The following is a 123,822-nucleotide window of genomic DNA, read 5'->3' as shown; positions in this document are numbered from 1 at the left end:
GTTTTAATTGTTGAGTGTTAATAGAAAGTGGGGAATTGTAATGAAGTGATTGATGAGGAATCTTAGAATCCCTGATTAAGGTTTGCTATTTTAGTTTGAAAAAACATGTAATATAAAAAAGCACTGTTGGGATGTCAAATTTTAGTCTTAATCATTTCAGTTCAGGAAAGTGATTGATACCACTCCATGACCCATTTCACTTTTCTTTACAATATATTTCAAACCGAAAGTACATAAAAAAAAGCAAGAAAATATTACACGACATTTTTATTAAATTACTTAATATATTATAAAATTTGTTAATTTTATAAGCAAAATTAATAAATTGACACTTTTAATTATTTTAAAATAGTTTTTACTTTTTAGAATAAATTATTTTTAAGATTTTTAAATTTTAAAGGAAATGTTATTTTGATTCATATACCTTAATAATCGTAATAAAACGGTTTTTACGTAAGTTAAATTGTTCGTTGAACATTAAACGAAAAATAAAAAATTATAAAATAAGATAATGAATAATATTATAAGATTATGGTTAAGATATAATATAATTGCAAAGGAAATAAAAGTTTGATAAATTTTATTTTTTTAATTTATTTTTATGGATATTAATTTTTATGTATATTATTGTTATTTTTGTAATGTTAATTTTTAAATTAATTAATATTTTTTATTTTTTCAAGAAAATATTTTTTAGGTTATATTTTACAATTAGACTCACCCTTAAATTTGAGTTATCATTTAAATCCACTACGTAGGCTCAACTTAAATTAAGTTTTGAACATGATTTTTAAAGTTTAAGTTTGACCCAATCAAATTATTATTTTATAAATAAAATATTTTTATTTAATTTGTATTTTAAAATATTAATATATATATGAATTTTTTTAATGTTTTAATTTTAAATAGTAAAATGGGCCTATTCAAGTTTTTATTTTTTAGAGTAAATTTTTTATATAATTATAAAAAATAATAGTATTAAGAAAAAAGTTATATCATAAAAAAAAAAAATTTGTAATTTTATTTTTAACTTAACGATGAGGTGATAGTTAGCATTTAACGACTGCTTTAATAGTTTTATTTACGAATGACTTTTTTGTTATTACCATAGAAATATATTAATCAATATGTAACCTTTAAAATTTAGGGACTACAACGATATTCATCTCAAAATTTAGGGATTGTGAAAATAATTTATCTTTTTTTTTAATATACATTAAAAAAAATGTTATTCTATTAATCCTACTTTTAAAATTAAAAAATTTCACCCAATGTATTTGATAAATTTTTTATTTATTTACGTGAAAGTCTATAAAAAATTATTTTTTAAGATAATTTGAGTCGGATTATTTCAATTAAAAAAAATGTGCACTTATCGAATAATGTTTAAATACAAAGTTTTACTGGATTTGAACTATACAAAATCAGATTTTTTTTTATTTATAAATCACAATTATCCTTTTCCTAATATCCAATATAAGGTCCTTTATATATTTCAAAATTTTAGTGCTTAAGGTGATGCATTAACATTATAATTAAAAGTTCTTTGTTTATGGACTTTATTATTCTAATTTTTTTATATTTTAATTTTTAATAATTCAAATTTATTCGATGAATGCACAGTTTCAAATTTAGATTAAAAATATAATACAATCATTTTTAACTTGGTTATAATATTGTGGGGCATTTTTCTTTCATTTTAGTCTTTCTATATAATATAATATATATATATGTGGAGAGAGATTTATTTATGTTAATATAAAATTAATTTAATTTTGCATAATTTTATTATTTTTTATATGATTTATATTTATTTAATTAGATCATTATATTTTATATTCTGTTCATAAGTCATGCAAGTTAAATTTCAAGTAACTAAATGTTTAACTCTTTGTTTAATATAAAAAATTTCAACCATTAATTATATATTAAAAACCAATATTTTCAATCAATACGATAAAAATATCATATCGATTTGAAACATTACGTGCATACTAAATTCGATTATATTATTAAATCTAACAAAAATTATTAATATATATATAAATTTAATTACTTCTACACCAATGTAACTTGAGCCTCGTAATTATATTGATCAACTATCATTTCATTATGGGAGCTCTAATGATGGAAGAAAGTTAGAGTTTGAATTGAAATGAAAACAAAATACTAGTTGGTACTTGGTTGTTAAAACTTAAGTGTACTAATTACATCATATAATATAATTTTTTTAATGAAAAAACTTAGGTGCGCTAATTACATCATATAATATAATTTTTTTAATGAAAAAATTTATGATAGATAAGTTGTTTAGTCTTTAAAGTCAATATAAGATGTATCGTATCTATAACTTAAAACAAACGATTACAGATCATATATTCAAAATGATCATAACAAAAAATCACTAGCAGGATTCGAATCTAAGGTTTTTTTATCGAAAACAACGAGTTTTAACCAATTAAGTTAATCATTTATTAATACGATATAATATAATTAATAATTATGAAATAGTATTAAATATGATTTAAGGAATTAAACATTAAACTATATAAAACAAAAATTAATGCCTTGAAATTATCTTTGTTGTTAAGCAAACTGGCATAAGCAAACAATGCCTGCAAATTGACTCAAAAATTGGCCAAGTATATTCTCCTACAAAGCAAGGTACATAAATTATTTTAGATAAAATCTCATTTGTTTTGGCTCAATTAGAATATGTAAATCCTGATGATATGATCATTAAAATATTATTAACGTGATCATTAAAATATAATAAAATAAAAAATTTATTTTATTACATGTATTCAGCTTTGCTATCACCTGGAAATGTTGGAAATGTTGTCTTGTTGTTGATGATGTCTGTCCAAATATAGCTCATTGTCATTGTATTTATAATTGATGCACTAGAAAACATTTATATTTTTGCCTTGCACCTAAGCATAAGTCCATTTATTGCTGTCTTTGATGTAATGTGTACAATACACATAATAATCCATGATAAAAATGTAATTGCTAATTAACTAAAATATTGTTGTCTTACTACATCAAAACTACATAAAAAAAAAAAAAAAAAAGGTGTCTGCTTTCCAATGTTCATCAAAACCGCATGAATTTGATTTTGCTTTTTTAATATAGTATTATAAATTTTTAAAATTTAATCACAATTTAAATTGACTTTTTTTAATTGTTTCAATTCAACATGAATTAAATATTATCTGTTCAAATTAATATATCAAATTTTTGAAATCTAATTTTTTATTTTTTATATTATTTTGATATTATTTTTAATATATTTAAATGGATTTATATGTAAAATAATTATTTTATTTTAAAAAATTTTAAAAATATATAAAAATTAATAAAATATATAATTCTATATTTTTTTTTGTTTTTTTTTTTAATCTGAAATTCAATATGAATCTAATATATAAATTTAATACTTGAATCAAATAGGCAAAAAATTAATTCAAATCAAATCAAATATTAAAATTTCAAATTTCAAATTTCAATTTGATTTTTGATTTTTGATTTATTTTTTGTCACCCTAAGTGTATATTTTCCTATGTTCAAAGAGTTAAATTCAAATTTTTTGTCTTAATATATACTAAAAAAAAAAAATCTCTACATACAGAAAGTCCGACATCCTTAATTGGTCTTCTTAATTTAATTTTATATATACTTCTTCGTAAACAATTGCATTTGTAGCACTACGAAAATATGGGAACAAGGTTTTTTTTTTTTTTTTTTTTTAACTTTTCCAGAAGCTATGTCCTATGGCAACAAAGTGAATTTTTTTAAGTTAAAAATTATTGGATATGTTAGATATATAAAATTATAAATAAAATTTAATATGTTGATATTATAATTAGATCATATTAAATAATGTTATCTTATCTTATATTTGATATATATAAAAATTAAGATAAATAATTTATTTATTCATCAAAACCAACATTTTTAAAATTTATATAATTTAAATTATCAATATAATTTTTAATAATATAACAAAAATATAAGTTTAGTTTCACAAATTAAAAATCATTTTTCATATTTTAAAAGAATTAAATTATTTTATGTGAAAAAAATAATTAATTTTTATTGTAATTTATTATTCTTTTTAAATACAAATTAAATATGATATAAGATCACTGTTATTTTCGATCGAACGTGATGATTGAAGACAAACTTTTCTCTAGGGTTAGCATCGGATTGGATTTTGTCCGCCCTGAACTTGCCCCGACATTATGCGTTATTAAACTCAAACCCGACCCGATTCGAAATTAATAAAATATTATTTTTTAAATATAAATATTTAAAAATATAATTATATAAATATATATAAATAACAAATTAAATAATTAATTAAAAAATTATTTTTTATATAATATCGAGTCGGATCGGGTTTACTTAAAATTCGAACCCGATTCGACATCAATTGTTTCTAACCTTATTCGATCCGACCAAAAACTCGAATTTCAAAAAAAAAAAAAAAACGATCTCATAGAATCAAATTGAATCGAAACTCGTTAGAAATGAATTGGATTACCGTCCCTACTTTTCTCTCATTCAAACAAAGCTTTGCGTTTCTACACTCTAAGCTATGCAATTACGAAAAAACAAAAAATTTCGGATATTTGATACGCTATAATAAATTTTTTATACACTACATTTATTTATACATATTAATATACACTATCGATCATCCACGCGGTAACATCTAAGTAATACATAAAACTAAAATTAAACAGATCTTTAAAAATAAATTACTTTTAACAATTAATTAAACTGAAATAAATTTTTTAATATTTATTTTTAAAGATCTAATTATTTTTAATTTTTTTCATTAATAAAATATTATTATATGATTTAGTAATCATATATAGCATTTATACACTTGTCCGAATACACTGCTCGAGTTCATTTATATAATCACATTCTGTTTTTTAATAAGAATGCAAGGATCGAACATTAATGACCAAAATTAAAAATCCAATACTGTATCATGAAGCTGGTGAAAATAAGAGGAGCATGTAGAGATTTATACTTTTGTAATAGCAGCAGCATTTTAGAAGGCTGCAAAAGAAGAAAGAAAAGCAAACACAATCTAATAGTTAATAAAGTACAGGAGCCCTTTCGAAGTAGATTAAGGTTTGATTAATGATTCAAATGAAGCCACATCACTTTCACCTAAGAAGCATCAACAGCAATCTTTAAGCTCTCATCATAATGGCCTGGGATGCAACATATGGAATAGTCTCGTCCTCTGAATAGTTTGATTGCATCATGTCCATTGATGTAAACCTCAGAGCTTGGAGAAGCAGAACAACTATTTTTAGGGTAACTTTTAGATAAATCAATAAAAAGGTGGTGGGGGCATATTCCGAGTGACCCTTTGAACATAACTCCATCCAGCAAGGAACAAGCTAGTATATAATGCATATGCATTAATTCACACGCAGCAATAAGTAAAAAGACTTTAACTCATGTAACCGAAATCTTATAAAGAATCCAGATAGTGAAAAACAAAACTGCAGTTGCTGAACAATTACTGAATATCTTATTGACAAAACCGAACAAGCGAAAAAGTGAAGATAGCAGCATCCTCTTAACAACTTAAAAGGAACTTCATATTACTAAATTAGGCATTGAAGCCACGTCTTAATAATTACTCGTACATCTCCATCATACATCCACCCTTTCCCCATCTTCAAGTACAAGGGTCTTCGATGGCTTACCCAACAGATCAGTATACTCCTGGAAAGGAGATCTTGTGAAGCGAGTCTCTCTCCAGAAATCAGGAGTCAAGAAACCGTAAGTTTTCAGAAGACACTCAAAGGTGGCCTGTAGTTACATTTGCAAGAGCAACAGATAATCAGATATCACCAATACCTGAATAAGCATCTCTAAATAATCATGCAGCAAATAAACAGCTATCAAACATGAAAGCACATTAATTTTCCAATAATCAACAATAATTATATCAGGCATTGGTAGGCAGGAATATGAAATAAATTAAAAAAAAGTTGGCCTCTCACCAAATAACTAGAAAATCTACAAGCAAGTGTTTGGGGGCATTTAGCAAATATATAACACAGTTTTTGACCAGCCAAAACACTAAACAAACATAAGAGAAGCATAAACCACCAAACTATCAAACATCCCAACTTTACGAGCTTGGTTGGAAATATTTTGGCTGTCATTGATGTCAAAGGATGCAAAATGAAAAATCCAAATCCATCACAGAACATCAGTGCTGTCCACATGGGCAAGTTGTTATCCTAATTCAGTGAAACCATACTTTCCACTGGCTATAAACCATAACTGTATTAGTTTGCACAACAAAGGGGCAAGCATTACCTAGAATTGTAAGAATGATGTACAACACTTTGAGAATTAAAAACTCGCACTAATAACATTTTACCTACTAAATCAATTTACTACCCAAAGAATTCCTTTGATAATACCCAAGCAGAAAACAGAATCATATGTTCAACAACTCCATCAGAAGAAACACAATGCATCAATGACCACCAAAACCAAATCACAATTTCTATCTAGTTAATTCAGTAACATAAACCTTACAACAACAATTCCAAAGTTACAGAACAGAAACTAAAACATTTGACAACCCATTTCAACATAGATCTAAATAAAGCCATAAAACAATCTCAAATAACAATAAAACCGAACAAATAAAAATTACATAAAGAAAAACTCAATACCTTGACAAAGTTACCAAGAGTTTTTGTAGAACCCCTGGAAGAAGTAAAAACATCTTCGATCCCAGCAAACTGAAGCACCTTCTTGGGCACCCTAGCAGCCACAATCCCAGCACCTCTAGGAGCAGGGACCATCCTAACAGTAACAGACCCACATTTCCCGGTAACCTTGCACGGCACCGTATGAGGTTTCCCGATCTTATTCCCCCAGTACCCTCTCCTCACCGGTATCACTGACAACTTAGCCAATATTATCGCCCCTCTTATAGCCGTCGCAACTTCTTTGCTACACTTCACACCCAATCCAACGTGTCCATTTCCATCGCCAACGACGACGAAGGCCTTGAAACGCGTGCGCTGGCCGGCACGTGTTTGCTTCTGGACTGGAGTGATCTTCATGACCTCGTCTTTCAGGGAAGGGCCAACGAGTTGGTCGACGATTTGGTATTCTTTGATAGGGAGAGAGTGGAGGTAGATTTGTTCGAGGGATGTGATTTTTCCAGTTTTGACTAAACGGCCGAGTTTTGTGACGGGTACCCATTTTTCCTCTTCGTCCTTGCGGCCACGACGCCTGCCTCTTGGGCCACGGTCCGATCTGCCACCGCCAAAGCCACGCCTGAAAGCGCCACGTTCTCCTCCGCCCCTTTCTGCCATTTTTGCTTTTGATTAGGATTTGGAGGGATGCAGAGAGTGAGAGAGATAACTGACGACAGAAGATATTTAGAGCGGTTAGGGTTAGGGTTTTATATGCCAAGAGTGTTCAAGGGAAAATTAGGGTTTTGGGGGCTTAGGATTTTATGGGCTATGGGCTTTGCTATATGGTACAGTGATTTGCTATATGGTATAGATTTAATTTTCTTTTTTATAAGTATCAAATCCTTAACCCAATTTAAAATTTTCTAATATAATTTTTATCTTACAAATTTCCTTATAATATTTTATTATTTGAGTTTTTAAAATTAAAAACACACGTATCATTTATTATTTCGTTTGTAAATTTAAATGATATTTATCATTTTAAAAATTATCTGTAAATTTTAATTATCATTCAATTTTTTTATAAATTATTTTTTAATTTTCCTTTTAAAGTATATTACTTTTGTGATTTTTTTTTTTAAAATAATAAGTGCACATATATTTTTCGTTCAGAGATTGTATTTGAATATCTATTTATCTCAAAATAAAAAGACAAAAAGGAAGTAAAGAGTGATTAATTATTATATGATAAAACTAGAACCAAAGTTCAAATTTACCACCATCCATATTCAGCATGAAAAAGCATGATACAGTAAATATGGTTGCTGCTTTTACAAGCTGCCAAAGCGAAACAAATTTATCTTCCAGTCATGCCCCATTTCTTAGTTTGTCATCTAACTATTTGCTTCATCTGTGATTAAGTCTTGCCATATTGTCTCTTTTTCACCTCTACTTCATGTAAGAAATGTTTCTCTTCATCAGGTGCATCTGCAATGAATTATTGTCTGCACGCCAAGTATTACACAATTTACGTCTCTTTGGCTGATTTTGTGCTTCTTCACCACCTACTTTCTGGCCACATTCTAGCTTTCTTAATTCAGCCTGATGCTTCTTGCCATTGAAATGCAACTGGAGTAACTCTTTACTTGAGCATCCAATGCCACACAATTCACACCAGTTCTGCTCCTCTACTTTGTCACCTTCAACTGTTGTAGAAAGTTCCAGTTTTTCTTGCATTTTCTTGTGCTTCTTTCCTGCTAAGTGCTGCTTCAGCAAATTGTCATCTGTGCACCAAATTTTACACAATTTGCACCATGATTTCTGGTTTGCCATTGCACAAGTGTCATTACCATCTTTCCTAGCAAATTTTAGTTCTTGGAACTTAACTTTGTGCTTTTTACCATTTATGTGTAGCTTATAGTTAAGGGAACCTGAGCAAGGCACTTGGCAGACCTCACAGAAAAAATTGAGGGACTGATGATTGAGATTGCAACCCTTAAATAGTTGCAGCTGTTGAGATGGGCTCATGCTTGAAGATGCTAGTTGGTTTCTCTCAGAAATCCTAGGACTGGAACAGATATTTCGCCTTGAAGAAGGATTCTGATTTGGTCTTGGACTTGGACTTGGCTGGCAATCATGGCTGCTCAATGATGCTAGATGCTCTCTTCCAGATAGCCCCGGAGTGGAATCCTGATCTGGTCTTGAAGGTTTTCGACTTGGAAATTGCACCTGCTATGAGAAAACACTCTATTAGCAAAACGAGGCAAACCAAACACCAAATAGCAGTTGTTCATTCAAATGTCAACCTGCTATCACTGATAGATAGCAGCAGTTCTACTGTCTATGAGATTGTATACAAGTAACGGATGCTAAGCGAATTAGTTTACAGCGAAGTGCAAAGAAACGCATATAGAAGTCACTATTTCTGATATCCCAATCTAATTTCAAAGCTGAAAAGTTACTGAGATTGATAATTCTAAAATTCAGACCATCCTCCTAGTTGACAATGGTGATATAAAACATCTTATTGAAAATTATATAAGCTCTAACCTGCATTGGCATTGTTTCATCTCCCAAGTCAACATATGGTTGCAATTGCAACTCTTCAATCTTCCTTCTATATGCCAGCTCTCTTTGGATTGCAAGCTCCAAGCTCATAGTACTTGCTCTCTTCTCAGCCATTTCTTTTCCTATTGTATTCTCTGCAACATTTTCATTTTGTGAGTTCTTTGATAATCCATGTCTTCATCAATCTTACAACTAAAATAATAGCAACCCAACTGCTATTCTGTCAGTGATGCAAATTCTAGAAAAACAAAGGGTTGGATTACGCTAATGGAATGAGAGAAGTCATTGAACAACAGGTACCAATTTCGTAATAACAAAGAAACTAGAAAGAACAATTAGAGTTAGGCCATTGATAATAAGAAAAGCAACCCAAAAGAAGGCAAAGGGGTGTGAAACTGACATATCGTTGGAGAAATATCATTTGAGCCCACAATTTTTGTTAACAAAAAAAAAAATTATCAAAACGAAAGCTTACCCTGTTGAGTATGAGAAAGGCACTGGAAGGAGAAATCAGAGTCCTTTTTTTTCTCCGTTTGAGAGAGACAGAGAAACAAAATTGTGTACTGGGTAGAAGTAGAACACACACTTGGCTCATATTTGTCTGAAAAGTTGGGTATCTGATACTGTACTTGACAAACATGTCCAGGCAGCCATGAACCCTCAGGACAGTTATAATTTTGATAAGTTTTAATCAATTATTATGGCATTTTCCTTTTGGTTCAAGAGGGAAGGCTTGAATTGGAAACTCACTAATTGTATGAAAGACTGCATTAGTAATTAAAGCCTTTTAGCGTAGGTGGAAAAGAGAACAGCCAGTCCCCTGCGGACCAGTTTCTATTTTTGTGACTGCCACCCAATTAGCTGGAACATTGGCAGCCCTTCACATGGCCTTTGTTTTATAGTCCAATTTAGTTTCCTCATTATGCCTATTCATGTACTTTGTAAACTTCTGGTTCAATTAAACCACTACTCTCGTAATGCTTGGTGACTTACAGCTCAAACTTCCCAATACAATGCAGAAGCTGAAAAGCAATTAGAATATTTTGCTCTGTAATGATTCCTGGAGATCTTAAATTGATCTCAAACATGGTTTTTGAATCACACTGCTAGGCCTTGTGTAGAAAGATTATGGTTAACCACCTAAAAATGAAAAGAAAGGAGAGTGACTCAATGACTAGAAACTCCACATAAACTCCTCCAGGAAATGCTATGTGCTGAACTCCATAAAGTAATGTGATCAATACCTCATGGCACAGGTCCATATCGCGTTGCAGAAATGCAAACGTGGCTGGATCTTAGAATGATAGACGTATCCAGGTTTGGTTGTTTAGCAATGGGTTTCACAGTTTTTTCATTTTCTTTTGATACCTGAATTGAGGCTTTTGCACAAGGATCTGCGAGGGCTTGATCACAGTCATGTCATGATTCATTCATCCATAAAACAAATAAACAAAAGAAGCTGATTGGTAAAGTTTTCCATGAAATTGCTTGGGGGACAAAATTGATGAAATTCTTTCAACATAATGAATGGGGAAAATCTCTTTACAAGAAGAATCATGACATGAAAATCTATGTGTATTAAACTTGTATATTTGTGAACTATTTGACACCATAGACGTATTGACACTTGAGTTCTTGAACGAGCTTTCATGAGATAAAATATTTGAAATCTGCCCCGCTGTTTGTTATATTCTAATTAGCATAGCTAGCACTTCTTTCATGTTTGGTCTGGCTTGTGGAGCTTCTGCTGTGCATCTGACCCCAATCCGAAGCAGCTCACACAACTCCTGTGCCCCCTCAGCTAGCCCTGATCCCAAAAGCACAACTGGTATTATAGCTCTACCTAATCCATTTCGCCCATTTCCCATGATACGTCTGGCCCATTCCACCAGGCATTCTTCTCCTCCATCCACAGCTCGCCTCCCGGTTGCCAGTTCCATTGCTAATACCCCATAACTGTACACATCACCTTTTGTAGTAGCTTGCCAAGTCTGCCCATATTCTGGTGCTACATAACCAATAGTTCCTGCCACCATTGTGCTTACATGGCTATCTCCAACATCAACAACTCTAGCTAGACCAAAATCTGTAACTCTTGCCCTCCCATCTTTATCTAGCAGGACATTGCTAGCCTTAACATCCCTGTGCACAATGGCAGGGTAACATTCATGATGTAGAAATACTAATGCTCTTGCAATATCGACTGCCACGTCAATCCTTCTCTGCCATGTTAACCGCACCCTATCTGATATAAGATCTTCCAGGCTCCCACCTCCCATGTACTCATAAACCAATATTTTCTCTAAACCATCAAGGCACCAACCATAAAGTGTAACAAGGTTAGGGTGCGGCCAACCAAAGCCATTTCCACTAAGAACCTCCATCTCAGCCCGGAACTCCCTTTCACCCTCAATTCCTTCTCTTTGTAGCTTTTTCACTGCTACTTCTCTCCCATCAGGCAATACACCTCGGTACACTGTTCCATATCCTCCCTTTCCAAGAATCCTATCCTCTGAAAAATTACCTGTAGCCTTCAAAATGTCAGCATGTGTGAAAGCTGTTTTGTCCAAACGGATGACCTTGACAGTATCTGATAGCCATGGAGATGACCCACTAGAGCTAGATGCCAGATAATGTCGATACTTTGTATCCTGTAAGAGATATCCCTGCGGTTCTTCTGGACTTTTCACCAATATGCAAACTAAAAGTGATAGAACCCCGAAAACCAAAAAGGCCAGTGTCAGAGCTAATAACACCAAAAACACAGGCAACCTGGCAGATTTTTTTTGCCTCTCATTATGGTTTGGCTGGTGACCTGTTCTATTGTCCATAAAATATGGAACATGCAGTAGGGGATCTCCCAGGTAGGAATCCTTCTCGAAAGTTGCCAGTTGCCCAATTGATGGAATTGCACCAGAAATGAGCGGATTGTATGAAATGTTGAACTTATTCAGATCAGTCAGGTTGCTGAAGCTTGCTGGAAATTTGCCCGAAAAATTATTGTATGACAAATCTAGATTCTGTAAGCATTTCATATTCCCAATCTCTGCTGGAATTTCTCCTGAAAATTTGTTTTGAGAGATATTTAGGACTATAAGTGGCAGCTGTCCAATCTGTGCAGGCAGTTCACCATTGAAGTCATTGAAACCCAAGTGAAGCATACTGAAATTCCACATCATACCAATATCGGAAGGGATCTGGCCCAAAAACCGATTCCCACTTAGTTGAAGATAACCTGAGATTGCAAATGTCCTCACCATTGAATCTGCATTGCACATTGGGAAGAGGCCATATCCTTTAAGCAACCGATCCCATATGCTTCTGCAACTCTTCCTCGTGAGAATTGTATACACGAAACTGAAAGGTGGGTAGTCTGCCGGTATCCATCTCTTCATTGCCAAGCACTCACCAGAACCAGCAATTATCCGGTTGCTGTGTAGCCGATTGGACTCAAAAGTTGGAGTAGCATTTCTCCCAATCTTTGCCAATTCAGGATGAAACTTTCCAGAAAGTTGATTGTTGGCGAGGTTTAGCCATAATAAGCTAGTGCAGTTTCCAATCTCAGGTGGAACTTCACCGCTAAGAGAGTTGTTTGCAAGCATCAACCATAAGAGAGAGCTCAATTTTCCAAGGGCTGGTGGGATTGATCCAGAGAGTCTGTTGAAGGAGAGATCAAGGGCTTGTAACTGCGGCAAGTTTCCATACTCAGGTGGTATACTACCTGTAAATTGATTGTAGGCCAGTATCAAGAAATTCAAACTTTGCATTTCAGAGATTTCAACAGGTAAAGGGCCGGAGAAATTGTTATAACTCAGGTCTAAACGAGAAAGATTTGGTAGCTTGAGAATACCAGAAGAATTAATCCCCCCTGTATATGAATTTCCGTGTAATACTAGAAACTTCACCTGTGTGAATCTGCCAAAAATGTCTTGTATCTCCCCACCAAAATTGTTCTTGCTCAAATCCAAAAAGGCCAAATTCATCAGGCTTAACAGGGATTCTGGAATCACTCTAGAAAAACTGTTGTTCCCCAAGAACAAACCTTCAAGAGTTGAAATCATCCCCATCTCTGATGGAATTGGCCCTGTAAAATTGTTTCCCCATATATTCAAGATAGCCAAATTCGTGCAATTTGAAATCTCCCCTGGAAGTTCACCTTGAAAATTGTTTTCTGAAAGGTCCAAAACCTGCAAACTACAATTATTTGTAAAAAAAGATCCCGAAAGTGGCCCAGAAACATGGTTTTCAGAAACTGAATACTCCACAAGCCTTGCAAAACCACTCCATATAGTACCAACAAAATTGTTGGAGCTCAAGTCCAGGTACTGCAGATTCCAGCATTCATCAAAGCAGTTATCGATCCTACCCGTGAAATTATTAGTTGAAAGGTTTGCAACTATCAGTCTATTGCAAATTGCTGGAAAATTAACTTCAATATCCCCTCGAATCCTATTCGTAGACAAATCCAGCTTCTCTAAACTATTCAACCCTGTCAAATTCAGCTCTCCTTCTAGAATGTTATGTGATAAGTTGAGGTATACAAGGCTACTGCATCGGTTCAAATCATCTGGTATATCTCCACCTATGGTGTTTGTCGAGAGATCAAGTTCGCGAAGTTCTGTTAAGGCCGAGAAGCCATTGAACATATTCCCAGAAATATAGTTGTCAGAGAGGTTGACACCAATGACTCTTTGGTTTTGCCCATCAGAAGAGCAAGAGATTCCAGGCCACTGACATGGTATCGAGTTGTCAACATTCCATTCTGAGTATATTCCTCGATTTACACGATTCTGGTCTTCCAGGAATGATTTCAGCTTCAGCAGAACTTCTTTGTCTGTGTCTAAAGAATTTCCAGTGACAACAGTACCTGTAAATAACAGAAATTTGAAAACTAAGCAAAGACAGAATTTTCCTTGAACAACTCAAACGTGTACTCAAAACAGGACAGATAAAATAAATTTTCAACAAGTCAACAGAATCATCCTTGAAAAACGTAAAAATAAACAAAAAATAAATGCTGCCCCATGAAAGATTTTAATGCATGCATAAGAATATTCAATATCAGCAGCAAATTTTCGAACTCTTTAAACACCAATAAATTATACTCCTATAAACAGAATTACTGTAATTATATATCATGTTGAAACCGGACTAAAAATGAAAAGAACCATAAGCTGATGAAAAGATTACTATAACATACCTGTAATCAGGATTAAGAATATGAACAAAGTGAAACGCCATGTAAGAGCTTGGTCTCCTGACATGATCTTCTTCTTCTTCATCTCTGTCTGCCAATTGTTACTTTTGCAATAGTAAGTTACTCAAACCCCCATCAAAGGAAAACATGGGAAGAAAAGAGAGATGAATTTGGAAAAAGGCAAAAACTATATAAGAAAAATTTCTAAACGTAATCGAAAAAGTCAGTTGAAGAACACGGCGCCTGCAGTTTAGACCAGAGACCAAGCTTGGAAGAAACGTTTGGCAACAGTAACTTTTTCATTTTTTTTTTTATTTTTAAAACATTGTTTAATAATGTTAAATGGGAAATAATCTTAATTTTTTTTTTTTTATTTTGGGTTCTGGTGCTTGTTCTTTGATGAGAAAATGAGGCATCTGAAGCAAGGGGCCTGGCGAGCCGCCCATGTTGACTGGTTCAAGGAAACATCAGGCCATGGGGTTTGACCATGGACTCTGCTCAACAAGCCATATAGGAGCCTGAATGACGCATAATTTCACGTTGATTTTATTTCTAGAATACGATTTGGATTGTTTGTTTCATGTTTTATGTATTTGACTAAAACCACTACTTTCACAAAGAAAATTTGGAAATTTATCACTGTTTTTGTTGGTTGGTGAGTGACTATGAAAATCGACAGAAACAATTAATCAATGATTAAAACACATGAAAACTATGTGTCTATGGGGGCACCTGTAAACCATAGTTCTCACTTGTCATTTCAATCTGAGATTTGATCTCAAGAATTTCAGAAACCCCAATTACTTCCTCATGATTATAACTATTTTATTAAATTTTATGAGTTAATTCATTTTCTTTTGTCAAATATGTACAATTCTAAAAGAAAAATAGATACCCAGACTCGAATTTTTTAATAAAAAGATACATGCATTTATCAGAAGAACAAACATTATAAATTAATTTTTTTAATAATTTTTTATTATTGTTTTGACTGTTGGGCATATAAGCATCATCAAGGGGATTTTTTTTTTATTGTGCTTTTTCTTGCCATATTAGTCAAAAGGAATCCAACATGAGATTTGAGGGATGGATAGAAAAAGGCTTATTTATTTGGATTAATAATTTGATTTTGAACCATATGAAACAAATGCAAAGCTTTGGAATTATGGGGTGAGAAGTAATGAAGGAATCTCTATTATGTTTAGGTGAGTAGCCTAACAAATAGAAAAAGAACAAAAGAATAATGTTAATGTTAATATTTATTGCACATCTATGATAACACCTAAGTTGGTAGAGTTGGTTTTAGTCAACTGCAAGAATTAAACATGCAACCACTTCAATCCTATGAATGTCATAAAATTAACTCCATTCTTTTTAACGACCCAACACCTTACTTTATTAAATTTGTTCTGTTTACAACATCTTGTGGTGAGACAATGAAAAAGTTAACATTCATGTAATTATTTTTCTGTATTTGAGGTTATTAATATTTAAATTTTGATTATTAAAATTAAGAGTTCAACATTTTATTCGTAGATCATTTTTTTTTTTGTTTAACAATTAGTTATTATTTAATTATTTGCTATTACTATCTTTCTCAATTTTCTAAAGAAAAAGTTGATGATTTTGGGGGAAAAGGGAAAGAATTAAATTCAAGTTGCAAGCAGTGTTTCTCTTGTATTGTTTTTGACTTCCAATTCTAAGATGAAAAATATATTTTTGGGAAATAAGAGAGTAATTATCTCTTATAATGTAAATTTACTCAAAATCTCAACATGCCTCCCATACATATAAATATATACAAAGTATAGATCCATTTATATAGTATAAAACTAAAAATATTTTACACATTTTTCCAACTATTAATTTTAATATACTCTAGAGATGAGATTAAATTATTTTTTTATATTATTTATTCATCTCTCTTATCCATTAAATTTATTGATATCAATGATTAAAAAATATATGTAAAATTTTTTAAATTTTACACTGTACAAATTAATGGAGTCTTGGTATGCAAAAAAGAATTAAAAAAGTGAGAAAGTAATGTTTATCTTCATTTTCTTACATGCATGATGAGATCTATTTGCAAAATGTACCATATGCACATGGTTGTACAAATTAATTCCTTCTCATATATATATATATATATATATAATGGAGTCTTGGTATGCAAAAAAGAATTAAAAAAAAGGTGAGAAAGTAATGTTTGTCTTCATTTTCTTATATGCATGATGAGATCTATTTGAAAAATGTACCATATGCACACGGTTGCACAAGAAGAAAGTGATAGGTATTTGCTTTGTGTAATTATTTTCAATTAACAAGTGGGGAAAATATTTACAAAAGAAATAATGAAGACAATTATTAAGATTTTTTATTAAAAAAAAGTTTGAAGAGGAGAATTTTAAATTTGAAAATTATTCTAAGAAAAAGAGTGATTATCAAGTAAATTATATATGTTTTCAACTCCACTTATAAATTATTATTGTATTATGCCCAAAAATCTTGACATACAATTTTGATTTTTTCCCTTCATTGACTGGTCTCCATGTAGGGTCCTTATTTTCTCAAAATGGAGCCAATTTTGTCAAATTCAAAAATATTGTAACATTTTGTATTAAGGGGGAAAAAGGCAATTTCCCTACTCCTATCACAAATATATGAGAATAGTACAACTAGAAATTTTTGCTGCCATTATGTGGTGACCATTTTCTTTTGTTAGGATAGGATGCCTTAGATAAAAGATTAATAGCAAAAGGGTCAAAAAAAAAAAAAACTCTTGAACTAAAATTCACTAATCATTTTAAGTTTTATTGTTTTTTTTTATAATTAATTAAACTTTCGAATATCTATTTTCATCAATTACACAAGAAAATAGACGTATAAAAGCTCGATTGTGTGAGAATAAATGTTTATAGGTTTAATTGATTTGAAATAAGAGATACAAGGTTTAATTGATTGCAATTAAATATTTAAAGACTTAAATGATTATTAAATTTTTGTTTAAGAGCTTTTTTTACCCTTATGTCAAGATTAATTTATTTAAATTCGAAATTTAATTCAATTAATTCATACAATCTTTTTTAAGAGATAAAATTTAATAAATTTATAATTTAAATCTCTATACCTGCAACTCTTTCTCTTATTTTTAAGTTACGATTTTTTTTATAAAAAAAATAATTTGTCAAACCAAACTTGGAAATGTAAATGACAATTTAAAGAAACTTCAACTATATAGTAATTTTTTGTTTTTTTAATGAGATAATTGGTCATAATTAAGGTTTTGCAAAATGGCTAATTTTGGGATCTTTATTTAGATAATCATTTAACCAAAAAAAAAAATTATGCAAGGCAAAATGCATGTAGAACTGTTATATGGAATATGCAATCCAAAAATATGTTATCTAGATTTGTGGATGTGCAATTTGTGTGCTAATTTTTTTTCCTCCCCTATCCCCTCCCAAATAACTTTTTTTTTTTGTTTAATCAAAATTTTAAGAGATGGATTGAATAAATGAATAAATTTCAATCAATAGGATTATTATACAAGAATTAAAAAAATAATCATCTTTCTTTGTCGATCAAAATTTGGTCATTGTAAATAACACTTTATAAATATAATCTTAATTATTCATATCAAAACGAGATATAAACCTTGGAAAAAAGATTAAATTCAAATAAAATCAGCGATACTCTTGACCATGTTAAAAAAGAATTAAAATTAAAAATCTTTCAAATAAAATAGCTGACTCAAAAGAATTTGAATGCCACCATTGATTGATCTAGCTGAAATTTGTCTATATCGAATCATTTGTACTCTATAAGAAAAATCGATCTCAGTAAAATTTTCCAAATCATGAATAGCAAAGACAATTTTGGCTGCTTAGACAAAGTCACCTTGAATTAATTAATTTAATTTAATTAAACCAAATAAAAAGAATGGTCCTACTAAGAAGGTGAACTTCAAATATTTACATTTCACATTATTTAATTTGATTTTTTTTTTATCTATGCATGACATAATTTTTAGACTTATTAATTGGTGATAGAAAGATTTTGCATGTCTGATTCTTAGAAAGTAATAGACAAGATTTATGAGACGGAATATTCATCATTCATACTTTGTAAAAAAAAAAATATAATAATAATAATAATTGTCACAAGAAATGTAGACAAATGGTAGCCACCAGGCCCACCACAAGCTACTAGCTAGCATTCTCAAATTTTAATATTGATTATTGCCTTTGATATTAACAGGTGAAAAAGACGATTGGCCGTCAAAATTTATTGCACCTCCAAAAACCCTTTGACCTTTTTAATGGCTTACGTACCTAAATTGCAAAATCTGACTCAACTACCTTTAGGGAGGTTGATATAGAATGATAGAGAGAGTAGTATTTTGATACATTAAAAGTATAATTTTTTAATTTTTTAAGTAAAATTAATATTTTGAAAATTTTTTAAATATATTTTAAGAGATATGTATTATTTTATTAACTCTATTTATAAAATTTAAAACATTTACATATGGGGAATGAGATAAATTTTTTTTTATATAAATGTGTTGCCAATTAATTAATTTTCTTAGGATTTGTGAAATATTGATAGTGTAATTTTTTTATTTTTTATAAATAAAATTAAAAAATTGTTACACATCTGATTTTTTAATTTAATTTATTTAATATACTTGAAAAATATGTTTACTATCTCTAACTTTGTTTATAAAATTTAAAATTCTAAATGAGATAATTTATTTTTTATAAAAATGTATTGTAAATTAGTAAGTTTTGTTCAAATATAGGAGCCTAGGGCTGGAGGAAGATGAAGAAGAAAATTATGAAACGACAAATGGCAACCTTATATTTAAGAAATATAAGAAATATTAATGGATTTGACCTTAAGGCAAAGAAAGTGTTCCATCACCCCAAAATAAATAAATAAATAAATATTTTTTTTCATACAAACAATTATCCCTTTTGCATAATTAAAGTTTTATTTAAATAAATGATAAAATTAATTTTGATAAAATTATAAATAATAATAAAAATAATTATAATTATGATTAAAAAAATTATATTAAATAAATTTCAATAAAATTAATATTTAAATTCAATTACATCGTATCGATTAAATCCAAACGAAGGCTAAGAAAATCAATGTCAGCCGAAGGCTTTGTTTGGTCAAGCATTTTGTTAATTGCTAGCATAAGATTTGATGGGTATGGGGATAAACATTAAACAGTGTGGTTGGGTGGCTTTATCACTGCTAGCCACCTCCTTATTGTACACTTGATAAAATTAGAGAAATTATTAAATAAATTAACAATGAAAATTTTAAATTTTATGAACGATATTAAAAATGTCATACATATTTTTAAGATATATTTAAAAAATAAAAATAAAACATGTATCAATCCTTTAATATTGTATGTAAAATAAAAAATTTACAATAATAATTTATCAAATACTAATTCATAAAATTAATGAATTTATATAGATTAACACTTTATACTTCATTTTTAATTAAAAATTGAATTTTAATCACTTATATTAAAATTTTAATATTTTATTAATAACAATTAACAATTAACTACTCATGACTTGATTAGATCTTATAAGGAACAATTTTTTTTTAAATTAAAGCCTTCTTATATATTCAAACTATTGATTCAATATTAGAAAGTTAAAATTCGAAATTTGAGGTGAGATTAAACTATAATTTATATATATAGTGTGATTTAGTCAATATTCAAGCTGATTAATTTGATTAAATTATGTTTAATTAAATAATCTTAGTCAGCGAACACTCGTGCCATTCCACATTATGTCTCCATTTGGCATGTGAACAATGCTTTTGTACAGACGAGTCCACCAAATGCACATAAAATTTTCTATATAAAATACTTTTAAAAGAAACAAAAAAACGATATACTAATAGAGAAGTCACATCATGTGAGCACGTGTAGAGACATTGACTTTGGACCTTTCAAATTTTAAATCAACAAAAATCCTTCATTCTATTTGCCTAATTAAATTTTTAATCCGATTATTTTTTGAATAGTTATGAGTTTAATAGAGTTTAGGTGTATAATATTTTTTAATTAAATATATAATTAAATTTAAAAAAATAAAGATAAATTAAAATTCTCAAAAAGAAAAAAAAATTTCCAATCTCTCATTCACACTAAATAAAAATTATTTTTTTCATTATTATAAATAATCACGGGTTTCCTTTGCTTCCACACTATGGAAACTGTTGAATTTTTATAAGATTAGTTCACAAATAATAAGGGGCTGAAGTATTTTGGTCATATTTGGCTTCTTTCACGAAAGGGAAGATCTATTTTATAATTCTTTATTAAAAAATTTTAATTTTAATTCATTTAATTTATATAATTATTTTAAAATAAAATTTTGATAGTCACTCGTAATTTTTTATTTTTAAATTATAATTTTTTTATGTAAAAAATCTTATGTCGCAATATTAAACCAATTAAATTATTGAAATTAGAGAGATGAAAGTGGTTTATTTTTTGAAATAACTCCAGTCTTTGAACAAATTTCTATGCCGATATATAGTTAGAAAAAATCCTATTGAAGTTTCAAATTATAACAGTTTAATTATTGCTAGACAACAACAGATTAATCTATTTTTTCCTCTTTGTAATTGTTTTTTTTTTTTCAAAATTATATATCTATATATATTTTTTCTCACAGATTAAGAGGGTAAAATAAGAAAAGCGTGGAAGTAAATTAAAATGACCAGTGATTATGAGTTGGAAGGAAATTATAAAAAAAAAAAATCCATTTTTGTAATTTCCCAATTGCTCGTACACAAAATGAGAGAAATATAACTTTCTATTTTTTTCTTCAAAGTCTCATTTGAGAGTACGAGTCACGGCAGAGAATCCATCTCACCGCATCAACCTTCTAAAACGGCATTAGAGGTTAGTTTAATATTATTGTTTTTGTTGAAAAATAAAATTTGGGTTGAGAAAAACGTGTTTGAAAAATAGAATAAAATAACTAAAAATTTTAAATATATAATATTGCTATAAAAATAATATAAGTAATTAAAATATCTAAAAAATATGTATAAAAACAAAATATTAAAAATATGAAATAATATAAAATTTTTTTATTAAAACATCTTTTAAGAAAATTTTTTTATTTAAGTTTTGTAAATCATGTTTTTAAATTGAAAAATCATATATTTTATTATTTAATATTAAAATTAAGTCAATATTTATTTTTAAATGTAAAAATTATTTTCAAACAATAATGTTAAATTAAATCTAAACCCATTTCAAGCTACCTCTAAATCATATAATTATAGACATTAGACAAATCATGATAATGTATTGGTTGGAACTTAAAACTTACTTTTTATGCATAACAATTTTAAATAACTCAAAAGTTTCGTAGTTCTTGAGAAAAATTATAAATCTTACATTAATTATGCATTAAAATTAAATTTAAAATATAAATATTTATATTATTTTTAATTTATAAATAATTTTTATAAAATAAATAATATCTCATAAATTATTATATATATATCGTAATATCGAAAATACGCAAAATGTTTAGTTACTTGTGATCAATCAAACTAAACTGTTTCGTTGCAACGAAGCAGACGCAGGCCCACCAGCCTCAGAGTCTACTTCTAGAGATGTTATACAATATGGACAAGAGAGAGTTCCACTTTGAACCTTGGCAATCACACGTGGGGTACGGAATTCTAGCCAAAAAAATTGACCATCTAATTTCACTTTAAAAGAAAAAAAAAAAAAAACCCACCCTTTCTAATTTTAGATTCCCTGCGGCGTCCTTTCTTCATGATTCTGCTAGTAAGAATGACTTTTGAGAAAAAGACTAGAAGACATCAAATCAAACTGCGTCATGTACCGATAAAAAAGTTGAATTCTCGCATTTGGATACATGATAAATGAATGTATCCTCTGAATTGTTTTAATTTACTCATCTTTGAATTTAAAAAAACGTATAAAATGCATTGCCACAAATTTTGGGCAAAATGAGTTAAATGCATCGTGATTCTGTCGATTTTTTTTTTTCATTTTGTAATTTTTAAATTTGAAATTTAATTTAATTTGTATATTACATTTAAAAAATAATTTTAAATTTTAATATTTATAAATTTTTAATAAAAAATTTCAAATTAAACATTTTTGTTTAATAAAGATTTAGCCAACGACTAATTAAGTTTGTTTAATTAAGTTTAGTCATGATTGTTGAAGTAAGTCGTTTATAATCAAGGATCATAGCCATAATTTTCTACGTCAAAGAAATAGATTTGATTAAAACTTTGACAAGTCATTTGGAACTAATTTGGCCGTAAAAGAACATTGGCATTGCTTGATGAGAGAATCCGCATGAACTTTAGGAAATTTTGGTTGCAATTTATATGATGGTGTCGCCTTTGCTTCGTAGATAGCAGCGACTTCATTGCTTTTGAAATTTGGGAGCAAAGACCTAGAAAAAATTGAGTAATCAAGTGTGACTTTTTCTTTAGTATAGTTCGTAGTTTGAGATAGAAAAAAAAATATTTAATTTTAAAAAATATTATATAAATTAATTAAATTAAATTGTGAATTTTGATCAAACATCACTAATCAAACAAAGGCAAAGATGAGAAACATGAAACTCTAAGAAAAAAAAAATAGTCTACCATTCTTTTCACATTTAAAATTAGATGTGATACAACACAAGATTGGTCTATGAAAATACATATAAATTTTATAATTATTACTATTAAATAATAATTGTAAATATCTCATTTTCATTCAAGACTCGTAATTCAGTTTTGATTTAGATTTTTCAAACTTTTGAAATGCCTATTGGATATTTAAATTGGTGTGGCCTTTAACTAATTTTGGGCTTTAAGCCCAGCATAGGGTTCCGTTTGGTATTTGGGCTTTGAGCCCACTTTATAATTGAATTTTTGTTTTGTTTTTTACTATCTTAATAAAAATTAAATTAAAAAAAAAAAAGAAAAAGAGGAAATGAAATCAGAAAATTTTTTGAAGTTCAATTTAAAAATCAAGGTTGCTTAAAATTGGAAACACTATTAGAAAATCATTAACCACAATTAAGTGAGATTAAAATCTTAAGAATAAGTAATATTTTCAATCGAATTTATTCAACGGCAAATTTGATATTTGATAATAAATCTTAAATTTTTGTAAAAAAACCTTATAAATCATGCTAAAACTCATAAAAAAAAAGACAGAAAAACTATAAGAAAAAAGTATACAACAAATATATCAAATGTTTTTTTTCAAATTTTTTGCTCATTTACGGTTTTGGATTCATTTTGATTATGAAATTTTTGAGTTTGGTTCTTCGATTTCTGGGTTTTTTAGGGGAAATTATTGAAATTTTTTATGATTTTTTGACCAATCTGATGGTCGAAATCTAGGATTTTCGTGGATTTTTTATTATCTTTATTGTTTTTTGGGTTGTCATTTAGAGTTGTAGAGAGAAGCAAGGGAAAATATTGTAGAGAGAGTAACGAGCAGGTGGTTTTTAAGGAAATAAAAGAGGTTTCGGTCCTTTTATTCTTCACCCAAACGATGTCGTTTTGAACATCTATAAAGGTATGATCCATGTGCTTTTTCATATTGACGACCCAACCCGATTGCAACTCGTGCAACTAACCTGCATCCCTTTTGGCTGAAAGTCAAGTCGTGTCTCCAAGAGCCTCAAGTCGCGTCGTTTTTAACCGCTTTTGTGTCTAAAGCTTAGCCATTTCTTCACGCCAAGCTAAGCCAATTTCAGGTATCTTTGTTTTTTACTTTTATTTTATATGTTTATTTTATTTACTTGTTTTATTTATTTATTTATTTACTTAAATTTTTTTATAAAAATATATTTAAGTAAAAAGCCTTATCCACATATTAGATGATTATCCTTTTAAAAAATAAAATTTTACTAACATATTACAAAAACTTATAAATTTAAAAATTTTTAATAATAATAATTTTAAAAAAAAAATCTTACTAACATATTGGAGAACCATTATTTTATTTTCAAAATAAAATTTTACCAATATATTAGAAAACCTTATAATTTTTTTTTAAATCAAGTTTGAAAAAAATAAAATAAAATAATATATTTTTTTTTTAAATCCTACTAATTAATATATGGAGGATAATTTTTAATATAAAATCTTATTAACTTATTAGATGATATTTTTTATTATAAAACCAAATTTATAAAAATTTACTTTTACAAGTAAAACTAAATGAATCCGATGACGAAACTTTTTCAAAATGTGACAAATAGTTTTTTAAATATTTTTGAGATGAAAAAATATTATTAAATTATTACTAATATATTAGAGTAAAAAAATTCTAATACTAAAATTATTTTGTAAATTATAAATATGTTTTAAAGTTTGAATAATTTAAAATCATTTTGATACTATATTTCGAATAAACATTATGAGAGTGTTATAATATTTCTAATGTATAATTATACTTTTAAACTTAAACTTTAATTTCGTGACTAGAATTTAACATTTAAAAATATCTGAATCAATCTTAAGATTCCTCTTTAAATGTGATAAATTTAATAAAGTAATTAATCATACTTAAATAAAAAATATTAATGATGACTCATAAATTAATGTCTAGCAATAAGTTCACAAATTTATACGATATAATAATAATTAATTTAATTATAGATATCTATATCAAATATTAGGATCAAAAGCTTAACTCATTCAACAAGCTAAACAATCAAATATGGTTCGGTAACTAGAAGTTGCAAATAGATGGATTCAGGTTCTGATCATTTTTGAGTCAGATCAAATGGTAAGTAATAAAGAGTAAGTACATGGTATTTAGTATTTTTCCAAGAATTTTAGCATGAAGCAATGGAATGGGCTTCGACTAAAGAGCCTGATTTTCTCGTCTACGGTGAAATAACTTGATCCAAATATGAGCTGCAGTTGTAATACTTTGACAACATTATGCCCATCATTGGAGTGAGAAAGCAGGCCTGCCAAATTTTGGGCTCATTGCATTGGGTTCTGGTCTTGTTTTTGCCTTGTTTTGTATTGATAATTGGAGCATAATTTTCAAGATGGTCAAAATTTACATAACTTGGAAATGGTCCTTTCCTACATAAATTCTTACATGACTATTTTGTAATGCATTTCTACAGCCTTATGCAAACCAATTACATCACAATTCAACACAACTTTATCATTATGGATATAAGATCTTTCATGCAAATAGACCAATATGATCATTTCAGTCTTCAAATTTCCAGCTCAGGCTTGGATATAGTTTGGCACTCAGAACTATTATAATCAAACCAAGTTTCTGAAAATTTTCTTATACTAGAATTTCAAGTTAAGAACTTTACCCGGTGGCAGAAATGTTGTAGGTGACTTTTCAATGGTGGGAGTACTGAATTGTTTAGGTGCAGACTCCTCCCTCATGGCAGCTAAAGCAGATTTTCTCCTCTGCTTTTGGTCTTGCCACAACCTCAGCTGATCCTCTAGGGTTGCTTTGGCTTTCTCTGCTGCCTCCGCCCTCGTGGCAGCTTGATCTGCCCGGTTCCTAAATAACCCAATTTTCACCATTGCAACCTCCAATTCCTTCTTCAAAACTTCAACTTCATTCTTATTTTCTGACTTTGTGGTTAACTGTTCAGAATCTTCTACTAGAGACTTTGATATTTCATCTGCCTTCTCAGCTTTTCGGATCAAGGAGTTGTATTCCTTGATTGAAATTGTTATATGGTCAACACACTTATCTCTTTGATCATCAATATGTGAAAATAGTGTACCTTGAGGTGACTTCTCAATCTCATCTTGATGACTGAAGGTGGAGTTGTAATATTCTTCAGCTTCCACTTCTTGTTTCAACTTCTGATTTTCCTTCTTGGCTTCTTCTACTTCGACAGCTAGCTGCTGAACAGCAAGATACAGCCCTGATTAGCACTTTGAGCTCTTTCTTCAGCTGCGATTTTTGACCTCCCTTTATGAAGCTCAATCTTTAACATCGCTATTTCGACTTGTGCTTCATTCTCTCTTTCCCTAACTTCATCCATCTCAATTACTAGCTTCTCTAAATCACTTTTAAGACCTTCAACGTTGCATTTCAGGTTCTGTGCCTCTTGATTAGCTTTTTTCAGTTCAAGTTTTAATCGATTCAGTTCCGTTTCCAATGCTTTGATATAAAATGCTTGATCTGATATCTTTCTTTCCTTGAACTCCAAGTCTTGTTTTATTTGGTTCAGATCAATCCCACCATCCGAAGCAGCATTCCCCATTGAACCAAGTACATTGGTTACCCGCTCAAATTTTGCCTGTAATGAATCAATATATGCGGACCTGGTCAGGAGCTGATTCTCAAGTTCTTCTGTTGTTTCCAATTGTTTTCTCAGACCTTCTATCTCTTCTTGTGTTTGAAATGCTATTGCCTTCAATGACTCCATCTCAACATCTTTCTCAGATACAATTCTGCACTTATCTTTCTCAGCTTCAGTGGCAGCAAGCTTTGAAATAAGAACAGCATCATGAAGCCCCGAGATGCGGCCTAAAAGCTCTTCTGACTTTTCCTTTTCCATGTTAGCAGAGGTTTCCATCAGTTCTGCTTGTGTCATTGCCTTGAGCTCCGGATCTTTTGCAGAAGCAAGTTCAGTTTCCATTTTAAGTAGATCAGCTTGTGTAACCTTCAACTCATTTAAAACATGCGAAAGCTGCACGCAGATCTTCGCAGTTTCAGACAACCGATCTACCATCCCTTTCATCTTGGATTCAAACTTATCTATCCAATTCTTGACTTCATTGCATTCGTCTCTATATCTATCTCTCTCGAGCTCAGAGTTCTTTAGTAGGACAGAAAATTCTACTGTTGTTTTCTTGTAGTGTTCTAGTTGAAGAAGAGCCTGCATGTATGCAGAGTCCTTTGCTTCTATTTGCAGCTTGTAGTTGGCCAATTCCTTTTCTAGGCCTTCAATATCTTTCTTTTTTTCCACATCTGACTGACAAAAGAAAAAAGGGAAGACATAAAAATGGGCCAAATGGCCGTGATCAGAAGCTTTAGTAACGTTGCATGTGCATTGACAAGAGTTCATTATCTGATAGACTCCAGCGAACAAAAATCTTACATTGCTGCTGGTTGACCGGTGTTTCAACTGATCAATTTTTTTGCCAAACAAAGATAGTGCAACTTGAACAGGTTCAATAGGTTTGGTATCAATCTCATCCATATTTTCCCTTTGAGAAATGCTCAGAAGTGTTCCAAGCACAATACTGCAAACCAGTAAAACACTGAAAGTTGACTGAAAGAAATTCAAATCACATTGAACAAATTGAAGCATGGTACCATGTCTCACTTGTATTCATAACTTGACTGTATGAAGAATCTAAAGCAGCAAACAAAGTATAGTAATTTGGCATTAGGATTCACATGACGAAAACTAGAATTCCGAAACACGTGTCATGCCCTTGGTCATCAAATATGAATAAATACTTTGGTAGACAACTATAATTTTTTTAACAAAGGAGGCCGCAACATCAGGAATAGGGGAAAGAGTTGCAGGAGATTTCAATATCAAACCTACTGGATGGCACTTCTTAAGGTGGATGCATAACTGAGCTAAGTTCTGGGTTCTTAGAAAAATATGCTTTTATTTGGAAGCTTTCATTCCTTAGAAGAACTTTGCCATGGTCATTCTCCAATCAATTATGCCAACCTGGTTTCAAATTTATTTGTTGTTTTGAAAACTAAAGGCTAAAACAACCGTAGATTTAGCTTACTTAAAGTTGATCAAAGGCATGCATATTTCAGAAGGCAAATCAATCAAACCCTAACCAATCTGAACTGCAAAAGAATCAGTAAAATGAACACTTTTCCAACAATTTCCGATTGCAAAACATTGGAAGACAAAAAGAAGCATAGGAAGGAAGTACCTGGAATTGCTGCAAACTGAATTGCCAGGGAATATGCAAAGGAAACACCGAAGTTTCATAGAACAAAACATTGTTCACTAAGACTTTTGTCGGGGAAAACAATGTCAACGATTTTTGTCTCAGTTGAAACAGCTTAATGTTGCCGACATGGATTCATTCTCAAACTTCCTTGGAACGATCGAGATCGACAAAAGCATAATTCTGTTTCCTTCTCTTCTTCTATGTTTTAAAATTTCGTTGAAAACGGTTTCTTTTAGGAATTTGGCGGGCATTTCGTCAACTTTTCCTCATGTTGTTTAAACACTAACCATGAATTTCTCATGCAGGCGAACTAACATGGTTGTCATTTATTTATTTTTTGTCCAAATATTATATATGTTCTTATTAATTTTCATAGATATTTTTATAGGATAATTTTTCTTTTACATATGAATATTAATTTAGTTTTTAAATTATTCTTTCAAACTTCGTATTGCTGCTGCACAAATTGTTTAAAGAAAATTTTAAAATGTTAATTATTTTAAAATCAATTTTAACAATTACTTTTTTAACTTAAAACTTAATTCGATTCATTCATATAATCATATTTTAATATTGATTAAATTTTAAATACCAACTTCTTGATTCATTTCTCTTATTCTTGCATTATGACTTTTTTCATATAAAAAAATTAATTTTTATGCTGATTTTTAATTATTCTAAAGTAATTTTAAATGACTATAATTATGATCAACCGAAGTAAACAATATATATCATTAGGCAAATTGATGACCATGTACAATATTTTTTCTTTCATCTCTTTTTATTCATGTTAGGTGTACCAACAAAGATGAAATTTTATGTAAATTGTTTTAAAAAATGAAAACTAAAATAAATCTGTAAAAAAAAAAATTATAGTTTAGCTGCAGTAAAGCATTACATTTCATGTCAAGAATGCTTTTTATCCTTTGGTTTTTGACTCTACAATTTCAAATACAACATAAAAATAATACCATTTAAAATTTTAATAAAAATAAAATATATTTTATGGTTAATATATCAATATAAATTATAATATAATAATTTTTATATTTTATATACATTTAATACAAATCAAATAGGAATAAATTTGATGTGGTAGGATGATCATGTCGTCATATTTTCTTAACAATTGTTTGTTAGACTTATCACTGTCAGAGTCTCACTCAACGATCAATAATTTGGGTTTGGGTCTGATTATCTGTTCGTAAGAAAAATTAGGAGATGTGGGTCCAATCCAGCTCAAGCCCAGTTCAAAGGTGTCGTTTTTAAAGCACGCAGGATATTCCTGATCCTCATTGTCTATCCAAAAAATCCATCCATCCATCACCCATCACCTCCTAAAATCAACGGCCAAAAAAGGACCCCAGAGGACCCACGCATCACTCGGACCAATAATAATGGAAAAAACCCTAATACCAAAAATTAAACATATAAATAAAAACTTTTATTTCCCCCATCTGCTCCGCCCCATTTTCTGCCTTTACCAAACACACAGAAAAAGAAAAAGGAGAACTTGAAATACGGACATGTCGGACGAGGAGCATCATTTCGAATCCTCTGACGCTGGCGCCTCCAAGACCTACCCTCAGCAGGCTGGTACCATCCGCAAGAACGGCTACATCGTCATCAAAAACCGTCCCTGCAAGGTCCCCTCTTTTGAATGTTGGAATTTGTTTGTTTATTTTTTGAAAGATCTGTTTGATATTATACTGAAATTGAACTCTGATTGATCTTTTTTGATTTAGTATTTTGATTTGTTTATAATTTCTAGCTGAGATTTTGATGGTCCAGATCTGTTGGTTTTTTAAATAAATTTTAATAATTTAATTATTGAAATCTATATATTTCGTTTGATTTTGATTGAAAAATCAAAAGAATTAAGATTCGAATAAGCCTTTACTTTTTTAATATTTATCTTTAGCTTTATACTAACTTTTGATGAAGCCAAAACAAACTGGAAAAAGTAATAAAAATAAACAATCCGGAGCCTTTAGTATTAAGAAATTAGGTTGTTTTTTTATGAATCTTCACATTATGACCAAGCTGTTGATGTTTATTGGCATGTGATCAATTAGTGTTTGATGGGTTGACTGTTGATTTGGACCCTATGGTTTCTATTTAGATTTGGGTGTAAACTGATTTGCAATTTTGGCTAACTTGATTGCTGTTTTTATGTCGTGCACCAGGTTGTTGAAGTTTCCACTTCCAAGACTGGGAAGCATGGCCATGCTAAGTGTCACTTTGTTGGAATTGACATCTTCACTGCCAAGAAGCTGGAAGATATTGTTCCCTCTTCCCACAACTGTGATGTATGAAATAGTAACTTATTTCATAAATCGTTATTGTTTATCATTCTCGGTTTAACTGTTAATCTGTCATGTAATTGCATTGGTGTTAATGAATGTTTCTGTTTCTGTTTCTGTTTTAATAGGTTCCGCATGTCAACCGTACTGACTACCAGTTAATTGACATTTCTGAGGATGGATTTGTAAGTTCATTTGCTACTGACTGCCAGTTCTTTTTACTTGATGTTTTATGTATCTGCATGTTTTTCTTCTTAACTAGTTAAATATTTCAGCTGAGTTTGCTGACTGAAAGTGGAGACACTAAGGATGATCTGAGGCTCCCAACTGATGAGAACTTGGTGAAGCAGGTCAATTAACTATTTCTTATTTATGTCTGATATATGGTGCTTCTGCTATTGAGTAGCCTTTATTGTTATTTAATTTACTGATTTGAATTCTGAAAACAAGAAGCAAAGCCTTTTTGCACCATCTAAGTTTGACTGGTACGATTGGGTCCCTTTGGCCACATCACCCTTGTGTTGAGGGGCTCCAGTGGCAGCATGCATTGCTGCCTTATCTTTTTCTTCTAACAAATAAGAAAGGGAGGTTAATATTGTGCATGAGAGGTTTATGTTTTATTCATTTCTAGGAGTTTTGATAAAAGCAAGATTTCAAAGTGTCTTCTTTTGATTTCCAGCCTCTTGATGTCTGCATCCTAATTGAATCCCATATTCCAATGGGAAAAATATAGTCCTTTTGGCATGTTTAAACAAGCTGAAAGTGTTTGTTCTTATTTTAATTCTGATGTTACTCAACTTTGCATCTCATTTTACTGTGTGTTTATATGTTTGCATTTCTCATGATTAATACCTGATGTGATGTTGTTACATATGATTGGTACCTGTTTAAACCATGAAATGGTCACATTTCTGTATCATCATGATAATAGTTATATTTTGCATTCATGTCTCTGCATCCTCATGTGGGATTGCTGCTAATGATATCTTTTGGTGACTGCAGATCAAGGATGGTTTTGCCGAGGGGAAAGACCTGGTTGTGTCTGTTATGTCTGCAATGGGGGAGGAGCAGATCTGCGCTCTCAAGGACATTGGTCCCAAGTAGTTTGAAATTGATTTGCAGACTGTTATTGCAATTTTAAATGGAAAGACTTGGTTATCCAAGACTTGTCTAGGTATAGATGCTGTTTGGACTTTGGATGAGTTGTTATGTTTGGTTTGGATACGAAAAAACACCATTACTAGTTTCTTTGTTGTGCTATGGCTTACCGTTTATGCTGTCAAGGCTTTGCTCTTGGTTTTCATCTTTTGAAATTTTATTGTATGCTATTATTTTTCAATTATAAAATTTAATTGCAAGCTTGGTGATAGAGCAGGAGAATTCTGAATGGGAAGAAGCAGAAGTCGCCAATTAGGGACTAGATGATCTTAGAAAACAATTAATATATATCCTCCACGAAGAAGGGAGATAGAATGAAAATCTTTAGAAAACTTGTAAGTTGACCAGGTAAGGCTTACTCGAGGATGTCTCTTGGGTTTTGGATTTAGGTCATATTTGATGTATAGAATTATTAATAGATGATGATAATCAGTTTATGTTATGTTTGATTTAGTTTATGTTATGTTTGATTTGTATCTAAAGAAAGAAATAGTGATTGCAAAGAGGATTAATATTTCTCTTAGCATAGGATAATTTAATCCTCTCTTAGTGGACTAAGAGAGGATTATTTTTAATTTATAGGATTAAACTTTCATTTTTAATTATACTTTTAAAAATTATATCAATAATTTAAATTATATAAATTTTAAGAAATAATAATTTTAATAAATAAATAAATAATCTTATTTTACTATTTGCATACATTAAATAAAAAATAAGATTATATTATTTAATTTAATTTTATTCATAATATTATTTTATTTTATCTTATTATAATTATGTGTATTAAATATGATTTTAGATCTTATCATTATGGTTTAAGAGAATTCGGATTGTTTTGGATTTAGATCATTTTGGATTCGAATACGGGGATTAATACTTTGAATGTTTGTATTCGGTGATTTCAAGTTTAAATTGTTGAGTTAAATCAATTTCATTTTGGAGTAGACTTTTGGGATGTTCAAATTTTAAGTTTTATTAGAATTTGGGTTAATTTAGGTTCGGTTGTTTGACCTCGTAAGTTGGACCTTTTTTTATTTTTTTATGCGTTTTAACGGTTCTATTAGGAAGCGAGTTCGGAGTGGCATTATGATTATGTTTATTAATAAATCACAATTATTATGCAAAATGGATTTAAAATTAAGTTCAAAATTACAAAAATGTGAGAAAAAAAAAAACAACTGTCTTAATGCATGACATCATTTTATTTATTATAATTTATAATTTTATATATTCAATTGTAATTCAAAATTATATGAATAATTTTATATTATTTAATTGTAATTCAAAATTATGTAAGGATTTATCAATGTATTTCATAAAAAATTTTGATGAATTGTATATAATTTTGAATTAAAATTAATTAATTATAATATAATAGTTAGTTATGTGGAGATATTAATTTTATCAGTGTAAAATTAAAATATTTTATATTTATTTTATCATTGATTGTAATAAATTTAAAAACGTTATTGATTTTAATAAATCCAAAAATAAAGTGTTAAGTGAAAAAGAATTAATTTTATCTTTTTAATTTTTTAAAATTAATAATTAAAAAATATAAATTTTTTTATGGAAATTAATCCTTTTCAATTAGTTATATACTAGTATACCAAAAAAAAAAAAAAAAATCCTCTCAGTCCATATAAGAAAAGTGTAAAAATACAATATGATAGCCTTTTTGAGTTTTAACCTTTCTAAATTTCATCTTCAAATTTTAAGTGTTTGTTTGTTCAAATCTCTTTGAAGTTATCACGAAAACAAGAATTTTCAGATTTATTTTATCTAAATAAAATAATTAGACTAAAATATGTAAATCTTAATCAAACAATGTTTAAAAAAAAATTGTAAGCACTGTTTATTTAGATTTTGAACAAAATTATGGGCAATCGGATTTAGAACAAAATATTTGAAGCTCGGGTCGGGCTTAAGACATTATTCTCATAACATGTGAAAAAGCAGAGCAGGTGAGAGGGGGGCATTGTCGGCCAAGCGGACAAACCAGCGGAGAACTGAAACTCCAAAATACAGATTCAGAATAGAAAAGTATGGGTTATTCTTCCTCTTCTTCGCCTCGTCGTTCTCGTAGTAGCAATGAAGAAGAAGAGAGGCCAAGATTCTTCGACTCAAAGGCAAAGATCAAGTGCTGGAACAATGCTGAAACAGTGCCTGGTCGTCATCCTGAGAGATGGCGCAAAGACGCTGCTGGCAACATCGTCTGCAAGCGTTTCTGCAACTGCCAAGGTTGCCTCTGCTTTGAGTACGACCATATCATTCCCTACTCCAAAGGTCTCTCTTCTACTTTCTCTCTCTCTATATCTCTTGACATAACCCATTTGCTCCAATAAAGTTTAGCTGATTTAGTTGGATATTCTAATGGGGTTTCGTAGGGTAGTATCAGTGTGAGCTCGGTTGATTTTGGGTCGACTTATTTTGGGATTTTGGTTCTATTTGATGCTTTCTTTGATAATGCGTTATTCCGCCTGTTGCCTGAGAAAATGGATATGGGTGCTCTAGCGAGACTAATTGGAAATTGTAGCTAAATTGAGTACAAATTTTCATTTTTGAAAACCAGTAGACGGTAGAGTATTGGGAAAATTTTAAAATTGTAGGCCTTCTTTAAATTTGCTTTAAAACGTGTCATTTGAATGCAGTTAAGTATATTTTTCATTAGCAGCTACAGGTGATTTGTGTGACTTATGGTGGTTTACTTGTGTTATGCGTTAATAGGTGGCGAGTCCGTAGCAGAAAATTGTCAAATTCTTCAAAGTAGGGTGAATAGGCTTAAATCAAACAAAGAACATGTGGATAATACCCAATTGAAAGGTTATTCTTGCGAGGTCCAGTTTACTGGTATGTTTGCCTTAATTCACTTGTCTTTTCAGTTTAATCTAAAGATTTTGCTATGTGAATGCTTGTATATCTTTGTTTATTTTTATTACTGAGTTACTAGTTTCATAGTTTGCCAAGAGGTTCAACAAGGGACCTCTAACTTGCCATTTGGTTCACTTTGTTTTCATTTGTTTTGTGTTCAACGGGAATAATGTTGAATTTAAGTTTAAAAGAATTTTAAAATATTTCTGGTTCAAAAATCCATCACTATTATTTGCAGAAGTTGCCAGCTTTTGATCAATTGGTAAGGCATAAAAGTCCCTGGTAATCTGTTGATCATTTTAGAGGGATCAGAGGGATTTTAAACACAAAGTCCATTTCTTATGATGTTATTAACACAATCTGAAGGATTATAAACAACAGATTTCTGGCAAAGTAAGACGATGATATGGGACAGAGACAGCTAACTAGAAAGATCATCTTTGGTCCTAGCATTATTCTAATTCAGGGAAATTGAGTCAGGTCAGGGATTTCTGTCTCTCTGGTTGTCTCTTGTTTGTAATGTCATAGATCTCTTGCAAAAATTGCTTTTGAGGTGACTTAGCATTCAACAGGCAAATATACATGTTTTTGTAGGTACGTTCTCTGGCATGATGTGTTTAACTAGAACTTGCAAGGCTGGTTTAACAAATATGTCATATTTGACAACCCAATACATATAACCTTATAAACGCCCCCTCCCCCCCCCCCCCCCCCCTCCCTCTCTTCCTCCCTTTTCTCCTTTCCCTTCTTGTCAGGAAAGAACTTCTAAATCTTTGTGCTTTTCCTTTACATGGGGCTGCCCAATGGGTCAAAATCTGCCCAAGCAGGCAGGTATTAAGTTTTTTCTCTCACGCCCTTCTAATGAAACTTTCCTTTTGAGGATCATATTGCTTTAGAAAATTAGATTAATACATGGGTATTTTGGAGTTTGAGGACTTCGGGGAATTAGGGCATGATTGGTCAATATTCTGTTTCTGTCCTTAAAGGGCACGTCCCTGTTCAACTTGTTGAACTCATTGTAGTTTTTGCTGTCAAAGTTTTCACAAGGAAGAGAACCAGTCACTCTTGTCGCCACTGGCGCACCTTCAAAGTTCAAGCATTCAAGCTTCACATACACAGCATTACAACAATTTTCAGAAAAATTTCCTTGACCAGTGCACCTAAACAGAGGCTCTCTTGAAGTACATGCAATGTCTTTTTTTTTTTCTCTAATAGAAACGGCAACAACTTGACAATTCAAAACTAAAGCTGCCTTTCAAATAACTTCAAGAACTTGATCTGAGCCATATCTCACAGATTTGGAAAGTACAATAAAGAATCAGAACTATTGTTCTTGAACTAAATTCAAGCTTTTTAACGAAAAATGAGTTAAAAAATGCTAAAATCCAAAGAGACAAACTTGAAATTCTAACTGGAACCAAGCATTAACAAGACTGTTGTGCAGAGTTGGTTGGATGCATGGCTGGGTATTGGCAAGTGGCAACTAGCCAATTGATATTACTCAATTAGAAAAGACAAGAAGAGAAGAAGTATGGAATTATTTATATAGGACTAATCAGGAAAAGAGAATTTGTGAGCTTGAAGTGGATATGTAGCAGCTTGGATTCTATTTTTTGGGCGATGGAAGTGGAATTTAGAACTTTAAGCTAGAAAGTACATGGTTTTAAGTGGTTTAAAACCAATTTAGGTGTAACAAATAATAGGAAAAGCAGCTTAACTGCTATTAGCCTGGTTAAGCCGTTTGAACGGTTTAGACCAATTTTTATTGCTTCAGGGATGATATATTGGTCCAAGCTGGTGAAGGCATGGTTGAACTGCCCAATCTGGTCCCTTCCTGTAAAAACTGGTTTTCAGGTAGCAAATGTAGGTAGAAACCTCTGAAAACAAGAAGTTACCTTTGGAAATATTAGTGTTCTGAGAATAATCTTTATTTTTAAAATTCTAGGAAAGCTTTTTCATTTCTGATTGGTTTAGTTACAGGTTTACAAAACATTCCTTTGCTCTTTGACTATCCTCTCCACTGACTTGTGGTTGTGAATCGTGATGAAGGAGGATAAACTGCTGGCACTGGTTCATTATAAGTTCCTTACTACTCTTAATGGATTTCAAATACCTTCTTTTGCCATCGCTGATCATCAAACTTTTGCCGAATCATCACAGCCATTGTTCATAAGCAGCCCTGTATGCATGCAACTATCCATCAACCATTGATGATGGTATCCATATGGATGATTGTTTTTTCGTTCTGTAGGACTAGAATTCTGGTGCACTTCTGCAAGTTGAGAACTTCTTGATCACAATGTTAATGTTGGAGATAACCTAAGTAAAAATTTAATATAACAAAAATTTAACAGTTGAAACTTTGGTTCCTTTAATTTTGTTGTAGGTAAAATCAAGAAGCATCCTATTAAAATACATTAACTCGTTTTAAAAGGCTAAAAATGTTATTTTAACTAGCAAGGGTGCATATGTCTTAGTTCTCAGAGATATATTTCACAACAAACCATTAATTTGCTGTTTTTGTGGTTGCAGTAAAAAGTAGATAGGTCCCCCTCATTGGTAGCTGTAATGGTAAATTGTACCTATTGGTTTATGTTTACCGGGAATGTACTTTTAACATTGATCTGGCGAGTTGGTATATTTTGATCCAAACCAACTATGACCTCTAGCCTGTTCACCATTCTGGTTTGCCTCAGCTTATGTGCTTCGAACATCCCATCCTTTCTTTCCTTAGGCATAAAATAGACAGCTCTTGCCTTACCATCTATTGAAAATTTTCTTCAAATAATCATTTTGTTACATGGTGGTTTCATATCTCTAATTTTTGTATGAAATTTATCATTTCAGTTTTGAAGTATTTCCTAAATCAAATGTACTTTTAACAACTTGTAGATAAGGAGCTTGACATTATAGAAATGGCTGTTTATGGGGATGTAATTCGGCCTGGTAATCAGTGTCGTTGCAAAACCGTTGCTGAAATGCTTGGAAAATACAAGTCAAAAGACGACTTGGCTGCTTGCAAATTGCCATTTGATAAAGAATCTGTATAGCAAGCAAGGGTTATTATTCATAGATGCTGGAGTATTTGGAAGATTTTAAGCTACATGCTTTTGATTCTGCATTTCTGATCTTGTGCTGGATGCTGAGAGCATGTTCATTTGATAGGAGTGATATCCGGAATTGAATCTCCCCAAAATCATTGGGGCCACTAATTGAGCATGTGTATCAGATCCCTGATGATACTTTGATGCAATAAGATGTCATTTTCATGTCCATTTCTTTGTGTATTTCGCACGAATGTTGCTTTGTAAAAGGTGGGTTGAATTGTGCTTCCATATTTCATATTTCTAACGCGCAATGGGGTCTAATTGAAGTGTTGATGACACCTTTGTGTTGACTTGGAAAAAGAGAGAAAAGAACAGGAAAAATGGAATAAGAGATTGAGCTCATTGAACCATTTTTTCGACGCCTTGCTGCTCAAGTTATACGATAAACATGGTATGTTACCAAAATCGTCTTGTAGCCCTGATAACGTGGGGGATATGGCAATGACTCGGCCAACAGAATACTCTGAAGTCTGAACCCTTTGTTCTCCTCTGTTTTTGGGTTCATCAGTTGGAGTCTTGAAGCCTCAAACGTCAGCTCGAGGCTGCTTCTGCCACTGCTTCGTTTGTTAGATCTTTGAAAAGGACATGCATCTGCCCAAGTGAATGCCCGAAAAACGTCAATTAATTTGACAGGATGTTCCAAAAATTTTCCACTGAAAAGCTTAAAAAAACATATTCTTTACACTTTCCTTCCAGAAGAGCTCTAGAAAGTCATACTTAGCTCCCAGTACATGACATAAACAAATTAAAACAAGATTAGTAGAAAAAGTTGACCCATGGTTCATAGTTTATTCGATATCAGCTAACATAACTTGTTTATAGGATGCTGTCTCAATTCTCATGGAAAAAAAAGAAAGAATTGTGTGTGAGTGGATGGAAAAGGTAGGCTGCCCACTTCAACCAACCACACCAACAAAAGTCTCAGCAGGCGGTGGTCGCCTCAGACTCTTCAGTCTTCACTAATCCTTTCAACTTTGATTAATAAAATACAATGACAAAGAAATATGGAGTTTAGTTTCGTTATTTTATGTAATCACTTTTAAAAAAATATTCGATAAATTTAAGAATCAATTTTAAGTACTTACAATTCTTTTTTTTTCCTTACATTACGATTTCTTTTATAAATATATATATATGTATAAAGAGAGTTTATTCTCTAAGTTCATGTCAATTTTTTTAAAAAAATTCCCATTTGAGGGTTGAAAATTTTATAAGTAATGATTAACAATAATAAGAACAGCTCAAGCTGGCAAACAAAATCTAACTCCTTCACATGTATTGACCAAATCATAGTGGAGTAAGATGATAAGAGTGATAGAGAAATCTACCCTTAAATTTCGTTGTCTAAACCTTTTTTTTTTCCTTCTTTGTAGAAGGTATAGCATTTTCAATAACTACTTTGAAATGGACAATTAAGTATTTATTTTCAATCAATCAAATAGTTAAATATTTATTTTCATTTAACTAAACTCATGATTGATTAATTTTCGTTCAATAAAAATTTAAAAATTTAAATAACTTTTTAATTTTAATTCAGCAGTATTTTACAAGTTTTTTTAACATTTTAACCTATAGTTTTTCTTAATGATATGTAGGCTACCATTTGTCTTGTATGGCTAGGAAGAGCTCCAAGTGTATAGATTCTCCCATAATATAAATGCCATCACCAAACTAAACATTAAGAAGAAGGGGGATGGGAAAATGGGTAAGGAAATGTTGATCTTTTCATAGAGTAAGGCTGTTGTGCAATGATTTGGATAATGACACCACTAGACCTACCTTTGACTTATCCCATTCATCACTCTTTCTTTCTTTCTCTTCCTTCATTGAAATCAAAATAACCTGTAAATATTCAATTTGGTTTGCTACTTTTGGTGGAATTTTTTTTTTTTTTGAATGAAGCTATGTCCCACTTGCAACCAAGTGCATATTAAAGAGTGTTCTTAAACCAGCTGGTCCTCCAGACAAAGAATTAAACACAAACCAACCACATCGATTAGCATCTTTGATTTTAAAACCTTGGTTTGCTATGAAGTATAGATAGGATACATGCTATGAATACAATATGATATGATATAATATAAATACGATAATATAATTATTTTTTTAAAATTATGATTAAGATAAAATATGATAATAAAAAAATATTTTATATATATCATAATTATCAATTAAAAATATATGATATATATTAGGTTGATTTTAAATGATAATTATCTTTGTGAAAAAATTAAATAATAGATATGATAATGAAAGAACATATTATATCTTTGTTCACGTGATTTTTTTTTTTTTTTTAGTTATATTCAGTCAAATTCAACAAGTATTTTAATGTATCATAAGCATAAAAATGTTGAACACAAGTATACAAGATATTCAAAAATATCCATGTTTCATAGCTTGTTTGTGGCAAAAAAAAAATCTCAAACCAATTTTTATCTCTTCAGGCTTCAGTTGATTTTTTTTTTTTTTTGTCTTTTTAGTAAAAAAGAAAATTAAAAATTAACTAAAAACAAAAATCAATAGTATCAACCAAACGAAGTTTACATAACTTGTTTGAGAATACACATTTACAGTAGGTTTAAGAGAGAACAAAACAACCCACTCCTTGAATGTTAGTTGGATAAGCTTTCTTTCCAATCAAATACATCCTGTTGAGCAACAATAAGAATTTAATTAAGGGTTTACAGTATTGTTTGTAAGTTCTAATTAAAAAGGCTAATTTCTTTGGATTCTTTTTTATTTCTTTGTTTAATTTTTAATTATAGTTTAGTACATTTACCTAACATGAAATTGTCCATTAAAAACCATGCCTAGAAGTTGATTAAAATGTCTTAAAAGAAACATTAATTGTTTGATGTTCTTCCCTCAGAGCAACAGATCAGGATAAAAACAAAATGGGAAAAAGAAAATGATCCATGTCACAGTGAAAGGTTTGAATAATTACCCTTTTTCTTTTTTTGCGCATGGGTGCAAATGAATGCTTTTTGTACCATGTGATGGATTTGATCAGATAATGGGAGGCAGCAATTATGTCTTAATACGAGAGTACAGAAGAAGTGATGAAACATCTCACATGCAAATTTATAAAAAGAATAAAAAGTTAATATTAATTTTTTTTCTATTCAAATTTAAGAATTCAATTACTCCTTCTGTCCTAATTTATTTATTTTATATTGATTTTTATAAAATTTTAAAAATAATTTAATTTTAATATATTTAATATTCAAATTTAAAGTATCATGATTTTTAATATTAAAAAATAAAAATAATTTTAAAATATAAAAAGATACAAAATTTTAAAAATTCAAAAAAATATAATTTTAAAACATCTCAAATAAATAAATGAGATAGAAAGAATATAAAACATGCTTTTCATATAGTGAAATATTTCAATGGAATTTTTAAATGAATTTTTTTTTTTTTACAAGAACTTCTGAATGGAATATTAAAATAGAAAAACTCCATGATCTTAAAAATGTTTATTTTTTACATAAATCTTGCAAAACTACCACTTGATTTCTTAAAACTGCATGGAAATGGGCATGATCAATGATGGCATAGCCATTAGCTTTTTGTTATTCCCAAATCCCTTTCCAATATTTGTTATATTGTTGGAGAGGGGAGGACCATATCTTTAACAGTCTAAAATTTCTTTCTCGTTTGATGAATCCACAGGACATAATTTCCGTTTTCTTTTCTTTTCTTGCTTTGTTTTGAGAAAGGCTAGTTTGATGATGACAAAACATGCATGTTTCTTCTTTTATAGACTTAAAGCCTTGTTTTGGGGTTCAAATCCCTAGCAAACTTTTAACATTGTTTGTTCATAGACCAGATATAGTTGATTGCCTCTTTTACTGTCTCAAGTCAACTAAATAATTTTTTTTGGTAAGAAATATTTAAAATTAAAAAAATTATTTAATTCATCGATTCAAGATAAGATATATCATACGTTTAAAATAAACGATTATAAATTTTACATTCAAAATAATCTCAACAAACAATCATAAATAATTTAAATAAGTAATTTTTAAAAAATAATATTTAATAAATTTAAATTTTAAATTTTAACACATGTAATTTATTGTTCATCTGTAAGTTACGGAATCTCTTTGTAAAAAAAAAAAATCCTTAAAATAATTTAGATCTTAAAATTTTTAATTTTAAGGTTTGTGAGATTTAGTATATACAAATATGGGTGCTTCCTATATTTTTAAATTATTATTTAAGATTTTATAGATCTTATATATCCGTAGGAAATTTTAAATCTTACAAGCAAATTTAGTATTGAGATAGATCTTATTATACTTTAATAGTAGTCCAATTATTAATCTGTAAATTATTTAAGACAAATAATTTCAATAAAAATTAACATTTTATCCAAAAATCAGGTAATTCTATTGTTAATTAAATAATAAATTAATGGACTTTTTTTTTGTCTAATTAAATTATCAAAGAGAAGCTTAAAAAAAAGTATTCAATTAACAAGTTTTTACATTTTTTTTTTTTATAATTGGATTAAAGATATTCTTAAATTTTATCTGATTTAATTTATTTTTCAATCTAAAAAACACATTTCCTTTATATCAATGTGATGCATTTAAATAAATAGTTTTTTTTTACCATTTTAACTAGATTTGTTGGGTAACAAGTTTCGCATGATATATAGGAAGTCATGTTATAGAATTTTCCATGTAAACTTTTTATCCAAGACATATTTGGAAGCTTTTTGGTGGATAAGTGGCTAAAAAAAAAAAAACATAGTGCTTTGTGTAATGACTTTCGGCTACACGATTAATAGTAAATCAAGCATAGCTTTATGGAAGATTTTCTACTAAAATAATCAAATTATTGTATTATGTGCAAATCCTTTTTATTTTATTTATTAATAAAATTTACAACTTCAATTATCTCGTATGGTAAAAAGGTACAAATGACTAATTTTAAATTTTAATTTTTTATAAAAAAATACAAATATTATAATTTAAAATTTAAATTTATTAAATATTATTTTTTTATATAAAAAAATTTGGGTTGTATTAATTTTTACAAAATAAAAAAATTTTTGATTTTAATGTATTTAATTTTAAAATTAATTTTTTTATAAAATTAAAGTTTTATAACTTTTAATATTAAAAAATTTATAAAATATAAAAATAAATATTTTAAATATTAAAAGAACAATATTGAAACATTTAAAAAAATAACAAAAAAGAGATAGAGAGAGTTTTTTTTTTTTTTTTTTTTTTCGCTTAGAAATTTCCTTGTGCACTTAGCTAATTACTGCCCAGACAAAAGTGGACCTAAGTCCCCCCCAAGAAAAAAAGAAAGCTTCACAAATCATCATTGACTCTCTACCCTTGGGAGTTGGGAGCAACCCAATTCCCATTCCAACACGCCGAAAAAAAAAGTATCTATCTTTTTCAAGAAAATTAAAGGGTCAATTTCAAACTTACCAAAAAGATGTTACCATAAGATATTTCCCCATTAGGAATTGAAGATTGGTTTTAGCCACTGTTAGAATTAGAAACTGGAATCCAAAATTAAAAATAAAAAAAAATTAAATAGATAAAAATGATAAAAAAACGAATATTAAATGTATTAACATTTAGATTAGAATATATTATGATATTTCGTTGGTAGATAATTTATAAATCTAAAAAAATTACAAATAAAATTTTAATAGATTCATAAATAATAAAAAATCAAATAAAATTTTATTCTTAAATTTTAAAGTAAATAAATAAATAAAATATTAAGTATTAGACTTCGCAACTCAAAATTATTGGACCCAATTTTTATCACTTAATAAAAAAAAAAAAAAGAAAGAAGCAAAGTTTGAAAATCGATCCGAGCTCTATGAATTTTTATCTGACCCAATCTTATAATGTCGATTGTTTTTTTGAAAATCAAATTTCGGATCAGATCAAGTATTATTAAGAAAAATCGAAATTAAATCGAGTTTGAGTTTTAAGTAAATTCAATCCGATTTGATCCGACACGATACTATATTAAAATTTATTTTTAAAATTTTTATTTATATATAATTATATATTTATATTTTAAAAATAATATTTTATTAATTTTAAGTCAGATCAAATTTGATACGATTTATGTAATATTAAATTTTGAATTAAATTTAAATATTAAAAATAATAAAAATTTTTAAATTAAATCAAATATATATTTTATAATTGTAAAATTAGATTAAATTTAAAACGAATAAAAACTTATTTTGATATGATCTGTTATCAACCCTAGACAAACCGTAAAAAGTTAAGAAGTACATGGAAGCTAGGGAGAATTCCTTTTTGGGGGTAAAAGTGAGAAAAAAATAAAACCTCAGAAACCTTAATTAATTTTTGCCCTTTTTTTTCCTTCAAATTTAATGACTTGTTTGTTTTTTCCGGTGTCTTCACATGACCTAGCTGAAAGGGAATTTGGGGTGTCCTTTCCTTTGTAGGTCATGTTCCTTTCTCCCTTTCCCTATCCCCAACTCTAACGTAACAGAAATTTCAAAGCCCCATCCTACCATTATTATTCTTCTTCAATTGCATCTCATCCATACCCCATAAAACAGTTCATTCATTCATTCAAATAAATTAAAAACAACCATAGAACTTATATTTATAAAAATAAAATAACTTTTTTAATAAAAAACAAAAAATATCCTTTATTTTTTATATAAAAATTATAACCTAAAAATTTTAAAAAATTATAAATATTTAAATTTAAATTTAAATTTTTTGAATATTATTTTTAAAAGTATATGAATCAATTTAATTAAAATTTGACTCAAAATTCCTTTTATTTGTAAGTGTGAATTTTCATAAACGAAACCCTAATTTAATCAACAACAACCCAACTCTTGAAAATAAAAAAAACCCATAAAAATGATACTTTTTTTAACTTTAAAATAAAAAAATGAAAGTGGTGGACTAATAAATATTTATGATTTTTATTAATATTTTAAAATAATTTTTTTATTCCAATATCAAAATTATCAAAACCAACCAAAAAAAAAAATGTAACCCCACTTGTGGTAAAATGCCAGCCAATTTTTCTGCCTTTATTTGAACTCATTTTGTCAAATACAAACAGAGAATCATACAAACTTCATTAAAACAGACAGAAACAAGAACAAAGAATGTGAACTCCCAAACAAAAAAAGGGTATTTGTAAGATTTTATTCCTTTTTTTTCATTAATTCCTTCAAAAATTTCGAAGGAAAAAAAATCATCATCAAAGGTTTTTTTTTTTTTTTTTAATCTTTTCATTTCAATCTTTCCGTTGATTTCGGTAGTCCGAGTGTTTTGATTGGCAGCCACATTGAAATCCTTTGTTTCTCCATCCATTATCTTCCGCAATTGTCGCTTCCCAAAAGAAAAAAAATTTCTATACAAATTTTGAGAAAAAAAAATTGTATCTTTCCCTGTTTATTGTATAAAAGGGCTTCATTTTTTGCTCTCTTTTTTCTTTCCTTTTAAAGAAGAAAGAAGAGATAAAAAGAGAGAAGATGAAAGCTTCAAGCTCAGTTTACAACTCACCTACCCCCACTGTTTGTTGATTTTTTTTTTTGGGTGGGTTGGCGCTAAAAAGAAAACCCAGAAAGAAAGTTGGGATCTTTGTTTCTTGATTACATGATCAACCGCCATTGATGGGTTGTGTGAGTTCGAAGCAGGCGGTGTCGGTGACGCCTGCTGTCGACCACTCCGGCGCTTTACGTGACAATGCGGGTTCCAGTAGCGTTGGGACCAATTCGGGTCGGTCTCGGGTCGGGTTATCGGAAGTTGAAAAGAAGAGGAGCAGCTGCGGTGCCGGTAGTAAAAACAAGAAAAAGAATAGTAATAGTGGGGGTGTGAGTGATTTGGGTGGTGGGTTGGGGCTGAGTGGGAGCGAGTTAGGTGAGTCGGGTCGGGCGAGTTCGAGATCCGACTCGTTGAGTTTGAGGTTGGGGAATTTACAAAAGTATATAGAAGGTGAACAAGTGGCAGCCGGGTGGCCTGCTTGGCTTAGTGCCGTTGCCGGTGAAGCTATCCACGGTTGGGTTCCACTCAAGGCTGACTCTTTTGAGAAGCTTGAGAAGGTATGGATTCTTTTTCTCTTTTTCTTTTATGTTTTCTTATAAATTTTTTTTTTTTTTTGGATGTCATAAACTTGTTTGGTTTTGAATATTACTTCTTCAAAAGTTATTGTTTTTGTTTTGTCATTTTCTTGATGTGTGTATTTTCGTTGAGAGCATTGTGTTTTTGGTATGGTTTTTTTCCTTTTTTTTTTGGTTTCTTTATTGCCTTTTTATGTCTAATTTTTCAACATGTCTTGGAATGCCATACATATTTGTTGTAATAATCTTGCACCATTTTCAACTGCTTTAACAGATAGGGCAAGGTACATATAGCACAGTGTTCCGAGCTCGAGACCTTGAAAGTGGAAAGATAGTTGCTCTAAAGAAGGTGCGGTTTGACAATTTTGAACCTGAGAGTGTTCGATTTATGGCAAGAGAGATACTAATTCTTCGAAGGCTTGACCATCCAAACATCATAAAATTGGAGGGGATAATTACTTCGCGAATGTCATGTAGCATATACCTTGTATTTGAGTATATGGAGCATGATATAACTGGACTTCTGTCTTGTCCTGACATCAAGTTCAGCGAGGCACAGGTTTGTTCACTTTGCCTTTGTGGCTAAGGTTAGTCTAATGTTCTATGATGGCATGTATATAGAATACATGTTGATGAGGACATTACTTTTTTTTCTCTGTAGTATCATCTATTTTGGTTATTATTTCAGATGGAATCAAAAGTCTTTGGAATACAAATTGCAGAAAATATGTTTTCTGAAACCCAAAATTGAATGTGTTATAATGCTGAGAAAAACTAGTGAAGTATTCACATGCCTTGAATAAAATAGAAACATGCATCTTTGACGATGAATATTGATTTTGTCTTGTAGATTAAATGCTATTTGAAGCAGTTGTTATCTGGACTTGATCACTGCCATTCACGGGGTATAATGCATCGGGACATTAAAGGATCAAATCTCCTTGTAAATAATGAAGGAATCCTAAAGATGGCGGATTTTGGTTTGGCAAACTTCTATGGTTCTGTGCACAGGCAACCCTTAACCAGTCGTGTTGTAACCTTATGGTACCGTCCCCCAGAACTTTTGTTGGGTTCTACAGATTATACTGCAGCTGTAGATCTTTGGAGTGTCGGCTGTGTTTTTGCTGAACTTCTTCTTGGGAAACCTATCCTGCAAGGTAGAACAGAGGTAAGCACCTTGCAAAAGTACATTCCTTTTACATTATACTCATTTTGTAATTTTAATATCATCAAAGACTATTTAAGGATCTTTTATAAAGAAACAAAAGGACAATTTCAGTGGAAATGACTTGTATTACTAGGATAAGCCGGTATGCAATAATTGATTCATCATAATAAGGAAAAGGATTACTTGCAAGAACAGAACAAGTTTCACAGTGCATAGGAAATCCTACTAGGAATCAATATGGTGCCAAAAAGAGTCTCTGGAAAGGCCATTCCTCTGTGTCTTTTTATTGAGTAATTGTTTTGAGTATTGCTTCTACACTATCAGTCTTAGAAATTTGATTAGAAAACTCTATATGAGAGTGCTTTGTCTGATAATCATTGCTTCTCTTCAATCTCTTCATTGTTTTCTGGTGGTCCTTATGATAACATTTTGCTGATATACATATCTCAGACAAATGACAAAATGTTGTTCTTGCACAGGTCGAACAACTGCATAAAATTTTCAAGCTCTGTGGGTCCCCACCTGATGATTACTGGAAAAAATCCAGACTTCCTCATGCAACTCTATTCAAACCACAACAACCTTATGATTGTTGTCTTCGGGAGACTTTCAAAGATTTGCCAGCAACAGCTGTGAACCTAATAGAAACTTTGCTTTCAGTGGAGCCATACAAGCGTGGGACGGCTTCGTCTGCTCTTGCATCAGAGGTAATTATACAAAATCGCTTTGTGATCATTTCTTATTCGAAATTGTAGTTTGTTGTTCACCCATGTTAAGCATCTAATCTGATATTAATTGACTATAGGTTTAGTACTCCAACTTGAATGTAAGGTTGCGACAAATGCTGAATTTAAGTAAGAACTTAAGATAACACCACTATACACCCTTGCATTTAGGTCCTGTGCTAACAAATGAAACAAATGGCCTATGACATAGACAAGAAATTTGGGGCAACAAACAACTTATCATCTAACTGATGAGGCAACTATGAAGCAGGGGTACATGATATCCCGCTTTGTGTCTGTATTGTAACTGTGTCTGACTGAACATACCCTAAACTGATTGGATTTGTATCAAACATAATGAGACACCAAACGGAAAAGATCCAGATAAGGGAATATGTAACGAGGACATTAAATAGGCACAGGAGAAGGGCTTTTCTATCATCATATGCCTGGGCCTTGGGTGATTTCTGGCAGCAGTGGCTGATTGCCAAAATAGAATTGATGGAGAATTGGCTATTCTTGTTACTGTGTTGAGAATAGAGAGGAAGGGGAAGATTAAGAGAGGGAAAGTATTTGGCAGAAGAGGGAGATAGAGTATGCTGGTTAAGGGGTGGCTATGGCAGAGAAGAATTTACTGGTGTAAGGGTGTGGGCTGCTATGGATTGAAAATTTCATTTGGGAGGGATGAAATAAGGGAATGAGATCAGGTATTTAGGCTTATCTTTTGTGAAATAATGTGTCTGTTGGTGTTTATGTGTACATTGTCTGTATCCTTGATCCATAGTATGGCAACAAACAACCTGAGTTTCAGTACCATGTTAAGCATCCATCATAACATCTATAAGCAGCATGTGGAGATGCCCAAGTTGAATATAAGGCCAGAACTAACCAAACTTAGCAAATTTAGAATAACATCATTTAAACTCCTTAATAAACTGGATATTGTTTGTGAAGTAACTTACCTATTAGTGGCAGTTCTATGTCACTTCCTTTTTGTTTGAAGTTGTCTCAATATGTCTTTGTTGTTCTTATATATCAGCTAGCATTTTCTTTAGAAAACATGACACATGCAATATCCAGTGTTATGTGCATGCTTTTGCAAATCTTATACTTCTAATTAGCTTTATGTTCCATCATTTGCAATAATTCTGATTCTTAATCTACAATTTTCAGTATTTCACAACAAAGCCTTATGCTTGTGATCCATCAAGCTTGCCAGTATATCCACCTAGCAAAGAGATAGATGCAAAACATCGTGAAGAGGCAAAGAGGTGAGAACTTTGTTAAAAATGTGTCTACAGAGACATTAATTTAGGTAGCGTTCTGCCTACTGGAACCTGTAACCTTGTTGTTTCTGTTTTCTTTCATATCCATTTTAAGTCTATCTGCATTGAATTAGACTGTTGCATATGATGTCCATCCTATATTTTCCCAAATTTTCCCTTTTTCCTTGTCAGCTGGATGCCGGATAAAAATTAAGTTTTTCTATATGTTTTGGAAGGTATCATATCATTTAAATGCACAAGCCTAAACTTTGTACCACCTGCATGCTCATATTCGAGGGTAAGTATCTAACAGGAAGTAGTATCATTAGTTTCTAAGATAGCTACCCCTATTATTGTAAATCTCCACAGACATAGAATGATTTGCTTCCATGAAACATGGAAATGCTCCATTGATGTTTGTATACCTGATCTTTTTCTTTTTCTGAGGTTTGGGAGAATATGTAGTCAACTCATGCATGTTACAGTACTTACCCAATGATCATCATCTGCAAATTCTACCAGATATGCACATATATACCACTTAACACTGTTTGATGTCAACTTCAATGAATATGTGTCAATGACTTCTCAGGAAAAAGATAAGTGGAAGAGTTCGTGGGCCTGAAACAAGAAAGCCAATAAGAAAACTCCATGGAATAAGTAAATTGGCTCCAGTTGAGGTCTGTCTATCTCTCTCCCTCTTTTCCCCGTCCCCTTATATTTGTAAGTATGGTTGCCCACAAAACTAATTTTCTATACAACTTCTTTTACATGCAGGATGTTGCCGCTGCTGCACAGAGTCGAGGTTCTCAGAAAATTAATGGTAAACATGTCCTTAACTCAAAGCAAAGAAATGCTACTATCAGTGAGGGAGTGTCAAAACCATCTACTGATGCACTAGAAGAGGCTGCCCATTTAAAGCATGCATCCCAAGGTGATATTCCATTTTCTGGTCCATTACAAGTTTCTACATCAAGTGGCTTTGCATGGGCCAAAAGGCGAACAAATGATGCATCCGTAAGATCACACTGTAGATCTATCTCAAGAGGTCACATTTTTAATTCTTTAGAACCTTCTGCTCAAGTACATACACGAAATAATATTGATTCAAAACGACATGAAAATGGGGATGTAAAATATGGAATTCGCACCGATTCTAGAGGCTATGATTCATGTGAAGCTGCCAAGCGTGCTATGCAGAAACAATGGAACCAGTTTGAACGCCCAGATTCATTTGATGCTTCTGATGGATACCACTCACAAGAGCTATCATTGGCACTTTATCAAAGAGAGGAAATGGCAGCCAAGAGAAATAATTTGGTATGTCTGTAAATATTAGAACCAGAAATTATATTAAAATTTTGTTCTTGACATCTAATTTAAACTTCTTTGCAGATCACATGACATCAATTATTCAGTTTTGCATGAAGAATTATGTAAATCATCTAGATTTAAAGTGATTTGAATTCGATATAAAACTAAAAAAATGGAAACTTAAATAAAACTTCAAAACTTGAAGAGCTGAAAGTAATTACTCTCCTTGAACTTGGATTACTGTAGCATATGAGTTTCCATCCATTTAGTTTTTTCATTTTCTGGTAACAAATATTTTGTTTTGAAATTTAATAAATCTGTCTCTAAAAATAAAAATATAAAAAAAAATTGTTGGGTGACAGTTTTGATCTTTAATAAATTGGAGGTTTTACAAGTTTAGCTTTACACTGCTATAGTAGCCACTACATCACAATTAAAATGCTATTGTGAAATTGACTTTTGACAATATTATTATAAATAAATGGAAGCATAAAAAATTTCAATAAAGTTTTATAAATTATAAAAACTTCCTTTCTGAAATGAAACAGAAAACTACCTATTATAGTGTGCCTTTCATACCCAGCACACAGAGAGAGAAGAATGTGGCTTTTGTAGATGCAATCCTGTTTATTTTTTCATGTTAAAACTAAAAGCAAATAAAGAAAAAGAACTCATTTCTATCTATGTCCCTAAACTCAAATCGGTAGACATCATCACATCAAATTTCTTTAGAACTTCTATATTGATCAAATTATGATTATTATTGTGACAGGATTACCAAGATGAAGGGGACAAGGTTGAATTTTCGGGTCCTTTGTTGTCTCAATCACATAGAGTTGATGAACTCCTAGAACGACATGAACGTCAAATCCGCCAAGCAATTAGAAAATCATGGTTCCAAAGAGGTACAAAAATAAAAACAGAAACTACTTTAGTAACAATCTCTTTTTGTTTAATAAATGATTTCTATTGCCAGCCCTATTGGTTTGCCTGCCTTTGAGTCCTGTTGCTCTTGTAGTTTTGTTGGCTTTATGATTTACTTGAATTTACTTGCAATAGATTTCAGTCCATTAAATGAATAAAGTGCGAGGCAATTAACTGTGTGGGGGACAAAATCTGGTTAGACAATTATTTACACTTATGATGGCTATTATTGGTGTTATAACTTTCCCTTCTTCTCAACCACTTTATGTTGACTTAAATACCATTTAAAGCAACCATAAGACTGAACTTGATTAATGATGAAAGCTGTACATACTTGCAAGCCTTTCGCCCTAGAGTTATTTTTCAATAAGTTCATGTTGTTGAACAAGATTATACGGGCCAAAATTATTTATTTATGCTAATAATTTGCATTGCAGGTAAAAAACATGGGAAGTAATCTTCGGATACTCTCATGTCTAAGGGATGAGTAAGAAGAAGCTTCTGGCCGGAGGCAGTCATTCAGGATCCTCCACTCCAAGGGCAAAAGCAATAAGTTGGCTGCCATGCCCATCAATCATGCCTATAACAACATCATGTTGAACCTTCTGCACAAAGAGCGGTGAAGAATGAAACTGAGAGACTACAATATGATGGTACTGCTGCATGTACAATTCCTAGAGCTCTAAAGAAAGTGGGAAAGGAAAAGGGCCCTTGGGTGGCTGCTGAGTCCCTTTCTGCAAAGAACCATGATTATATTTTTTACCTTTCAATTGAAGTTTTGTTCTCACTTCCTTTTTGTTTCCTTACTTTCTCCTCCTCAAATCTGACCCCACTATGTATAGGTTCATAGCAATTGATTGTAAGCAGTCCTGTACACGTTCATGGTTCATAAGGCTTATCAATATCTGGCTTTTCTTTTCTCATAACTGTATTTCAGTGTTACTTTGTTGGTTGTTTGGAATCTTTTCAAGTCTTAAAGAATGGATTTTGGAAAATGTCAAATGTGGGGAGTCAGGACCAAGTCATGGCCAGAAAGGGTTAGTCACGGGAGCATGCATCTATATTCACATGTCTTTTAGGACCTCTTACAAGACTCGACTCTCTAGATTATGCCCAAAGTGCGACAGAAAGTGATCATTTGCCTTTGGCAAGTAGTTAACTGAAAATGTTTAGAATAACAGCGGGATGTTTCCTTCTCTTTGCCATTTTCTTCCCCAGGCTCTCTTTCTAAGTTTTGGCATAGCCGAAAAAGATCATTGTGTTTTATTACAGTACCTGTGAAAATCATATTTTTTCTCCAAAAACTAAGGCTAAACCAAGAAGTTGTAGACTTCTAGGACTATTTGGTATCTCGATCAGAAGGATCTGCATTACACAATGTTGTTGTATATGTCAGCTGTTCGGTTCCGTGAATACAGTGGAATGTGCTATAACCCAATAGCCCATGCACATAATGGCTCTGGGCACCCTAAGACGATATCCGAATACCCAAAACAGCACAACCCTGTGCGGTGTACATGTAGCCCTTTGCTACCTCATCTCTAATCTGTATGTCACCAATCTGAGCAATCCCAGTCCCATCCCATTTGACATCAACAGAATGGGTGTGCAAAAAGTTGGCTAGCCAATCCTGAAACCAAATTAAATACTATAAGTTTCAAAAAAATAAGCGGCCTGCCAATCCATTATTGGGATCCAACGCCAAAGTTTGGGCTCAGTGGTACAGAAAGTAGAATTGTAGGCTAGTAGGCTTTCCAGCTGAGAAATCCTCATCTCATCTGCAATTTTATATCCAAACCCTCCATCCAATTTTTCATTTGAGCCACATAAAATAGTAGTGTTAGTTCAGAAACAAAGCTTTAGCAACTTTTATTATGGCATGATTAAACAAGGGAAGCTTTTCAATTTTAATTTTTCTTGTTTTTTTATTTATTTATTTATTGCTTATGTACAAATTGATATCAATACTGCAACTAAGAAGGAAACTAAGAAACAAACAAATCAAATAAAATCAACATAAAATTGGATTAAACTCATATATGATAGAACTTGAATTCAATATTTAAAAACATAAGATTCTCCTTCCTACCATTGAAACTAAGTCTTTTTGGCTAAAAACAGTATCAATTGGATGGAGTATTACTAGTTTAGTTGTGATCTGGTTACTTGATGATAAAACCTTTCGTGCATGAATTTCTAGCTAGGCTCCAAAAGGGAAAAAAATGAGAGCGAAAGTAGCAAACTTGCTTTCAAAAGATAAGGACCCCAGACCCAGAGCTTGTCTATGTATTCCCATAGCAGTTGATACATGCAGGTGCATGCCTCCTTCCAACGGATTGATATGAGCCACAGCCTTGGCCTAGTTGGAAGTCACATCCCATAACAAGCTTTGTCCTTTCCTCTTAGATTGGAGAACAATTCTTGTTTTGGTCAATAAATAATTATTATTAGAGATAATATTTAAATTGATTCTCAAAAGAAGCAAAATAAAATTTTAATATTTTATTATATAAAAGTAAGATTTTGATTTTTTTTTTATAAAAAAACTGTAATTTAAGAACAGAAAAAGAATTATAAAGGTTAAAATTTGAATATTACATTTAGTATGAATTAACTGAATTTAATTTTGAATGATATGAATTGCTATTTTTATTATAATTATATTCAATAAATTTGAAAAATAAACAAATAAAATCTAATTATGAAAATTGTTAAGACAAAGTTCCTTAAATATTGGCATATCAGTAAGAAGTTGCAGCATAGTTTGGAGAAGGTTAAATTCATATGGGATAACACAAACTTCAGTTTCAATCACTATGAGAAAAAGCAAGGTATGGGATGATTTGAATTGATTTATGAGGTTATGAAAAATGGGGGAAAAAGGGTGTTTTTGGTATTTGAAAGTTTGTGGGGAAAAGGCCTCCATGATCAGTGCAGTGATAAGAGTGGGAAAGGGTCTAATGGGCCAATGTGTCTTTATAAAAAGGGGGAAAATGGATGCGCTTTGGTTTCTTATCTTATGTTGTTATCATCTTTACTTTTGCAGAGAGGAAAGTGTGGGGAAGGTTTTTTTTTTTTTTTTTTCAATATTTTTGTGAAATTTTGTATAATAAGTTATGTAGTTGTTACAACCCTATTTTAAAAATATAAATGGAATTAATATAAAATATTTTAGATTTTTAACAATAAGATTGATTTAGTGTAACGACTCTAATCTGATATGATATACATATTTAAATTAAATTTATGAGATATTTTTTATAAGATAAAATCATAAAATTTTTGAATTAAAATAAACAAATCTCTTAAGTTGAGTGATAGTTTTCACAAATGGTATTAAAACGATCATCATTTGATAGTGAAAATTAAGTGTTACACGATTTGTGAAATAAAACTATAAGACTTTCAATTTAAAACAGATAATATATCTTAAATTGAATGCAAATCTTTACATTTAAGAGAAATAAAAAATAATTTTAATAATGAGATTAATTATTGTATAAGTAAAATTAAAATAAATAACAAAAAATGTATTTAAATATAAATGTAACAATGACAACGAAATTATAAAAGATTGTCGGACTCTCGTAATTGAAAATTTTTTATATTTAAATTCTATATTAAAACAACCAATTGCCCTAAAATTCAATGAATCATTGGATCTTTCTTGCTCCGAACCAATTGCCAATTGGAATGATGGCGGACTCAATTGCACTATGAGGTGCTATCTATCCAATACACTCCATGATGCAATTTAAAAAAAAAAAAAAGGCCTCCGAATTGAGCCTTAATATGTTGTTTTAAATTGAAACAGAAAAACTGTATTGAAAGAACTTTTAAAAAGCACTTTCTTTCACTTTGGACATGAATGGAGAAAAGGGTTTATATCTCTACCCTCTAGTAATTAGAAAATCATAATGTTATTATTGATCAATAAATCATTAAATATGAAGGATAATCACATATCAAAATAGTAGCAATTTTTTTTTTCTTTTACATGGATCGAATATTTAACCAAACCTAACATATTCTTCATTGCCAAATTTATTTAATTTGTTATTTTAATATGAATAATTCTTCCATGTCACACCAAAATATTATGTATTAATTATAATTTAAATCTTAATTTAGTTGGATCATACAATTATTTTTTAAAAAATAACATTTAATAAATTTAATATTCAAATATTTACACTTATAATTTTTTAATGTCCACATTACAGTCTCGTTATATAAAAAAAATTACAAAAGTAAAAACAAAAAATTAATAATAGTGAAAAGTTAGGATTCAATAAAAGAAATAAAACAAAAGTTAAGATTTGGTTAAAAATAGGATTATTTTGAAATGTAATTAGTTTCACTTAAATACAATGATTGAAAATCTTGATTGAATTGATCGATTAAATTGGTTGAATCGAGAATTATTGACATATCCAATTTAATAAAAGATATAAAACAAAAGTTAAGATTTGGATAAAAATCGGATTAAACTAATGTTTGAACCAATTTTAGGGTTTATTTTATCAATTTATTATTCATTTTTTTTGTAAAAATATAATTTGAACTTTGATCTCTTGTTTTTACATAACATTAAGCCAAATGCATGTTTTTTATTAATTGAAAAAAGCAGATGAGAAAATCATTTGGATATTCTTGATAAAAAATAGTTGATAAAATATGTAACTATGCATGGGCTGGGCAAACCGAAAATTATGCAAGTTCCTCGAAATAATGATAAAAAATTATTAGCCAATGAGAATGAAATTGGTAGATATACTTGAAATAAAGGTCATTAGGTTAACATAATTACTTCACCAAACAAATGAAACTGACAACTGAGATTTGGTTAAGGCTATGAATAATGAAATCCCAGCATCAGTAACCGACCGTCCATCATGTTGGCTTTGTTATGCTCACTAGTTGACTGATGGGTGAGAACCAGCCACGTGGATCCTGATAAGAAATTATCCAACCGAGCACGAGATGAAAGGGCACCAGATTCCTTCAACGGTAACGGTGCTTTGATTAGAAGGAATTATTGTTGGGATTATCACTAAACAACTTCTTAATTATGTCAACTCGAAGGTTCATATAATCACATGGCATGATATTTTTATTATGTACTAAAAAAAAATTAATTATGAGATTAAAATAGATATGATAATTTTAAATATAATATAATAATACAATAAATAATACATAAAAAAATAATATACTGTTCTCTGCTGCAAGACACGTGTGTACACGTGAATATGAATAATATACTGTTCTCTTATGGCTTAAGCCAAGCCAAGCTATGTGCTCATAACAACTTACTTCTTAATCATACCCTTTAATTTAATGCAAGTATAATAAGATTTGTTTTAAAAAATTTAGTTACTTGTTTTAACAACAACTTTTATCTTTTTGCCTTAAATTGACATTAATATTTATAATTTATTATTTAAAAATTAATTTCAAAAATATGAGATATGAGATATAGTTTATTGTTATTGTTATTATTGTATTATATTATTTGAAAGTAAAAGAACCAATTTACAGCAAAGGTAAAAAAACAAAAATAAAGTTGCACTGTCTAATATATCTTAAAAAGCAAAAAGACCATGTAAGAGAACTTGCGGAATATTCATACATAATTGTGAGTATTTATGTACTTAAAATAATATTTGTGATAAAAGAATCTAAAATATTTAAATAAAATTGAATTATATTTTTTATTAATTTTTTATTATATATATTTTTAAAATATTAAAAATGATATAAAAATAATAAAAAAATGTTCAAAAATTGATAAACAAAAAAAATGAATTAATAAAAATTAGTTTCGATTGATTATATTTTAAAAAATTTAAATTATTATGTATTAATTGAAATAATTAATTTGAGTCTAATCTGATATGGTTCATTATCATCTATATTTAAAAGCATTAATTAGCAAATTTTTTTTCTTATAAGTATCACTTTGTAAAACATAATTTAAAATGTGGTTACTCTCGCTTAGGAAAGAGGTAAAAAGAAGTGGCATCGTTAACGAATATGTGAAGGACAACTCCAACGACCGCGGAATATGCTTTTAAGCTTTGTTAATTTAAGTAGTAATTAGATGCTCCCAACACTTTCAAAATTTTCATTCCCACTTTCATATAATCCACTTATCTACGTCCATCCGCTTGACTAAATTTATTTTCCAAACAATGAACGGCAAATATTTATTGCTGTGTACAATGCTTGGGCCGACATTTTCGCAAAAAGTTTCAAATGCTTCTCGGCTTAGAAAACAAATTTGATTCCCTTACACTCCATGTATGACACTTGTCCTCATCTAATTCGTTTCAAGCAGAGAATTCAGTAAGCTAGTACAACTTTTAGCAATGATGTACCGCCAATAATTACAGACAAAGCGTCCCCAAAAACAATTTATTTAGGGTTGGTTTGAATTACACCATATTTTTAGTACGATTAGATTTATTATATCATAAAATATTTATTTTAATAAAATTTTTATTAAAATTTAAATATTTTTATTATAAATATAATAATAATAATTATTATTTTAATTTCATCGATATTAATTTTATTTTTTATTTAAAAAAATCTTAATTAAAAAAAATAAAGTGGAGAGTTAAATAGATTTATTAATTTATATATTTATATTATGTAAAATATTAATAATTTATATATTTATATTATATTTTATATAAAAATTATATATTATAATTTGTGTTAACATAAAAATATAAATTTTACTTTTTATATTATATTATTACATCGTATTTTTAATGGTATGTCTAGAGTTGAAGTTGAGTGTGGGGGCAAGGGCATGAAAAATTGAAAATCAAGGCAGGGCAGCAAAGAAAGCAAAGCAAGTAACCTTGAGAGAGACAAACAAAGGGAAGCAACAAAATTGGATTTTTGGGTGATTCGATGCGCTAAAGGACGATCAAACCATTCGGATTTTGGGCACATAACGCGATGAGTTCCCCCCCCCCCCCCCTTTTTCTCCAACCAAGGGTAGAAAAGTGAAAATATTGAGCCCGTTCGATAGTAATTAGCACTATAAATTTTTGACCGCCGTAAATTTATTTTTAGCCATCAAAGTAAATAAAAAACATGTGACTGCGATTACTTTTAACTGAACTTAACAAGGTTTATAAATAAAGTGTAAATTTATAATTGTACTTATGTTAATGATTTAAACTTATCATCTATCTTTTCCTTAGTATAATTTTATCATCATGCTTTTAATTTTAGGATCAATTTATTATCATATTTCAAAATTTAAAATAATTAAAGAATCTTCAGCAAAAATATATGATAAAAGTTATTTTACAATTCAAAAAGAATTTAAAAAAATACTATGGTAAAGTAAACAATCATAAGACCAAAATTTCTACTAAATATAATGCCACGTAAGTTAAATTTTTTATTTTTTTATCATTATATTTTTTATAAAATATATATATTTTTAAATCTAAAAAAATTCAAATTTATTCATTCAACGAAAAATACGTGCATTTGATTGCATTAGCTATTAAATCAAATGCACGTGAAATAGTACACCTTGTTTATAAAGATTACGTAAGAAAAAATATCATACTGCTAAGATTAGCTAAAATGTGGAAGAAGTTAATTAATGAAAAATATTTGAATCTTCATGAAAGCCCCGTGGCAAGATAATAATGATGAAGTTAATTAATAAAACCATCATTATATCCATTACTATAATATAATTAATCGATCATATTTAATGTTATATAAGATTCATAAAATAAATTTTAAAATTTATAATTTTTTTTATTGTAATTCATTAATTTTAATATTATAATAAAGAGAGTTATATGTAATTGAATGGGGCAAGAATAAAACAAAGACCCTTTATTTACTTTTTCTTAATGATGAAATAGTAATTTCTAGTGTCACACTAGCAGCAAATGATATTTATAACAGCATTCAATAATTCATATTCATTTAATCATGTCACTCAATTAAACTTTTTGTCACGAATTTTATATTAAAAATAAATGAGAATGATTTTGGCTTTATAAATCAATGATCTTTCTTTACTTAATAAACATATATTTTTTCTTTCCTATTTTTCTTTTTCAAATATAGTGCAAAGGGCAAGAACAAATAAAATATTGGTATAAGTGAGAAAATTATTTATAAATAAAAAAAAAAGATATTTTTCAGATTATACATTAAGTTTCAACAAAAAAATTAGATTTATATACCGTAAATCTCTAATTAAAAAATTATTAATAAAAAAATAAATTTAAATCTTATAAATAATATTTAATTTTTATTAATTTAACCATCTAAAAGAAAAACTATTTTAATAAATTGTTTTGCTAAAAGAAAAGAAAAAAAATGAAAATATCCAAAAACTTCTAACGCTTTTCACTAATTTTACACGTTTTTTTATTGGTTTGAAAAGAAAACGAAAAATCTATGTATCCCCATTACTGCTCGCGGCTTTCAGAAACGCGTTACCGCCTTTGTCCAGACATGTACGATCCTTCCTTCTCTTCTCTTCCCTGTCATGTCTTTTTGTGCAAAATTTTTATACTATTTTGTCACAAAATATTTGTCAAATTTTCCGAGTTTAAAATAAATTTTAAATTTTAAGATTTTTAATATAAAAGTAACAAAATAATAAAAAATAATTTTAAAATATAATAAAATAAAAATTTTAAATCTTCAAAAAAAAAATTGTTTTTGAAACATCCAAAAAAAATTTATATTTGTTAAACCCCATTAATCCTAATCACGCGGTAATTGAAAAAATTAGTATTAGTAATCAAATCTACGTGGCATACACGTAGGCAATAAACAACAAAGACAAAAGAATAAAAAGGGAAAAACCGGGTCCAACTGTCCAAATTATAATTTCCCTTTCAGTCTAGTCTTTTTTTTTTTTTTTCTTTTTTTCATCTGATTTGGTTTAAAAAAAAGAAAAAGAAAAACAAAACTCAGAGAATCATCGTAGTTTTATTACAGCTCTCGGTTCTGTAATCCCAAAATTTTCTTTTCTTTTCTTTTCTTTTCTTTTCTTTTCTCATCATAATCCCCACCTTCATCATCTACTGTCACTTCTCTCTTACTTTTTTTTTCTTTTTTCTTTTTAATTTTTCTCTGTACCAAACTTTCTGTCATTTTCCCCCAACATTTCCTTTTTTTCTCTTTTCCTCTCTGTTTCCATCTTTCTCTCTAATTTACCGTTTCGTTTTTCTTTTGGGAAAGGATTTGAATTTTTTTAATGATTCTCTGATAAGAAAGCTTCGTTTATTTGAATAATTTGGTGAGTTTGGAGAGGGCATTGACGGAAAATTGTGTTGATTTTACGTCGGAATTGGGTTAATTATAATTCAATTTGAGATTCCGAATCGGCGATCTGTGGTGGTTTTGTTGAAAGAGAGGGGCATCGAATTGAGATGTGCTCTGATTGGTGGTGCTAGAAAGAAAGGGTTTTGGATCCGATCAGGGAAGTAACAGCGCCATCAGATGGCGCTGTTCAGACGTTTCTTTTACCGGAAGCCGCCGGATCGGCTTCTTGAGATCTCCGAACGTGTCTACGGTAATATTTTCTTTCCTCTTTTTTTTTTTTTTATTTGTCTTCTGCTTAATTTATGGTTCAATTTAGGTTCAAAATGTCGAAATCGTCTTCATTCTACCCTACCAAGAGAAATGCCAATAGAAACAAGTTTTTGAATTCTTTGATTCTGTTTGGAAATATTCCTCTTCGAAATTCTTAGCTCGATTTTTTGTTTTCTATTCATTTTGTGGACAATGCACTGCTTAATTTTGTGGTTTTTAGGGTTTTGTTGATTATTTTGGGTTATTTTATTGCAATTAAGGAACTCTGAGGATTTTTTGGTTGTTTGTTTTCATGGTTGTTGAGGAGATAAGCTGAAATAGGGCGGCATAGTTACCTTAAAGTAGAATCATTGAATTGATATGCTTTTGAACTTTGTAACATAATCACTTGGAGCTTAGAAACTGATATGCTATCTCTCTCTTGTTAATGCATAAAGGTTTTTTTTATATAGATGTTTTTGTTGAGGACTTTAATTTGCTTTTCTCCTTTTTAGGAAAGTTAATAATTACCTTTTTGTAAGCATTTGTAATGAATTTTAAAGTAACGAACTTACCATATTATAGTTTGCTTTTTGGAGGTCTATGGTTAATAAGTATTGCTTATTTAATTCAATTTCGTTTTGGTTGTTTTGCAGTATTTGACTGTTGCTTCTCCGCGGATGTATTGGAAGAAGATGAGTACAAGGTTTATATGGGTGGCATTGTGGCTCAGCTACAAGACTATTTTCCCGATGCTTCTTTCATGGTGTTTAATTTTAGAGAAGGGGAGAGGCGGAGCCAAATTTCAGACATTTTATCTCAGTATGACATGACTGTTATGGATTACCCACGGCAATATGAGGGATGTCCATTGCTGCCGCTTGAAATGATACATCACTTCCTTCGATCGAGTGAAAGCTGGTTGTCATTGGAAGGGCAGCAGAATGTGCTTTTGATGCACTGTGAAAGAGGAGGATGGCCCGTACTCGCTTTCATGCTTGCTGGTCTTCTGTTATATCGGAAACAGTACAATGGTGAGCAGAAGACTCTCGAAATGGTCTACAAGCAAGCTCCTAGGGACCTTCTCCGGCTTCTTTCTCCTTTGAACCCTCAGCCTTCCCAGTTGAGATATCTTCAGTATATTTCTAGAAGAAATTTGGGTTCTGATTGGCCTCCTTCTGATACACCTCTATTTTTGGATTGCCTAATTCTTAGAGTTCTTCCGCCCTTTGAAGGGGGAGAAGGGTTCAGGCCAGTTGTACGTGTTTATGGACAGGACCCCAAAACACCAGCCAATAGAAGTTCTAAGCTTCTGTTTTCAACTCCAAAGATAAAAAAACAAGTTCCTTACTTCCTAAAGGTGATGCCTAAGTCACACAATTGAAACTGAAAAGATAAATTGCCCAAAATTTGGGATGTTCTAATAAGGTTTATCTGCAGGAAGAGTGTGCATTGGTGAAAATAGATATACATTGCCATATTCAAGGGGATGTTGTGCTTGAGTGCATCCATTTAAATGAAGATTTGGTACGTGAAGAGATGATATTCAGAGTTATGTTTCACACAGCATTTGTTCGAGCAAATATTTTGATGCTCAACCGTGATGAGATTGATGTGATGTGGGATGCCAAGGATCAATTTCCTAAGGACTTTAGAGCAGAGGTAGGTTAAAATTATTAATCTGTGAATGTTTTTCTTTTCTGAAGCTGTAGGAGTTGAATGCATACTCATATTTGTATCAGGTACTTTTTACGGACCCTGATGCTGTTGTCCCTCATCTCACCAGAGTTGTGTCGAGTGAGGATGGGAAGGAGATAGAAATGGCTTCTCCGGAGGAATTTTTTGAGGTGGAAGAGATCTTCAGCAATGCAGTCGATGCACTGGAAGGAAAGGTGGATGATGACAGTACAGTGGTTCATGACAACAAGCCAGAGCAGAAAGACGTCTGCAGGGAGGATGTGGATCCTCCTACATTTCAAGATTGTGCATCAGATGATGCGAATCACAAACAGGATGTCAAAGTTGATTCTAGTATAAATGCAGTGAAGGACATAGCTGTGGATGATGTAAATTATAAATTAGCTAAGAGGATGGATTCTGACATTAATGTAGTGAAAGATATAGCTGTTGATGATGGAGACATTAAGGTCGATTCAGTGTTATTTACTGTCGATGTGATGAGCGATGGAGAAACCAAGGAAGTAACTGAGGATGTGGTTGGCAAATTGGAAGAGATGGAGGATAAGGGCAATAGAGAAGACAGTATTCAACTGAAGAATTCAGAATCTAAGATGTTGCAGCAAAGGTTGAAAACTGATGTTTCCAAACCTAAACCTGAGAAGATACTGCCTTCTCCAAAGAAACAGGCTGGGCTGGGACTAAAACCAGCTTCAGATTCTGTTCTGGTGAAACCAAAGAGCAAACAACTAGAATCTCAGGGCCCTCCTGCAAGACAAGCAAAGCCAAATGCCATATCTCGGTGGATCCCTCCTAACAAAGGCTCTTATACCAATTCGATGCATGTATCATATCCTCCTTCACGATATAATAGTGCACCTCCTATACTTTCCAGTAGTGTGGCTTTGAAGGAATCAAATTCAGGTGCCAATCAAAGGGGCTCTACTGGAGCTGTGATTCCAAAGGATGTTTCATCCGAGCAAAAAAGTCTGAAGGCTGACCCTATGAAGCCTTCAGACTCTCCAAAAGAAATATCTACCACTCCAATAATTCCAACATCACCACCCTGTCTGCAACAACCGGTGTCTCTTCCACCTACCCCACCACCTCCTCCTCCTCCTCCTCCTCCCCCACCTCCACCTAGATCTTCTTTGTTGGTTTCACAATCCTTTCAGGAAAATTCAACATCTATACTACCTCCCCCACCTCCTCCCCTGCCAGTGACTGGAGATGCTGTTTCTAGAATGTCTCTTGCATCACCACCTCCCCCTCCCCCTCCACCACCATCTTACATAGCAGCAAATGTACAGAATATTGTGATGGTTTTGGAAACTACATCGGCAGCTGCTCCTCCCCCGCCTCCCTCTTCCCCATTTTCTAATAGGCAGACTGCTGCACTGGTGTTGCCTCCTCCACCACCTTCACCACCTTGGAAGTCTGGTTGTTCTTCAGTTGCCCCTACCGTACTACATTCTGCACCACCGCCACCAACACCTACTCCACCCCCTTCTCCATTCAGATCAGTAGGTACATCAAAACTTGGTAATATTCCTCCTCCCCCTCCCCTCCCACCAATTCAAGGTGGTATGGCTCCATTGTTCATGCGTGGAGTGCCATCAGCCCCTCCGCCACCCCCACCCCCACCCCCACCCCCTCCATTGCGTGGAGCTCCATCTCCTTCTCTACCTCCACCTCCCCCTCCACCACCACTGCCTCCTGGTCACGGAGCTTCTCCTCCTCCACCTCCTCCACCACCCCCACCTATGTCTGGTGCCCCACCAACACCACCCCCATTGATGCCTGGTGCCTTACCTCCTTCAAAATTTGGAGCCCCTACTCCACCCCCTCCTCCATTGCATGGAGTGCCACCTCCACCTCCTCCCCCACATGGAGTGCCACCTCTTCCTCCTCCAAATGGAGCACCACCCCCACCACCTCCACCTGCTCGTGGAGCACCAGCACCACCTCCTCCCCCACATGGAGCACCACCCCCACCACCTCCACCTCCTATGTGTGGAGCTCCTCCATCTCTAGGTGGAGCACCACCTCCACCGCCACCTCCTGGAGGTCGAGCTCCTGGCCCTCCAGCTCCACCTGGAGCTCCTGGCGGTGCACCTCCTCCACCTCCACTGTTGGGTGCCAGAGCAGCTGATGTGCGAGGAAGAGAGCGTGGGCTATCACGTTCAGCCGCTGCTACAGCACCTCGGAGATCTTCCTTAAAGCCTTTGCACTGGAGCAAGGTCACAAGGGCAATACAAGGAAGCTTATGGGAAGAATTACAAAGACATGGAGAGCCTCAAATGTATTTTATCTTTTATTGATTTAGTTTTTCTGCAGTACACTTCCATAAGTGATAAATTTCTGACTAAATATTTATAATAAAATTCCATGGGATCATATTTTTGCATTACTCTTTTACTTTTATTAACTTCTCTTTTGTATTCACTGACATTGCCTTCTTTCTCCTAGTGCGCCAGAATTTGATGTGTCAGAGCTTGAGACTCTTTTCTCTGCAGTTGTTCCTAAACCTGCTGATTCAGGGGGTAAATCTGGAGGGCAACGGAAGTCAGTTGGATCAAAAACGGAAAAAGTCCACCTGGTAATCTGGAATTTCATTTTTCTGAACTAACCCTATACTTTTATTTTTTTTTATGGGTGATTGTGGTACTGTTACTTAAACTACCTTATAGGGCTTGAATGGGTACAAGGTCTGCACTCTTAGAAATTGAAGAATTTGTAATTTTAAGCATATAGTTTGGATTCTACTTTGTCATGGGAAAAAGGAATTTTAATCTTTGTCTTGTGGTTTGAATTAATGATATATTATTTTCAAAAAAAATTAATGATGTATGCTTTTCTTTTTGTTTCTTGGAAATTTTCCAAAAAAGCTGCAACCTCAAGCTATTAATGAAGTTTTTATTCTTTATACCATCCATTTTAAGTATTTTGAGCTATACAATGAGTGGTAGCCCTCTCCCATCCCATTCATCCCATCCCACCCATCGCAAGATTCAAACTCAAGACCTTTAAGATAATTCTCAAGTTCTAACTGCTAGGGTGTCCTTTTCGGACCATTTACATTCTTTATTATTTATAGCCCTGTTGTTCTCACGTTTGGCTGTTTTGAATTTTTGGAACATGATATTGACGTAAGAGATGCCTTTGTGGAAATGTATTAAATAATTTATGCATTTATTACTTATCTGGAACTTTATAAGACCATCATAACGGTGGTTATTTCCCCTCCCCCATCTCCAAAGTCATCGCTAACAAATTTTGTTTCTTGCAATGTAGATTGACTTGAGGAGGGCCAACAACACTGAAATTATGCTCACTAAAGTTAAGATGCCACTTTCTGATATGATGGTAAGCTGCACATGGTCATGTTCTTGGATTTATTAGTGTTTTTTACACAACTAGAGGAAGTGGTATGGTATTCCCATTTATATAGATTTGAACTTTGAATATGGCAGTTTTCCCCCATAATATGTATGAACAGGACGACAAGGTTATTTGTTTTGTGTTGCTTTGCTAGTGGTTGTACTTCAGCAGATTCTATTTTGGTTTAATGCAAATTCTTAGGATTCTCAACTATATCTGACTGAATTAATGGACTCATAGGGGAAAATGAGATATTATTTGATCCCCTCTCACTTCTTTTGTTTTCCTTTTTCTCATAAGTTTTTATCTGAAGGTTGTCAGTTTTATTTGTTTACTAACCATTATAGCTTCATGTATTTTCTCAGGCTGCAGTGCTAGCAATGGATGATACGGTATTGGATGTTGATCAAGTGGAAAATCTCATAAAATTTTGTCCAACAAAAGAGGAAATGGAACTTCTCAAGGTAAAGCTTTAGCATATATCTAGATTTGGTATCGGATTTTAAGCTATTCAGAACTGATTTTTACATAGTGTAGGAATCCATTTACCATTACAAGTTTGTCTTCTTTGGTTGTGATTTGCCCTCCTTGTGATTTTTAGGGCTACACTGGTGACAAGGAGACTCTAGGGAAGTGTGAACAGGTCTGTAAATTTTTCTCTAACCATATCTGCTAACTTTGTCAAATTGTTGGACTTCAGTTTTTTACATTGGTAGATTGATAGATGATTGCATTTCCATTGACCTGTCACAGATGCACTTTTCTGAAAATTGATTTGTCTTTGTCTTCATGTTCTTCTAATTTCTGACAATCTAATATCTTTGCACCCAAGCATTGGGCTCAATAGTTGGTGCATGTGTCACGGGTTGAAACTTAAGCTTCGACCTGTGCGGCTCCAGGACCCGAGCGTCCACTCATCCGGCGTCCCAGACAGCCTAACAGTCATGGTTCATACCCTTGTGAGGTATTGTCCGCTCTGGCCCCCTTGGCCTCACGGTTTTGTTTTACAGAAGGCGTCTCACAAGGAAGAGATGGTGTGAACCTTTTTATACCCCAGTGATCTTCCTATTATGTTCAATGTGGGATTCAAGACTCCTGCAACCTCGTGACGCCCTCGTCATGGAGGCTGGCCACCCTGCCTACCTCCCTCAAGGCACTTGGTGTAGATCGAATGGTTTAGGGCTGGTTCTGATACCACTTGTCATGAGGTTGGGTGGGGGAGAATGTCACGAACCTAAGGAGTCTTGAATCTCACATCGAACATAATAGGAGGGTCACTGGGGTATAAAAGGGTTCACACCATCTTTTCCTTATGAGGCGCCTTTTGTAAGACAAAACCGTGAGGCCAAAGGGGCTAGAACGGACAATACCTCACAAGGGTGTGAACCGTGGTGGTTAGGATGATCTGAGACGTCGGGTGAGTGGATGCCCGAGTCCTGGAGCCACACGAGTCGGAGCTTAAGTTTCGACCTATGACAAGTGGTATCAGAGCTAGACTTAAACTGTTCGATCTACGCCAAGCGCTTCGAGGGAGGTAGGCAGGGTGGCCAGCCTCTGTGACGAGGGCGTCATGAGGTTGGGTAGAGGAAAATGTCACGGACCTAAGGAGGAGTCTTGAATCTCACGTCGAACATGATAGGAGGGCCCAGGTCCTGGAGCCGCACAGGTCGGAGCTTAAGTTTCGACCCGTGACAAGTGGTATCAGAGCCAGCCCTAAACCGTTCGATCTACTCCAAGCGCCTCGAGAGAGGTAGGCAGGGTGGCCAGCCTTCGTGACGACGGCGTCACGAGGTTGGGTGGGGGAGAATGTTACGGACCTAAAGAGGAGTCTTGAATCCCACATCGACATAATAGGAGAGCCCGGGTCCTGGAGCCGCACGGGTCGGAGTTTAAGTTTCAACTCGTGACAAGTGGTATCAGAGCCAGTCCTAAACCGTTCGATCTACACCAAGCGCCTCGAGGGAGGTAGGCAGGGTGGCCAGCCTCCGTGACGAGGGCGTCACGAGGTTGGGTGGGGGAGAATGTCACGGACCTAAGGAGTCCTGAATCCCACATCGAATATAATAGGAGGGCATCACCCTGCTTGAAGAGCTGGGTTTAAATCCCCCCATCACTCATATAAAAATGTTCTTATGGCATCCAGTTTAAGATTTTTCTTTTAAAATTGAGATGCTTTCGAATGATAATGAAATACAATATCCTGACCTATTCAAAGTGAGTTATTCAAGTTCTTTTAATTTTTCCTCCCTTTTTTTGTGCTAAAAGGAGACTATAATTTCTTGTACTTATGTATGCATTTATATTATATATTACTTCAGTTATCCTTGTTTAAGTATCACATTTTCTATTTCTAGATGTATAGAATTAAGTGTTTATTTTCAATAATCCAAAAATATGTGTTCTTAACTTCACAAATTATGCTATGTAAGACCCTTTGACATTATGCTTAATGAAACATTTTAGCCATGACAAGTTCTTTTCAAATTATAGGTTAAAGATGGTACTTGGTGCTTAAGCATTGATTTGCTTTTATCTTTTTGCATTTTTGATAAGGACATGTAAACCAAGATGAAGTTCATACTTGTCGTAGCCACTATTATTTTATGATTATTGTTGGAACAATCGATGCCTGATAACTCCTTAATGAAGATAGTAATGCCAGATAAATTTGTGTAGTTATGAATTAAAATATGAATCTTGATGAATCTGTAATGCTAGTAAATAAAATGCAGAAATTTGTGTAGTTATGAATTAAAATATGAATCTGTAATGCTAGTAAATAAAATGCCTAATCAAGGAAGATGCACAAGCAATAACAGAAACAATGTGCGAGAATCTCAATATTTTAGCAGCAGCTTAGTTGATCTAGCAGTAGAAGCTGTTGGATTTGAGAAGAAAGGTAGCTTTGTCCTGATAGGCCTGCAGAGTTGATGTCTTGTGTTTTTTACTATAGTCAATGTTGAAGAGTACTTTAGTCTCTAATTCCTTTTTCCTTTTCCTCAGTCTCTGTCTGTGTGTCTATAAATTACATTTTGTAATGATATCATCATTAATGGCTTCATTGAGAAAGTAAAGGATTTTTCATGAGCGCGAATTCTGTTAAGATTGTTGCCTGAAAGTTTGGTGATGCGGATCATTATTTTCAAACAGAGGGAGCATTAGTTATGTATTTATTATTGATCATGTTCTGTAAAATTTTCATTTCATTCTTTTTTTTTTTTTTCTAATTCTTATTCTTAGAGTTCATAAGCTATTTCTCTGACTGAAATAGATATTGGAAAAGTACATATTTGCCTTTGGAAAGGAGTGTGGTCTTGGAAGGGACTGATGGGTTTTCATCCCTCTTGATTTTGTGGTTTTTGTGGAGGAAGAGAAATAGAAGGATGTTTCAGGAAAGAATTACCCTTAACAAAGCTCCTGGGCTTTTATACTCCTGATTTTTATTAAATAGGCAGCAGTGAATGGAAGTGCAAGTGGCTATTGATTTTATATTATGTTGTTCTGTTAAAATTAGCTTTTTACTTCTGTTGGGACTTCCTTGGTTCTTTTTAGTGATATGGGTCCTTTGCTTATTCAAAAGAAAGGAAAAAAAAAAAGGAAAGAAAGGCCAGATAAAGTTTTACTATTTTATATTACTAGATTTTGGTTGATCTAACATTGAGATAAATAAAGCGCTAGAGATTTTATTATATAGCATTGTATCAAATGCAAGATAAATGTCATTCTGGTTTTTTCTTTAATGAAGAAACTCTAGCTAAAGTAATTAGTTCCTGGATGCTTCTCCAGTTGCATCTTTCATTTGATCCATGTTTCCAAAAACTTCTAAACCCTAACTGGCTTTTGATTTTTCATGTTCAGTACTTTTTGGAACTGATGAAAGTGCCACGGGTAGAGTCAAAATTAAGAGTGTTTTCTTTCAAGATTCAGTTCGGCTCTCAGGTTTGGCGGTATCTCCTTAGTTAATCTGATTTGAGAAATTTATAATACTGTTTAATACTTAATCTCTTATTTGCTTTCTCCCTTTTGTTTTATTGAATCCCTTTTGACCTGTGGTCTTACACTTTTTACCACCTGCAGATTTCTGAATTTAAAAGGAGCTTAAACACTGTAAATTCTGCATGTGATGAGGTATATCATTAATGTTGCTGAGTGGACTTGACTGCAGTTTTATTCATTCATTGTCTTACTACTTTTGTATTGGTTATCTAGGTTCGAAATTCCCTTAAACTGAAGGACATAATGAAGAAAATTCTCTATCTGGGAAATACATTGAACCAAGGAACTGCAAGGGGTAAGTGACATATTCAATTTTCCTTTTGGTGTCAGTCTTTGATGCTAGAACTGCAGCTTATAAAAGATTATGTTGAGAAGAGATTTACTAGCTAAACCATGTGTAATTGATGTTTGTCTAGACTCATGCATGTGAATATTACCTGCTTTTATGTTTACCTGCACTGTTGCATGTGAGGTTAAATTACAGTATTCTGAGCAGTATTCCTGCATCTTAAACTGGAAATCTTGTTAGTCTGTGTAGTCCTAGGGCATAATATGTGGTCTTGAAGGTATGCTTATCGCGTCTGATAGTTGCTATTAAGGCTTACTTTATGACCTCATGTGCTATCAAGGCTTACGATAGAAGAAATGTCAAATGTTATTTGGATATCAGAAGAAAGGTGAAGCATGTTTTTCTGAATTTTGCATATTTGTTCCTTGTTTGTCTTTTAACTTTAGAAGTAGCTGGGTATCTCAGAGTCTTGGTGTTTATCTGGGTTCTAATTCCATAGATGTCTAGTATAGTGTTCTTTTGATAGTGCTTGACCAATGTAATTCCTTAAAAGCACCTGCTTTTATTCTAAATCAAAGGAAGATTGCTTCGCTGGTGCAAATTGTCAACGCAATCTTGTCAATAGCTAGAGGTTTAAGTGGGTATGCATTTATGTCCTTTAATGTCCAATTTCCACATTTTTATCTTTTATTTTGAACGTTTACATGATGCTGGCATCAATCAAATTCTTTATCCTTTGTTATGCTACAGTTCCAGTTGGTTTTTTGGACAAAACTACTAGTTCCATGTTTGGTGTCAGTTCTTTATGCATTTAATGCTGATCAACTTTTCAGATTTGAGTTGGTGAAAAATTTTCAACTGCTGCATGTTCCTTTAATATGAAGTTTCAAATCTTTCCGATCATACAGGTTCTGCTGTTGGGTTTAAGTTGGACAGTCTTCTAAAGCTCACAGATACTCGCGCTTCTAACAGCAAGATGACGCTAATGCATTATCTTTGCAAGGTTTGGTTACTTTCTTTTCCTCTGTGATGTTGTTAAGGTCATTCTGTTTCTTGTAAGATTTGCCTGAATTATGTTTTCACCCAGTTTATATGTTACATTGCTACTGGACACTTGTTTATGATTCAAACAGCAACTGTCAATATGAATTGAGTCTCAACTGTGTTTTATTGTGTCTCAGGTCCTAGCTGCCAAGACACCAGCACTTTTAGATTTTCACCTGGAATTTGTTAGTCTTGAGGCTGCAACCAAGGTTTCCATCAGTCTTTTAGTGTATGAGGTTTGTAGTTTGGTAACACTATGTTTAGTTTGAAGCCTTATGTCCTTGCAGATACAATTAAAATCTTTAGCAGAAGAAATGCAAGCTATAATTAAGGGATTAGAAAAGGTTAAGCAGGAGCTGGCTGCCTCTGAAAATGATGGTCCCGTGTCCGAAGTATTCCGGAAGGTACATAGTTGTTTCATTGCTTTCTGTTCTTCAACATACACGTACAAAGTTGTTGCATTTTCTACACTGTATTTTACCACATGTTGACTATTTTATTCAGTCACATTCCATATTGACTGTCAATGAAGTCTGATTGACCGCTAGCTTTTTTTTTTTTTTTCACCCTTTGCACAATAATTATTTTATAAAATAGAATAAGAGAAATGTTATGTAAACATGACATACGCCTAAAAGTTGGGGTTAGACCAAGACATTAGCTTTGACGCACAAGTGATTATTGCTAATATAGTGGAACATTAACAAAAAGAAGTGATTATTGCTAAAATAGTGGAACATTAACAAAAAGATGGTTTCAATAATACTTTCCAATTTTAAAGTTTCTTTATATAATGTTCTCTGATCTTAGATGGTAGTCCTTTCCAATTGAAACACCATCAGTTTCTATATCATTTTCTGATGCAATGGAGTGAGCATTTGCTGTGGTTTTGTTACCTACATAAAACACTATCCCTTTTTTTTTTTTTTTGTCAAGGGAATACTTTCATTGTTCTAACGTTTTTTTTTTTTTAATTTTAATTTAGACACTAAAGGGATTCGTTTCTGTTGCTGAAACGGAGGTGGCATCCGTAACAAATCTATATTCTGTGGTGGTAATTCACCAACTGTTGACATTCTTCTTCATACGGTATCTCATTTTGTCCAAACTCTTTTGGTTATGTCTTCTATTATTGATTTTTTTACCTTTTTGATTGACAGGGTAGAAATGCAGATGCACTTGCACTCTACTTTGGTGAGGATCCTGCCCGATGCCCCTTTGAGCAAGGTAGATTCTGGATGTAATACCTTCCATACCTATTATGCCTGAGTAGTTATCTACAATGTGCGTAATGAGAATGGTAGAAAAATGCATTTTATTCACCCATCTTTCTTTCCTTTTTGTCCAACACTCCACCCCCCATTCAACCCCCTTTTTCCTTATCCTTTTCCCCCATCAAATGGTAAAGAGTAATATCAGTCATCATATGGGCAAAATGTTTCGGGAAGTTGTCTTGTTAGGTCCAAAAGAGAAGGAAAATCTACCAGAAGAAGTAAAAAAGTAGATATGAGGATGAGCATTTTATCTAGAGAAGGATAAAAGGTGATTTTGGTGTGTTTGTCATTCTTAGGAAATTCAAATACTTGTTAAATTATGGAGAAATGTGAAGACTGGATAATTGAGGCAAGGAAAAGATGTAAGGAAGTAAGGTCCCTTTTAGTTTTGGGAAATATTTTCCATTTTACATCTCCACTTTGACTCTAACTATGATCAATAAAACAAGGTAAATAACCAAATTTGAAATTTTGGAGAAAAGGGTTTCCAAACTTAGTAAATGGTTAAAAGACAATTTAAAATAGTTGTCTAGTTATTTTGGAAAATTAGAATGGATTAAATATAAAAATGACTCTTATACTATACACATTTTGTTAGTTTGGTATCTAAAGAAATAAAATTCTCACTTTGGTACCTAAACTTTTATTTCATCGAACACTTTGGTACTGCAGATTAACATTGTTAATTAAGTTGCTTACATGGCATTAATATCCAATAAAATCATAACATGTGGCATAAATGTCTAGTCATTGATCACTATTTCTACATCATCTTTTTTTTTTTTTTGAATTTTTTATTTTTTTAAAAAATATATTTTATTTTTTTATTTTTAAAATTTTTTTGCTGATGTGATAATAGCTGACATGGCAATAATTGAACATTTATGACACATGGCATGACAGAAGATGAATAGGACAGAGGCCATTTTACAAGTCAACCCAAATAAAACAAGTGTTTCCAAACTTTTATATTTCTTATTTCGTTGATCATATATATATAAAAGTGTAGTTGTAAAACGGAAAAACATTTTCCAAAATAAAACAGTCCTCAAGGTATTTCGATCTTGTAAGGTTCTATTCAATTGGTCTCTGTTACTTTCTCAACTTTTTCTATAAAGCAAAAGCAGATGGTAAAAAGTAAATGTATATTTGGTTAATAATGAGTAAATGGCTTAAAAATACCACCAATTTAGACATAATGGTTTTATGTTGAAACAAAATCATGAGCTGATAGTGAATAGTAAAAGCAACAGCCAAAAATAACCTAGTTGTCATGCTTTAAGATTTTTTTTTTTTTAATATTCATGTATTAGAGTCTATGTTCTAGTTCAACATGTTTCATCATAGTAAACTGGTTTTATATGGTGATTTGAAGTTGAATTAGTCGTGTCTGACGGTGTATTGATCAATGCAGTTACTGCAACACTCTTAAATTTTGTGAGGTTGTTTCGAAAAGCACATGAAGAGAATAAAAAGCAGGCTGAATTGGAGAAAAAGAAAGCTGATAAGGAGGCTGAAATGGACAATGCTAAGGGAATTAACCTTACAAGGAAGGGTGCAAAATAGTTGAGGATCAGTTTCTCTCTACCTATAAGGTAATATGCTTCTGCAAGCAGCAGGCGTCTGTGCTAAAGAGTTTGACTGAATGACACAGGAAATGCTGCTTTGAGTAATGTTGAGATGCCTCATATTCTCTGGTATTGGTTCAATTTTAAGCCTCCAGAGATGTTGTAAATGAGGTGAGAGGGCCTTGTCCTGGAGGCTTCCAGGCCATGAACCATGCATAGGGCTTCAGGAGACATTTTTTATGGGAAGATGTTCGATCCCATTACTGTGAATGATGAGTGAGTTTTATGGCGTAGAAATCTGATGGACCAAGCTTCTAAGCAGAGTGGTTATGATCACAACCAAGTAGCAGAGGTTCTGAATGCAAGTTATCAAGGTCACTGCTATGGCCCTTGTAGCATTATTCTCAGAAGGAATTTGTAGTCATGGGCCAGCACTTCGCAATGATAGGCGATTTCTTTTCAGCTTCCGCCATTCTCTGAATGCAAGTTATCAAGGTCACTGCTATGGTCCTTGTAGCATTATTCTCAGGGGGAATTTGTAGTGATGGGCCAGCACTTCGCAATGATAGGCGATTTCTTCTCAGCTTCTGCCATTCCTTTGGCATGTGTTTTTCAGCACCTGAGCGGATGCCTGTGGGATTGTAAAGCCAAAAAGTCGCAATGTACCATGAAAAAGTGTAGTGTACAAAGCTCTAACCATCCACTTACGGTAGAATTCAATTCTTTATCTTGTAACATAATCTTTTTCTTTTTGTTTCCATTCCTGAAAAAATTGGGATTTTTGACAGTAGCCCACCATAGAAGAGATTGGATAGGTTGTTAGGTTTTAGAAAAGACAAAATTAGAAGAGGGGCTTTCTTAGTGTAATTGTAATATAGCACCAGAATATAGCTGCCGATTTGTAAACTGTTTTGCTATCTTCCATTTTGATACCTCAAGAAGTAATTCATGAAATTAACTGTTCCCTCTCTCCTCTTTTAACCATTCAAATGGAAATCTTTACAATTCGTTGTCTTTATCCTGATTCAGAAGATTCCATTCGTAGATGATTCACATGGTCAATGGAGAACATTTCAATGTTATTAGTTTTCTTGTCAACCTCAGGGAGTGATTGACTTGATCAAGTTCTAATGACCATGTAATAGAAACCAATGCCAATGTGTCCTCAACCATGGTAAACGATTCAATTTTGTACAAAGTCAGCAAGAGTTGGTTAAATCCACTTGCCTTAATATGCCATATTCCAACAACATTGAATAAAAAAGTTATCTCATATCTGCTGCTCTCATCTCTCCTGTCATATTTTTTGCTCCACCAAGTCCAAATATTTGACTAATAAGAAAATCCATGAAGTTTCATTTGTCCATACTAGATTATTTTAACCCAGATCAGAGCTAAATTGATCTTTTCTGAGATCTCATATTTTCTTCATCATGGCAAGCTGTGTACATTGTAATATGGAATTTCCATTCTTCTTTTTCCAGTATTTAGTTTTGTTTACAGAGCATACATGATACAAGAACAGTAGTTTCCAAATTCCAATACAAAATATTAGAATTTTAAAAGGGATGAAAAAGGGAGAAAAAAAATCTCTTTCTGCTTCTTGACTATTGAGTCTATATCCCATATATGGATCTTTATCTCACAGAAGTTGCCTGGTTTCTCTTCAAGCAACAGAAATGAATCTTGAATACAAACATTATTTGTATGAACTTATATGTGCAATGTTTTTCTCTTTTGCTTTGAAATTCAAGAAAAGAATTTGATGATCCCTGGTTGTTTCTTCCGACGTTTTCTATGGCAGTTCTTCAATATTCTTCAACTTCACATAAGCATTGCCATATTCCTCTGAAATTTCAATCCTGTAAGAATACCCTCCTTCCTGGTCTACTAAACAACCTGTCTTGCAACTTTTGAAGAACATGCAACTGACAACAGTATCAAGAACTAAAAATGTGGAGTACAAGTAAGCAATTAAAACCCCTTCTAAAGCCATTGGAAAGCTGCTCATCATATCACCAGTGTGATAAGCTCTCACAACGCGGTAGTGGAACAAGGCTTCAATAGCTGCCAGAATCAGATTGACAGGTACAGCCAATATTAAAGCAGTTGAGGTTCTTCCCCTTATCAGAACACAAGCCTTGAGAATTGCCAAATATCCACCAGATCTTTCCATTCCTGATGAAACCAATGCTAAGTTGCATATTATAAGGGCATTGGCAACAATGATGGAATAAAGAACAGCCCCTGCAGCTGACAGAAAGAGGAGCCAGTTTGGGGATGAGAATCCAAATCCTTCAAGAAAATTGAAGCCAAAAAATAGCAGTGAGAAGGCTGTTGCATTTGCGGAGAGGAGTAAAAGGAAATTGCATATGTGTGTAGTCAGGAGAGGCTTGTAAAGGGATAAAACTGAAGAAAAGGAAGGTGGCAAGTTTGGTTTATGGTGGTTGAGATGTTGAATTATGGAGGCCTTGGCTATGAGGAGGAAAGAGAGGGTCAAAGGAAGTGCAAAGATAGAGGAAGAGATGGTTTGGGAAATCTTGAAACTGAGGACAGTAAAAAACTCTGAAGAAGGGAACCCTGCAGCCTGGAAAAGAATCCTGAGACGGTTATGAATTGATGGCAAGAGAGGGGATGAGGGAACAAAGAGCTGTGAAAGGAGAATTGAGGCTGAGTAGGGAAAAGCAACAAGTGCAGCTGTTGCAGTAAGGTACTGATAATTTTGAAGGAAGCTATAGATTGATCTTCTTATGATCTTGGTTGCCTTCTCCATTTGAATTCTTGGTCTTTCTTCCATTGCTGAGAGAGAGAAAAGCATGAAATATGTGTCTCACCAAAGTGCCTCTCTATATCAGAGAAGCATACAAGCAAAACCTTGATGTCTCCCCCTTTTTAAGTTTTCTTGAAATGGTGTTTTATGGTAGGCTAGAGGACTTTGAGGAGAGGATGGGTTTTTTTTTCCTTTAAATGAATAAGATTGGCCAACAACTAAAAACTAACAAATTTGCAGAGGTGGAATTGCTTGGAGATTTTTTATAACAATGAGACTCTTCGGGTTGTCCAATCATGGAAAAAGAAAAACACCTTTTCCTTGATGTAAATTTACTAATAGAAAAGCAAAAGAAATTATTATCTAATTCATGGCTTGATTTTTACTTCCTTGATAATGCAAAGAGTTGCTTGTTTTTTATAATCCACAAGAAACTCATTATTATATGTAATGTTATTCTTCTTCCTATTTATATAATGTTTAATTGATCTTCAATCATATGATATTTCATGCCTTTCATGTGGTCTCAAATCCTCAATATCAACTTATAACGTTAACAAATTAAATATTAAGATTTCTGCCGTTTTCAACATTATTAAGAAAAAGAACAAATAATTAAGGAGTTATAATTTTGTCAAATTTATATAAGGATTTGAGAAAAATAAATTATAGACATTAAATTAAAACCAAAGCCAAAAAAAAAAAGAAGGTATTTTCTAAAATTGATAATAGTTTATTTATTTACTATGGTACTCTTGTATATGTATTGAGTAGGGCCAACCCTTATTTAGTTATGTTTCACATGGTAAGGGATTGATTCTTTGCTTTCAAGAAAATAAATAATAATAACTCATATGAAAGCAAAAGGCAAGCTTAAATACCAAGATGGCTTTAGGCTTCCTATCTTTATATAAATCTAATAATTATGATGAGAAAAGGACCCCCATCCACACCCTTTGTTTAATCCATCAAATCATACTCTTTTTATCTATAATTAGGGTTTAATTTAACTTATCACGCTAATATTTTTCAGTTACATTATGAATTTTTTTCAATATAAAATATTAATCATCACTATTACGTTAATATAAATGGATAAATGAATAAATATAATTGATTTATATCGAATAATTAAAATACGAGTCAAAATAATATAATTTTTTAATATTTTTTTCTAATTTTTTATAGTCAACAATCATAAGATCTCATAATAAAATTTTAAATTTTAATTTTAATAATCAAAATTCAGATAATTTCATGTACATATATATATATTATATTATAATGAAAATTAGCCTAAAAAAGCCAGGCAAAGTTGAGGTGGGTTTGGAACGACTTGGCTTAGGTCCATGGGTCCCTAGATAATGAGGTATCATGAAGTTGGTGCGCTGTCGTTTTGACCTGGTTGGTTTGTTAGGGATTCTTCCTCATATAATAACAATATTAATTTATATGGAATTATCTTTAAACAGTAACCATTGGTTGAAGGGTCAAATTTATGCTTTTAAGTGACTTTCTAACTAAAAAAGATTTGTTATTAAATTGTTATTATATAACTTAATGATAATTAATTAATTATTAAAAAAATGGATTGGTTGATAAAGACAAATTTGGATTATTTTCCCTTCTCTACAATTATTTTTTAAAAAATTCTTTCAACACCAGAAATTAAGTAGGATTATGACTTCAAATTGCAATTGGGAATTTGTACTTTCTCTTTCCCTTCAAGAGTTCAACTACCTTAACTTTGCCTAAAAAACACTTCACTCCTCTCTTTTTTTTTTTTTTTTCTCCTAATTTATTTAGGGATATCTATCTTAATTATTTGGTTAAATTTGGATCTTGGAAAAAAAAAATTTGATTACAATTTTGGAAAATATTTACTAAACCGAATCATAGTATTTGAATTTTTTAATATAAAATTGAAATTAAATTATATTGATGAAATTGAATTTTTATGATCTAATTTAATTCAATTACTCACAATACTTTTTTTTTTAATTTAAAAAGGGGCTTTTAGATTTGTACTGATTTTTCAGCCCCACTCAACCAATATATAAATTAATTAATTATGATGACTTTATCCATTTGATTCGTATTTACTTTTAGACTTTTATTAAAAAAAATTTTGATTCTAAACCAAACTCGATCTTCAAAGCTCAATATAGATTAGTGTTAAGCTGGTTTTACTAATGAAATATTAATCTAGACAAGCATATATATATATATATATAGATATATATATAAATCAAAGCAATAGCCTACAAACCACTTTGAGTTAGAAGATAAAAAAATGTTAATATTTTCTTATATTTTTAATATTTTAATAAATATAATTTCAAGCCTTTAAGGTTAGGGTTAGGTCAAACTTTAATAATATAATTAATGATACCTTAATTTAGTGATAAGCAAGAGATTTTAAAATTTTGAGATTTTAGGTTTAAGTTTTATTATATGTGATTTTAGTTGTTAGTTATGTTTTAATTTGTTAATTAATTATTCAATGATTATAATTTAATTATGATATTTAATTAATTATATGAATATAATATTTATTCATAATTGTATCTTCAAAAGAATATATTTAACTACGAAAAAAAAGTACAAAATAATAGCATATTAAGACGATCTATTCAATTAACAAGTTATTTATGCATACAAAAAATTATTTTCGATGAAGTGAAGAAAAAACAATATGGTAGGTCCAAAAAATGAGTTGTTTTCTAATATAAAAATTTTAAAAATATTTAATTTTGAGTTCCGATATCAATTTCATCACACATAAATTTAATTTGATTTTTTTTTAGAGACTATTTTTCTTGTTAATTTGATTATTCAGCTATTTTATTTTTGTTTTTATTTATTTTTTATATACTAAAAGAAGGTAACTACCGATTATTAATATAATATTAGAGTACAAGTATCTTATTCGAATACTAGTTTTTTTAACACGTGCCGTATGATGTACGAAAATATTTTTTTGTATTTTTTATAATTAATTTTTAATTCATTTTAAAATTTTATATTATCTTAATAAAAGAATGTACATATTCTTATTGATCTAATAAAATAACTAATCAGTCAATGATTAAATGTATATATTTTTTTATATACAACAATATTGGTATTTCTTTTAATGATTTGCATGTGGAAGAATAATATACATTTGTATTTTTAATGATTTATATTATACAATGAAGCATGCACAATCCCTATATGAAAAAATTATTTTGTTAATTTTATGTATTCCCATTGATAAAAATATTTGAATAACTACCATAGTTTCCTTTTTTTTTTTTTTTTCTGAGAAGGAAATTAATTTAAATCCGACTCTTTGTTAAGTAATAATATACGTACTTATCATTGAGTTAAATGATATTAGTTGCACGATCGTTTGGTTATTTAGGATTTTGATTAAAAAAAACATAATCAAGAATTTCAATTATTAATATCTAAATTATTTCATGAATCTTCTTTTTAAAATACTTCAACTGTTTTTGAATATTATTTTTTTAAAAAATGGATTAGATTAGTTGGAACTTATTGGTCAATAGATTAAGTCTATGGCCCAAATGACAGATAATAATCTCTAAAAGATCCTTTTTGGTGATTTAATAACTTCAATATAAAGCAAGAATCATGTGCAATAATGTGATTATAGATAATGGATTGAAAAAAAACCAAGCAGCAAGAAGTCAAAATTTGCTTTTGGCAAAAAAATAAATAAAGTGAACTCTAATTTAATCTAATTATTTCATTTAATTATCTTTAAAAAAATGATATTCAAGAAATTTAAAATTTATAATCTTTTTTTATTCTTAAATTACGTTCTCTTTTATATAAAAAAATAGTAAAGTTAAATTAAGTTGTTCAAACTTGAGTTTTCCTTTTCATTTTCAAATGGACTATATTTGTCTACAAATTTTTTTTTTTATTTGTTGTAATTATCCTCCAATTTCTGACCTTTGTCTGGCATTCCATTTTATGGGTTATTAAAAGAAGAATTTAAGCAAGGAATTGATGTTTTACTTGAAATTTTGGCAAATAGTTGGAAGAGTAAATTAACCAAGGAAATTATAAACAAAAATTAAAGTTTGGAATTTTTTTTTCCCCTTCATATACATACATGCAAGAGAGGAGCAGCAGGCTTGAATTGAAAATTTTGTGCTAACCCTAATCTCAATTGAGCTCAAAATATGTAAATAAAAAGATATTTTAAGTGTACAAAGAAAATCTATTTCCATCTTATAATTGGTAAACACTCGAATAATTTCTCATTGTCAATCCATTCCAAGTTTACATTTGTATCTCAAAGGACATAGCTCAAACTTTTTAGGATGGAAAAGAATTTTCACTATTTACTTTTGTTTTTAGTATAAAAAAAATCGTAATTTAAAAATAATAAAAAATTATAAATATTAGAGTTTAAATCTCAAATTTATTAAAAATCATCTCTTAAATATAAATGCATAAATCAATTTAATTAAATTTTGAATTCGTTAATTACTTTTTTTTTTTTTCCCTCTTTTTCTAATTCAATGGTTTAAGACTTTAGACGGGCTCCTCCCCTTTTTAAATTGACCTCCAACTAGTTTCAAGTTTAGATTTGTCTGATACAAGAGAAAAAAAAAAAAAAAAGAAACTTTTAAAGACTTTTTTGTGTGGTGTACTTGTGTTCTGTCTTTGACAAAAAAAGTTATTTTTGTAAAATAATTAAAAAAATCTATCTTTAAAAAATTCCTTTTTTTCTTTTAAATATAATTTTTAAAAAGGCAGATAAAACGGTTTGAACAACTTGTAGAGTTAATATGAAACCAGTCAGCAACTCAATCCTTTTGTTCATAATAGTTGATGTTATAATTATGCAAGTGGCTAAAAAAGGGGTATTCTTTTAATTACTTAAAAACTAGGGTCAAACTGGCAGATAATTGATTCTTAGTTTCTTACTGCCTAAAAACAAATTAATTTCTCTAACTTCTGACTTTTAAGATATTATTATTATTAAAATTAATTATATTTTTTATATAAGAATTTTAAAAAATACAAATTAGTACCTAACAAAATAAAATACAATTTGTATCCTCAACTTTCAAATAATATACATGATTTTAATTCAAATTCTAATATTGCTAATTTAATTCACCTATATGATATTTAATTAGTATATTTTAATTATATACATGTTGTTTGTTAAATAAAAATATTAAATATTTTGTAAAAACTTTCATGCAGATGTTACGTAAAAAAATAATTAATTGATCTTAGATAATTTTTACAAATTAGGTAAATAATATATATTTTTCATTTATATTAAAAAAAAAGATGCTGATAGCATATGGTGAATATATAAATTGATAATATTAATTAAATGTCATATATATAAATTGATATGGTTAGTAAAATTAGAATCTAAATTAATATAATACATAATTTAAAAGTTTAGGACATAAATTTTATATTATTTAAAAGTTTAGATGCAAATTATATAATTTATTTTTTTAAATACTAATTTATATATTTTTTTCAAAATTCAAGTATCTAGTAATTAACTTTTATTATTATATTATTTTCTCTCCTTTTGGGGAGAGTATTGTGGTGGAACTTGGCCACTTGGGTGGCTTAGCAGTCCCAGATTCTCATGAAAAGGTTTTGGACCATTGATGTCAAAAACTTCGTTCTATGATCAAACTAAGCCTGACCCAACTGACTACTCCATTGGGTTTGGCTATCCCTGTCTTAAGACAACAAATGGTTTGGCTGTCCATATCTAGGTGCCTTTCTGTCTTCCCTGTTCGTGATCTCTATTTAGCCGGTACCTCAAAGGCTTGGACGGAGCCTCCAGCATGGTACTCGACAACCTTGGATTTTCTAGCTTAATGTTCTTTGGGTGGTGTCATAGCTGTATGGCCATGATTAGGTTGTATATTAGTTCAAATCAATAGCAGTTCCTACAAAATAAATGCTCCACAAAGATATTTTACTAGCAAACATCCCTTGTGCATGATTCTCTTTACAAAAAAAGAGCTAAAAATCAGAACATATAACTCAATTGCAACACCAAGCCAAGTTGAGAATCATCAAGTCATTCAAATACAAATTAAATACAAACTCAAATTTCCTAAAATACGAATACCCAATGATACTGACAAGAGGATTTAATTGAAATTGCCATTCTCGTAGATGAAAAGAAAAAATTAAGGAAAAGAATCAAAATACATGCACATGAGACAGACTTTCTTTGGAAACGGGAAAAGAAACGAGAGAGCCTATGAAAGAAAAGCTTATATGGCGATAAATAAGTTTTTAACTCTCAATGCTATGGTAAACACCTCCAAATATTGAGAATCTTCTTTTTTAGATTTTATGAATACCATTTGCACTGAGAAAATCACATATATAATATACATACATATATATATATATATATAGATATATTTGATTTTAGTGATTCAAATAATGAGCATGTAAAATCCCTATATGCAAGAATTATATTTCAGCAACTCATTCAATCAGAACATCTAAATGCCAAAGAACACGAAGCTTGAATAAAAGCTTTCCGTATATACAAAGGTCATTTTGTACAATTCTCAAGGATTTAACTAACAATGGCATTGCTCAAATCAAATGGTTGGGTGTTCTACATCCCCCCCCCCCCCCCCTCTTTCACAAAAAATGGCAAGGTTAACATAATGGTAAGCTAAAACTAACCCAAACAGGGGTAAATAAACGATACAACAAGTAGCCAACAGAAAATGCACATCAGCAACATCCTCAACTAAATCCTACTATTACATCACATTCAAACTTTTAAGTTCTGAAATAATCCACCATATCTCAGACTTCAGCAATTTCAAGCCATAATATCATCCACAACATTGGTTTCATCAAGTGTTAATTAACTTAAACATAACTGCAAAAGAAAGCTGAAAGCTTAAAAGCATGTGTTCCACTTCTACATGAATGATGGCAAAAGGAAACGCCATCTACTGTCTCTCTCAAATTTTCGAGGCTGAGATCATCTCCATCTCCAAGATACCCATAGTTCTGCTGAACATCTTCAAATCTCAAGATCAAATACCTTCAAGCTATAAATCAAAGAAATTTGTAACATCTGTAATTAGGAACCGTGTTCCTAAAGGATTTAACAGACTATAGTCACATAATTGCCTTTTGAATAGCAGTAGTAAACTTGAGAAATGCGCAATAAAATAAGATCCAATACTTGACCAAGCAGTAATGAATGCTTTGCTTAACTCAATTAACAAACATAAGCAAGAATACTGCAAAAACCACACCTATAAGCAAATCAAAAAGTAAATCTGAGGAAGATAATTTTTGCATCTTACAGCCAGAAAATTCTTTATTAGCAATCAACAGCATATAAAAAGGAGAAGGGTAACAACTAATAATTCCCAAATTATAGATTAAAAAAACTCAGCACCTACATTAAATCTTTCATAAAATATGGTAGAAACACATTTAAAACAAGGAATCCTTACATTAAACTCAGCACAAGTCAAGACTAGCATGTATAAACATTCATAATCTGATGAATGATAGCGAAAGACGATCATTACATGAATATTAGCTAGCCTACTGCAACATTTTGATATCTTCAACTATTTAGATGCATGAATATAGATACAGAAATTTATAAGCAATGTTGTACCGTATGCACATCAACCCAAGTATTACACAACCCCACACGTTCAGAGAAAAGAAAATTCAATGATATTTTTAAGGATAATGAGATACTCAGACAATATAATTAGAAAACCATAGTTCAGGAACTTACTTCTTTCATGGAAAATTGAGACCATCTTCCAAGGGAAGAGAACCAAGCAACAAATTCAGACAATGAACTAAGAAGGGCTGATGAATTGATGACCACAACACCACCAGTTGAGAGAGATATCAAAAGAGAATGATGAATCCAAGGTTTCTGTAGTTACTGATTCTTATTTCAATTTTTCTAACAGAAAATTTCAGCTATAAGAAGCATGAGGTAAGTCACTCTGAAGTAAGCCGTCGCCTCTTCCCATAATCAGCATCTCTAGATCTTGACCTATGCTCCTCCTCCTGTGATAATCGTGACTTGCTGTGAGTCCTTGATGACCGTCCCCTGTCCCAATCATCATCATGCTCTGGCTCACGGTCCCTGTACCTATGATGATCTGCATATCTGTCTCTGTCTTCTCTATATCGATTCCTATCCTTGTCCTTATCACGATCGCGGTCACGATCTCGAGACCGCTCCCTATCCCTTTCACACTCCCTATCACGTTCTCGACCAATGTCTCTGTCATCCCGGTGCCTTCTTTCTGGCCAATCATGGCTCATATCCTTCTCCTTAGGCATGTCCCTATCATACCCCTGTTCTCTATCATCACGATACCTTCTTTCAGATGAACCAGACCACTCCCTTTCTGAAGCTCTATCTTTTTCTTTCATGGGATTTTGCCAACCTCTATCATGACTAACCTCGCCATATTGATGGTCAGATGCAGCTTCCTCCCCATAACTAGACTCTCCAGCTCTCCCACCACCATGGTCATCACCACCCCATCCTCCCATGCTGGGATCTGACCACATTCCCATATTTGGTCCATCTACACCACTTGTGGGCATCATCCCCATACCATTCATTGGCATACCTCTTCCAAAAAATGCAGGGTTAACATGAGGAGCAACTCCAGGCAGACCAACTCCTCCAATAGGAGGGAACGAAGATAAAATCCCCGAAAAGGGAGGTGTTGGAGCACCAGGAAAGCCTCCATAACTACCCATTCTTCCCATGGGTCCCCCAAAAGCAGGATCAAAACCTTGACCCATCATTGACTGGGGGTGCATGAGAGGAGGTGTCGCACCAATACCCTGTCCAAATCCATTTCCACCATTTCCCATGATACCTCTACCGCCCATCCCACCAGCCCTATTCCTCATAGGACCAATTGGCCCTCTATTTCCCATCCCCTGAGAATTGCCTCTTCCCCAATTCCCTCTTCCATAACCTCTATTATTATCCCCACCTTGATAATTCCCACCAGTTTGAATGTTACTGGCACCAGTCTTACCCCCGGTATCATTAGGGCCCCTCCTAGCTTGCGAAAGAGAAGACTGTGTCATCTGCTGATTCCTATTTAACTGAGCCTCTCCCATTTTCTTAACAGTAAATGGTGATGCAAAGGCAACAACACAAGGCCTTCCATTAAACATATGTCCATTCATTCCCTCCTTACAAGCTGTGGCTGCGGCTGGATCGTAAAACTCAACCTGACAATATCCTTTTGACTTTCCACTTGCTTTCTCATCAAAAAACTTCACTTCCTTCACGGGTCCATACTTGCACAACTCCGACTCCAGTTCAGCATCTGTCGTCCACCAATGCAGATCACCAACAAACAATATCGTCCCACCACCCCCACTTGCACCAACACCACTTCCCCCACTTGCACCAACACCAGGACCAGCAACAGCACCAGCAACAGCACCAGCAGCACCCACATTTCCACCCCCATTCTCAATCATAGAACCACCGCCACGGCCAACACCATTTACACTCCCACCCCCTACTCCTTGCCTCGTCAAACCCTCATTCTCAACACTCCCCGCATTTCCCACACCATGTCCCTGCTGTCCCATACCACCTACACCACCTAAACTACTATTATTATTCCCACTCTGCTCCACAGCCATCTCATTCAACTTACTTGATGACTGCGCTAATTCAACCCTAAGCCCACCTCCACCACCAGCAACTCCTGCACTAGGTACCTTCACATCACCGCCACCTCTAAACCCTTGACTCTCATAAGAAACCCTAGAATCCCCTCTTTCACCAGAACCTGCAACTCCGGGAATTGAAACACCACAATCCGGGACACCAATTGGTGACCCACTAACTTTCCCACCACTATTATTATTAATACTATTATCATTCCTATTAGCACTATTCTTAGTTTCCTCATTTCTAAAACCTAAATCTTCCTTTTTGCTTAAAGATTGAAGAAACCCTTCCCCAACATTAACATCATTGTAAAGATCATCATAATCATCATCTTCTTCACCTAAAAAACCCTCGTCAGCAACGGCTGAGATCGCTTCGTTTCTATGGAACAGGTCCATCTGATCCCTTCCCTCTCCTTCATCCATCTTTTCCCCTCAAAGTTCCCAAAATATATATTTTTTCTCCTTAACGAATTTCAAAGCTTTGAGCTTTTTCTAATTCCTGGAAGTAAAAGGAAAAAGGCCTAAATTTAACAAAATCAAATAGAAATTAGAAAGCGAATTTGGGGATTTAGTGATCTTACCAGGAAGGTTGAAGTGAGAGACCCAATAGAGAAAAAAGAACGAAGGACACGAAACCCTAATCTTCAATGTGAAATTACATCGGTTTTTTTTTTTTTTTCCTGGGATTTTTTTTTTTTAGTAGCATTACAATGCTAACGTGCGTACTGTGCAGCCATGCATATTGCGCTGTTATTTTGGTAACGGTTTGTTGCGCTGTTATTTTGATAACGGTTTATAACGTCATCTACTAGTGTTAGATTTTGATGCAAATTTTCCTTTTGGCAAGAGGCTATGTATTTACTTATATTTTTTTGAGTTTGATATTTCGTATATTTTTATCATAATTATTTTGTATTAAATATATATAAAATATAATATTTTTTATTTTTATCAAATTTATATATTATTCTTATTAAAATTTTAAATTATATTATTTTCATATCTTTTTATTATTTATATAATGTGTTATAATGTCATCTTTGATATTGTTAGTTTTTTTTTTTTTATTTTCTTGTTGTCAATTTTTTTTCTATAACTTATTTAGTAATTATTTAATTAAATTAGTATTTTTAAGAATAGTTTAATTCCAATATTAAATCTATACTATTTTAGTAGTACATTATATAAAGCAGACTAGGAAAATTAGCCCAGCTATGCCCGAATTACATTTTTTTATTTTTAAAATTTTTAAATAATAAGTATTTATATATTTTATTTATAAATTTGAATTTAAATTTTTCAAATAATTATAATTGATTAATTGAATATATATATATCAATATTCTCTTAATTTTTAAATTATTATATATCTATTTTATTTTATATAATTGAATTGAGTTAAATTAATAGTCTATACATTATATTTATTATCATAATTTTTTATGTTTAAAATTATAATACATAATTTTTATATAAAATATAATATATATATATATATAAATTATCATATACACTCGTAATAACGCGCGAGCAATCTTAAATAAATTTAAAAAGATTATTAAAGGAAACTTTTTTGTTAAAAAATAATAATAATAAAGGGTACTTTTAGTTACGTGTAGATAAAGAGGGCCTGAGGAGGGATGTGGTGGGACCAAACATTGAATTGTTATTCTATCATTTGTTGTTGTCTATGGGCCGTTTGGAATCTGGATTGGGTACCATGTGGGCAACAGGGAAGTACAATCTGGGCCCAACAGATACACCCTAATACTTATTGTTTTATTCTCCTTTTCGTCTCAAAAGTGAAACTTTACCCTCAAAATTATAATCATAACCTCTAATTGTAATTGTAACAAGAAGGTTTTGAGAACACATCATTTATATATATATATAATCAAGAATTTTTTTTAAGAGAAGAAGATTCGAATTGTTTCTAGAGCATAAGAAAAAAAATCATGATTTTATTAAGAATTTATCTTAAATCTCTTAATTTCATATTAAAAATTGAATAAAATTATACAAATTTAAAATTTGTCTTAAATCACACGTTAAAAAATAGTAGCGCTATATGAGATTTTATGCTTATAAATAAAATATTTTGATTCTAAATGTGTATTTACAAATAATTAGACATTAAAATAAAAGTCAAATAAATTATTTAAAAGAGTGTGGTTTGATTTTATATTAAGTTTTGAGTAATAAATTTTTTGTGATTTTTAATTTTAAAAATATCATAATTATAAAAATTCATTTTATTAGTTGATTAAATTTAAAATAGACCATTTTAAATTGGATCAAATAAAGTATATTTATATTTTTATATTTTTAACATTAAAATAATTATATTTATATATTCTTATTTTTTGAGCTCGTGTTAAGATATTACATGTGTTTATTTATTCCTTACATATTTAACATAATGTTTAATTACATACATACATATATATACATATATTTATTGAATTCAAATCATTTTCAAAAAAATAAAAAAATTTAAAATGATTTTACCTACCGCATGTGTATACATATATTCCTCAAGGTTTCAGTATTTTTTTATTATTATTAAATGTGAGTATTGCGATAATATTTTACCTTAAATGATTCGATCGGCCTGAATATCATGAAAAGAATGTTTCAACAAATAATAGAGCTTAAGCATAATATGACAAATAAAAATTATACTAAATCAAGATAAGGGTCAAATATTAATATGCTGCTGGAAATGGGATTCCCATCCAAAATATCCAAAAATCAATATTATAAACGAGTGAGGCAGCCCTTGTACTTGTTTAGTCCCAGAAGTTTTAGAATCTAGATTCCTTAATTACGGCCATTTTGACACGTGCTCTTAATTTCTGCTCTTTTATTGGACTGCCAAATTATCAACACGACAATAAGATCTGGCCAAATTGACGTTGGATTAATTTTTTTTTTTTTACCAAATTTGAATATAAAATTTAATCAAATTGATTCATACATACAATTATGTTTAAATGTAATATTTGATAATTTTAATATTCGTAATTATTTTTTTAATTCTCAAATGGTGACTTTGTTTGTGCCAAAAAAAAATAAAATAATTAAAATAATAGAGTAGTGGAAAAAATTTAAAAGAAAATGCAAGTCCATCGTCCGTACTGTAAATTCGGGCGCCAATGGTGATGAGGTCGACGGACAAACTGCCATTGCTGATGTGAATCAAAGTGGTTCATTCCAATTACCTTAGGACAAATTCAAAAGAATAATGACAAACCAATTATTAGGTTTTATTTAGTTAATTTCTTGCCCTTATACACTATTGACTATATACTAGTTACTTCTATTTATATGTATTTGATTAAAACTTTTTAATTTCTACTTGCATTTACTTGATCTTATATATTTTATGATTTGAGACGGATTGAAAATATTTTTTAAGTTTTAAAAATGACGCATAATTATTTTGTTAATGGATTTTTTTGATAAAATGTAATTAGATTTGTAAATCTCTTTCTTAGTATTGAAAGGGTAGAATGGAATTTTGGTTCTAGCGTTTTTGCGCAAATTTTGTCTCAATTTTTTCATTCATGTTTCCAAAAGCTGAGCCAATTCAAATGAAGGAAAAAAAAAAGAAGAAAATAATAAAAAAAGAAGGATCGTCACTTAAGAGGTCATAATTAAAGTATAACAGAGAATAATTATGTATCACTTCTTAAACCTTAAAAATTATTTTCTATTGGTCTCAAATCATGTGATAAATTTATGAAGTTTAGCTAATATATTTGAATAGAGATGGTATTTTTTGATTTGGATTGATAAATTAATTATATGAAGATAGAATTGCCAAAAATAAAAAGAACATCTTTAATATTTTTGGAAGAAAAGACGAATCATTATATTTCAAGCTAAATAGTTGAATAATAAAAATTCATAGTTGTACCGTCCTTATCAAAGTGGATTGCAATGTATATTTTATACCTTAATTATATGAGTATTTTAAAATTTTCATTGGATTTTTTTTTTTTGTTAAAGGCATTTAGTAGTCACAAGAGTATAATATATATATTTTTTTATGTTATAAGTTTTTAGCATACAATCAAAGATAATTTTGATATTTATGTCGACTTGATATGTTATATCATTTAAACATATTCAGTACTACATCAATCTCAGTACTGTCTTTGTTGTCTTTTATTGATTTTTCATTATTTATCTATAAATATAAAAGTTCATGTATTATGAAAGTAGGTTAGTCGTACTTTAAAATTTTTTATTACTCTTTTTTTTTATTTTATATTTATTGATTTACGCATCAAAATGTAAACATAAAAAATACTTATTATTTTTATCTTTAATCGTTTTTTTTAGACGTAAAAATTCAATTTTCATTATTTACTACATCTTTGTGGAAGCAAAATCATAACATAATAAAATAAAGAAAAAAAGTCCTTAAGAATCTACCAGTAAGTTAATTTCATTGAAGTTAAACATAATTATAGGAGTAATATTGTTCAAGTTAGATAATGTTAAATATATATATATATATACATAAAATAGTGAATTCAATAAAAATTTACATAAAAACATATATTTTATCAATTGAACCAACTAAAGACTTCCATTATAAGAAAAGAAAACAACTATTTTAACTTCTCTTAAATATTTTTTTTTATAATATGGTCAATATATTTTCGAGCTTCATTTGAGTTTTATTTTTTTTGAAGGATTTTAAGAAACTTGCGGGTAACTTTACCATTATGTAGGTATGTGGGATACTATAACATGCAAAAATGTTTGTTTAAAGTTCATAAATCCAACCGAGTGGGGGAAGATAAATAGTATGTGATGACTCCAAATGGTACATGTAAACAAAGCCAACAAAGCAAACTCCCTTTTTTGTTTGCTTTTTTTTATTTAATTTTATTTTGGCTGCTTTCCCATCCCAATCTCCATCTGTATCACGGTGTAGACCTAGCAATTAATAATAAAATGATACAAAAATATATAAATAAAAATATAGAAATAACATAATTTAAATTTTTAATAAAATTTATATATAAATTTAATAAAATTAAAAAAATATTTTATATATTTTTATATTAATATAAATTATAATACTTAACTTTTATACAAAATATAATATAAATATATAAATTATTGATATTTTACATTATACAGTATATAAATTATCCCATCATTTCCCCTAAAAAAAGGCAATAAAAAGAGAAGGTTTTCGGCTCCTTCAAATTCAAATGTGGATATCATCTATGGAACGTGGCTATATTATTAATGCAACACAACTTAGCCCATACAAACCTCTCATTATTTCTCACAAATATATCATGGCTTTATGCTTTTTTTATTATTAAAAATGATAATAAATCTAAATTTACTTGGGTGGATGATGAATCTACTTAAAAATAAATAATAAATTTGATACAGTAACTTAATAAAAATATTCATTTAATATATATAATTATTTTAAAATTTTATATTTAAATTTTAAATTTTAAATTTAATACTTATAATTCCCTCTATTTTTTTTTTTTGTAAAAAAAATAATAAACCAAGACCATTTACTATTGATATTAACAGAATTGTTGCCAAGTCCTTATAACATAAAACCAACTCCTAGTTGAATGTCGATTGTGTTTGATTTTTAAAGGACGAATCCCCCATTTTTTTTGGCAATGATTTGTAGCTTTTCATGGATCATGTGCGGGCGTTTTGTCTTAAAGCAAAGCCAAAAGCATACAAAAGTTTGTCATTTGGTGTTTGTTTTAAGGTGGCGATCTCAGGCTCGACGGTTGCCGATCTTCGCTCAAATTCAGTCGGCTTTTGTAATTAATAACCTCTATTTTCTGGCTCCAACTCAATTTCATTCTCATCCGCGTTTAAATTCCCCCATTACTTAAAACAAGTGGAGTATAAGCGCAAAGCCACAAATTTTCTTTATGCGCGTGAACATTTAATTTTTCTTTTTGACAATCCAGCATTACTTGACTAAAAAAATAATATTATTAAAATCTACAAATTTTATTATTATTTATTTTCACTTCGATTTTCCGAATGTTCAATTATTTTTAAGATTATAAATGAATAAAATATTCAGTGAATAATTTATAAATATGTTTAATTTTTTTTGGTTTATAAACTTAATAAATAATAATAAATAATATTTCATGATTCATTTATAAATAATATTAAACAAATAGATTATGATTGGATTACATCTCAAATGTAAATGAATAAAACATTTAATGAATATTTTATGAATATATTTAATTTTTATTTATTTATTAATTTTAATAAATCATAAATATAAAAAAATTGTTGGTATTTAATTTGTTTATCCCTCTAATTATTTTATTATTATCAATAAATTTTAAAAAGTCACACTTCCTGCTTATTTATCAAAATTCAATAATTTTCTAATTTTCTTACATAGCAACGGTCAATGTCGTGGTCAAGGTGGTGCATTTGCGTGGAACCACACCATTAACAAAAGGAACCAGGAATTTATAACACACGGATCATAGTATCGCGTTCTGTGAGTCAACTTCTCACTGAACCGTACACTAACCCATGATTCTACAGAACGTAATGAAAAACAACCACCTGGACAACTCCTTTAGTTCAGTAGCGTTGATCATCCTGCGAATGCACCAACAAAGTGATAAGACGAAAACACTGGAGTGCCTCTCCTTCACATATAAAAGCCGGCCCTTAGTTGGGAAGAGAACTGCACAAATTAAAAAAAAAGAAAGGGAAGGGGCTGAGTTGCCAGAAGAACTCTCAGCCTCTAAAATCTTAAAAAAAAAAAGAGAAAGTGGACACTTTAAGGACTCTTGAAGAGGAAGATTGAAAGAGAGAAGAAAAGCGAACACGTAGAAGAATTTGGTCCATGCGAGAAACGAAGGACGGAGAAAGAAACGCGATGCTCCAGAGTTTCTCTTCAACTTCTCCGTTTCGGTATCAGTTTCCGAGCTGATACTTCTTTTTGTTTTTGTTTTTCTCTTTTCATTTTAGTTTCTTTTCTTTTCCTTTTTCGATTTTTTTTTTGTTTGTGACAATGTCCGGCGAGTCGGCGTCGTCTTCTGGAATCGTCTTGGAAGGAATTGATGACGTGGAAGACTACGTTTGGGTGAGTACTTCTTCTACTTCTGAAGACTGTTTGGTTGCTCAGAAAATGTAGGAAAATGAGAATGAATAGCATGCATTTTTTGTTTTTCATTAAAAACCGTTTTCCTATTTGGTCTAATCAGGAAGGTTTACTGACAGGATTTAGGACAATTTATTTAGGCTTTCTTTTGAATAAAAGCGCTTAAAATCTTAGTATTAAACAAACTTGATCCTTTTTATGAGGGCTGAGAAAACTATAATATATATTCTGTTGCGTTATTTTTCTTAGTTGAGATAAATTTTCTATTTTCTATTTTAATTTTTGTATTATATATATATTTTTAGAAATTAAAGAGCTAAGAGTGAAATAATTAATGAACTTACCATTAGTTTCTTGCATTTTCTTGGAGATCAAACAGTTGTATTCATTCCATTTTCGTTTACTTCTTCAAACTTGTTTTTTTTTTTTTTTGGTTATCTTAGAATTGTTTGGTAGCTGACAACAATGAGGGAAAAAACACAAAATTTAACTGTCTTCTTTATTTGTTTCCTCTTTCACTATCTGTTTGGTTGCCGAGAATTCCTAGGAAACTAATATGAGAATGAAATTTTATTCCTTTACTCTATGGATGTGCTACTTTTAACTGGAAAATGTTTTAATTGGCACATTAAATTTTGGTCAAAATAAAAAAAAAAGAGAGAGAAAATAGGTGGTCTATTATTGGTTATAATGGCTGTAATGACTGCACTGCAATTAAAAAAAAAAGGTGATGATCTGCCCCTTTGGAGTTTGTGTTTAGCTGGCAAACCTTGATAAATATGGGAGTTGAGGTTTTATTTTGTCCGTGTTTTCTAGCAATTATGAAAAATCTACTCTAGGTATTGTTCATATTCACCATGCAGAGTTGGTGATTTTAAGACTATATTTGGGAATTTAATGAACATTGGCTGAAGTGTAGGCGAATGAAGGAGTGGGATCATTGCCATGGGACCGATATAGTCTTGTTTATGATCATGTGGGGAATGGAAACCGAGCATTCCAAGAGAATCGTTTTGAGGAGGTTCAATTTTTCTTTGCTGGCTCTTTTAATTTTTATTGCTATCTTCCATTTTGTTGATTGTTGAATAGAATCTGTTTCATCTGGCATGGTATTTTCCTTCTGTGAGTTTCTTTGCATTTTAAAAAAAGAGATATCTCTACTAAGGTACTTTTATCTCTTTAGTTCTTGAAAGTGGAAACGCAAACCCAAATAGTTTGAAGGGCTTAATTAGATGGATTCTATTGATGTTCATGCAGGATACTATTCACTGGTTTAAAACGCTCTAATATTACCTCTCTTGGAAAATTATTATAGTGAATTGGAATTGGGATCTACAAAATGTTTTGACTTGTTTATCAATTGCCTTTTTTTTTTTTTAGCTAATTCTTTACTGATGTCAAATGACATATATCTAGGGCAAGGACACTGTTTGGGTTGAAGTTGTTGTAGGGTAATTAGAAATGGAAAAGAAAATAGAACAGATTAATGGTTTGTGTGGGTCATAGGATGCTAGACTATCCTTGTGAAAGGTTAGAAAAACCGCATCTTTAGGTCTATATTATGTGGTATTGATCTAACATGTGAGGTATTAGGATTAGTCTGTATCATATGATAAACTTAAGTTTCATTTATGCATGCATCTTGTTTTGATGCCTTGTATTTATAAAGTTACTTATTGCTGCTGTAGAAAAACTAGAATTTCTAAATTTTCATAAATTTATGAAACTGCTTGGACTCAAATCTCTGAGTTGTTAGTGATCTAGCTTGAGAAATATTATTATTTGGGGTGGTGGGGTGAGAAAACTAGCTACAATAAATTCTTCATTTCTGTTTTACCCAAAAAAATCATATATGTAACAAATTATTGAATTTATATAGATCTGGTTATATAATCTGCAGATACGTGGTTTGGTTTCTATTTTTTTGTTGCATTAGGATTCTTACATATCATCATTGGGAATTGGTTTAGGTGTATAAATATTTCTGCATATGACAACCAAAATTTCCAAATAAATTGTCCTAAATGTTGATGACTAAAGCAACAATGGCAAAGTTTTAATAAGAATTATTTTGTCGTTCGTTTGCTGATAAATAGCATACTTCATTCAGGCAATCAACAATTACTCAAGGGCCAATAACATGAAACCTGGGGATCCTGTTATTCTTGGTAACAGAAGTGCTGCCTATATGAGGTTAGGCTTTGTCAATGTTTATCATCGTTGTGTTGCGGAGACATGTACATAAATAGATAGAACATACACACATATAAATGTATATATTTTTTACTTTTCTTTTTATGCCAAACTTGTTTGGCATTCTTTGAAGAAGTTCTGTACTACCACTCAATCATGATGGAGGATTTGTGGCGATTCTTATGCAGGATTAGTCAATTTCTGAAACATAGACCTTCTACAGCTTCTGAATATAGACCATTGAATGGGCTGGATATGACAACACTTGCTGAAGTATGCCTGTTGCAGTACATTTTGTATTTTGGATTATATCATCATTACAGATATTCTGAAAGAGAAACTTTTTGACATTTATTTCAGCTTGCTCTAAAGGATGCTGAGAGGCTAATGAGCTTGCAGAATAATGCAGTACGATCCTACATCTTGAAGGTCAATGCTCTTATTTTGGTAAGTGATGGATTGCATCATTATTATTATGATGATGATGATGATGTACACAAAGGGGTCCAACCTGAAAGTCATATGGGCCTCTCTCTTTACATCTCATTATACTTAATTTACACATGCATATATGTCTATGCTGTCTTGGTTTCTCCAGCATTTCTGTTGTTTTGACCATGCAGTTTACACATGCACATACAAAGAGGTCCAAGCTTAAAGTCCTATGGGCCTCTCTATGTACATCTAATTAAACTTAATTTACTCATGCACATGCGCATGTATATCTATGCTGTCTTGGTTTTCTCCAGAATTTGTATTTTTTTGTCATGCAGTTGGAAAGATATGAGATGGCGCGGGATATTATTCTTTCTGGTCTTCAACTTGATCCTTTCAGGTTGTTTATGATATTATTTAAATTTGACATCTATTGACAAGAAATTCTGTGAATCTGAATGACATTTTTCCTGCTAACGCAGTGATATTCTCCGGGCTTCTCTTCAGAGCTTGGAAAGAATGCCATCCAGTTTGATGCGGACTAGAGGCCATGAGGGGCCTGAACGTACTGATGACTTTGATTGCACACTTTGTCTGAAGTTACTATATGAGCCTATAACAACACCTTGTGGGCATTCTTTCTGTCGCTCATGTCTATTTCAGACAATGGATCGTAGTGAGTATTTGTGGGTTTTGGTTCCATTTCTAGTAGTACTTTTTATCACTATACATTTATCTGACCTTGTACTAATGATAGGCAACAAATGTCCATTGTGCCGAACAGTGCTCTTCATTAGCCCTAGAACATGCGCAATCAGGTAAGCTTCTCACCTGCAGTTATTGATTGAAGTGCTTTTATAAGGATAATGAAAAGGAATCAAGAACTCCTATCACTGCTGCTGACACTAGCTCATGTAATTAGTTGAGAAGCAACCATTCATGGCTTCCATGTAGGAGATACAATAGGCTGCTGCTCTTCTTGTTCTCATGGACCAGAAAGATAGAAGTTATGAATCTTAAGATCACAGTTGATTCAATTGGTATATAAAAAAACCTTAACTGGACACATCTGCATATGGTCCATGCTTACTGAGCATGGGATTTTCTTCTATCTGAACTTTTTATGATCTGCTAAGTGCTAATTTGCTGTTTTCTTTTTGAAAGGTGTCAATAAAGCTCTATCATGGTTTCTTTGTGATTGACTGTATTAATTACATTACTTGTTTGATAGTGTAACGCTAAACAACATCATACAAAAAAACTTCCCTGAAGAATATGCTGAAAGGAAGTCAGAGCATGACAGTCTGATCAATTTTGGTAATGATCTGATACCTCTTTTCGTCATGGATGTTGTCATCCCTTGTCAGAGGTTTCCGCTCCACATATTTGAACCACGCTACAGACTTATGGTGAGTTTCATACATTCTCTAATCTTAATTGTGTATGATAAAGTCTAGAAAAATGGATATGTTGTGGTTGTTTTTAAATCCAAATCTATGTTGGCGGTGCAAAGTTCGTGGCTTCTTACTATGCTTATGAGCCTCTTGGCAGAGTTACTTTTGTTCTAAATTTGACTTGGGTTGTGCTTGCTGGTTGCTAGCAAGCTCTGTGTATGTCACAACCATTCCCTCTTTCCTTTTAACATATCTTGCCAATCTTAAATACATGAAAAAAACTCTGATCATAACCTCGTTCTGTCAGACATTATTTGATCTTTAATTCGGCAAGGCTTAAAGCCTAGTTAGCCTGGTAGTGGTTGCTCAATGATTAATTAATTGTTCTGTTTTCTAATTGGTTGTCGTGGCAAGCAATAGCCCTCCTTCTAGGTAGATGCTTAATCCCATAACGCATTGTGAGCTGTATGCATGCTTTTGATAGCTGAAGTATAGGTTAGCAAATTTAGTCACATGGTTATACTTTTAGCACATCATATGTTGAAGCTGATTACTTCCTGTGTCTTGAGGGGATTGCTTTTGGATTTGGATTTACTTTTATTTGCTTGAAAACAGGTGAGGAGAATAATGGAAGGGAATCGCAGGATGGGAATGGTAGACTTTTTTTTCTTAGTGGTTCTTTCTTCTTCCTTTTGTCAAGGCATGTTGAATGGCCAAAAGTCCTTACTTTTTGGGTGGTCCATTATATTTGTAGGTCATCCGTGATCCTGCTACAGATTCGATTGCTGATTTTGCTTGTGAAGTGGAGATCACTGAGTAGGTGGCTTTTACACCTCTTACTTTTTAATGCAAAAGCTTTGCAACATAGCATATGTTTGGGAGTATTTTGTTTGTTAACCTTATGGTCTTGTCACTTGCTCTAAAAATGTAGGTGTGAGCCTCTACCTGATGGACGCTTTGTTCTGGAGGTGAAACATTATCAACTTTCCTTTGTCTTTGATTCAATTACAATTTTTCTGTGTTATGTGCATATATAGCTTTTATTTATGTGCATTCCTCCATCTCATTTTTTTTGTGGTACTTGAGACTATCAGGGATTGAACCCTAGTCGGTAGAAATATGAGTCCAGCACTCTACCAACAGACTATTGGCACCCATTTCAAAATTTTGTTTCCTTTAGTAGGGCACAAATTTTAAAAATAATAAACTTGAGTAATAAGTCCATAAATAAAATAATACTTTTGAGCTTGGTCATAGATTAAGTTGCCCACCATATGAGAAATGTGGAGTACTAAGTCCTTAAATAAATGCTTATTGACCTTTCATAGCGGACAAATAATATTGGATAGGTGAACAAATAATGATGTATTAATTTTCATGTATCTAAAAGAAGTATCACTTGAAATCAGATGAATTGGATGAGCGCATTCATAAACATACTGGCCTCTTACTGGTTTGATGAATTTTGAAAAATAAATCTTACTCATTTCTGTTTTAAACTCTTTACTTTTGCATGCTAATATTTTTTATCTTCTTTCTCTATGATCAAAAGAGTCGTTATTTATTGAGCTTCGACAAGGCATTTCCTTTCTTATGAAGCTTTCAACTGACCACTGTGTTTTCATTTAATGTAACAATGACCATAGTCAATTAGTCATTGCACATTTGACCAGATTTAAGTGGGGAATTTTGAAAAACCTGCAGACAGTTTTGGAAAGCTGAGCTACGGTTTGTGTTTTAACTAGAAACAAACTTCCGTACCCTGTACAACCCTCCAAAAAGGGTGAAGTGGTTTTAAGTGTTTCTATTTTGGAGGGTACTTCGAAGAAGAAGCTGGCTATTTGTATCTTACTTACCTGCAAATTATATTTTGGTTTGGCACTTGATGGATTATTTACTGAGGAAATGCATGGAGATTTTATAAATGCTAGCTTAGAAATTTCTGCAAGTCTAAATGCTTCCCATGTTGCTTGTTGGCAACTAGATGGTCATGTCCTAACCAGTGGACTTGTCTTCTTGAATTGAACTTACATGTTTTCTAATGCATTACTGGCACAGATTTAGGTATATGAGCAGATCACTGAGCGCTTCTTTTAGTTATGAGAAACAGAAAAGAAATTATTTTTATTATTATTTTTTTGTTCAGAAGATTGATCCAATAATATGATTTGTATCTTTCTGATTCTCAAGTTTATTAATGTAGTAGCTGAACTTGTAAGAAAGTAATGATAGGCTCCTGCAGAAAGCCTTTTTCTTTTTGGTAAATGATTGATAATTGGGTCTGTGACAGAACAGTCTCCACTTCCATGCTTATGTTGGACCCAAACACTTTAGCAGTTTCGGCCTCTTACATAATAATATGTTCATATTTAATTCTATTAGAAAAAGAAAAGAAAAAAGCATACTCATATTTATATAAGCTAAATGGCATGCAGATTGAAAGTTGCCGGAGATTTCGCATCCGCAGAACTTGGGACCAAGATGGGTTAGTCTTCTCATCATTGGGTCATGTATATCATATGCTTTTACTAGCAATTTCCATTATTCATACCTACTTGATTTTGTTGTGGGAAATCATACTTTTGTAATGTTTAATGCAGATATCGAATGGCAGAGGTTGAGTGGGTACAAGACATTCCACCAAGAGATGCAAGAGATAGAGAAAATGTATGATTATCTCTATTATTGTTTCCCATCTGTATTATTTTGCCCTTATTAATTTCTGAAAGGATAAAATGAAGCAAAATACATTAAATTAGAGAAAAACAGTAGATTGCTAGGTGAAGTTTGTCTCTTTTCATTTTGCTCTTTTTACTTAGGGAAGCATTTTGGGAGGAATGTTAACCATTTTTACCTCCAAAAGAGGGTAAATTTGTATTTAATAAGTGCTTTGTGTCTATGGTGGCAGCACAATGGTTCATCATCATCTTTTCCGTAGCTCATGGGTGAGACAGCTATGGTCTTTAGCTTATGCTGGTTGGGCATCTCCTGGGTAGTGGTGGATTAGCCTACATGGATTAGTACCTGCTTGATGCCTTTTCTTTCTTTTTTTTTTTTTTCCTTCACTTTTAGAAAGATATATTTATGTTACCATTAATTTTGATACCTTTGAATGTGGCATGATAGAAGCACGCCCACCTCATGTTATTCATATTGGTTTTTACATTCTTAATTATATATATATATATATATATATATATTTAGTATCAATGTAATGTCTTTGATATTTACAGTTGCAGCAGTTGACAAATAATGCGGCAGCATATGCTCGGTCATGGTTAAGTTCGGCAAAAGAAGCAACAAGGGGTAAATCTGTTTCATAGGACACTTTGAGAATTATAACTCATAGCTTAATTTGTCATTTCATTATTGTTACTTATCTAGTATTAATTCTTTAAAAAGTCAAATTTCTAGGAAATGGGGCCACAGTCACGTCAGTTTTTTCCCCATTTTTTTCTCAAGGCAAACTGATATGATTTAATCTTACTATTTATTAAAATGGGGAAAAGCTGTCATGTTCAATCACTTTTGTCAAACTTAAGGTTTGGGTTTTTATGGGCAATGTTTTTACCTTGTTGATAATCCTCTTTTATGAAGAGCCATGGTGATTTTATGGCCTTGAGTTTTCTCTAACATGAAGAGCCAATGTTGCTGATGAACTTGTTATGGTTACAAGACATTTCTTTGCTACTGCAAGTTGATTTGAATTACTGGAACTGAAACCCCTATTAAATAACATCAAATGCATGTAGTTCTACTTCCTTTTTATGACATTCTACTACAATTCCTGACTTCTTCACAGATCGAAGAAGGCTCGAGGCACTCTGTAAAGTTGAAGTAATGTTGCCCAATACACAAGATCCGGAGCGCTTCAGTTTCTGGGTACAGTTCTTGCTCCCATCATGAAGTAGTGCTCGGTTCATTTTTTTTTTTTAATAAATTTTTAGTTATAAATTATACCCCTGGTTCAGCTTGCTACTCTGACAAATCGGAGGCCTCCAGAAAGATTGGAACTCCTGCGAATCAGAGACACAAGTGAGGTAATGATTTTCCAGTTAATATATCTGTTATGCATTGCAAGGCAGGCGATATGGTGTAAAATCTCATTAAGTGCACTTCTTTAATCACCACTTTCTTTTGCAGAGGATAAGACGGGGACTAATATACCTCAGAACAGAAGCACAAGGCTGTAGAGTACAATGATAATACGAGTTGTAATTTTTTACTTATATTTTCACAATATTCAACCTTATTTTTAAATCGATTCAATATTCTTTGGAACACATAATAAAGATTGTGGATCCCTATTTTTTTTGTTGTAAAATTAATATTTAAACCCAATTTCTTTAATATCAAAGTAATAATAATAATAAAAGAACTATTTTATTTGTTGTTTTCTTTAACCTTTCACTTTATTTTTTTGGTACATGAAAGTTTAAGTCGGGAAGGTTTTTTAATCCATATACAGGGTAGACATTTGATCTTAGATAGGATTTACATTGAATTTACAGAAGGATGGCTGTTGGAAAGGAAGATTGAACCTAAGTTTTACAAATGAAATATTAGATTTTTACAACTGAAATATTAGATTTTTACCAGTTCAGTGGATACCTTTTAGCTCTTAAAACCTATCAGTTGACATATCAAGAAACATCTTCAACCCTTCTTCCCCTTTTATTTTACTATAATTTAGATATACTGATTTTGAAGCAAGGGATCCTAAATCTGTTGATAATGTCACACTAAAATATCACAGCTCTTAACATTTATTTCCTTCTATAGTTTGTTGTTAAGATAAGAAGATGGTGACGATCTGGCTTCTTAGGGCCCAGCGCATAGCTCAGGTACTTGTATCTCATTTTACCAAGTCTTTCTTCTTCCCTCATTTATCAAAAATAAAAGAAGAAACCTCATTGACATTACAGCTTTGCACGTCTCTTCCTACATGCTTCCAACAAACTACCCTTTGACCTAATTCTCGTCAACATTTTTGTACGTACAAATTCCTTTGTTCCTTTTGCCATTAGCCACCACTCCACCAGCATGTCCGAACCATCACAAACATCGTCTCTGCCACATTAGTATACGGGGGTTTCTGGCCACCGCCTTGAGCAATGAGGGGAGATCATTATAGGCCAGCAAGGCCTCTTCATGTCTCCTCCCTTTCTTTTCCTTTCGTTTTCCTTTACCCCCTAATGTTAAACCATGCAAATTTTGTTTTGGCAAAGCGGGGTGATAATCAAAAACTCTCATCTCCTGCCCCTTCTCCTATGGTTTCTTATTGATTGTGGATCATCTAGCGAAACAAAGCTTGATGATAGACGAACATTCAAGTCAGATTCTCAAACAAGTAGTTACCTATTTACCAGTGAAGATGTAGAAGGCTAGAAGCGTCAATTGATTCCATTCCCAGCAGCTCCCTCTTCAATTCCACCCCTTCGGCTTCGTCCATGCAGGATTTATGTAAAACTGCAAGGATTTTCCTTGATCATTCAACATATGCATTTTTCATCTCCAAGCCAGGGAAACATTAGGTTCCTCTCTACTTTTACCCGCTTCCTCACCCTCCGTATGATCTAAAAACTGCAGTTTTCACTGTCCATACAGAGAAGTTTGTCCTTTTACGTGACTTCTCTGTGATTGATGATACTAAGGTGATTTTCAAGGAATATCTTGTTAATGCTACTGAATATTTCTCCCTCTTTTTCAAGCCCAAGAAGGATTCTTAATGCATTCATCGATGGGTATCCCTGATGAACTTCTCTCTGATTCAGAATCTTCAGTACCCCGTGGTAACACTGTTAATTAATAATAATGGCTTGTTAAATTATGCTTTAAAAGTGTGCTATCGATTGAATACGGGAGGGCCGACCTTAACTCCAAAAACTGATACATTGTCAAGGACATGGATATCTGATACCCCATACAACGTGTTTCCCCAAGGAGCTCAAGCCGTGGCAGGTTCTAATATCAAATACCAGCCTGATAAACGGATGACTCCATTGGTTGCCCCGGATTTGGTTTATGCAACTGCCGAAAGGATGACAACCGAGGCATATGCTCAATCCGTGGAACCAAATTTCAATCTCACTTGGATGATAAACGTTGATGCAAGCTTTTCTTATCTCATCAGGATGCACTTTTGTGACATTGTAAGCAAGTCCCGCCATGATTTGTACTTCAATGTATATATAAACGGTTTAATGGTGGTGTCAGGTCTCGATCTCACGGCTAGAGCTGGTGACTTGGCCATTGCGTATTACACAGATTTTGTGCTCAATGCCACAGCCATCGCAAATGACTCCATCATGGTTCAAGTTAGTCCAGCATCCAATGGTGGTCTACCTAATGCCATCCTCAATGGCTTGGAGGTCATGAAGATGAGCAACATAGCTGATAGCTTGGATGGTTTATTTGCTGTTGATGGTTCGTACAAGGGGGGGATATAGTAAATTGAAAGTATTTGCAATTTCAGGGCTTTCTATGGCATTCTTAGCAATTTCCTTTCTTGGAATAGTTTGTATTAGGTGGGAAAAAAGGCCTCATGATTGGCAAAAGCGAAATAGCTTCTCATCATGGCTTCTACCTATTCGTGGTAGCCATACCAGTTTCATAAGCAGCAAGAGTAGCTCTAGGAAATCTAGCATCTTTGGCTCCAGAAAAAGTAAGAGTCGATACTCCAGTTTTTACTCTAATCAGGGTCTTGGCGGGTTCTTCACCCTGAATGAATTACAAAACGCAACACAGAATTTTGACGAAAATACAGTAATTGGTGTTGGTGGGAAAGTGTTTCTTGGGGTTCTAGAAGATGGAACCAAGATTGCTATAAAAAGGGGAAACCAGGGATCAGAACAAGGCATAAACGAATACCAGACAGAAAAACAAATGCTTTCCAATCTCCGGCATCGCCATCTTGTATCACGCATAGGGTTCTGTTATGAGGAATCAGAGATGATTCTGGTTTATAAGAACATGGCTAATGGTCCACTCCCTGACCATCTCTACGGCTTATGCAAACCAACTTTGTCCTGGAAACAACGGCTTGATAATTGCATTGGCAACTCGAAGATTGCATTATCTCCACACTGGTACAGCACAAGGAATTATCCACCGTGATCTGAAGACCACAAATATTCTTCTTGATGAGAATTTTTTAGCAAAAGTCGGTTTTGGCCTTTCAAAAGCTGCACCTATGGAGCAAGGCCACGTTAGCACTGCAGTGAATGATAGCTTCGGGTATCTTGATCCCAAATACTTCAGGAGACAACGGCTTACTGTGAAATCTGATGTTTACTCTTTTGGTGTAGTCCTTTATGAGATTTTATGCGCAAGGGCAGTTACTTGCCCTAGGCTCCCAAGGGAGCAGGTTAGTTTGGCTGAGTGGGCAGTGCAGTGGCATAGGGAAGGTATGATTGAGAAGATAGTTGACCCTAAATTGCTGGGAGTATTAGTGAAGGATCACTCAAAAAGTTTGCAGAAGCTCCAAAGAAATGTTTAGCAGAATATGGAGTTGAAAGAGCTAGTATGGGAGATGTGTTATGGAACTTAGAATATTCATTGCAGCTTCAAGAGGCCTCATCACAGATTGATCCACCACAAGATAAGAGTAACCTTACTGTTTTGGAAAATCCAAGTGAAAATGGTGACTCCAAAGCCAACCCTGCTGCTGCCGCTGATGTTAGTGATGATTCTGATGTGACAGTTAAATTTTCCAAATTTTCCTCACGTAGAAAAATTTAACTAAGCTTCCACTTCAATAATGGTTGAGTTTCAGAAACAATGTAAATGTTATGTTTCTATAATTTACTCAAAGCTAAGTACTCCATCTGTCTCATAAAAACGGTTTCAATTTGATTTTTGATAATTAATTTTTTTAATTTTAACTTCATTTTATTTAAAAGATATTAATAATTAAAATATGAAAAAAAATACTTTCCAAAAACTTTAAATGAAGAGCTTTTCAAGTATACTTTTATAAAATTTTAATTTGATAAAATATTTAAAATATCAATGTTCAAAGTAGGAAAAAGTTTGATTAAAAAAAGGTCAATCCAAATATTATTTGTGAGACGAGAGAATAATTAAAATAGACTTTAGAATGCTTATCATAACATAATTTGTTGTTTGGAGAAGCTAATTAGTGAGTTGCTTGACATTTATTAAAATATATTAAAAGCTATCAAATTAAAACTTTCACTTTTCAACATTATAAATTAAGATTGGTAACATATCAAGTCGAAATTAATTTTGCTCATTTTGAATCTGACTTGATTTTATATTCATAAAATTTGAACTTGAATTGATTTGAATTTTTTTTTAATTTTTTATATCCGATTTGATATTGTATAAATTATATCTGACTCGATCTTACTCAAAATTAATAAAATATTATTTTTTAAAATATAATTATATAATTATATATAAATAAATAATTAATTAAAAAATAATTTTTATATAATATTAGATCAAATTTATCTAAAACCCGAACTCAACTTAATCTCGATTTTTTTAACATTATCTGATCCGACCCAAAACTTAATTTTTTTATAAAAAAAAAAAATCAATCTTATAAAATCGAGTTGAATTGAAACCTGTCAAGAGAGAATTAGGCTGCCAACTCTATTATAAATTTATATAAAATTAATTAGTCTTTCTGTTGGTTACACTTACATTTATTGTCTTTTTATAACAATAATGTTTTTATTTATATATTATATTTATATTTATTTGTATTATTATTATTAAAGTGATTGGTTGAGTAGTAACTCAATAAAAAAATTAAATAAATATATTTTTATTTTTATTTATAAAATAATTTTTAATATAGGTCACGTCTACGAAAATAATTTCTTTTGTTTTTTTTTTTATAAATAAAATATGAACAAAACAATTAATATTTTTTTAATACATTGATATTGGGATTTTAGAATTGAATTTTTTATATAATTTAAATTTTTATAATTACAATTTTTTTTTTTTTAACTTGGGATAATATTTTATTTTTGGGCCACTATGTATAATATGGGGAGTATAATATACCTATATAAATACTGATTTTCGAAAATCTTTAGGGCCCTGGCTATACATGGCTCCGCTATTGGTTAACGGCCTCTGCTTTTGGATTCTGGCTCAGACAGTCGTACGCCAAGCTGCATGCTTTCTCTAATGCCCTCACTGAATATTACTTCTCCAATCTTGGGTCAATTTTTTGCAGTAATTTCCTCTTACTCTTTGTCAGTTTTGGTCGATCTCAATTCCATATCACGCAGGCAACCTGTTTGATAAATTTCTTCAGAAATTATGTATTTGTTGTTTCGACCAAAATGGCACCGCTTTTTGACGCAAATTATCAATACCCAGAAACACAAAAATCTTTTATACTCTCTATTTTCATCAACAACAACACCACCGCGCTTGGAGGAGCTTTGTAAAGTTGTTTCGAGCACAATTGGTGGCTTGGATGACCTGGAGTCGAGTTTAAACGGGTTTAAACTTTCTTTATCATCGACACTTGTTACTCAAATTATAAATTCTTGCGAATATGAAGCTCCTACTAGAAGGTTATTGAGATTTTTCTTGTGGTCGGTTAAGAATTTGAGTTTTGCTTTGGAAGATAAGGACTTTAACTATGCAGTTCGAATATTTGCGAAAAAGAAGGATCATAAGGCAATGGAGATTTTGATTTTGGAACTTAGGAATGGGGGGCGGGTAATGGAGAGTCAGACTTTTAGTGTTGTAGCTGAGATGCTGGTTAAATTAGGGAAACAAGATGAGGCATTGGGTATTTTTAAGAACTTGGAAAAGTTCAAGTGCCCGCAGGATAATTTCAGTGTGACTGCTATTGTAAATGCTTTATGTGCTAAAGGGCATGCTAGGAAAGCTGAAGGTGTAGTTTATCATCACAAAGATAAGATTGCTGGTGTTGAGCCTTGTATATATAGGAGTCTTCTCTATGGGTGGTCTGTACAGGAGAATGTGAAGGAAGCGCGCAGAGTTATCAAGGAGATGAAGTCGGCTGGTGTTCAGCTTGATTTGTACTGCTATAATACATTTCTTAGGTGCCTTTGTGGGAAAAATGTTAAACGTAATCCTTCTGGCCTTGTTCCTGAGGCTCTGAATGTGATGATGGAAATGAGGTCCTATAGAATTGCCCCAACATCAATCAGTTATAATATAGTGCTGTCTTGTTTGGGGAGGACAAGAAGAGTGAAGGAATCATGTCGGATTCTGGAGTTGATGAAAAAGTCTGGTTGTGCTCCTGACTGGATCACCTATTATCTTGTTGCTAGAGTATTGTACTTGACTGGAAGATTTGGCAAGGGTAACATGATAGTGGATGAGATGATAGAATTGGGGCTGACCCCAGATCATAAGTTCTACTATGATCTGATTGGTGTCCTTTGTGGAGTTGAGAGAGTGAATTTTGCGCTCGAGCTGTTTGAGCGGATGAAGAGAAGTTCACTGGGTAGGTATGGGCCAGTTTATGATGTGCTCATACCAAAACTTTGCAGGGGAGGGGACTTTGAAAAGGGTCGAGAGCTATGGGATGAGGCTGTGGCTACGGGTGTTGGTCTTTCCTGCTCAAGTGATGTCTTAGACAGCTCAATCACTGAAGTTTTCAAGCCAACAAGAAAGGTGGAGGAAGGGAATCTCAAGGGCTGTACCATGTTTAAGAATCCAGTAAATATTAATCAGAAAACTACGAAGGGAAAGAAGGATAGGAAAAGAATGAAGAAAAAGAAGAAATTTTCTTCCAAATAAATGGTAAATGGAAATATCTTCCCTTTTGCAGCTCCCTAACACCAGTTGTTTCTAAAGGGTGCCTTACTCTTGTAACTAACTTCATTGATTAGTAATTAGAAGAATGCTACTCTTTTTAAACAAATGATTGGTTTATTTCTTTACTCAATATTAAAGATTTTATTTTTGGAACAAAATGTGTTTGCTTTTGATAATCTGGCATCTTTAAGCTGCTTGTTTATCTGATTGGAGTTTGTGTGTCTATCCATGTCCTTGACAAAATCCTATTCTAGGATAATGTGCTTGCTTTTCAACCTGGTCCATCAACCTTAAAAAATGTGTTTGATGATTAGATGAGTCCCCAGTTGAAAGTCTTAAAGACCCTTCCTGATCCTGTTGAGCAGAGTGCTAAGACCTAACAGAAATCTTTGGGGAGTTTTAATTAATAAGGGAGGGGCCAAGTGACCAATTGAGCATGAGTGAGAGCTGAAGCTAAAGTGAGCAAGCATCATTTTGCACATGACACATGAACAGGTTTTAGGGCAGCGGTTGAGGTGCTCCCAAGCCTCAGCCTCAGTGTCATGGTCAGGCCTTGGTCCTGCCATGACTGACCCTGAACCGAGCAGCGGTCGAGACCGAGCTGGTGGGAAAGCGGTTCTAAGGAATGAAGGCGTGCATTCGGAGCTTTGGAACATGATGCTAACATGTTGTAGGGGCAATGGGAGCCCCGGGCCGCAAGATACGCGGGGAAGTTCGGGACAGTGGTCGGACACCTTCAAGCCAAGTATCCTGGTGGGTGCCATTAGTGGAAGCAATGTGCGGGCACCTTCGAGTGGGTTGGTGGAGCAGCGAGCAGTATCAAGGAGCAATGGTGACCAAAGGGAAGGTTACGGGGCCCTGAGTTAGCCGGAGAAAGACCCCGACATGACTGGGCAGAAAAGTGTCCCCGTTTCAGACATTCTTACGGTCACTGGTAGCGTATTGGGAAAATCTCTAACGCTCTTCATAGGGGGATGCTTGGTGTCAGCTCTCCACCACCCCCTTGGCTAGCGGGCAGGCGGGGGCCTGGCTAGTCTGAAGTGAGCTACTCCTAGGCACTCGTGGTGTCTAGGTGGGCGGGCATCGTAGGGTCACGAGCGTGGCACGATGTTTTCTCAGGTAAGGTAAACCCGGGGACGGTTGGGGCCGGCGGGCCTCGTATCGCGCCTTTGCATTGAGACAGGGGGTTAGACGGTAGAATCCGTTATGCCCCTCGGTTTCCCCTCCTCGAGCCGGAAGGATCATGTGATGGTGTTTACGTATGAGGGATGCCATCGAGAAAAAGGGGCGTGCGGACTAGCGGGTAGGCATGCTGCTAGACCCCTGCGGCCAGTCGGGATGGTGTGCTGCCACTGGGGCAGTCCACCCAAGTCCCCTTGCGGGACCAGCATGATGTAGGGTGTCAATCATGCGTGCGGGCAGTCGATACTGTTGCTAAGGGCCTGAGCCCTAAGAACCGAGTCTCGTGGGACGAAATGAGCCTAGAGGCTCCGAGTTGGGCTGTTGACCAGCTTAGGTGGGGTGCTGGCGTAAACTCAATATAGGAGCCTGCGAATGATGCGGGCGGGCATGATGCTGGGTTCGCACCATGTCAAGAGGCCTCAAGGCCATGAGAACCGGGACTATGCATCCCTATGAGCATTCGAGGATCGTGGACTGGAATAGGGTTGTCCGCGACGGAAAATGGGCACGATAGAAGGCTGACCTTGACTAGGATTAGTCTTGGTGCCACACGGACGCGTGGTTTCAATAGAAGGAACGCGCGGACCGTGACACTTGGTATCAGAGCCTAGGTTGGCATATGTTGTGGCATGTGATGCCTTTACGGTGAAAGGAACCGTAGTGAGACCGAGATCCGAAAAGGGTCTTACACCATGAAATGGTGTTGTGTCAGGCCACGTGGGCCGAGTGAATCTTGTCCTGAGGGGCAGGAGGCGTCGAGTTGCAAGATTAATTACTAATGTGTGCACTTGATGTATGGTGCAGGTGCCCCAGCGGGGGTGCAAGCCGAAGTATTCGGGTCCAAGCATAAGACTACTACACAGAAGAGTATGAAGTGGCTGAAGATTGAAGCCACAAGCGAGATGGTCAGTGGACCATGAGCTGCGTTGGTCAGTGGACCGTGAGTTCTTGTGGTCAGAGGATCACGAGAGTGTGTGTGTGAACCAGGATATTGAACTTGTATTGGCCGAAAGGGAAGGCTTCACGAGTAGTGGTGGTCAGTGGGCCACGACAGGATGTTTTCCAGTGGAACAAGAAAGGGAAAACGGCCAGTTGACAAGGCCTCAGTCGTACAAGTCAGTGGACCTTGAGGATCGAGCGGGTGAATCCCCGAGTCAAACAAATCAGTGGGCTAGAAGTGCTGGTAGATCAGTGGGTCTCCGAGTATAAGCGGATTTTGGGACGCCCTAGGAACTGGGCTGGAATCAAAACTATCGAGCAATAGAACCATCGAGGAGACAGGGTTGCGCATAATGCTGTGCCGAGTTTCCAGTAAAAGTGGGGGAGACCTATCAATTCCCCCCCCCCCCCGAGACTGAGCCAAGATAAAGGAGCTTGGGCGATGGAGCATAGTGTTCAAGCCGGGGGCAAAGACTGAATTAGCCCGCTTTAAGGTGCCGCCTTGGGGGCGGTTGGCCTGAGGGCCACACCTAGAGAGGTGACCTTGGAGGGGCCGAGAGGACCCAAGTTGGGAGATGACCAAGGTGCTTGAATGCCACTATGCTAGGGTCATCATATAGGGTGCCGTATGAGTGCGGTTGACCTAAGCATCACGTCCAGAGGGGCGCATCAGTGAGTTGATGCTGCAAGCGTGCAGTTGGTGTGAGGGGTCACGTCCGGTGGGACGCACCAAATGAGTGGCAAAGCGGTGGTCATTCATTCTACTGAGGGTCATTGATCAATGAGGGCACCTCGAGGTCGCAACCTGACAATGATCAAGGGATGAAGCCATGGTATGACCCATATGAATACAACCAAGATAGGTTAGGCGGTTCGAACTACAACAAAGCTGAGCAACAATGGGACCAATCTACACCAACAATGGACGAGTACTGTGCACGGTGCCTCATGTGACGGGACCTCGACCCAATCCTTGAGAGCACCAGTGAGAGACATATGAGGAAATGTCAGCTGTGTGCAACAGGATAGTTGGGTGTGGTCTTGGCGTCGATGAGGGCATCGACATAGTAAGTGGGGGAGAGTGTCATGGTCAGGCCTTGGTCCTGCCATGACTGACCCTGAACCGAGCAGCGGTCGAGACCGAGCTGGTGGGAAAGCGGTTCTAAGGAATGAAGGCGTGCATTCGGAGCTTTGGAACATGATGCTAACATGTTGTAGGGGCAATGGGAGCCCCGGGCCGCAAGATACGCGGGGAAGTTCGGGACAGTGGTCGGACACCTTCAAGCCAAGTATCCTGGTGGGTGCCATTAGTGGAAGCAATGTGCGGGCACCTTCGAGTGGGTTGGTGGAGCAGCGAGCAGTATCAAGGAGCAATGGTGACCAAAGGGAAGGTTACGGGGCCCTGAGTTAGCCGGAGAAAGACCCCGACATGACTGGGCAGAAAAGTGTCCCCGTTTCAGACATTCTTACGGTCACTGGTAGCGTATTGGGAAAATCTCTAACGCTCTTTATAGGGGGATGCTTGGTGTCAGCTCTCCACCACCCCCTTGGCTAGCGGGCAGGCGGGGGCCTGGCTAGTCTGAAGTGAGCTACTCCTAGGCACTCGTGGTGTCTAGGTGGGCGGGCATCGTAGGGTCACGAGCGTGGCACGATGTTTTCTCAGGTAAGGTAAACCCGGGGACGGTTGGGGCCGGCGGGCCTCGTATCGCGCCTTTGCATTGAGACAGGGGGTTAGACGGTAGAATCCGTTATGCCCCTCGGTTTCCCCTCCTCGAGCCGGAAGGATCATGTGATGGTGTTTACGTATGAGGGATGCCATCGAGAAAAAGGGGCGTGCGGACTAGCGGGTAGGCATGCTGCTAGACCCCTGCGGCCAGTCGGGATGGTGTGCTGCCACTGGGGCAGTCCACCCAAGTCCCCTTGCGGGACCAGCATGATGTAGGGTGTCAATCATGCGTGCGGGCAGTCGATACTGTTGCTAAGGGCCTGAGCCCTAAGAACCGAGTCTCGTGGGACGAAATGAGCCTAGAGGCTCCGAGTTGGGCTGTTGACCAGCTTAGGTGGGGTGCTGGCGTAAACTCAATATAGGAGCCTGCGAATGATGCGGGCGGGCATGATGCTGGGTTCGCACCATGTCAAGAGGCCTCAAGGCCATGAGAACCGGGACTATGCATCCCTATGAGCATTCGAGGATCGTGGACTGGAATAGGGTTGTCCGCGACGGAAAATGGGCACGATAGAAGGCTGACCTTGACTAGGATTAGTCTTGGTGCCACACGGACGCGTGGTTTCAATAGAAGGAACGCGCGGACCGTGACACTCAGCCTCAGCCATCATCACTCACGTGGCCTGTCCATGTAATGCAACAGTGAATCTTTCTGGGACGTGCAATCCAGGCTCCTTTACTAGCGTTGGCTGTTGGTGGGAATAAAATAGAAGGAAGAGCTGTTTTTACACGACATTCTCTTTTTGGTCTTGTCTTGGGGAGAAGTTGGATCCTCAAAATCAACGCGTTGCAGCCAAGGTAAATGCACATAACTATAATGATGTTTTTATTATTTACTAAAACAAAATGTAAAAGCAATGTCTGTCCAAAGACAAGTCCTTGACAGTCGGTGTTTGAACACGTTTTCTCCACTCTCTATCAATTACCAAATCTCAATCTTTCCCACTTCCCATCTTCTTCTTCTTCATTCAAATCAGTCCTTCCTTTTGTAGGGTTTTGCATTTTCACTCTGATCTCTCTGCAATTTAAAACCATAAAAAAAGAAAAAAGAAAAAAGAGAGATACGGGATGCCAATGCCAGTGCCATTGATGATCTAGTCTAGAGATATGCATTTAGAGTGATGTAGTTATAGAGTAAAAGAGAGGGAAACGAAAACTTAGATCTCTCTCTATGGCCTGTTTTTCGTTTTGGAGAGAATAGTCCTTATGGGTCAAGATAATTTCACTCCCCAAAAGAGATCTGCCACTGGCGGAGGCGGAGGCGGCTTACCCACAACCAACAACGTCGCTGTCGGTGGATGAAGAACCCGTGGATTTCCAGGAATGCCGCGTGGCAGGCAGATCCACAAGACCTTCAACAACATTAAAATCACAATCCTTTGCGGCTTCGTTACCATCCTCGTACTACGTGGCACTATCGGCGTCGGCAATTTGGGAAGCTCCGAAGCCGAAGCTGTCAACCAAAATCTGATCGAAGAAACTAACCGGATCCTAGCTGAGATCCGCTCCGACTCCGACCCTACCGATCCGGACGAACCTCCTGAAACTGAGATCAATCCTAATATTACCTTCACCCTCGGACCCAAAATTTCGGACTGGGATCAGCAGCAAAAGGTCTGGCTTTCCCAAAAGCCTGAATTCCCTACTTTTGTAAATGGAAAAGCTCGAATCTTACTCGTTACTGGGTCGCCCCCAAACCGGTGTGATAATGCTATAGGAGACCATTATTTGTTGAAAGCGATAAAGAATAGGATTTGATTATTGTAGGCTTCACGGGATTGAAATTGTTTATAATATGGCTCATTTAGATAGGGAACTGGCCGGGTATTGGGCTAAATTGCCTTTGATTAGGAGGTTAATGTTGTCTCATCCGGAAGTTCAGTGGATTTGGTGGATGGATAGTGATGCTTTCTTTACGGATATGGTGTTTGAGATTCCGTTGTCCAAGTATGATAAGTATAATTTGGTTGTTCATGGGTACCCTGATTTGATGTTCGAGCAGAAGTCATGGATTGCTTTGAATACGGGTAGTTTTCTGTTTAGGAATTGTCAGTGGTCTTTGGATTTGCTTGATGCATGGGCGCCAATGGGACCTAAGGGTCCTATTCGTGAGGAGGCCGGGAAGCTTTTGACTGCTAATTTGAAAGGAAGGCCGGCATTTGAAGCAGATGATCAGTCGGCTTTGATTTACTTGTTGCTTTCGCAAAAGGATCAGTGGGTGGATAAGGTGTTTCTTGAGAATCAGTATTATTTGCATGGGTATTGGGCAGGGCTGGTTGATAGGTATGAGGAGATGATGGAGAAATATCATCCAGGCTTGGGAGATGAGAGGTGGCCGTTTGTGACTCATTTTGTTGGTTGCAAGCCCTGTGGGAGTTATGGAGATTACCCTGTTGAGAGGTGCTTGAGCAGCATGCAAAGGGCTTTCAATTTTGCTGATAACCAGGTGCTTAAGCTATATGGGTTTAAACATAGAGGACTGTTAGGCCCCAACATTAAGAGGATCAGGAATGAGACAGTGACTCCTTTGGAGATTGTTGATCAGCTTGATATTCGTCATTCGGCACATCGAAAAAGTGAATCACAGAGCTAGTGAGCATATTGAACGTGTCATAATGTGTAGGTAAAGTAATTCCTCAGTTGAAAGGCAATTTTCAATTTGATAGCAGTTTGAGTTAGTTTCGATGATCTGTTGTCATTGTGCTGTTGTTGAGAACAGGAGAGTATAATTCTTTTATTAACTTCAATTTGTCTTCCTTCGATATTTGAGTGATTTATGAATTTATATATATATATATATATATATATTTATATATATTTATAAATTTGGGGAAAAATATTAGCAATAACATATACTCTAATAGACAAAAACTATATGTTAATCACTACTAGAGATTTCAATTTTCAACTAACTAAAATGTGCAATGCATCACTCTTGGTCTTGGGACACCACTGGGATCGCCATCAATTTGGTGGGTCTTGGACTTGATCTTGAACTCTGAATCAGATGCTATCAATCGGTCAACTTTGAAGCTAGTGCTTTATGATGTGCTACCAATGCTTGATTCATTTGAGCAATCTAGTTTAACAACCCTACAATTTTCTGCACAATATTACTTTAATTAATTCCAAAATTCATTACCGAAATAAAATAGTAAAAGGAATTTAATCCAACTATTTCCCTTCTAAATTGAAAAACTTCAAAAATAGATACTACTATTAACACAAGCACTTCAACAAACACCTTACCTCGTCCTTCTACTTTATAATCATCTTCAACTGTTCCACGCTCTCTTTCCGACATCTCCGCCGGCGTACCCGCTTGCACAACCACCACAACAGCACAACCGCCGCTACGTCAATAACCCCCCTAAAAGACCGAAATGCTCTTCCAATCGTCCCATTTTCATAACCGAAATATCAAGCGAGGCTAACGGTTTTTGCACGCAAAATCTCAAGCCCGATTGCCAACCATTCTCCAATCCCACGATCAGCGGATGATGGGATGACGTCGCTGGCACCGGACGGTGGTAAAAGAGTTGATTTGGAAGTTGGGTCTTGTTGCTGTTGCTGTTGCTGCCGTTGAATTTGATGATGGAGATTTTCATGGTTAATGGGAGGGAAGATGGAAAGGTCATTGTGTGGAAGAGAATCTCTGATCATTACCATCGACCATTGCTGCTTTATATGATGATCGGGTTTTGGTTTTGATGACTGTTTTTGTTTGTGAAGACTGATGGAATGGAAATTTTCCCATTCTAATAACAAGCCTTCCAAAATTTCATCATTTTCTATCATATCTGTAGGCTGTAGCTTAAAGACAAAAATTGAAGAGCTGCTGATGCATCTACTTTCTGCTCCTCAATTTCAAAGCAGTTTTACTTATTCAAGAGCAGCCCAATTTCCCTTTGTTTTCTTGGGCTCCCTGGGCCATTTTTAAAAGGCCTGAAAAGTGCCCTTATGGCCCAACAAAGACAGAAGTAGGACGACCCATGCCTCAACTGTGACCACCGATCAGCCAAACCTCAATAAAGTCAAGACTGCTTGTCACATGATATTCTATTCACTAACTGAAACAGCCAGCGTCAGCACAAGTGTAAGAATGTAAATTCGAAACATTAATACTCTTACTGGTTATCATAATCAACGGGCAACTAGTTCTGAAGATCCGTTCAAACTGATTCATTTCGTTGACAAATGGTAGTAAGTTAGGGATATATAAATACATATATACAACTGGCTTCAAAGCTTTGCATTTCATTGAAAACTCCTACAGGCTTACATTCTCATTTAACAATTTTGAAAAGTCACTTCTTGAAAGAAAAAAACTGTACAGGCCTTTGGATCATCACCTATTGTTTAAATTTGAACCATGGAAATAATAAAACTACAAAGTGTGATCTACATTGACATACAGTCCACAGGATAACTGGTTCAATCAAGAGTTTCCTTGTATTAGTTCCTCGAGCTGCCGCTGACCTCAATAAGGTGAACTTGAGTAACTTTGGCATCCTGATGGAAGCAATTTGCAATAAACTTAATCCAGCTGCTTTCACCTGATTGATATTCGGGGATGCACGTTTGTTCTGATCTGTGATCCGTGCTTTTCTTTAATCAAAACACTTATGTCTAGATTTCTTCAATGGAACACTGTGCCACTAGTTCTCATTCTTCCATAGAGGAGACAGGCAGATACACACAAATAAAAAGATGCTCAATATATACGAACTTAACATTAGCATCCTGTAGTATCATCTTCAGGAGAAGAATCCCTTGATGCCTGCTCCTCCTCTTCTTCATCCTCATCGAAATCAGCAGAAGCAGGTTGCCCATTAAGATCAACAGTTACTCCATTCTTCCTCACGAATTGTCCCCTAACACGAGGCCTCCTTTCAGCTAGCCTTTTTCTATTAACATATCTAACCTTCTTATCAAAACAGCGCTCCTTCCTTTTCTGCTTAAATTTGATTAATGCTGCCTCTCTTCTGTCAACCTTACTTAATTTCACTTCACTGGAAGATGAATTTCCAAATGATGGCCATGAGTGACCAGTTGGCATCTGACCAGTTAGCCTGCACATATTAACCTGGTAGTATGGAAACGATGCCATCCCGTTTACATGAGGATGGGAAAGACATTGTCGAAGATGATTATATTGAGGTAGCACAGCAGAACTAGTATGATTTTGAGGGTCTTGGAAGTTGTTCTGAAACAAGTGGGTTGATGATGGCATCATAACTTGATTTAAAACTCCTGACATATAGTGCAGATAAGCATTCGGCGTAGGTAAACCAGATACATTATGTTGAGGTTCATTTGTTGGAATCACAAACACCTGAGAAAACTTGTCTTCCTTAAAATTCCTTTGTCGTGAGAACTCCATTGACACAGGAGGAGTAGAGGACCTCTCCACGGAAAGGGAATCTGGTATACTGCTGCTGCTAGGAAAGTCATCACCTTGTGAACAGTTTTCCCATGCTTCTCCATTCTCTTGTACTTGAGCATCATTAACCACTTGTTGACCAGATTCTGGAAGATTCTCTTCAATGATCTTATTTTGAGTAGCATTTTCATCATTAGGCGTGGCCAGCTGAGTGCCATTTTTGACTGCACTTGACTTCACGTAAGTAAAGAAGGCTGATGACTCACCAATCTTTAGCTCACTCCTCTTTGGACCAGATGAAAATTGCCCTGCAAAAAAAAAGAAAAAACAACATTCCAACATCTTCTGAATAAGAGAAATCCATGAATGAAAAGGTTTGGAAACCAGAAAAGAATCACAGCCATGCTTTTCATGTATTGCAGTGTTGCCACATGATAAATAGTGCTTGCTTTGTCATGAACTATAGATTAGAGAGAAGACAGAGACTATTCAGCATGAAGTCCCAGTTCACATCATGTAAACTGGCATGCCAATATTCGTTTGCAAAGCCTCAAATGCACAAACATCCGACTGGTATTAGAAAATAAACAGAAATGTGATGCAGACAGAAATCCAGCCATCAATCGAACTAAAATTAAATCCAGTGTCAAAACCTTAAAGAATCTCATCAAGTCGTACTCTTTTTTTTTTTTTGTGAAAAGAAAGGCTAAATTTGATACAAAGCTTAAGAAAAACAGTTTCATGCATTCATAGAAGAAACATTAAAGAGAATTTGCTTCAAACTCAAGACTTCACTTTTTTGAAAGAATATGATAATAGAAGGCAAAATGATGTCATATCACACCATTCCTAAAAGTATCCCATGCATTAATAGAAGATAATTTCTCTCTAATATGGTAAACAACTGTAAGCTGAACACAATATGACAAGTCATGTTCAAGGGACAGCCCAACAAGTTTTAGGCAAGGAGCAGTTTAACAGCAGTCAACCTGTTCTGCGATCACTTATTCCAGGAACATCAGGACGACATTCTGGTGAATCAGTCTGAGGAGGCTCTATGGTAGCAGCAGCAGACTGAAAGAGGAAACACAAACCATACATTTCACTCTTAACACCATTGATTTGCCATACATTTACAACGCTAAGTACAGGTTGTGAAATTTATGACATGTACAAACATTGGCACAGATGTTAAAGAGGAATATCTCAATTGCCTCAAGGTTTTGCGGAAAGAGTCATATGGCAAGCTTGATGATGGTTCTTCAAATCTAAAAGCATGGTTATGCAACCCAAACCAAAAAGCTACTCAAGAGGTGCTTTTGCAGTGGAAAAGAAATTTTGGGATAGAAAATCACTATATTACCCTATATTTTTAATATTTTATTATTTTGTGCATATCTTTTTAGACATTTCAATTATTCACAGCAATACTAAACACTTAAAATTTTTAACCATATTACTTTTATCACACTTTTTAAACACACTTTTTCTAACCCAAACTTTTTTCAAACGCATCAACAATGCTAAACTAGCCCTTAATTGATTCCATTCATTCTTGGTAATTGCAATCACTCCTTTGCAACTACACAATTTGAATAACTGATTTTGTTGTCTAAGATTAGTACTTTGACCCATATATTGTATGCAAAATTCAAACATATAAAAGGTGAAACTTTTAGAACGGTTGGAACATATAATGGAATCATGCTTTTCACACCCATAGTGTCATGGGCAAGGTCATTTCCTAGAGCATAAGTTCATGATCTCACAGTGCACAGTCAAACATGCTTTTCACCCTAATTTTTAAATGCACACAAACACATTTTTGGTTATCCAACTTCAATACCCACTTTGTCTTCCTGATGAGTTGAAACTACCATCTCTGGATTGGTGCTCTTCCGAGACCTGTCATCTGTGTCATCCGAGAACAAAGTAGTACTGTTTGTATTAGCATCACTAGGGTCTGATGCCACTAGATCAAAGTCACAGCTCAAGATGTTCTTTTCTGCCAGACCAAGCTGCCAGAGAAAACATCTAAGTTAATATCAATAAATGGTTTTTGCTACACATCCGTACATACAAAATTTTTATCAACTTCTGAAGGAATGCCTGTTAAAGGAATTACAGTTCCCTCTACCAAAATTGTCATCCTAATTACACACTTATGAGTATCAACTGCAATGCAACTATTTTTAAATAGAGGAGAACCAAGGACAGCGAAAAAACAGGTCACATCATGAAAAACAACAACAAATACAACACAGACCAGCTGATAAAGATAAAAGTAAATTGCTAAAAAACAAACCTCGCGCTGCCTTCTCCACATGTGTGTCCACAAGTTCAACAATTCATTGGTTCGTAAAGGCTTGACAAGATAGTCAGCAGCACCAAGCCGCAAGCACTTAACAACAATAGAGACTTCATCCTGGGCGGACATCACTTATCATAGAAAGGAAAGAAAAATATATAATGATCAGACCACAAACACTAAAAGGAGAATTCACTATCATGAAAGTTGGATGGCTGAAGAAAAGAAGGTACAAGACAAACTTACTAATGACAGGAATATGGCGCAGTTCTTTGTTCCGCATAATATACTTTAACATCTTCATTCCTTTGGTCATTGGGAGATCAACTTCAGCAAGTATGATATCAATCTCAGGTCCCTCAGCATTCAGTGCATCAATAACCTGTCTAGCAGACCTTACTGAAGTCACTGCAAATAAAAAGTAACACAGAATCACGAAGCTGACACATCACTTCAAAAAATAAATACATGAAAAGTGTCATGAGAGTAAAGGGCACTCCTAAAAGCAATACACAATTATAGAAGTAAGATAAAAAGTTGAGTTACTACAAAAAGTAGAAGCAACCTAAATCAGGGACATGATGAACATACTCTAAAATTTCTGAAAAAACATTATTCATCTTGGCAGATAGTCACCAAGGAATAGAATACAATTGAACTTAAAATGTCATCCATGTGATTTTCAGTCTACTTATATCCTTATTATTCTATATTTATCAAAAGGCTCTATTCTACAGCATACTTGGCCCTAGGTATATATGTCCAAACACACAAAAGTTACCATTCTCCCAATCTCTCTTTAATTGGTGCTTCCTCTCAAGTGAATTCTTTTCTTATCCTTCTTTCTTTTATTATCCACATCCTACTAAAAATTGTCACTTTGACCACAGTTGTCTGTTTACAAGGCAAAGCATGAGAGTCAAGGAACTAGAAGACAACCAGGCAAGGGAATTAAATGTATATCCCAAATATCCTTTTTACCAAGTTTCTGGAACTAATAGCTCTTGTGAAGCAAAGCAAGTCAAAACAGCAGACTAGAATTCAGTAAGCAAAAGTAGCATAATCAGAAAATAACTAAAGAAAAACTTATAGAAGAGAATAATATATATCTAAGCATTCCTACGCATGTTCTGACTATGTTACAGCTGACAAAATTAGTGTTTTCTTTTTTTTGTTCACACAAGAAAATGGTAGAAAGCTATTTTATTTTATTCTTTCAAATTATAATAGCAACTTTAAAACTGTACTTCAATATTCAAAATCCTAAAACAAAACTCAACCAGTTCCATCCACACATTAAGGCATCAACTCCTTAGTATCAGTTTCACTTGACCAACTATTTAAATCACACAATTCAAACAAAATCAAAGCAACAAATAAATTAACACAAAAACTCAAAAGATACAACACACAAAATTTGATTTCAAATACCCAACAACAAACACAAACACACAGACCAACAAGAACAACCATAACAACAACAAAAAAAATCAACTTATAAATAAAAAAGAATAAACATAACCTACAACTCAAAAAGAGATGAAAAAGGTAAAGATACTAACAAAAGTGAAGTATACCCTGATAAGAGCATTTCAAAAGAAGTGAAAAGACCTCCTCACAGCTCTTGGTATCATTATCACATAGCAAAATCCTCACTTTGCTCCTATCTGTAAACCCATATCCTCCTCCTCCTCCTGCTTTACACTCTTTATTCAAATTCAGCTCTTTGCTCTCCATATTCCCTCAACCCAAAAAAAAATAACTTTTTTTCCAAAAATATCCCCTCCCCCCCCCCCCCCCCCCAAAAAAAAAAAAAAAACACACTCCCTAAAAATCTCTTTTCTAAATTAAAAAATTACAAAAGGGGTAAATACAAGAAAAAGCCGATAAGAGTCATCTTCTCTCCAACAACCCAAATTGGAGACAAAGTTGGCGTTAGGGTTCCCAATTTTCCTGATTCCTTATTCTGATTGAAGCCTTTTTCCCCGTCCATACAACACCACCTAGGTCCTAATAAAAGACTAAGTTTGTTGTTAATAAAGTTACTTATTTTTTCCCTTATTTAAAAGAATCACTTTCCATAAACGGCATGCAAAAGCTCAAGAGGACCCAATCGGACGGTCAGGGTCGTCAACGGCTCACATTTCAGCTCACCAAGGATCTGACGCACGTTAACATAACAACCAAAGGGAAGGGCGGAGGAGAGGTTTCCCTGAATTCTGATAAAGGAAAGGGTTTTCTTTTTCGTTTGGGTTCTGCGTTCTGAGATAGTAATTTTTTATAAGATAGAATTTGGGATACTGAATGTGACTAACGTACGCGGGATTAGGAAGATGAATTCGGAGCGTTGGCTGGAAGGAATAGAGGGTGGTGATGGGAAGACGGGTGCGTAGTGCGCAAGCATAGAAGGATAGAGAGAGATGACGTGGCGGAAAGAGGGGATAGGGGAGAGAGAAAAGTGGAAGAAAAAGCGAAGGGGAGGCAAGCGTTTGGATTGGTTTGGTAGTGATAGAGAGGAGGCCACGTTACTCTTTGACATCCCTATTAATTGAAACCCCCCAAAATTTGAAAATAAAATAAAAAGCGTTTAATTCTTACTCTTTTTTTATATAAAAACATTATTTTATAAAAAATATCCTATAAAAATAAATTGACATGTAGATAGTCCAGCGGAAAAGTGAATTGAGCGAGAGACCAAAGTAAACACGCCACGTGCCAACCACAATAGCACATGTGCAAAATGCTAAATCGTCTTTCTGTTTTTCTTTCCTTGAGAAACAAATTTCCAAAAGTTTATTCAAAATTATTTATAGTTCAGGACAATAACACAAAATCAAGTTCATTAAGGACAAAAAACATATTAAATTTAAAATGGGTTTTTTAATTTTTTAATTAAAAGCTTTTCGTATTTTTTTCATTATTAAGAAAACAGGTATTCATATTTATGTTTTAATAAAAAAAGATGCATACACATGTAATTGAATTAAATATCCGAATGCATTATATTCTATTTAGTAAATATTTTAATTACAATAGGTTAATTAATGGTTTTTTTTTTACATAAAATCTACAAATTTATATATCTATTTATATTTATTTTATATCAAATATATGTAAAAATATAAAAATTATTAAATCATAATTCGTATTAACACATCAAATATAAATTTTTTTTTCAAATTTATATATAATTTTTGTCGCTTTTAAATTGTATCGTTTTTATATTTTTTTTCATATTATTTTCATACCATATTATAATTATCTGATCAATAAGATCAACTTGAAAATTAAGAAATGAGTGCTGCTAAATACATCCCACCCTTCCCTGTTAACATTTCAGTTTTTTTTTTTTTTTTGTGAGTAAAATTATTTAATATCCATTTTATTTCAAACAAAATTTCACAAATGAATTTTCATAATATTTAAAGGTTTTTGGAAATAAAATTTTCAAAACTTTGAATTGTACTAAGATATTTCAAAATAAAATCTTACAAAATTAATCATGAAATAAAAAAAAAAAAACAATTTACCTTTGATTTTATACATTTTTTACTTCAAATTGGTGAAAATTTTTAAGTAAATTTTTACCTTTTAAAACTTCAAATAATTTGTTCTTTCTATTTTTTCATTTGATTTTGTATTTAATTTCGTATTAAAATATTTTAGTA

The 123,822-nt window shown here is 33.0% G+C and overlaps 13 protein-coding genes and 3 pseudogenes across 29 annotated transcripts; 8 read left to right on the top strand and 8 right to left on the bottom strand.

Annotated features, from left to right (window-relative positions):
* Positions 1-5,462: 5,462 nt before the first annotated feature.
* LOC111291098 (uncharacterized) lies at positions 5,463-7,430 on the bottom strand. Its single transcript, XM_022882681.2, has 2 exons — positions 6,723-7,430; positions 5,463-5,841 (listed from the first exon to the last, which is right to left on the bottom strand). Exons 1-2 carry the CDS (start codon positions 7,371-7,373, stop codon positions 5,683-5,685), a joined length of 810 nt encoding a protein of 269 aa, XP_022738416.1. The 5' UTR covers positions 7,374-7,430; the 3' UTR covers positions 5,463-5,682.
* Positions 7,431-7,906: 476 nt separating this feature from the next.
* LOC111289901 (uncharacterized) lies at positions 7,907-9,989 on the bottom strand. Of its 2 annotated transcripts, XM_089768382.1 has the most exons (3): positions 9,739-9,989; positions 9,246-9,397; positions 7,907-8,924 (listed from the first exon to the last, which is right to left on the bottom strand). In XM_089768382.1, the coding sequence occupies exons 2-3, from the start codon at positions 9,375-9,377 to the stop codon at positions 8,145-8,147; spliced, it is 912 nt and encodes a 303-aa protein (XP_089624508.1). In that variant the 5' UTR covers positions 9,378-9,397; positions 9,739-9,989; the 3' UTR covers positions 7,907-8,144. The 2 variants fall into 2 exon arrangements, with proteins under 2 accessions (XP_089624508.1, XP_022736995.2); XM_022881260.2 differs by lacking the exon at positions 9,739-9,989 and having other exon boundaries at positions 9,246-9,510.
* A 758-nt stretch (positions 9,990-10,747) lies between these two features.
* Positions 10,748-14,629, bottom strand: LOC111289900 (putative LRR receptor-like serine/threonine-protein kinase At1g74360). The gene is given in 3 exon segments (XM_022881258.2): positions 10,748-10,952; positions 10,955-14,130; positions 14,464-14,629. Coding segments are annotated over 3 exon segments (3,300 nt in total). The 5' UTR covers positions 14,546-14,629; the 3' UTR covers positions 10,748-10,910.
* Positions 14,630-25,513: 10,884 nt separating this feature from the next.
* LOC111291048 (uncharacterized) lies at positions 25,514-27,812 on the bottom strand. The gene is made up of 2 exons (XM_089768818.1): positions 26,501-27,812; positions 25,514-26,270 (listed from the first exon to the last, which is right to left on the bottom strand). Exons 1-2 carry the CDS (start codon positions 27,705-27,707, stop codon positions 25,828-25,830), a joined length of 1,650 nt encoding a protein of 549 aa, XP_089624944.1. The 5' UTR covers positions 27,708-27,812; the 3' UTR covers positions 25,514-25,827.
* Positions 27,813-29,890: 2,078 nt separating this feature from the next.
* Positions 29,891-32,103, top strand: LOC111289657 (eukaryotic translation initiation factor 5A-like). The gene is made up of 5 exons (XM_022880886.2): positions 29,891-30,077; positions 30,618-30,740; positions 30,863-30,919; positions 31,010-31,084; positions 31,737-32,103. Exons 1-5 carry the CDS (start codon positions 29,958-29,960, stop codon positions 31,836-31,838), a joined length of 477 nt encoding a protein of 158 aa, XP_022736621.1. The 5' UTR covers positions 29,891-29,957; the 3' UTR covers positions 31,839-32,103.
* A 1-nt stretch (position 32,104) lies between these two features.
* LOC111289656 (HNH endonuclease domain-containing protein) lies at positions 32,105-38,041 on the top strand. 2 transcript variants are annotated; one of them, XM_022880885.2, is made up of 4 exons: positions 32,105-32,240; positions 33,855-34,181; positions 34,623-34,745; positions 37,659-38,041. In XM_022880885.2, the coding sequence occupies exons 2-4, from the start codon at positions 33,941-33,943 to the stop codon at positions 37,814-37,816; spliced, it is 522 nt and encodes a 173-aa protein (XP_022736620.2). In that variant the 5' UTR covers positions 32,105-32,240; positions 33,855-33,940; the 3' UTR covers positions 37,817-38,041. The 2 variants fall into 2 exon arrangements, with proteins under 2 accessions (XP_022736620.2, XP_089624506.1); XM_089768380.1 differs by lacking the exon at positions 32,105-32,240 and having other exon boundaries at positions 33,780-34,181.
* Positions 38,042-44,948: 6,907 nt separating this feature from the next.
* Positions 44,949-52,299, top strand: LOC111290911 (protein IMPAIRED IN BABA-INDUCED STERILITY 1-like). The gene is made up of 9 exons (XM_022882428.2): positions 44,949-45,959; positions 46,252-46,536; positions 46,828-47,145; positions 47,625-47,852; positions 49,044-49,141; positions 49,728-49,815; positions 49,913-50,455; positions 51,222-51,354; positions 51,811-52,299. The coding sequence occupies exons 1-9, from the start codon at positions 45,531-45,533 to the stop codon at positions 51,828-51,830; spliced, it is 2,142 nt and encodes a 713-aa protein (XP_022738163.1). The 5' UTR covers positions 44,949-45,530; the 3' UTR covers positions 51,831-52,299.
* An 8,045-nt stretch (positions 52,300-60,344) lies between these two features.
* On the top strand, positions 60,345-75,140 carry LOC111289889 (formin-like protein 20). 4 transcript variants are annotated; one of them, XR_016346552.1, is made up of 17 exons: positions 60,345-60,947; positions 61,603-62,306; positions 62,387-62,608; positions 62,689-64,925; positions 65,093-65,222; positions 65,918-65,989; positions 66,370-66,468; positions 66,606-66,647; positions 69,863-69,951; positions 70,082-70,132; positions 70,214-70,295; positions 71,198-71,292; positions 71,471-71,542; positions 71,621-71,737; positions 72,319-72,387; positions 72,494-72,560; positions 74,022-75,140. XR_016346552.1 is itself a non-coding variant. In XM_022881244.2 (17 exons), exons 1-17 carry the CDS (start codon positions 60,875-60,877, stop codon positions 74,171-74,173), a joined length of 4,365 nt encoding a protein of 1,454 aa, XP_022736979.2. In that variant the 5' UTR covers positions 60,345-60,874; the 3' UTR covers positions 74,174-75,140. The 4 variants fall into 4 exon arrangements, 2 of the variants coding, with proteins under 2 accessions (XP_022736979.2, XP_089624505.1); XM_022881244.2 differs by having other exon boundaries at positions 69,863-69,943; XR_016346551.1 differs by lacking the exons at positions 72,494-72,560; positions 74,022-75,140 and having other exon boundaries at positions 69,863-69,943; positions 71,598-71,737; positions 72,319-72,350.
* Positions 75,141-75,566: 426 nt separating this feature from the next.
* LOC111289890 (uncharacterized) lies at positions 75,567-77,058 on the bottom strand. The gene has a single exon (XM_022881245.2). It carries the CDS (start codon positions 76,991-76,993, stop codon positions 75,971-75,973), a length of 1,023 nt encoding a protein of 340 aa, XP_022736980.1. The 5' UTR covers positions 76,994-77,058; the 3' UTR covers positions 75,567-75,970.
* A 6,568-nt stretch (positions 77,059-83,626) lies between these two features.
* LOC111290895 (uncharacterized) lies at positions 83,627-87,402 on the bottom strand. 5 transcript variants are annotated; one of them, XM_022882402.2, is made up of 3 exons: positions 87,256-87,402; positions 84,741-87,173; positions 83,627-84,077 (listed from the first exon to the last, which is right to left on the bottom strand). In XM_022882402.2, exon 2 carries the CDS (start codon positions 87,095-87,097, stop codon positions 84,956-84,958), a length of 2,142 nt encoding a protein of 713 aa, XP_022738137.2. In that variant the 5' UTR covers positions 87,098-87,173; positions 87,256-87,402; the 3' UTR covers positions 83,627-84,077; positions 84,741-84,955. The 5 variants fall into 5 exon arrangements, with proteins under 5 accessions (XP_022738137.2, XP_022738136.2, XP_089624503.1 ...); XM_022882401.2 differs by having other exon boundaries at positions 83,627-84,030; XM_089768377.1 differs by having other exon boundaries at positions 83,627-83,992.
* Positions 87,403-93,397: 5,995 nt separating this feature from the next.
* On the top strand, positions 93,398-102,233 carry LOC111289380 (uncharacterized). 4 transcript variants are annotated; one of them, XR_016346549.1, is made up of 19 exons: positions 93,398-93,797; positions 94,735-94,836; positions 95,926-96,008; positions 96,197-96,281; positions 96,369-96,455; positions 96,782-96,843; positions 96,926-97,119; positions 97,201-97,261; positions 97,675-97,852; positions 98,453-98,491; positions 98,592-98,653; positions 98,769-98,805; positions 100,273-100,322; positions 100,438-100,504; positions 100,746-100,782; positions 101,071-101,143; positions 101,640-101,719; positions 101,809-101,877; positions 101,981-102,233. XR_016346549.1 is itself a non-coding variant. In XM_022880374.2 (18 exons), exons 1-18 carry the CDS (start codon positions 93,726-93,728, stop codon positions 102,038-102,040), a joined length of 1,461 nt encoding a protein of 486 aa, XP_022736109.2. In that variant the 5' UTR covers positions 93,398-93,725; the 3' UTR covers positions 102,041-102,233. The 4 variants fall into 4 exon arrangements, 2 of the variants coding, with proteins under 2 accessions (XP_022736109.2, XP_022736110.1); XM_022880374.2 differs by lacking the exon at positions 100,746-100,782; XR_016346550.1 differs by lacking the exons at positions 101,809-101,877; positions 101,981-102,233 and having other exon boundaries at positions 100,746-100,857; positions 101,640-101,707.
* A 664-nt stretch (positions 102,234-102,897) lies between these two features.
* On the top strand, positions 102,898-105,677 carry LOC111289379 (putative receptor-like protein kinase At5g61350 pseudogene; annotated as a pseudogene).
* A 1,144-nt stretch (positions 105,678-106,821) lies between these two features.
* LOC111291235 (Pentatricopeptide repeat (PPR) superfamily protein) lies at positions 106,822-108,774 on the top strand. Its single transcript, XM_022882877.2, has one exon. It carries the CDS (start codon positions 107,138-107,140, stop codon positions 108,596-108,598), a length of 1,461 nt encoding a protein of 486 aa, XP_022738612.2. The 5' UTR covers positions 106,822-107,137; the 3' UTR covers positions 108,599-108,774.
* A 4,758-nt stretch (positions 108,775-113,532) lies between these two features.
* Positions 113,533-115,210, top strand: LOC111291236 (putative xyloglucan 6-xylosyltransferase 5 pseudogene; annotated as a pseudogene).
* A 92-nt stretch (positions 115,211-115,302) lies between these two features.
* LOC149516210 (uncharacterized) lies at positions 115,303-116,388 on the bottom strand (annotated as a pseudogene). Its single transcript, XR_016346548.1, has 2 exons — positions 115,713-116,388; positions 115,303-115,566 (listed from the first exon to the last, which is right to left on the bottom strand). The product of XR_016346548.1 is annotated as an uncharacterized LOC149516210 (transcript).
* A 304-nt stretch (positions 116,389-116,692) lies between these two features.
* On the bottom strand, positions 116,693-122,689 carry LOC111291234 (two-component response regulator-like APRR1). Of its 4 annotated transcripts, none has more exons than XM_022882875.2 (6): positions 121,732-122,689; positions 120,401-120,562; positions 120,152-120,285; positions 119,697-119,864; positions 118,836-118,920; positions 116,693-118,154 (listed from the first exon to the last, which is right to left on the bottom strand). In XM_022882875.2, exons 1-6 carry the CDS (start codon positions 121,889-121,891, stop codon positions 117,199-117,201), a joined length of 1,665 nt encoding a protein of 554 aa, XP_022738610.2. In that variant the 5' UTR covers positions 121,892-122,689; the 3' UTR covers positions 116,693-117,198. The 4 variants fall into 4 exon arrangements, with proteins under 4 accessions (XP_022738610.2, XP_022738609.2, XP_022738611.2 ...); XM_022882874.2 differs by having other exon boundaries at positions 121,717-122,481; XM_022882876.2 differs by lacking the exon at positions 119,697-119,864 and having other exon boundaries at positions 121,717-122,481.
* Between the last annotated feature and the right edge of the window lie 1,133 nt (positions 122,690-123,822).

Source organism: Durio zibethinus, chromosome 11 (genome assembly GCF_047325235.1).
Source record: "Durio zibethinus cultivar Kanyao isolate XHJ-2024 chromosome 11, ASM4732523v1, whole genome shotgun sequence".
Classification (NCBI taxonomy): domain Eukaryota; kingdom Viridiplantae; phylum Streptophyta; class Magnoliopsida; order Malvales; family Malvaceae; genus Durio; species Durio zibethinus.
This window is presented reverse-complemented; position numbering and strand designations above follow the sequence as displayed.

Bases quoted from the DNA above. Each gene is read 5' to 3' on its own strand.
- LOC111290895 (XM_022882402.2), bottom strand. From the start codon at position 87,097: ATGGATGAAGGAGAGGGAAGGGATCAGATGGACCTGTTCCATAGAAAC.
- LOC111290911 (XM_022882428.2), top strand. From the start codon at position 45,531: ATGGGTTGTGTGAGTTCGAAGCAGGCGGTGTCGGTGACGCCTGCTGTC. The intron at 47,853-49,043 runs GTAATTATACAA...TACAATTTTCAG, and splicing joins CGTCTGCTCTTGCATCAGAG to TATTTCACAACAAAGCCTTA. The intron at 51,355-51,810 runs GTACAAAAATAA...TTTGCATTGCAG, and splicing joins AAAATCATGGTTCCAAAGAG to GTAAAAAACATGGGAAGTAA.
- LOC111289889 (XM_022881244.2), top strand. From the start codon at position 60,875: ATGGCGCTGTTCAGACGTTTCTTTTACCGGAAGCCGCCGGATCGGCTT. The intron at 65,223-65,917 runs GTAATCTGGAAT...CTTGCAATGTAG, and splicing joins AAACGGAAAAAGTCCACCTG to ATTGACTTGAGGAGGGCCAA. The intron at 71,738-72,318 runs GTACATAGTTGT...ATTTTAATTTAG, and splicing joins TGTCCGAAGTATTCCGGAAG to ACACTAAAGGGATTCGTTTC.
- LOC111291098 (XM_022882681.2), bottom strand. From the start codon at position 7,373: ATGGCAGAAAGGGGCGGAGGAGAACGTGGCGCTTTCAGGCGTGGCTTT. The intron at 5,842-6,722 runs GTATTGAGTTTT...ATGTAACTACAG, and splicing joins CTCTTGGTAACTTTGTCAAG to GCCACCTTTGAGTGTCTTCT.
- LOC111289380 (XM_022880374.2), top strand. From the start codon at position 93,726: ATGTCCGGCGAGTCGGCGTCGTCTTCTGGAATCGTCTTGGAAGGAATT. The intron at 96,456-96,781 runs GTAAGTGATGGA...TTTGTCATGCAG, and splicing joins AGGTCAATGCTCTTATTTTG to TTGGAAAGATATGAGATGGC. The intron at 100,323-100,437 runs GTTAGTCTTCTC...TGTTTAATGCAG, and splicing joins AGAACTTGGGACCAAGATGG to ATATCGAATGGCAGAGGTTG.
- LOC111291235 (XM_022882877.2), top strand. From the start codon at position 107,138: ATGTATTTGTTGTTTCGACCAAAATGGCACCGCTTTTTGACGCAAATT.
- LOC111291234 (XM_022882874.2), bottom strand. From the start codon at position 121,891: ATGGAGAGCAAAGAGCTGAATTTGAATAAAGAGTGTAAAGCAGGAGGA. The intron at 119,865-120,151 runs GTTTGTTTTTTA...TTTCTCTGGCAG, and splicing joins TGTGGAGAAGGCAGCGCGAG to CTTGGTCTGGCAGAAAAGAA. The intron at 118,921-119,696 runs GTGGGTATTGAA...TTCCTCTTTCAG, and splicing joins CAACTCATCAGGAAGACAAA to TCTGCTGCTGCTACCATAGA.
- LOC111289657 (XM_022880886.2), top strand. From the start codon at position 29,958: ATGTCGGACGAGGAGCATCATTTCGAATCCTCTGACGCTGGCGCCTCC. The intron at 30,741-30,862 runs GTATGAAATAGT...CTGTTTTAATAG, and splicing joins CCTCTTCCCACAACTGTGAT to GTTCCGCATGTCAACCGTAC. The intron at 30,920-31,009 runs GTAAGTTCATTT...TAAATATTTCAG, and splicing joins ACATTTCTGAGGATGGATTT to CTGAGTTTGCTGACTGAAAG.
- LOC111291048 (XM_089768818.1), bottom strand. From the start codon at position 27,707: ATGGATGAGATTGATACCAAACCTATTGAACCTGTTCAAGTTGCACTA. The intron at 26,271-26,500 runs TAGCGATGTTAA...AAGGTACACTAT, and splicing joins GAATGAAGCACAAGTCGAAA to TTTCACATATTGATGATCAA.
- LOC111289901 (XM_089768382.1), bottom strand. From the start codon at position 9,377: ATGGCTGAGAAGAGAGCAAGTACTATGAGCTTGGAGCTTGCAATCCAA. The intron at 8,925-9,245 runs GTTAGAGCTTAT...TTCTCATAGCAG, and splicing joins ATGAAACAATGCCAATGCAG to GTGCAATTTCCAAGTCGAAA.
- LOC111289656 (XM_022880885.2), top strand. From the start codon at position 33,941: ATGGGTTATTCTTCCTCTTCTTCGCCTCGTCGTTCTCGTAGTAGCAAT. The intron at 34,182-34,622 runs GTCTCTCTTCTA...ATGCGTTAATAG, and splicing joins TATCATTCCCTACTCCAAAG to GTGGCGAGTCCGTAGCAGAA. The intron at 34,746-37,658 runs GTATGTTTGCCT...AACAACTTGTAG, and splicing joins TTGCGAGGTCCAGTTTACTG to ATAAGGAGCTTGACATTATA.
- LOC111289890 (XM_022881245.2), bottom strand. From the start codon at position 76,993: ATGCTTTTCTCTCTCTCAGCAATGGAAGAAAGACCAAGAATTCAAATG.